Here is a 138083-nt window from a genome sequence, read left to right on the forward strand (position 1 = left end):
GCAGGAGCACATTATTTAACCTTAATAAAACCTACATCCTTTGTCAGTTTTTTTTTTTTACTTCCAAGACTGAATCAAGGAGAGGCTTACAAGTAATCAGAGTGATGATGACAGAGGGGGAAATCCACTGGTGATGATGGAGAATGTGGAATCACTTTTGCATGTTGAGGATTTTGCCTTGACAAGGAGAAGGACTACTACCTCCATGTGAGGCACGGGTAAAGGAAGAGATAATGGAAGGAAGCATCTAACTTCTACAACTGCTGAGAAAATCCTTATGTATTTATAATTCATATAATTTCACTTTCTCTTCCCATATATTTTCCTTTATAATAGGGATTGGATAGAGGGAGAACTATTTTACTGACATCCTTGGTAACTTTCATTAATCACTATGATGGTCATTCCCTTTTACTAAAAAATTAGTGAATCCTCCCGGATTTACACACCAATTCATGTTAAAATATTTTTTTTTACTTTTAAGCATTATTTTATTTGTTCATTTTCAAACATTATTCCTTGGAAACAAAGATCATTTTCTTTTCCTCCCCACACCCCCTCCCGCCCCCCATCTCTTCCATAGCCAACACGCGATTCCACTGGGTATCACATGTGTCCTTGATTCGAACCCCTTTCTATGGTGTTGGTCTTTGCATTAGGGTGTTCATTTAGCGTCTCTCCTTAGTCATGCCCCCTTAACCCCTGTAGTCCAGCAGTTGCTTTTCCTCGGTCTTTTTACTCCCACAATTTGTCCTCTGCTTGTGGATGGTGTTTTTTCTCCTAGATCCCTGCAGATTGTTCAGGGACATTGCATTGACACTAATGGAGGAGTCCATTACATTCGATTGTGCCACAGTGTATCAGTCTCTGTGTACAATGTTTTCCTGGTCCTGCTCCTTTCGCTCTGCATCATTTCCTGAAGATTGTTCCAGTCTCCATGGAATTCCTCCACTTTATTATTCCTTTTAGCACAATAGTATTCCATCACCAACATATACCACAATTTGTTCAGCCATTCCCTAATTGAAGGGCATCCCCTCGTTTTCCAATTTTTGGCCACCACAAAGAGTGCAGCTATGAATATTCTTGTACAGGTCTTTTTCCTTATTATCTCTTTGGGGTACAAATCCAGCAGTGCTATGGCTGGATCAAAGAGCAGACAGTCTTTTATCGCCCTTTGGGCATAGTTCCAAATTGCCCTCCAGAATGGTTGGATCAATTTACAACTCCAAGAGCAATGCATTAATGTCCCAACTTTGCCACATCCCCTCCAGCATTCATTACTTTCCTTTGCTGTCATGTTAGCCAATCTGCTAGGTGGGAGGTGATACCTCAGAGTTGTTTTCATTTGCATCTCTCTGATTATCAGAGATTTAGAACACTTTTTCATGTGCTTATTAATATTTTTGGTTTCTTTGGCTGAAAACTGCCTATTCATGTCCCTTACCCATTTATCAATTGAAGACTGGCTTGATTTTTGTACAATTGATTTAGCTCTTTAAAAATTTGACTAATTAGACCGTTGTCAGAGGTTTTTGTTATGAAAATTTTTCCCAATTTATTGCTTCCTTTCTCATTTTGGTTACATTGGTTTTGTTTGTACAAAAACTTTTTAATTTGATGTAATCAAAATTGTTTCTTTTACATTTTGTGACTCTTTCTATGTCTTGCTTGGTTTTAAAGTCTTTCCCTTCCCACAGGTCTGACATGTATGCTATTCTGTGTTCACCTAATTTACTTATATTTTCCTTCTTTATGTTCAAGTCATTCACCCATTCTGAGTTTATCTTGGTGTAGGGTGTGAGGTGTTGATCCAAACCTACTCTCTCCCATACTGTCTTCCAGTTTTCCCAGCAGTTTTTGTCAAATAGTGGGTTTTTGTCCCAGAAGTTGGGGTCTTTGGATTTGTCATATACTGTCTTGCTGAGGTTGCTTGCCCCGAGTCTATTCCACTGATCATCCTTTCTGTCTCTAGCCAGTACCAAATTGTTTTGATGACCACTGCTTTATAATAGAGTTTGAGATCCGAGACTGCAAGGCCACCTCCGTTTGAATTTTTTTCATTATTTCCCTGGCTATCCTTGATCCTTTGTTCTTCCAAATAAACTTTGTTATGTTTTTTTCTAATTCAGTAAAAAAATTTTTTGGAAGTTCAATGGGTATAGCACTGAATAGATAAATAAGTTTGGGTAGGTTGGTCATTTTTATTATGTTGGCTCGTCCTACCCACAAGCAGTTAATGTTTTTCCAATTGCTCAAGTCTAGTTTTAGTTGTGTGGAAAGTGTTTTGTAGTTGTGTTCATATAGTTCCTGTGTTTGTCTTGGGAGATAGATTCCTAGGTATTTTATTTTGTCTAAGGTGATTTTGAATGGGATTTCTCTTTCTAATTCTTGCTACTGGGCTGTGTTGGAAATAAATAGAAATGCTGATGACTTATGAGAGTTTATTTTGTATCCTGCAACTTTGCTAAAGTTGTTGATTATTTCGACTAGCTTTTTGGTTGATTCTCTAGGATTCTTTAAGTAGACCATCATATCATCTGCAAAGAGCGATAATTTGGTCTCCTCCTTGCCTATTTTAATGCCTTCAATTTCTTTTTCTTCTCTAATTGCTACTGCTAGTGTTTCTAGTACAATGTCAAATAATAGAGGTGATAATAGGCATCCTTGTTTCACTCCTGATCTTATTGGGAATGCATCTAGTTTATCCCCATTGCAGATGATTTTAGCTGATGGTTTTAGATATATATTGTTTATTATTTTTAGGAATGACCCTTCTATTCCTATGCTTTCTAGTGTTTTTAATAGGAATGGGTGTTGTATTTTATCAAAGGCTTTTTCTTCATCTATTGAGATAATCATATGATTTTTGTTGGTTTGCTTGTTGATATTGTCAATTATGTGGATGGTTTTCCTAATATTGAACCAGCCCTGCATTCCTGGTATAAATCCTACTTGATCATAGTGAATGACCCTCCTGATCACTTGCTGGAGTCTTTTTGCTAGTATCCTATTTAAGATTTTTGTATCTATATTCATTAGGGAGATAGGTCTATAGTTTTCTTTCTCCATTTTTGCCCTGATTGGCTTTGGAATCAGTACCATGTTTGTGTCATAAAAGGAATTTGGTAAAGCTCCCTCTTTGCTTATTCTGTCAAAGAGTTTGTATAGTATTGGGATTAGCTGTTCTTTGAATGTTTGATAGAATTCACTTGTGAATCCATCAGGCCCTGGGGATTTTTTCTTAGGGAGTTCTTTGAAGGCCTGTTGGATTTCATTTTCTGATATGGGATTATTTAAGAAATTTATTTCTTCTTCTGTTAGTCTAGGTAATTTATATTTTTGTAAATATTCATCCATATCACCTAGATTGGTATATTCATTGCCATATAATTGGGCAAAGCAAATTTTAATGAGTGTCTTAATTTCCTCTTCTTTGGAGGTGAGATCCCCTTTTCATCTTTGATGCTGTTAATTTGCTTTTCTTCTTTCCTTTTTTCAATTAGATTGACCAGTACTTTGTCTCTTTTGTTTGTTTTTTCAAAGTACCAGCTTCTAGTCTTATTTATTAGTTCAATAGTTCTATCACTTTCAATTTTATTAATTTCTCCCTTAGTTTTTATGATCTCTAGTTTGGTTTTCTTCTGGGAATTTTTAATTTGTTCTCTTTCAAGTTTTTTTATTTGCATTTCTAATTCATTGATCTCTGCCCTCCCTAATTTGTTAATATATACACTCAGGGATATGAATTTTCCTCTGAGTACTGCTTTGGCTGCATCCCATAAGGTTTGAAAGGATGTCTCACCATTGTCATTTTCCTCAATGAAATTATTAATTGTTTCTATGATTTGTTTTCTAACTAACTGATTTTGGAGTATCATATTTAATTTCCAATTAATTTTTGATTTGGCTCTCCATGTACCCTTACTGATCATTATTTTTATTGCCTTATGATCTGAAAAGGTTGCATTTATTATTTCTGCTTTTCTGCATTTGTATGCCATGTTTCTTTGACTTAGTGTATGGTCAATCTTTGTGAATGTGCCATGTGGTGCTGAGAAGAAGGTGTATTCCTTTTTGTCCCTATTTATTTTTCTCCATATGTCTATTAACTCTAATTTTTCTAAGATTTCATTCACATCTTTTACCTCTTTCTTATTCATTTTTAATTTGATTTATCTAAACTTGATAGTGGTTGGTTTAGATCTCCCACTAATATGGATTTACTATCTATTTCCTTCTTCAATTCTCCTAGTTTCTCCATTAGAAATTTGGGTGCTATATCATTTGGTGTATACATGTTGATTAGTGATATTTCCTCATTGTCTATATTCCCTTTCAACAGAATATATTTACCTTCCCTATCCCTTTTAACCAGGTCTATTTTTGCTTTGGCTTTGTCAGATATCATGATTGGAACTCCTGCCTTCTTTCTATCAGTCGAGGCCCAAAAGGTCTTACTCCATCCTTTAATTCTGACCCTGTGAGTATCTATCTGCCTCATGTGTGTTTCTCAGAGACAATATATGGCAGGGTTTGGGATTCTAACCCATTCTGCTATTCGTCTATGTTTTATGGGTGAGTTCATCCCATTCATGTTCAACATTATGATTGTCACTTGTGGATTCCCTGGCATTTTGATATCCTCCCCTAAATCTGACCTTTCTTCTTTAGCTATAACCTTTTAAACTAGTGATTTACTTTAGATCAGTCCCCCTAATCCCCTCCCTTTGTATGCTTCCCTTTCTAGCCCCTCCCTTTTTGTTCCCTTCCCCTCCCCCCTCTCCTTCTCTCCCTTTTTATATTCCCTCCCCCTCCTTAATTTCCCCTTCTCTCTTACCCTGTTAGATAAGATAGAATTCAAGATCCCAATGGGTCTAGATGTTCTTCCCTCTCAGAGTTGATTTCACTGAGAATAAGGTTTAAGTAATACCAATTCACACTCTCTTCCTCTTCTTCTTATAGAATTCTTCCCCTTCCCTTCACATGTGTATCTTTGTGAGACAAAGATTATTCTATTTAGTTTTTTCTATTTCTTGACATATATCTTAGTACCATCAACGATACCCCCTCCCTTTTTCTTTCTTCCCCCCCTTTCTCCATATCGTCTTGATGCCCTAAACGTTCCCTATGCGTGATTCTTCTAACTACTCTAATGATGCATATAATTTTTGAGAGTTACACATTACATTTCCCCCACATATTAATATACATATATATATATATATATAATTTGATATAAATGTAGTCCTTAAAGAAGAGAGTTTGAATAAAAGAAAAAGATAACATTTTTCTTCTTTTCCCTTTCCTTCATATTTACCTTTTCATGTTTCTCTTGCTCTTTTTGTTTGGATGTCAAACTTTCCACAGAGCTCTGGTCTTTTCTTTATAAATACTTGGAAATCTTCTATTTTGTTGAATGCCCATACTTTCCCCTGGAAGTATATAGTCAGTTTTGATGGATAGCTGATTCTTGGTTGAAAACTCAGCTTGATGACTCTTGCCTTTCTGAATATTATGTTCCATGCCTTAAGGTTGTTCAGTGTGGAAATTGCAAGGTCTTCTGTGACCCTGATTGGAATTCCTTTATATCTAAATTGTCTTTTTCTGGCTTCTTGTAAGATTTTTTCTTTTGCTTGAAAGCTTTGGAATTTGACAATTACATTCCTGGGAGTTGTCTTTTAGGGGTTTAGTGTAGAGGGTGTTCTGTGAACTCTTTCAATGCCTATATTTCCCCCTTGTTCTAGAATCTCTGGGCAGTTTTCTTGGATGATATCTTGTATTATGATATCAAGATTACTGTTTATTTCTGACTTTTCTGGTAAACCAATGATTCTCAGATTGTCTCTCCTTCCTCTGTTTTACATGTCTGTCACCTTGTCATTGAGATATTTTATGTTTTCTTAATTCCTTATTTTTTTTTTACTTTGCTTTATTAATTCTTGCTGTTTTGCAAGATCATTGGTTTCCAGTTGCTCAATTCTGGCCCTTAAGGCTTGATTTTATGCTTTGATCTTTTGGCATTCAGCTGTAGTTTTTTGATTCTCTAATATAATTTGTTGGTTTTCTTTTTGAACCATTTCCCACTTCTCTTTCCAGAGGGCTTCCATCTTTCTGATGATAAGCTCCATTTGAGACTCTTCCAGGGCTTGTGGACAATTTTCAATTTTTTTCAGGTTTGCCTTTGTTTGACTTTCATCCAGTATTTTCTCTGTAGCTTGGGCTTTTCCTCCATAGAAAGTTTTGAGGGTGACAGTCTTCTTTTTTCATTTCTTGCTGGGATTTTGAGGCTCCTGTGCACAGTTAGCCATTTTTTCTGGATGTTTTCAGTTCCCTCTTTAGTCAGAAATCAGAGTCTGCTGAGAAGGGTTTGTGTGTGTGTGTGTGTGTGTGTGTGTGTGTATGGAGTTAATAAGCAGGGTCTAGGTTTTCCTCAGTCCTTTGCAGCTTTTCTTGCTCAAGTGTCTGCTCTCTCTTGCCTGCCTGGTTTTCCGGTTTAGTTACATTTGGGAATGGGTCCCCAGCAGACCTGGTTAATTCCCAAGGACCCTAAAAATGCTACCTGTTCATTCCAGAGGGATTCCTGTCTCACTCCCTGACTCTGGGCACCTGAAGTCTGCTCTCTCTCATGTCTTGAGTTTTTCTGCCTAGCTGCCTTCAGGGGAGGGGGGGTCCCACTGCTGTCCTAGTCAACTCACAGGGGCACAGGAGTGCCTTCTCCTTGCTTCAGAGACGCCCCTTGCTCATTCATCCCGGCATGCGCTGGCCCACGCTATGGCCTATAGGAGGGGGTAGGACAGGCTGGATCCACTCGCTGTTTTCCTTATCCTGTATTTTCTTTAATCCTTAATCTTTAATAAACCTCTAAAAATATAATACTCCTTGAAGAGAGAAACTAATTTCTACCTGCCTCAGTCTCCCCTAAATGTTAATCTTTACAGGAGGGCGAGCTCAGTTTTACCTCTGTTTGCCAAAGGTCCAGATAGTCATGTTCAAGAAGAAAGTGAATATGCCCAATTGGAGTTCACAGAGGGGGTTGGGTCGGGCTATATGTATTAAGGAGTCATCTGAGAAGATGAATATGTAATATGTTATCGACACTTGGGGAAGAGAAGTAAGGAAGGGCAAAAGAGCTAGATGGAGGATTGGAACTGAGGAAAGATTGGGATCTTAGAGGTTTCAATAGTTATGAAGGGGAAAAAACCAAACCAGCCATTTTCTTCTCAAAGGGTGGATGTGTGGAGAAATAAAGGAGGCCGTGGAATGACTGTCCTCTCTCTGCCACGTCAGCCCTGCTCCATTTGTTGAGATCCTTGTAGGTGGTCAGGCTGACAGTGGGCAGGCAGTAAAGGGCAGCCACAGGAACAGTACCCTCATAATCTGAAATCTTGCATTTCTCACTAGTTAGCACTAGTTAAACAGCAACGGCAACACCTGTAGTTTCAGCAATAAGCACGAATTATATGTTGTTTAATTATCCACTCTGTGTACCAGATGGGTAATGTTCTATGCTAGACATCAGCTTTGTACCAATTCTGTTTTATTAATTGCTTATACTGTTCCTAGAAATAATTATCTATAGTGGTCTTCCAATGTACCATATCCCTTTCCCATGTTCTCACTCTGGAAGGGCAGCAAGACATCTCCCTGACAAATGATGACAAGGTGGACAATGGAGGAACATGGCACCTGCCCACCAAGACTTCCATTCTTGTACAATGTTCCTTATTCCCTATGACAGGCTTGCACCAGAGTTTGGAAAGGGCGATGCTAAGCTACCAGACCCCAATAAATATACCAACCCAGATCCACAGGGTATGGAAGGTGCCACCCCATGGTGGAAGCTTCATTCTTCAGAGGAAGCTGCCACCCTACTGTGGAGCTGCGACTCCAACCCATCAGCTCCAAAAAAGGTACTCTGCTAGCCCCTGGGCTTATCCATCAGCCCTAAGGCTACCTGATTAGCCCTCTGACTATTCCACCAACTATTAGGCTATTATACCACCATAGGCCACTTCAAATAAAATTCTTACTTCTGGACTAAATGGAGTTTTGAGGCTCCCATTGTTGGAGCAAGACCCTACTACAAATTTGGGTGCATTTCTCCCACATCACAAGCTCTTTTTGAGCACTGCATTTACAGCTATGCTTTGGAGGGGTGGGATTGGGAAAGCATTTGGTGTACAAAAGAATAATTTGTTCCAATGGCTGCTAAATTGGCTGAAGAGGGTGCTGTGGAGCACTTAGAACTTGATTAGGCATGGAAGACACCAAGGTCAGCCACTGCATCATGGCCATTGTCCCAACTTTTATCTTCCTGCTGAGTTTCAGTGACTCTGGAAGAATGAGTGAGGCTGATGACTATCCCACTTAAATCCAATTTATGAATAACTCAAGATATCATCCCATGTCTTTAGTTCTCTTTGAAAATAAAGGATAAATAACAACTGTGTAGAAAAGGGACCCAGGTTCACCATTAATCACTTTTTTTGGGAGGGATAGTTGCAAAATTGGGAATTGATAACTATTTTTACAGTGAGTTCCAGATAAATTTTCTCATCAAGATTCCTTGGAAGGGGGAAGCTAGGTGGGTGGATAGACCAGGCCCAGAGATAGGAGATCCTGGGATCAAGTCTAGTCACTTGCTAGCTGTGTGACCCTGGGCAAATTGCTTAACCCCCATTGCCTAGCCCTAATCACTCTTATGGTGTTGATTCTAAGATGGAAGGTGAGGGTTTTTGAAAAACAAAACTTACTAGTACCTCAAACACATGGCTATATATCTTACCTCTGATCTCAAAATGAGTACTACCATGACAAAGAAGATTACTCAACATCCTGAGAGGTAAAAATTTATTGATTTATCTCATATATCAGCATGTTATGATATGGTCACACCTGGTCATACAGCTGACTTTATCTTATAGCCAAAAGAGGGATTTTTTTCCTTTTAAAAATACATTTTTTTTCAGCAGGAATGAACATTTTAAAAACAAACATTCATATTTAGGCGGGAATTAAAAACAATGGCTTTTTTTCCCCCAAAACTCATGAGAAATAGGGCTGGTCAGAAACAGATCTCTGCGTGTTTTCTCATTTGCTTTCAGGTTCCTTCCCCCAAATTGTTCTCCACCTTTTACAGAAACATGTACATAAGACAAAAATCCTGGTTTTCCCTCCCCCCAAAATAATAGTTTAAATCCTGACCTAAAAAGAAGAGGTAGACTGAACTGACCATTCACCTTGTTTGGTGGATTGTGCAAGATGTTCCAGTACACTTTCAAAGGGCTCAAACTTGCAACCAACAAATCTGAAACTTCAAATGTTCAAACCAATTTGAGATACAGATAGATGAATTTATTTGGCTTTGATGAATGAATGAAAGCAGATGTGTAAATTTTGAGAAAAGTAGTGACTAATAAAGCTCTTCAGGAAGACTTGTAATATTTTTCTAAATCATAAGATCAAGCCCACCTTTAATTGCTATTCTTGCCTTTGAAAGCTCCTGCCTAGAAAGATAAATTTTTGGGATGAGAATTCATTTTCCTGAGAGCTGTAAATGGAGTAAAGACACTACAGAGAGTTAAAGAGGACACAAAAGCAGGCTTTTTTTTTTTTTTGCCATCTGATCTCTGCCTGGGGCAATCAATTTACAACTTTTCCCTTATGAACTTTCCTCCAAATCCCAATGCAGAAAGTAGACCCCCTCCAAAAAAAAAAAACAAAAAAACCCAACCTCCCAGATCCAAACACCCCATTCAACTAACAAAAATTAGAAGCACTTTATCTTGAAAATCAACTTTATTTTCTTGCACAGTTTAAAAAAAATAGAACCAGCTATTAGTTTCTGTTGAGAAAAGGTATTTTTGTTTTATGGGGTGTTTTTTTTGTTTGTTTGTTTGGTTTTTTTTTGGTATTAACACCAAATTTCTGAAAAGGTGATCTGGATAATAAAATCATTTAAAATGCATTAATAAAACAGATCCACATGTGACCAGCCCTTTACAAAAATTAATTAGACACAACAGTCTTTACATTCATTCTTATCATACAGAACAACATGCAAATAATACACCAAGGAAAAGGGAAAGGTCAAATAGGCTAAAGTAAACAATATGGCATTAGGAAAACTAAAATCCACTTCGTAAAATAAACACAGCTTTGTGATAACCTTAAATGAGTTTTAATACAACAGTGGTTCAATGTATAACTGTTTCATTACCCAATCATAAAACAGAAGTTACTGTCAAATGCATAGGCTCCTTAACATGTAAAGAATTTGTGCATCACAGTTGTGTTCAACAGTTTTACACAATAAAAATAAAGCCATTCAAAATATATGTGTGCATACTTTGCAACTAGAATACAAGTTTATTTTGCTCTTTAAACTGTTTTAAAAAAATACTAAATGTAAAAATCCACAAATATGTAATTTTGCAAAAAACAAAAACAAAAACAAACCCATATTGTATCTTTCATATGGCTCCAGTCACCTTCCCCCAACAGTCTAGCACCCTCAATTTATTTCCAGGGCCCAGCTCCTAATTGTTGGGGATGGGTGCAAAATGGTTGAAGTAAAGCACCGACCATCGACTGCTCCAAAGAACCCCAGACTTCTTTGTGATTTTGATATCCCCCACTTAGGCGGTTTTGGTCCCAAGCACATTCTGATTTACCCACATATAAACCAAACCAATATACTTGTGTGCCAAGCCCAGCACTTGACTTTTCCTTTCTTTTTAACAAGAGGTAATGGTTCACAGCACTGCATGGCAAGAAAAGATTATTTTTACTCTTTGCTTTATGTGAACCATAGCTGAATACTACCATCGTGGTAAAGTCCATGTAATTTTATTTAAAAGAGAAAAAAAAAGAAAATAATTAAATCTTCCTATTTAGCAGTGCAAATAATTTTTCTTAAATATCAACACAAACCCAACTCCTACTTATCATGATTGGAGATTATTTATTATAACCAACTTTAAATATTACAGAAGCGTTCAAGTAAAGTGATTGTCAAAAAAGAAAATGACTAAGACAAATCCACATGGAGAATGAACATTCATAAAACAAATCCCAAAGGCATTAACAATAGACTGATGTACCGTAGAAGTTTACATTTGGTGATTTAAGGTTTCAATTTAGTAAAACAGTTTGAGAACAGTTTTAATACAGCCAACTCTTGATTATTCAGGAACTGATTATTCAGTTTGTGGATTAGTCAAGCTTGTTGTTTTTCCTCTTATGGTTACCTTGTACTCATTTCACTCTTCAATAGCACATTCAGAAGTACATGACCAGGGGAACTACAAATCAAACCTATCAAAGTTTTACGTGGTAACATTTCTGTTCAAAGGTTTGACTAGAGAAGAAATTGAAATTAAGAAGAGCAGGTCTGAAGATTTCAATTATCCACAGAAAGCCAGGTAATAAACAAGGTTTGGCTGTACTGACGAAACTACTCAATCATATAGACTTGAACGTACCAGCTACCTTTAAAAAAGACCTATTGTCTACTCATAACTAAACATAGTAGATAACCTGTTTCTCCTTTAAACCTTTATTACTTTCTGCAATTTACCACCCCAGCCTCCACCGGATAATGGGTTTCTCCACAGCAATGCACCTAAAACACCAAATGACTCATTCTCATACTGGTCAATTGGTATATTTAGATCACTTTTGTAGTCACTGAAACCAAGTTCCTGGTCCTACCAATAGAAAGCAACGCTCAGGATTGCTGGGTTTCTAGAAGTACACACTGATCTCTGCTGAGGCAATCACGGTAGACCAACTGAAAAGCAGAGGAGGTGAGGTTCTACAGGCCGACAACTGATGAGCTCCAAACAACTTTTGCTAGCACAGTAGCTATTTCCTAAAAGTTTCACAATGTTTTCCCTTGATAAAATGTGAGTCCTTTGAATCTCCTTCCCCTACACACATAAACTATAATGCAAACTTGAAATTTTATTTGAGTTTGGTTTGTTTGTGTTTTTAAACAACAGAAAACACCCTGATTACCATATAGGAAGGAATACTGATTCTCCTTTCACATTCTGTAGTGCAGGTAGGAGAATGCCTCTCACTGGAAAGGGAATTAAAATCAGTGCTCTGAAATACGTTTTACAAACAGAAAAGATAAAATTAAAAAAAAAAAAACTTTTAAAATTATAGGGTCAACTGTACACCCAGGTGTACACTGCCCAAACCCATCACATAAGTAATTAGCGCACTTGTTTATCCTCATCCTTCTTAGGTACTGGAAATGACCCACTACTATGGAAAGGTACTCCATCTTAGGATAGAGCTTTTTTGATGTGTGCCATCGTTTAAAGAGTATAACTGTCCCTTTATAGAAAATCTTTTCTTTTTCAACTGAACATCAGAATGAAATATTTTTAAAGTCACATCTACATTTCTCTTGAGGGGAAACCCAACAGAATAACTACTATATGGAGTTCTTTCAGAATGAGGGTCTCCTTGGGATCACCTGTATATGAAGGGTAGACAATTAGCTTTATACTTTTTTGCTATGTGCCTCAAGAATGAGCTGGGCTCCATGTGTACACTGTCCCTGTGTATAGACACTCAATAAAAAGCTGGGTTTCAAAATTTCATCTCACAATGAATATTTCCAAAACAAAGCACATGAACACTTCTGCATTTTACCAGTAGCAGTCCTTCCAGTCAATGAGGTATTTAACTTACTGTATTATGTTCTTTATTACATATGCACTGAGTTACCTTAAAGGATGAAGCTGTCGTGGACTTATATTTGGTGTTAATTAATCTTTCCCACAAAACTGAGGGGAAATTCACATCTTTCTAATTTTTGGTTTATTTTAAATGAAAAATATTTAGCTTTATTTTTATCTTATAGACTACCTATCAAAATTGGTATTTGTGTGATTAGAGGCAACAGGGGATTCTGTGTTGCCGATAGCATGGAATACTATAGTTGACATACTTGGATCTTAACAATTTTACAATTCCAAACCCCAAGTAGCTCAACATCTGCCATTCAAACTATGTACCGATGTAGCTCTTTTGTAGGAAGAATTTGGTTCTATCACGAGGTAAATCACACAAACAGAATGACAAGAACTATATTTTCTAACAATCAATAAGAACCCGACTACTTAAAAAGCTTTTGGAAGAAAGAGGCTGCATTTGCGTCAGCTTGCCTCCTAGTTCTAACTTTCCTTCTCCTGAGACTAACAACTACTTTTGATATGGTAACAATAGTGCTGTTTGTACAGATATCTAGAGGGCTATGTTTGTACCTTGTCACAGGAGACTGAATAACTTCCTATCATTTTAAGCCAGTGAGTGGCTCTAGCTATTATTAGTTTTCTAATCAACTAACTACTCTATTTATTTTCTCCCTAAACAGAAGATGTAGTTGTTTGGCATTAACTTGTTCTAACCATCCCCAAATGTATTTAGTGTTAGCACATCAAAGTGGAAAGGAAAAAAAAAAGGCTTCTGACTATGTAACTGTCATATCCCTAATGGTGTGGTACCCAAAGCATTCCTGGGCTGAAGAGTATCTGCTCTCAGGTAAACCTTCAGAGGCAGCAATGCCTCTCAGGAAACTCACTTCATATAAAGATTCAACTGATCTCCAGTATAGACTTTTCCTTAACTGTCATTGTATCTCTTAAAAGTGCATTTTGCAAGAGATAATTATTAACCCATGAAATGTATTCTAAAGATGAGAAATCAAATGACAAGACATTTTTATGCTCCCTCAGAAAATGGGAAAGCATTAGCACATGTAAACATGATGCTCAATGATAATCTCACAAAGAAGAGATCAAGATAGCCAGGGTAGATTTCAGTTGTTGTTTAAACACATCCTAGTACTATTATGCCTAATGAGCATTGGCTTTTTCCACAGAGAATTCTGACTCTATATTTCACTTAGGTGTTTAGGAATGGGTTTTTTTTTTCTGTTTTGTTTTGTTTTTTAAAAATAGTAACTGATGACCAAGAAACAGTTATGCAGAAGGCCCCAACTGCTCCCAGAAATGTTAGTGGCAACACAACTTTAATTGGTGGAAATGAGAGATTTCTAGAACACTGTAGTAGTACAGAGTACTGGATAAGAGGAAAATTGAGCTTTCTAAACTTGAACTAAGTTTCCAAGCATATTCGGTGGTGATATAATTTCTCTTAGTCTTCCACAATGATGCTATGATCTCCTCTTCTCCCAATAGGATGTTTGTGTATAGTATGCCTTTTAAAAACATGGAAAGTTCTTAAAATACATTAGCAGGTCATTATATTACTGAATCTCACTTTTAGTAAAGTTTTAAAATTTCCCCAAAGAGGGATAAAAATTAAGCTGGCTATCCAATTTCCTTTACTTGCGTATATTCTCATTTGTACATGTAATATAATGCACATTTGCAAAAGCCTAAACTCTTATGGTGTCCATAGGTCCCATTCAACTCCTAAAATAGGCAATGATAAAAATACTGTAGAATGTTGTACCACATATAGCCTGATAAAAATGCAAATGACTGTATGAAAAATAGCCACATGTTGTTGAGGGTCATCTCCTTAGAAATGGCTTTCTTCTGGCCCATTTCGGGAGGAAAAGCTCCTAAAAGAATAAAGCAGAAAAGTTAATTTGTGTGGCATTAGTTTCCTGGAATAAATTATTAACAAAACACAGAACTAAGAACTAAACGAAAAGTATCTATCTCTCTTATTTTGAGCCTATAATTAGTAATTGTAACTGCCTTTAGCCACAAATTAATATATTCGTGGGTGGACACCTGAGAAGGAAAGTTAGAAACCGAGGGAAAATGGGTGAAGAGGATAGAGAGAGACGGAACATAAAAAAGGAAGAAAGTCTCAGAGGCCAAGAGTTGAATAACATGGGCTCCAACATGTGAGTTCACTACACATGTCCCCAATCTTTTATTGGAGAATCAAGAAATGGGGAATGGGAGGTAGCTAATGATCATGTGACATGGCATAAGACTTTAACATTGACTCAATTGAAAACCACAAGATCAAAGAGGAGGAGTTTAATTAAGCATGTGACCTGGTATGGAATCTGGTCTAACAAGGTAGGAACTAGGACCCTATGGCAACTAATGTCCTACCCAGGAATTCTTCTGACCTTTGGACTATAGGTTTGGAGAATGGTCAGAATTAACAGAGTATTAATTAAATACAATGATCAAAAAATAATATGACCATAAGTCTGGTATATGAGCACAGAGGTTACAACATCAATAATACTTTCAAGATTAGAATATAACTGGGATGCCACAATAACCAACCTCTTTATTTCTGTAACATTTTACCTAATATTTTTGCTGAGACATAAGAGAATTATATCTACCTCATCTTTCAAAATATGATTTTATTTTGTGAAAAATATTTGAATCACATAAAAGGAAAGATAAATAATGTACTTAAATTATTTTCTGAGAAGGAAAGTCATTATGACATGAAAATCATTATTTCATCACTTTTATGTTATTCTTTAGCATTTTCAACGTTTGATGCTCGTTGTTGATCTTTCAGACAACATAACCCACAGGGACACAAGTTGATTATAATAAATTTACAGCAAACACCTTTAAGTTCCATAATCCATTACTCAAGTTTTCAGAATTCTAGTACTATATAGACCTTTTTTAGCTTCTTTGTTTTCATAAGTCATGTTTCATCCATCTGTCTCTGGGTGTCTACTTTCCATTATAATAAGCTCCAAGAGGTAGCTAGGTGACTCATTGGATAGAAAGCCATGCCTGGAGATATGAGGTCCTGGGTTCAAATCTAGCCTTAGACACATTCTAGCTGTGTTACCCTGGGCAAGTCATTTGACCCCAATTGCCTAGACCTTACTGCTCTTCTGCCTTGAAACTGATATCTGTATCAATTCTAAGACAGAAGATAGGGTTAAAAAAAAAAGTCCTCAAAATGGTAGACCTAAAAATGATTTTCAGAAATAGCAGTCATATTGCTTGGGACAAAGGCTTGTGCGCTGCCCACTCAACAGACAATATTATTATCTTGGTGCAACATTATGGCTTTTCTGAGTAGCACAGTAGATAAAAGAGCCTTGAGTTTAAATCCTGCCTCAGATAAATGACTAATTGTATGATCCTGGGCGGGTCACATAAGCAGTTTAAACTTCAATTTCCTCACCTATAAAAATAAAGATAATAATAGTACCTACCTTATAGGTTTGTCATGAGGATCAGATGAGATAAAATATATAGACAATGGTTTGTAAAACCATAAAGCTAGTTATCATTTTCACTACTGTCAAAAAAAACCCTTTTTTCAATTTAACAAACTTTTATTATATACCTACTGGAAGAAAAGTACCATAAAAAATGTCATTCCATGTATGTGTATTTATGTGTGTATACACAATATATATATATATATATAATATATATATATATATATGTGTGTGTGTGTGTGTGTGTGTGTGTGTGTTTCATGTCTGGCTGGAACTTTTCTGCTAGAACCTACCATCTCATATGTAGCCTTGTTAACTGGTGGTCCCTCCCCCCCCCCCCCCACTTCCTGGAACAACAGAAATAGGAAATCAAGAAAATCTTGTAACTGCTATAAAACCTCCATCCCATATCTGCATCTCAAAGCTCACCTAACTAGAATGCCAGTGAGAAGAGCTGTGAGATGTAACTATACACCAAGTCCTAAAGATAACTGTTGGATAGACTGCCTCCCTCTGCCTGTCATTGCCCAAAGGTCACTGTATCAAAAGCTTTGTCCAGATCTTTTCTTTATCTCTTCTACTTCTGTAGGTGTCTGTCACTGTACAAGTTAGGACTGAGATGTTGCACTAATTCTGGAGATTTCCACTGCTGCTCTGGTTTGGAGGCCAGGAGGGTTGTTTCCTGGTGTCCTTACCTTGTCCCTCCCCTCCCCTTTCCACGTCCCCACCTGTCCTGTACATCCCACAAATAAGATTCTACTACTTTGAGCAAAGACTGGCTGGTCAATTCTTCTGAGCACCGTGCTCACTTTTAAATCCCCAAGGGTCCAGGATACTACAGGCCACTAGGGATGACCTTTCTGGCTGACATTAAACTATCAGTGACTAATTTTTGAGGTCTAGCCATTCAACCAGTTAGTATCCACCCAACTATTATGCAATTCACATCCTTATCTGTAAAATTATAAGGAAAGATGGTTATATTCTATGCTGAAATCTAAGTAAATTACATTTCTAGTATTCCCCTAACCTACAGTCTAGTCATCCTGTCAAAAAAGGAAAGGAGGTTAATCTAAAATGATGGAATCGCACTCGTTCTATGTGATGACTGTTTTGTCTGTTGTTGAGTCGTTCAGTTGCGTCTGACTGTGGTTTCATGAACCATAACATGGCATACCAGTTCTGTGTCTGTGTTCTGTGTTCATGGTGTCTTCTTGGCACAGATATTAAGAGTGGTTGCCATTACTTTCTCCAGGAGATTAAGGCAAAGAGTTAAATGACTTGCTAAGGTTACACAGCTAGTGTCTGAGACTGGATTTCAGTTCAGGTCAGACTCAGAGTCCTATCCACTGAACCACCTAACTGTCTCCTGTTTTCTTGTCTAGAAGATCACTAAGCATCAATTTAATAATAAAATATAGAATTTGGCCAGGAAACATATTATCTATAATTTGTAGGCTCCATTCTTTTCCTTTTTCTGAAAATCAGGACACTTGCCCTTCTGCAGACCTGCAGGCTTCTTCCCGGCTTCTGATCATTCAAAGATCACTGACAATGGCCCATTAATTACATTTGCCAATTATTTCAGCACCCCAGGATCAAGTTGTTTGATATCTGGGGACTTAAACTGAAAGTGCAATATATTTTTTAAAAGTCTCTCTTTGGGGGGAGGGGGTATTGGCTTCCTAATAACCATTTTTATTCTGTCTTTCAGATACCTGAATTGCATTTGTGCAGTTAAGACATGAAGAAACTGAACTGTCGTGACTCCATTTCCAAATAATTATTTTTTATTAAGCATGAATAATTCATTCCAATAATGTACTCTATAATTATGTGTTAAGAAACACACTTCTGTATTTTACCTTATTAATAAAGAGGCTAACCTATTCTTGCTAAAAAATTAGGTTTCATTAATTTTATTACACAGATTTACTGTCAGTTAACTACAGATGCTATCATCAATTATAAAGAAAAAATATTTTTATTCATTTGTCCACCTATTTAGGAGTCACTTTAATTCTGAGGTTTTAAGCAATCTTACAAAAACTTGACATTTTAAATAGCATGTCTAGAAAGTCTCCTTGATCTTAGATTTCTTTGTTAACAAGAACAGATCTGTCATTTGTGCCTTAGATTTACAATAACCTTGATAGAATATCTCATGCTGGAGGCAAAGAAAAGGGAGAAAGAATGGCTTCAAATAATGAGGCAGAGACAAAGAAAAACATACTTATCCAAGAGAAGAATAAATCAAGACTACTTTACCCCACTCCCTACCCAAGGTTTCATGTTTATAATTGAGTAGCTGCCCTCAGGTGAATGTAATGCCCTGAAAATGGAGTTGTACGAGTCACTGGCTACATTTTTCCTGGGATTGATAATTGAAAGAGCATACAATTTTCCTACTAAAAATTTACTAAAGTATTACTATCACCATACCTACTCAATTTAGAAAAATATTTAAAGAAATATAAACATTTGGGTAAAGTAAAATCTCATCTCAACTAAACTTCAACAGTTTTCTATCACTCTTTTGTCTAGGCTTGACTTTCTTACTCTAAAACCTTTCATCTATATATTCCAGGTGTTAAAAAAAAAACAAAAAAAAAACTTTTACCCAGTTCACAAGTTGCCTTTAAACTGGCCAACTCTGATTCTTAAGGGCTCATGAAAACTTGACATCAAAAACCATTAATAATCTGTTTCTAACTTAAGAGATGTGTTCTTTGCTTCATTTAGTATCCCCACTGAAAACACAGTGCTACTATTTATCTAGTATCTAGCTCCTCTATCACTGTTTGTATTGGAAAACTTTTTTTTTGCTTTTTCTAGAATAAAGGAGAATATCAGTACCTTTGATAACAAGCATATGGACTCTGCAGCACAAAAAAGTCCCTGATATGGTCTCTTTCCATTTAGGAAAAAAATTTCCTTAGCAGAGCTATTATACCAACATACCCTCTCTAAATAACCAAAACTCTTTTGAAGTTCAACCATTTTATGCATTATTTTCGTGAAACTGGTTAAGACCAAATATAAAGCAGCTCTCAATTAACTATCAATATGTTTCTTAGAAGGGCTTTCTTTTTCTGTTCTGCACATTTTAAAATACTTTTCCACAGGCCAACTTATAAACAGAAGTGTACAAACATTCAAAGAGTAGTCAACCTATATAGAAGTTAATCTTTTGACAAGACAGTGCTATTTATTACTTATCAAAGATCTAGGTGATAAAATGGAAAAAAAAAACACATTCAAGTATGTGATCAACACTAAGATGGGTGGTGCTATTTTAGAAAAAAAAAACCCATTAACATCTTTCTTAACACATATGGTATATTACAAAGCAAAGGGTTTTTTTTTATTTTAAACATTATTTTATTTGGTCATTTCCATACATTATTCACTGGAAACAAAGATCGTTTTCTTTTCCTCCCCTTCCCCCCTCCCACCACCTTTCCCTCTCCCATAGCCGACGCACGATTCCACTGGTTATCACATGTGTTCTTGACTCGAACCCATTTCCCTGTTGTTGGAATTTGCATTAGAGTGTTCATTTAGAGTCTCTCCTCAGTCTTATCCCCTCCAGCCCTGTAGTCAAGCAGTTGCTTTTCATCGGTGTTTTTACTCCCACAGTTTATCCTCTGCTTGTGGATAGTATTTTTTAGATCCCTGCAGATTGTTCAGGGACACTGCATTGACACTAATGGAAAAGTCCATTACCTTCGATTGTACCACAATGTATCAGACTCTGTGTACAATGTTTTTTTGGTTCTACTCCTTTCGTTCTGCATCACTTCCTGGAGGTTGTTCCAATCTCCATGGAATTCCTCTACTTTATTATTCCTTTTAGCACAATAGTATTCCATCACCAACATATACCACAATTTGTTCAGCCATTCCCCAATTGATGGGCATCCCCTCGTTTTCCAATTTTTGGCCACCACAAAGAGTGCAGCTATGATTATTCTTGTACAAGTCTTTTTCCTTATTATCTCTTTGGGGTACAAACCCAGCAGTGCTATGGCTGGATCAAAGGGCAGACAGTCTTTTATCACCCTTTGGGCATAGTTCCAAATTGCCCTCCAGAATGACTGGATCAATTCACAACTCCACCAGCAATGAATTAGTGTCCCCACTTTTCCACATCCCCTCCAGCATTCATTACTTTATATAGCTGTCATGTTAGCCAATCTGCTAAGTGTAAGGTGATACCTCAGAGTTGTTTTGATTTGCATCTCTCTGATTATAAGAGACGTAGAGCACTTTTTCATGTGCTTATTAATAGTTTTGATTTCTTTGGCTGCGAACTGCCTGTTCATGTCCCTTGCCCATTTGTCAATTGGAGAATGGCTTGATTTTTTGTACAATTGATTTAGCTCTTTGTAAATTTTAGTAATTAAACCTTTGTCAGAGGTTTTTATGAAGATTGTTTCACAATTTGTTGCTACCCTTTTGATTTTGGTTACATTGGTTTTGTTTGTACAAAAACTTTTTAATTTGATGTAATCCAGATTATTTATTTTGCATTTTGTAACTCTAACTCTTGCTTGGTTTTGAAGTCTTTCCCTTCCCAAAGGTCTGACATGTATACTATTCTGTGTTCGCCTAATTTTCTTATAGTTTCCTTCTTTATGTTCAAGTCATTCACCCATTTTGAATTTATCTTGGTGTAGGGTGTGAGGTGTTGATCTAAACCTAATCTTTCCCACATTGTCCTCCAATTTTCCCAGCAGTTTTTATTAAATAGTGGATTTTTGTCCCCAAAGCTGGGTTCTTTGGGTTTGTCATATACTGTCTTGCTGAGGTTGCTTGCCGAGTCTATTCCACTGATCCTCCTTTCTGTCTCTTAGCCAGTACCAAATTGTTTTGATGACCGCTGCTTTATAATATAGTCTGAGATCTGGGACTGCAAGACCCCCTTTCCTTTGTATTTTTTTTCATTATTTCCCTGGATAGCATTGATCTTTTGTTATTCCAAATGAACTTTGTTATGGTTTTTTCTAAATCAGTAAAAAAAATTTTTGGAAGTTCCATGGGTATGGCACTAAATAGATAGATGAGTTTGGGTAGGATGGTCATTTTTATTATATTGGCTCGTCCTACCCATAAGCAGTTAATGTTTTTCCAATTGCTCAAGTCTAGTTTTAGTTGTGTGGAAAGTGTTTTGTAGTTGTGTTCATATAGATCCTGTGTTTGTCTCGGGAGATAGATTCCCAAGTATTTTATTTTGTCTAAGGTAATTTTGAATGGGATTTCTCTTTCTAGTTCTTGCTGCTGAGCTGTGTTGGAATTATATAGAAATGCTGATGACTTATGTGGGTTTATTTTGTATCCTGCCACTTTGCTAAAGTTGTTGATTATTTCGATTAGCTTTTTGGTTGAATCTCTAGGATTCTTTAAGTAGACCATCATGTCATCTGCAAAGAGCGATAATTTGGTCTCCTCCTTGCCTATTTTGATGCCTTCAATTTCTTTTTCTTCTCTAATTGCTACTGCTAGTGTTTCTAATACAATGTCAAATAATAGAGGTGATAATGGGCTTCCTTGTTTCACTCCTGATCTTAATGGGAATGGATTTAGTTTATCCCCATTGCAGACGATATTAGTTGATGGTTTTAGATATATACTGTTTATTATTTTTAGGAATGACCCTTCTATTCCTATGCTTTCTAGTGTTTTTAGTAGGAATGGGTGTTGTATTTTATCAAAGGCTTTTTCTGCATCTATTGAGATAATCATGTGGTTCTTGTTGGTTTGCTTGTTGATGTGGTCAATTATGTGGATGGTTTTCCTAATATTGAACCATCCTTGCATCCCTGGTATAAATCTTACTTGATCATGGTGGATGACCCTTCTGATCATTTGCTGGAGTCTTTTTGCTAGTATCCTATTTAAGATTTTTGCATCTATATTCATTAGGGAGATTGGTCTATAATTTTCTTTCTCTGTTTTTGGCCTGCCTGGATTTGGAATTAGTACCATGTTTGTGTCATAAAAGGAGTTTGGTAGAACTCCCTGTTTGCTTATTATGTCAAATAGTTTGTATAGTATTGGGATTAACTGTTCTCTGAATGTTTGATAGAATTCACTGGTGAATCCATCAGGCCCTGGGGATTTTTTCTTAGGAAGTTCTTTGATGGCCTGTTGGATTTCTTTTTCTGATATGGGATTATTTAAGAAAACTATTTCTTCTTTTGTTAGTCTAGGCAATTTATATTTTTGTAAATATTCATCCATATCACCTAGGTTGGTATATTTATTGCCATATAGTTGGGCAAAGTAGTTTTTAATGATTGCCTTAATTTCCTCTTCATTGGAGGTGAGGTCCCCCTTTTCATCCTTGATGCTGTTAATTTGCCTTTCTTCTTTCCTTTTTTTAATTAGATTAACCAGTACTTTGTCTATTTTGTCTGTTTTTTCAAAGTACCAGCTTCTAGCCTTGTTTATTAGCTCAATAGTTCTGTCACTTTCAATTTTATTAATTTCTCCCTTAATTTTTAGGATCTCTAGTATGGTTTTCTTCTGGGGGTTTTTAATTTGTTCGTTCTCAAGTTTTTTGATTTGCATTTCCAATTCCTTGATCTCTGTCCTCCCTAATTTGTTAATATATGCACTCAGGGATATGAATTTTCCTCTAAGTACTGCCTTGGCTGCATCCCATAAGGTTTGAAAGGATGTTTCGCCATTGTCATTTTCTTCAATGAAATTATTAATTGTTTCTATGATTTCTTCTCTAACTATCCGATTTTGGAGTATCATATTATTTAATTTCCAATTAATTTTTGATTTGGCTCTCCATGTACCCTTGCCAATCAATATTTTTATTGCCTTGTGATCTGAAAAGGCTGCATTTATTATTTCTGCTTTTCTGCATTTGAGTGCCATGTTTCTATGACCTAGTGTATGATCTATTTTTGTGAATGTGCCATGTGGTGCTGAAAAGAAGGTGTATTCCTTTTTGTCCCTATTTATTTTTCTCCATATGTCTATTAACTCTAATTTTTCTAAGATTTCATTCACCTCTTTTACCTCTTTCTTGTTTATTTTTTGGTTTGATTTATCTAAATTTGATAGTGGTTGGTTCAAGTCTCCCACTAATATGGTTTTACTGTCTATTTCCTACTTCTCCTAGTTTCTCTATTAAAAATTTGGATGCTATACCATTTGGTGCATACATGTTGATTTTTGATATTTCCTCATTGTCTATACTCCCTTTTAGCAGAATATATTTACCTTCCCTATCCCTTTTGATCAGGTCTATTTGTGCTTTGGCTTTGTCAGATATCATGATTGCAACTCCTGCCTTCTTTCTATCAGTTGAGGCCCAAAAGGTCTTACTCCAACCTTTAATTCTAACCTTGTGAGTGTCAACCTGTCTCATATGTGTTTCTTGAAGACAACATATGGTAGGGTTTTGGGGTCTAATCCAATCTGCTATTTGTCTACGTTTTATGGGTGAGTTCATCCCATTCATGTTCAAAGTTATGATTGTCATTTGTGTATTCGCTGGCATTTTGATACCTTCCCCTAGTTCTGACCTTTCTTCTTTAGCTATCTCCTTTTGAACCAGTGATTTGCTTTAGGTCAGTCCCCCTAGACCCCTCCCTTGAGATGCTTCCCTTTCTAGCCCCTCCCTTTTTGTGCTCCCTTCTCCTCCCCCCTCCTCTTCCCTCCCTTTTTATGCTCCCTCCCCCCTTCTCTTCCCTCCCTTTTTATACTCCCTCCCCTCCTCCCCCTCCTTAATATTCCTTTCTTTCTTGCCCTGATGGATAAGATAGAATTCAGGATCCCACTGGATCTAGATGTTCTTCCCTCTCAGATTTGATTTCACTGAGAGTTTAAGTAATTCTACTTCACGCTCTCTTCCTCTCCTTCTCATATGAGAGTTCTTCCCCTTCCCTTCCCATGTGTATCTTTATATGGGAAAGATTATTCTATTGATTCCCCCCCCTATTTCTTGAAGTTATTCTTAGTATTATCGACGGTTCCCCCCTCCCTTTTCCTTTCTTTGCCCCCACTTTCCCCAAGTCTTCTTAATGCCCCAATCTTTCCCTATGCATGTTTCTTCTAACTACTCTTATGATGCTACAATTTATGAGAGTTACACAAAACATTTTCCCCACATATTAATATATATAATTTGATGTAAATGTAGTCCTTATAGAAGAGAGTTTGACTTAAAGAAAAAGATAAGATTTATCTCCTTTTCCCTTTCTTTCATATTTACTTTTTCATGTTTCTCTTGCTTTCTGTGCTTGGATATCGAATTTTCCACAGAGCTCTGGTCTTTTCTTAGCAAATGCTTGGAAATCTTCTATTTTGTTGAATGCCCATACTTTCCCCTAGAAGTATATAGTCAGTTTTGCTGGGTAGTTGATTCTTGGTTGGAGACCCAGCTCTCTTGCCTTTCTAAATATCGTGTTCCATGCTTTGCAGTCTCTTAGTGTGTTAGCCGCTAAGTCGTGTGTGATCCTTATGGGAGCCCCCTTATATCTGAAGCTCCTCTTCTTGACTTCTTGTAGGATTTTCTCCTTTTCTTGGAAGCTCTTGAATTTGGCAATTACATTCCTAGGAGTTACATTCCTAGGGGATTTAATATAGAGGGTGATCTATGAATCCTTTCTATTTCTATTTTGCCCCCTTGCTCCAGAACGTGGGGGCAATTTTCTTTTATAATCTCCTGTAGAATAATATCGAGTTTATTGTTTATCTCTGGTTTTTCTGGGAGACCGATAATTTGGAGTTTTTCTCTTCTCCCTCTGTTTTCCAGATCAGTGACCTTCTCAGTGAGATATTTTATGTTTTCTTCTAATTCATTAATTTTTTGGGTTTGCTTTATTGATTCTTGCTGTTTTATCATCTCACTTTCTTCGAGTTGCTTAATTCTGGTTGTTAGGGATTGGTTTTGCTTTTCAGCTTTGTCTGCCCTTCTATTGGATGCTTCGAGCTCTTTTTTCCAATTGAGCAGTCTTATCTGTCAGACTACTGATCTCTTTCTCCCATTTTTCTTTCTAGGTTTCCATCTTTTGGATAAGTTCCAGTTTGAGATCTTCCAGAGCTTGTTGATAGTTTCCATTTTGGGAGGCATGTTCTGATTTTTTTTGGATTTCCCCCTCATTCTCCTCTTTTCCTTGGGTACTTCCACCATAAAAGTTTTCAATAGTCACTTTTTTCCCTTTCTTCCTGGAGGCTTGATTTTGGGCCATGTGAGCCATCCCTTTGGTAGTTTTATTCCCCTTTCCTTTTTGGTCTGGGGTCTGGGTTATATGGGTGGTTTTTCTGTGAATTTAGGTTGCTTCACACTAGTTCTTCCCAGCCTCCGAGGTTTCTTAGAGCGCTGGTTCCCTGATCACAGCCACACTGCCCAGGTGTTCAACTCCACCCAGATAATCAGCGCGTGGTCCGCCCCTGGTGTTTAGCTCCGCGGAGATGTTCAGCGCAGCCGCCCCAAGTACAGCTCCGCTGACCCCCATGCTCAGCGCCGGGTTCTCCAGTGAAACCGCCCTGAGATGTTTTTTCCTGGCAGTCCCCAGATCCCAAGGACCCTGGAGTGCCTCCCCCCCTCCCCGACAGAGAAGTTCCCCACTCACTCGCTGTCCCAGTGAGTGCTCAGGTAGCTCACTCTGGTTTGGTGGTGGAGGTGGGGGGGGGGGAAGGGTGGCTCAGTTCACTTTTCTGTGCAAGCTTTTCCTCCTTCTTATTATAGTGTGGAAATGTTCAAGCCCCACGTACCTTCACCTCTGTGGGATACTGGGGAGTCCTGTTCCGCCAAAGGTGATTTTTATGCTCCTTTGATGTAGTGTATTTCGTTCAGTGCCGGGGAGAGGAAGCGTGTGGCGTCTAGATTGCAGCCATGATTACCCGGAAGTCCCAAAGCAAAGGGCTTTAAGGTACTTGGAATTATTCAAAGCACTGTTATCCACCTAGAAAACAAGCTTTGAGCAAACTGGACATATTTCATATATAAGTTTTAAGGAGAAAAGCTCACCTGTTTCATAAAAATGTGATAAGAGGTCCTCCTTTTCAATGAACCGCTCATAGAGCCAATTAGTAAGGGCATCGTTCTCCAAAGGTACATCTTTAATTGGAAAAATCCTAATCAGAACACAAAAGTTATGTCATATCATTTCAAAAATCAAAATCAGTTTTCCCACAACTTTTGAGGTTTTTGCAAATCAGAGATACCAAAACTACTTAGAAAGGTACCAGTATACTTATTTTGTCCATTTCAAGTCAAAGCAAGTGTTCTTAATTTCTGCTAATGGTTATTTGGATGGAATCCAAATGCAATTTGTAGACAGAGATACCTATCTTCAAAAGTGTGAGTTTTTACAAGGATATTTATGATCTGGATTTATAACAAGAGCAACATAATGAAGAACTGTACTGAAACTGATTGTTATAGATAGAACTGTTGCTCACAATTGCCACAACAACATAACATTGATGGATACAAAATTTAAGAATAATATTTTCGATATATGTTGCCATACCAAATATCCATGATCTCCAAAAACTACATGAAATTAAAAACTTTCAAAATATAGAAATCAAAATAATTTATTAAGAGCATCCCTGTCATCCCATCTGCTCCTGGAATTGTTCCAAAGATGTTGTTAGTGAGTCTACAGAAGATATGCTCAATTCGAATGCTTTTTAAAATTCAATTACATAGAGCAGTTGTTTTACCACTTATGTATGCAATAGAATGCAGAACATTAAATATAAAAGAGTAATAAAGCAAGATAATGACTTGTCCCCAGGATCATTTCTGAGAATGAACAATGATAATCATAATTGATAGCTGAATAAACACTTTAAGGCTTATAAAATGTATATGCATTATAGTATCTGAGCTTCAAAACAACCTTGTGAAGTTGGCACTATACCTTCATTTTTTACAGATAAGGAAATGGAAACTCAGAGAAGCACAATGATTTGTTCATGATGATATAATTAATAAATGCTGAAGTTAGAACTCAAACCCAGAACTTTCTAATCCCAAGTCAATAAGCAGTCAACAAACATTTGTTAAGTGCTTATGTGTGCCAGGTACTGTACTAAGGGATGGGGAGAGATGCAAAGGAAGTAAAAACCATGGCTCTTGCCTTCAAAGAGCTCACATCCACAGATCAAATGACATTATGTTAAAGATTAAGTTTAACATAAGACAATACTAAAATAATATTGAGGGAGAGGGGGAGCTAGATGGCTTGGTAGATTGAGAGCCAGGCCTAGAGATAGAAGTCTGGGATTCAAATATGGCTCCAGACACTTCCTAATCTGGGTGTCCCTGGGCAAGTCATTTACCCCGCCCCCCCCCCCCAATCGCCAAGCCCTTATGTAACTCTCTTCTATTTTGAAATTGATACACAGTATTGATTCTAAGATAGAAGGTAAGAGTTTTTTTTAAAAGATGGGGAGGAAAGAATACAAGGGATTGTGCCAGGAAACTAGGATAGGTCTACATATTAACTATAAAGAAATGGGAAGACTGTCTCAAAGAGGAAGAGAAAGAAAAAGAGTCTACAGGAAGTAAAAGGAGATTTCTGACTAAAGCAGAGAATGTTAGTCAAGCTAAAAGATGAGAGCAACTAGTAACAGACATCCAACAAATATATAGTGAAATGATCTCTACACGGATTGTGGCTACATATGTGTGTGCCACAAGCTAACTGAACACAAATGGGATGAAATGTCAATGGCAGCTAAATGGACGTGAAGTGGAGGAATCCCTAGGAATCATGAACATCTCCAAGTGGGTGTAAAAGCACTGCATAAGGCATTCAGAAGAGGCCCTATCCTGTTTCCTAAGCAGCAGGTACCTAGCCAGAAAAATGATCTTATTTTTGAAAAAAGAGACATGGAAATTTTGGCAACTATGATCTCCCTGTTTCCCTTCTGCCAATCGCTGTGTTGGACATGGAGTCCCAAAGATGGTAGGAAGGATCCATACATTGTGTATTGACAGGAAAGTCCATTAAGCTCTATGGGGCTCAATTTCCTTATCATGAAAATAAGGTTAGATTCAATGGATTTTAAAGTCAATTCCAGCTCTAAAAACATCTAAATAAACAAGATCTTTTTTCTACTGGGAAGGATTGAAAATTCCACTAGTTTTATGTTGGTTTTTTAACCACTGTTCATACATATACAGTCCAGCAAATTTTAAGAAAAATATAAAGAATACACAGTCATTCCAGGGCTCAGCATTCCCTAATATGGCACTGTGCTAAATCAACTACAAATTTGTTTCCCAATCTGATGTGGGGCCACATTTTTTTTTTACCCCTCCATGATGGCCTTGATAACACAACTCACTATAGTCATCCCTCCTCAAACTTTCCATACTTCCCCTCTCCCACCCCTCTGAGCTAAGAACTTGCCTTCTATTTTACTGAAAAATACTGAGACCATTTCCTAAAATAGCCCTCTTTCCTGTCCTCACCAGATGCCTTCTTCCCCATTTTCACCTTCAGACCCTGATCTCATGAGGTGGCCCTTCTTGCCAAAGCAAAACCCTGCACAAGTGATACAAATTTCATCTCATTTTCCCCAGCAGACTGCCTCCTTTCTCACTTCTCTGCCATCTCTCCCTGTCTCATAGCTGCTTCTTTACTGTCAACGTACATATGCTCCAACATCTCCCCCATCCTTAAAAAACTCTCACTTGATCTATTTATCCCTATCAGCTATCATCTTGTATCTCACCTCCCTTTTGTGGATAAATTCCTTGAGATGGCTTCCATTTCTGTTTCTTTTGACCTCTTCTTACATCTATAGACTGGTTTCCAACCTCATCAACTGATATTCTCTCCAAAGGAACTACTCCTCTTAACTGTGAAATCTAATGATCTTTTCTCAGTCGTCATCTTTCTTGACCTCTCTGTAGGCTTTAACAGTTTACCATCTTCTCCTTAATACTCTTTTCTCTCTAAGTTTTTGTGACCCTGCTCCCTCTTGGTTCTCCCACCTATCTTCTTAGTCTCCATTCCTATTAAAAGCACTAGAAAGCATAGGTACCAATGGAGTCTTTCTTAAAATAAGAAGTATCTATCTAAAATCATCAGCAAGCATTTCTATAATGGGAATAAACTAGTAGGTTTCTCAATAAGGTCAAAGGTGAAGCAAGGATTCAATCAATGAATTCAACTCTTATTCAAAAATACTACTAGAAATGCTACCTATAGGTATAAGACAAGAAAAAGAAATTGAAGGAATAAAAATAGTCAATGAGGAAACAAAACTATTGATCTTTTTAGACAATATGATAGCATACTTGGAGAATCCTAGATGAAATAAGGGACAATTTTAGCAAAGTTGCAGGATATAAGATAAATCCATAGAATCATGAGAATTTCCAATAAAGCCCAATAGCAAGAGATAAAGAATTTTTATTTAAAATAATTGGAGACAATATAAACTGCTTGGGAGTCAAGCTGCCAAGATAAATTCAGGAACTACATGAACACAATAATAAAATACTATTCACACAAATAAATATCTAAATAACTGGTGAATTAGTAACTGTTCATGAGTAGACTGCACTTCTACCTAAATTAAGTTGCTTATTCAATGCCATACTAATCAAATTACCAAAGAATTAATTATTTTATGAATCTAAGAAAAAATAGCAAAATACATATGGAAGAACAAAAAGTTCAAAAATATCAAGAGAATTAATGAAAAAAAAATGTGAAGGTAGCCTAGCAATACCAGATTTCAAACCATATTACAAAACAGTAATCATCAAAACAATGAGACACTGGTCAAATGCAGTCAAAATTAGAAGAAAAAAAAAGCAGGATACTGGGGGTGGGGTGGAGGTGGAGAATTTTGTAGCAAATATCTCTGATAAAGTCCTCTCTTCTCAAATAAATAAGGAAGTGAGTCAAATTTAGAAAAATAAGAACCATTCCCCAATTGACAGTCAAAGGATATAAGCAGGCAATTTTCAGAAGAAGAAATCAAAACTATTGTCAGATGAAAAAATTATCTAAATCACTACTGATCAGAGAAATGTAAAATAAACAACTCTAAGGTACCACTTCACACCTATCAGACCGGCTACAAATGAGAGAAAAGAAAAAATGCTAGAGGGTATGTGGAAAAATTAGAACTAAAATGCACTGTTGGGGGAATTGTGAACTGGTCCAACCATTCTAGAAAACAATTTGGAAATTTGTTCAAAAGATTATAGAACTGTGTATACTCTTTGACTCTGCAACACCACTAGTAGGTCTGTATCCTAAAGATCAAAGAAAAAGGAAAAGGAACTATCTGTACAAAAATATTCACAGCAGTTCTCTTTTGGGTTGGCAAAGAACTGGAAATTGAGGGGATGTCAATCTACTAGGGAATGGCTGGACAAGTTGTGATATCTCAATGTAATGGAATACTACTGTGCTATAAGAAATGGCAACAGGGATAGTTTCAGAATAGCCTGGGAAGACTTATATATAGCCTGGGAAGTGATACAAAATGAAGTGAGCACAGAAAAAGCCATATTCTAACAATGATCTACTGTGAAAATACAATGATTAAAAAACATCCTGAAGTACTCATGATGAAAAATGCTATCTACATCCAGAGAGAGAACCAATGAACTCTGAATACAAATCAAAGCATACTTTTTTTTACTTTACTATTCTGCAACATGGCTAATATGGGAATATGGTTTGCATGATTTCATATGTATAACTGAAATCATATTGCTTGCATTCTTAATGGGTGAAGCAGAGGCTGGTGGGAGAAAAAGTATATGGAACTACCAGTTTTTTTTAAAAAAGGAATTAAATAAATAATTTAAAAAAACAGAAACAAAACTCTGATGTCTAATCAGAGACACATAAGATTGAGTTTGATCCTAAATTCATAAAAATCATATTTAAGTACTGTATGTGATTGCATAGGGCAAATGATTGTGCATGTTTACTGGATAAGAATTTTAAATAAAGATACTAATTTTCTAACAAATGCATCTTAACAAAAATAAAATGGATATCCTGAAAACATTATAAAACTCAAAATGTCTAAAACTGAACTCATTATCTTTCCCTCCAAACTCTCCCACTTACAAATTTCCTTATAACTGTAAAGGGCACTACTATCCTCCCAGTCATCCAGGCTCACATCACAGGTGTCATCCTCAGCCCTCAATCTCTCACCCCGCCTCCCACCCCATATCCAAGATGTTGTCAAGGTCTGTTGATTTTACCTTTGTAACATTTCTGCCCCTTTCTCTCCTCTGACACTGCCACCATTCTGGTACAGGTCCTCCTCATGCCATCCTTGGACTACTGCAAGAGCACGTTGGTTAGTTTCCATGCCACAAGTTTCTCCCTACTCCAATCCACCCTCTCCTCCACTGTCAAAGGGATTTTACTAAAGCATGAGTCTGGCTATGTTTTCCTCCAACCCTCATTCAGTAAGACTTCAGTGGGTTCTAAAACCTTAAGGATCAAATATAAAATCCTCCATTTGGTATTCAAGGCCATTTACAACCCAGCCCCTTTTTTATTTTTCCAGTCTTCTTACACCTTACTCACCATCATGTCCTGTGATTCAATGACTTTAAGGTTTTTTGCTTGTTCCTTAAAACAAGACACTTAATCTCCTAACTGGGCATTTTCATGATGGGTCACATGCTTGGAATTTTCTTCCTCCTTGTCTCTGACTCCTGGTTTCCCTGGCTTCATTCAAATTCTAGTTCTTTGATGTCAAGGAAAGTTCATGTACAATGAATAAAACTGATGGTAACTATACCTGGTTTTGAATCACATAAATAACTGTGCAGTAAATTTGGCCAAACAGCTGACCACCAAAAATGATCTCATCATTCTGTTCCACTGATTAAGTGCTAAAGTAAACATATAATTTCTGTCTAGATGAAGTGAGGCAATGATGGTTTTCAGAATTAGCCTAGAATAAATTACTCTCACCCATCACAGACTAAAAATGGGAGTAGGATGGGATAATAGTGAAACAACAGATGTCAATTCATGTAAGATTTATTATAGTTCTTGCCCCATTTTGCCAAGCACAACTTAAAGAATTATTTAGGGCCATTCAAAGGCAAGTATGTTAAAAGACATTAACTGAAAGAAGACTTAAGAGTAATACAAATATCAAGTTTCCAAAAACAAAGAAATTAGTTAACAGGTAGACCATGAAAACTTTGCTTTCTACTAAAGAGCCAAAGAAATGTTTAACTTGTTCCCACTTGTGTTTGAGCACTAATTTGGTCCCTTGAACTTTTTGTAGACGCTCGAATATTAACTGATTACCTATCTCAACTCAGAAGTAATGACCTTTATAATCTTGAATGGTCCATAAATGGTTTTCTGTATTTGTGCATGGTGCTGACAAATATGTTATCACATGTAGACTATAGCATTTATCCATAGTATATTAAGAATTATAACTGGTAAGTAGAAAATTCCACATCATCTTTCCTTACAGCAAATTTACCAGCTAGTAGAAAATTTAACATAAAAATTATCTGGGTTTTTTGATGGCCTCAATTTTTTAGGATAAGTTGGTTTGGCTTATTGAGAAAAAGAAGGCAAATATCTTGGAATAAAGAAAATGTTGTCAATTCCTTTTTATTTCCTTTGACTAATCCTGGTAGGGCAAGAAATTGAGGCACCATCCTAGTTGCCCTCTTATGGATGTTCTCAAGTATATCAATGCAGCTAGATAAATGCAGTGGGTAGAACGCTGGACATGGAGTCAAGATGACTTGAATCCAAAACCTGCCTCAAATACTTATGAACTCTGTGATCTTAAACATGCCAACTTAACCTTTATTTATCTTGGTTTCCTCATCTGTAAAATGGGAATAATAATAGGATCTTAACTCCCAGAAATATATAAATACTATGTTGTTGTTATCTTCCCTGAAAAGTAATACTAAGAACTAAACTTTAAGATTCTTAATAGTTGTAAGATTATATCAGACTTACATTAAAGTTTCAGGCCACTAAAACTCCCCATATCTTTTTCTGATGGTGCTAGGCATCATTCCTCCACTATACTATTCTAAAATTAATTTCTTGAGTTCAATTATAAGATTTTATATTTATTCCTATTAAATTTTCTTTTATTAGATTCAGTGTTATCAAACTAATCTGTCAAGATCTTTTCATCCAGTATATTGGCCTTACATCTCAAACTTACACCACCAACAAATTTGATAAGCTATCTATGTTTTTATCCAAATCATTCACAATATATTAAAAGATCAAAGCATAGGTAGCTAGGAAATACCACCAAAGACATCCTTTTGATATGTCACCTAATCATTAATAGCTATTATTTTGGGTTAAGCAATTCTGAATTTGCCTATCAATATTATCATTTAGCCCATATTTCTGTCATTTTCCCAACAAACGCATGAGGGATTACATCAAATACTTAGGTGAAGCACTGATTAACTATACTGAAGAATTTCCCTGATCTACCAGTATAGTAACCCTGTTCAAAAAAAAAAAAGATTGAGATGATACGAGTTATTTTTTTAAATCCCTATTAAATTTTCTTTTTTTCACTTAACAAAAGGCTGAAAGGAAGGAGAATTTGGAAATGAAATTTTAAAAGAAGGAAAAGAAAAAGAAAAAATTCCCACATAAGCTATATAACACGATGTCTTACTGAATCCATGTTGGCTCTCTGTGATCGCCATTTCCTTTACTAAATGTACACTAAGAGACAGCTGGGTAGCTCAGTGGATTGAGAGCCAGGCCCAAACAGGAGGTCCTAGGTTCAAATCTGGCCTCAGACACTTCCTAGCTGTGTGACCCTGGGCAAGTCACTTGACCCCCATTGCCTAGCCCTTACCACTCTTCTGCCTTGGAACCAATACACAGTATTGATTCTAAGACGGAAGGTAAGGTAAGGGTTTAAAAAAAAAAAACTTCAAACCCCAAAACAAAATATCCACTATCACTTTAACACTAAGAAGAGAGATTAACTAGACTTGAGGAAACTTTCTCCAGTGCAAGGTGGTAATTTCACTGCAACTTATAGCCTTCAAGTTGCCTACAGCACAGAGAGGCCAAGTGATTTGTCTAGGGTCACACTGCCTATGCATAGGAGATTAGGCTTAAACTCAGGTCTGGATTTAAGGCCAACCCTTCATCCATGAAGTCTCTGACTTTGTGAAGAACAGAACATATTTATCTCAGAAACTACAGTTCTCTCATTCTCGATGATCTTTCCATAACAATAACTCAGCAATCACAAAGACCAGCTCTTTTAGTACCTGGGGATGTATGTGGTTCATCTGGTCCTGGTGACTTGAACTCATCCAGTCAGCTAAGTACTCTTTTACTTTTTCTACCTATTTATCTTACTTTCAACTCCCTACTAACCTTTTTTGAACTGCCCTTTCCAGTCCAGATCATTCTCCTTAGAAGAGAAAACAGAAGGATGATCACAGTTGAATAATTCAGCTATTATAAAAGTGCTGCTTAACATTGCTTTGCTACATGTGCTCTGTTCCTGAGATAACCAAGGAAACATATCGCTGGCATAGCTATAGAATAACCCAAAATATGACTATCACAAATACGTGGTGAGTTGATGTATATGCTTTAAAGTCACACTGAAAGAGAATTTCAAATGATATAGCAAAATAATGACCTGCTCATCCCAGTTGCGGATACAGTATCTTGGCGTATGACAGCTATAAACTAAAAGGAATGAGGAAGGCAATGGAATTATCAGAATAAGGATTTAAGAGATGGAATCACAAAACAAACCACTGTCTTTTCAACAAGGTAGAGAAGGATTGTAAAACATACATTCTTTTCAGTCACAAAAATTTGTGTACAACAGTCAATTTGAGACTATCTGTAATAACTAAAGCAATGCACATTTGCAAATTATCTTTCTACTAATGCTATTTGCATGTCTTGTCATTCTTTTAAACTTTCTTGAAATGAGTAACCATAATCTTCTACCTACTCTATAAAGTGTTATTGGTACCTTACATATAAGAAGTTTGAAACATATAACAATAACTCATACTTCTCTCTTTAAACAAGTTCACTAAAGTTAGCTTTTAGTCTAATTTGCCTAATTCTTAAGTGAATAGTCCAGATTGTATGATATTTAACACAAAATGCCTATGCATGACCTAATGAATGAACAAACAAATAAATGTAGATACTACTAAGGCACAGATAGGAGACACAAACTGTTGTTTAGCTAACAATATCTTAAGGGAGTTTGTACTTGTCACTGACCTACTAGAAGAATAATTCACTCAATAGATTTTTATTGAATATCTTGCATGTGGTGTCCTATTAGTATTATTCTTGATCATTCTATTACCAAGAAGTATTTGTTGAATAAACAAATGTACAATATTGACCTGAATGCTGATGTAATTAAAAAGAGGTCTTCTCATCTTTAGGAAGATATAGGTCATTAAGATCTGTGTCAACCTTCTTATATTCATAAATTATAATAGTATTTTATTTATTTATGTATATTATTTAATTTTATTTGAATTTAATTTTATTTGAACAATTTATAGAGGTATATCTGTACAGCAGGACTTTTAAAAGTATATATTCAATACTTGGACTTTTTGTATTAGAAACATCAGCATTAGGTTTTATTAGCCTAGTAGATAATGCAGTAGATAAACATGTTAGACTTACAGACAGGAAGACCTGAGTTAGACTTCTGCATCAGACACTTAACTGTATAACCCTGGGTCATTTAACCTGTTTGCCTCAAATTTCCTCATCTGTAAAATGGATATAATAATACACCTACCTCCCAGGTTGTTATGGCGATCAAATAAGTTAATATATGCATTTTGCAAACTTTATATAACATGTAGTAGCTAGCTATAATTATTAATAGATCTGTCAAGAATTTTTTTTTAAGTAGGTGTTATTACTGTTTTTAAGAACTAGGTAACAAAATTGCTTTTAGTTTTAAATCAAATTGTCATATTAAAAATAATCTCAGGTGTGAGGTATAAATTCTTTCCCAAAAGCAAAAGATTATGGACAAATGACTTTTAAGTTAATCTGTTACAAGGCTTTGCATACCCACACATATTCAATTCAATAATATTGAGGGCCTACTACCAGGAAAATAATGTTCTATAGATTAGGAAATACAAAGATTAAGAAGACAGATCATGTCTACAAGCACATAAATAACTACAATCCATGATTAAAATGGTAAGTATTATGCAATAGAAACAAATGGATTCTTTTTATGTCACTGAAGTCACTGAAGAGCTCAAAATGGCATTGTTATCCACAAAAATTTCATATATTCTCATAGCATCCCTACGGGATAGTTTAGTAAGATTTCAAAATAGAGTTATCTTCATGCTGAATAAGTTGTTCTATGCAGAGAGAAAAAATTTTTGATCTCTACCTTGGATGCATGATCTATCCATGTTCTATAAATCTTTTGCTATGGCAACCCACAAAAAAGTGAGAAATAATGGCTCATTATTTTGTGGTCTCCCTTCCATTTCCACAGTGACAGTGGTCAAGAGGTAGAAAAGGAGTAGAATGTGCTGACAATCATATGACTTCTATATTAATTCTGAAAATGAATAGGGGCTACAAATTTTAAGTCCTTGTTTAATCACCAATGAGTTAACATATTACTGGAATTCAAACTTGATTTTTTTTTATAAAAACATAAGACAAAATTGCTTATAAAAGAAATCCTAGCTAAATGGAAAGAGGGTTCACAAGTTCTCTTTGGAAAGGTTGAGTGGTTGACATAGTTGGTTTCATCATGTCTCAAAGGGCAACAAGAAGCATCATTTCACTGAATACTTGGTCATCTTGTCTTGTACAGCTCAAGATGAGCATAAACAAAAAGACCATCATGAATACCACTATAACTTAGGTGCTGGTATCAATTGTAGAAAATAAATTAGTAGAGAAAGTTCAAGAAAGAACTTGACAAAAATCTTACAAATCAAATCAACATATACTTTGATAATTATAACCTTAAAAGTCAAAAAGTGGGCAGAAAAGGAGAGTCTCTTTGGAAAATAAGGCCCAGAGTTGATAAACAAAAGAGGTTCTAGGCAACTAAGAAGCTAAGAAGCCTAATGGATATCAATATAAACATCTTTGAGAAAATAGTCAGAAAATGTTGGTTTTGACAAAATTTAGTAGCACAAAAACAATAAAATTAACAATATCTTACTGAACAAGAAACAGATGGTTACTGACTAGAACTCATATCAAAAACAGTTGTCAAATTATTAACTAGTTAGAGCTAACGTAAAAACCAACACTGAATTAGAAGACAGGAGGAAGAAAAGAAACTGAACAAAGGTAATCATCTCAACCTGACAAGTTATCAACATTGGAAAACTAGATGGAGAAAAAATTCAGAGACAATGACTTTGATTATTATTTCTAGCAAAAGTTTAACCAACCGAAAGCAACTGCCACAAAACAAAGGCAAATGCAGTGATAACAGAACTACAAAGTTGGAAGTCTAATGCCTCTGTCCCAGATGTTACTATATAAGTAATCAGAAATGTACTTAAGAAGGGAACATACTTAATTTGGGAAGATCAGCTGGATCACAACTGAGGAAATCCATGCTGGTGGCAAAAAAATTTTTTTTGAAAACACTAAAGTTAAGTTTATTTGTATCTCATGTTGTTTTTGTGGATAGAAGCTCCTTGAGACCAGAGAACTATTTCTTTTTGGTCAGTGTATGCCCCAGTGCCTAGCATAGTACCTGGCCCATAAGTAGATGTTTAATAAATGCTTATTGAATGAATGTGTTGGAGAGGAGCCAAAATTCTATATGAAGTACAAGGTGGAAAGTCATCACTAACAAGAACTGGTAAATATTTCCTGGAAGAAGTAGCATTTTAGTTGGGCTTTAAAGACTAAGTAAAGAATTCAACAGGTTGAGATAGAGGAAAGAAGGGAGCATGCCAGACAACAGAAGCAAAGAAAGAGAAGAATCAAAATATAGGTAGATATGGGGAACTATGAGTGATCCTGTATTGCTAGAATATCTATTAAATGGAGGGGAGATCATTATTTCTAATCTTCATTTTATAGAAGAGGAAGTTGATTACCAAAGAGATTTAAGTAATTTGCTGAAAGTCTCACAAGAATTATATTGACAAATTTAATAAGATTCTAACTTCCCTTGATTGCTGATAAAAATTTTAATGCTCTCTGATCTTATAATAAACTACTATAATTATATACCATTCATACATCATTTATACCCCTAAACTATATATCTTAGTATATTTCCTGTTTTCCTTTCCTCTAATTATGCCACTATCTTTCATGCTATGATGTTATCCTCTTGCAGTGTTTCTGTGCATTTGATACTAGAAATAAAAATAGTTGATCTTTTATAGTGCTTTACATATATAATATGATCCTTACATATTCCTAACTTCAGAACTTCAGAATTACAATATCACATATATAAGAAAAATTAAAATCTTGCCTAAGACTCGTGTGTGTGTGTGTGTGTGTGTGTGTGTGTGTGTGTGTGTATTTCCTCCTAAAATATCTGCAAATACAGACACACCTGGGGCGTGGGGTGTCAGGGTCAGGACTCGAGGAAGAGACTTTAGAGTGATTTTGTAGTGATGATAACAAAAGCCATGGGAATGGATGATATCCAAGTGAGAAAATGTTAAGAGAGAAAAGAGCCAAGAACACAATGAAAGATGGTCTAGTTTAGGGGCAAAATGATAATGAAGAAACAGTGAAGAAAATACAAATGTTAAGAAAAAGGAGGAGATTATTAAGCATGGAGCATTATGCAAGCCAAGAGCCTGGATACTAACACCAACAACAAAAAAAGTGAGAGGCAACGAAGTGAAATACTATATAAAAGCCAAGGAGGGTGAGATTTATTTTGGAAATAGAGAGTGATTAGTAACTGGAGCAGTTTCAAGAGAATAGTGGGAGCAGAAGCCACATTACAAGGAATTGATGAACAAGATGAGTGAAACTGTAAGGTAAGAGGAGACAGTGAATATTGACTGTCTCTTTCTAGGAGTCTGACCACAAAGGGAAGAAAAATAGGACAATAATTTCAAGGTACAGCAGATTCAACCAAAAGTTTTTTAATAGGCTAAGGGGAATGTATACATATTTTCAGGATATAGGGGGAAAACTAGCAAAGTAAGCTTTCAAAAATGTAAGGACTTGCCACAGGTTACAGAATAAGTAACAAATCTGAAATTCAAAATCAAGATATATGATTTCCAAATCCATTTGTTCTTTCCACTACATTTAGACAAAGTTTTGAAATGAAGAATCCTAGAAAGCTATTCATACTATTTGATCATTTAACATAATAACTACATGATGTTACACAAATAATAAAAAGTATATTAAAACTGGACTGGACTCAGAATTTGTCCTACCTGTAATGAACATGAGTGACTGTTGGTCTTCTATATCCAAGAATCCAGGTTTGGATGTCTATAGGTTCAGCTTTAGGATAAGCTATGGTTGTATCTATGACCCACTGGAGGCCTTTCGGTTTGCTCTCTAAGAACAAAGAGAAAGAAAAATGATTAAAAATGAACCAACTTTTATATTATCTGTTAATAAATGATGAGGATTAATTTTTTTACAATAGCATAAAAATAAAACTCTATGGAAACATACATTTCTTTGGTCTGTTTTATTTTTTTTTATTTTTTTTTTAAACCCTTACCTTCTGTCTTGGAGTCAATACTGTGTATTGGCTCCAAGGCAGAAGAGTGGTAAGGGCTAGGCAATGGGGGTCAAGTGACTTGCCCAGGGTCACACAGCTGGGAAGTGTCTGAGGCCAGATTTGAACCTAGGACCTCCTGTCTCTAGGGCTAGCTCTCAATCCACTGAGCTACCCAGCTGCCCCCTTTATTTTTTTTTTTAAAACCTCACCTTCCATCTTAGAATCAATACTCAGTGTTGGCTCCAAGGCAGAAGAGTGGTAAGGGCTAGGCAATGGGGGTCAAGTGACTTGCCCAGGGTCACACAGATGGGAAGTGTCTGAGGCCAGATTTGAATCTAGGACCTCCCATCTCTAGGCCTGGTTCTCAATCCACTGAGCTACCCAGCTGCCCCCTGTTTTTGTTTTTTATGGCTTTTTTTTTTTAAAGAACTCAAATCTTTAAAGCATTACAAGTGAACTTTTAATTATTTAACCTGACTAAGACAAATAGTAGTATGTATAAACAATTAGCTTGTAAGCTATTTTTGTTATTATGTATGAACACAGATATGTCTGTTTGGAAATTTATATCTTAAAGTTATATAATCATATTTACCCATTTTATGCCTTGATTTGATGTTTTATGATCAAAATGCCAATGAAGATCGTTTATTGTTTAATCTTTCTTTTATATAATTTTGATATATGGATAATGGGAGAACTCTCATTGAGAGCTTTTAAGGAACTGCTCTACTAAATCAAAAGGTTTTTTTATAATCGATAAACAACAGAATTTCCTATTTTGCATTTTTCAGTCAATTGGGAAATGGTAAAGATGTGGTCTGTTTTAAAATATTAATGCCCTTATGCCATCATCTAGGTTGTCCTTGGGCTTTCAAGTATAACTTTTTTGGAATCTTTAATTGGCCTTCTAAAGCATTATAATTCTTTAAAGTAGATAAATTGGATAAAAATGATTTTACTTTGGGAGAAATTGCCAGGAATCATGAGTATTTTTTTGTCCAAAAGAATCTTCCATCAAGTATCCTTTTCTTCATATTAAAAAAGGAAAATTTCTCCCATATTATAGGTTTAGTGTGTCAATACTGTTTACCTTTAGGATTTAGAATACCACAAGAAATGACTGAAAAGATCTATTAAGGATAAGCTGCATTCCTCAGTTCATGACTTTTAAGACTTTTGCCTACTTCCAAGCTTTTCTTTAGCAGTCATACTATTCAGAGCATTCATTTTCTAATAAAAGACGCTTTCCATCTATTTTTAAAAATAAGATATTAATTATTAGAGATGCTTAGCAATCAAGTACCTCATCAGAAACAACAAATAGAAAAAGAAAACGTTAGATATACTCTAGATCATCTCATTTCAGGGTTTGGTATTTGCTGCCACTGAAGATATCCTTTTTTGGTAACCATAAACTTTATATTTATTGAATTTATGATTTATGGAAATCAAACATGAAGCTAAAATCAGGGAAGCTACTTGTTTTTTCAAAGGTGCCTTGTCCACATCCATTGGGAAAGCCCTGCTAATTCTTCCTAACTTACCTCAATACTCAATCCCTTTTCTTCATCCAATGATAGTTTTTTACAGGACCTAATCACTTTTCATTTTACTATATCTCTTCACTAAATTTTCCTCCAGCACAGCTCTGCTCCCACTTGCTAGAGCTATTTGCTAATTATTTGCTCTTTCCTTTAAACCTATAGTCCCTCCTTTTTTATTCCATGAAACAAGTTTCCATTCCAGCCTACTTTTCTTTCCAGGGTAGCTAGGCAGTGCAATGGATAGAGTCCTGGGCTTTCAGTTAGGAAAATTCTTCCCGAGTTCAAATTTTGTTTCAAACTCTTATTAGCTACATGACTCTGGGGAAGCCACCTAACCTTATTCACTCCAGTTTCTTCATCTGTAAAATGAGCTAGAGAAGAAAATGGTAAACCACTCCAGTATCTTTGCTAAGAAAACCCCAAATAGAGACAATAAAGATTCAGACACAACTGAAAAATGAATGAAAAACAACAAACTTTTCTTTCCTTCCTTAACTTTATTATTCTGTTAATCCTGTTCACAAATTCTATAATCTAGGTTGTGACCCCAATTTGAATCCCTACCACCAACTCCTTAATGTTCAAATAATCCCTTCTTTAATTGAATACATGATGATTTGAGAGCTCTTCCATTTCTGAGTAACAAGAAACTTTTACTCTATTCTAACTATTTAAAAAAGTATTTAACTTTGTTACTGAATTTTGGAGCTGAAAAGAACTTCAGAGATAAAGTTCTTCACTTTGAACCTTTGGCCCATGCTATACAGCGGCTTCTCTCCCGCCCCCTCCACATACTCATCCTTCTTGATCTCTTCTATCTAAGTTCTTACCCTTCTTTATATTTTCATCTCCTGCCATAACAATGTCACATACGACCTCTCATCTTTCTTACTTTTAATGGTGCCCTTTCACTAAATTAATATTTTTATTCCATCTCTTAAACAAAGGCATTTAATCAGATTCTTTCATTCTCTTAAATTGTTCCCTCCCTTCATTTATTCTCATTTCCTCAATTATCATATTGGCAGGTGACTCCTACATCTATTATCTCCATTCCCTTCACTCATTCTATACTTAGCAGAATAACTCTACTTGCTCTTTCCTCTAAAGTGTCTCCCGATTCTCTTCCTTTACATAATCTCCTCCTCCCCATCACCCACTGCTTAAAATGCTCCCCTTCCTTAACTGGGCCCCTCAGAGCCTTCTGGAGCCCTGCAAATTGCAGCACCTACAAGAGGCCATTTTTTGATGCCTCCAGACAGTTTTCACTACAGCCCGCCAAAGTAATATTGTGTATTTTGTTTCCCCTAGAAGAAATTAAGTCTCACAAGGGAAAAGAGGGTTTTGTTTTTCTATGCCCAGGAACTATGCTATTGCTTTATTATACTCTCTGTCTCTCTCTCGATATATATAATATACAGATGTATATACATATGCATATGTGTATGGATATATGTATTATAAATTCTTCATAATATAACATGATAGGTGCTTGATAAATGTTGAATTTCAATGATCTGAGACAATTGTAAGCCACTGAAGATGTCTAAGGGGAATGTTTGTATTTTAGTACTATCAATTTGGCATAAGTATAAAAGATTGAATGGAAAGAGAGGAGAGATTGGAAGCTGGAAGACATTTTAGGAGGTTACTATAATAATCAAGGCAAGAAGGAGGCCTTGGATTAGAGATGAGTCTGTGAAAATGAAGACAAGACCTAAAGTAAATTCACTCATTCAAACATTCCGTACTTGTTTTATGCACCAAAATGATAGATGGCATTTTGGCTAGCTGAAAGAGGAAAAAGGAGACCCAACAAGGTGAAATAACTTATCCAATCTATGGTCTTCTTTCTGTGTGCAGTAAGTACCTACACAGGACATTCTGTAACTTCTTCATGTATTCTCAGCCTGTGCAACTTGTGCTTCCATCTTCCTGTTGATGTACAATAGGCCAGAGGCAGTCTTCTAAATCCCATGCCATTGTGTGGGTGTCCAAGAAGCCCCTTGGGCTATCCCGTTATTCTTCATTTCCACTCTATAGTCAGTCCACTGTGTTTGTGGTTTTTCTAATGGCATCTATTCTGCTACTTCTGCACAAATATTGTAATATGGAACTGTAATAATGGAATCATCATGCGTCTGTTCAAAGTTCTTCAAGAGATTCTCCAATTTTTTTTCTTTTAAATAACCCTTACCTTCCATCTTGGAGTCAATACTGCATATTGGTTCCAAGGCAGAAGAGTGGTAAGGGCTGGGCAATGGGGGTCAAGTGACTTGCCCAGGGTCACACAGCTGGGAAGTGTCTGAGGCCAGATTTGAACCTAGGACCTCCTGTCTCTAGGCCTGACTCTCAATTCACTGAGCTACCCAGCTGCCCCCTGAGATTCTCCAATTTAAATCTTCAGAGACGGGGGTAGTCTCTAACTGGTCATTAAAAAGAATCCCTCTCTATGTCCAGACAGACCAGCTCTATGGACACCATCACACAAGGGATTCTTCATCTCCTTCTTTTCTCATGCTGCAGAGCTAGGCTGAACTCCCAAGCATTTACAGCCCTCATACAGAAGGCTGAACTATTCTAGTGAGTGATGCAATGAATCCAGGGATATCATAGCTAAGAAGCAGAGTCTGGAGAACTTCCCTAATTACAGGGAGGTTCTCTTCTGTTTGAGTTCTGAAGTCAGCATCCTCCGTAACAGCAGAAAATGTGTGCAGAGCACTGATCTTTTTGCTTTATATCTCACTTGGTATTAATAATCAGATAAAATATTTCTGTTATTATATCATCCATGGACTCTTGCATTAGTACTCATATATGGAGGAGAGCTTTGTAGACTACAGACCTTTTTAAGAGGTACTCTACTACGTAAAATACAATTTTTTATAACCATTAACAAGAAAACAAAATAGCACAATGGGGATTATTTTTACACCTGTCAATAAATTATTTGACTTTAAAGATGTGGTAAGCTGTAAGATATTATATATGAAAATGCTTTTTTCCTTCTTTTTTTGTTTTTTCTTCTTTCTTTTAATCAAGGATGTTCACAATACAAATTCATATACATATTTTTCAAAGATTTTCTAGAAATGGGAAAGCAATAATATAGATTACTGATTGTTGAGATTTTGTTTTTTTTTTTAATAAAAATATGTGTTTCCCTCTCTTACATGTCTTGAGATTTAATTCATTAGTGTTCTCAAATTGGTGTCATCTTCAATTGGGCTAATTTTCATGCTTTTACCATTTTTATCTTTTTTAACATCATTTCTATTTCTTCATGTATGTAGCACAGCAGAAACTGTGATGTTAAGAGTCCAAATATAGTAGTTCCATCATCACTGATAGAGAAGAATTTGTAATAAGTCATGAAATTAGTACCAATCAGTATCTTTAATGAGTATCAAGAGAATAATCACTTCAGGGGCAGATTAAGTGGCTCAATAGATAGAGTACCAAGCCCAGAGATGGGAGGTCCTTGTTTCAAATGTGGCCTCAGACACTTTCTAACTGTGTGTCCCTGGCCAAGTCACTTAACCCCCAATGCCTAGCCCTTATCACTCTTCTGCCTGTATTAATTCTAAGATAGAGGGAAGGGTTAAAAAAATAATAACTAGTTCAAGGGTAACTAGATATATAATAATAATATATATTATATGATATAAATATATAAATAATATATAAACATAAAAAATAATATATAATAATAAAAAATGGTATTCAAGATCTATGATGAACAATAAATTATAAAAGTGTTAATTTGTTTAAAAGTCTCTAGTTTAAAAGAATAAGGCTCAACTTCAAACATGTGTAGAAAGGGCACTAGATTTGGAGTCAAAGGACCTGGGTTCAAATCCTGGATCTATCACTTTATTGCCTGTGTGACTGAACAAGTCATTTAGCCTTTTTTTTAGCCTCCAGGATGACTTCCAAAATCTCTTCCAGCTCTAATACTATGATATGTTATGATATTGTTGAGATATCACAGTTTCTGGAGGACAGGACATTGTCCTCTTGAACAATGCCATTTTAAATTAGCACAATGTAAGATATTAAATGTGTATTCTTGGATTAATGGGTTTGGGTCTGTGTGTGGAACAAATGGTGAGAAAAACTTTAAAAATCAGTTTGCTGAAGAAAAAATATTTTGTGGAGAAAAATAAAAGAAAAAAAAGAGGTTGCTGTTTATTCAGACCCATTCTGAAATGTTACCACATGTGATTTCCTTGCTTTGGGGAATTTCAGTTGAGAGCAATGCCCTTAAGTCAGCCTTTGCCACTTATTTCTTAGAGGGAAATTCCAATGATCTAGATTAAAGATCTCTTAGTTTATTGAATAGCCATTCCCCTCAGCAAATCACATGAAAGCTGGCAAAATTCATATTTAGATCTGACTTGCCAAATAAGTAGGGTGCCAAATAAAGCTCCTCAGAAGCAAATACTGACTTAGTCATGGTGGCTGTTATGACACTGCAACAGGAAAAAAAAAAGAGAGAAAATTAAAAAAAAACTAGCTATATTACCCAACCACATGTAGTAATCTGAAAATCTTATCCTAATTAATTTATTTTTAATATTTGTTTAAAATCTAACCCCAAAAGAGAGATGACAAAGTTTGGAACACTGGATGTGTGGAGGTAACATCAGGTTGATACCTAGTGGTAAGTCGATTTTGATAAATCTTTTTTTCAACTTTGCTACAAGGGAAAATTTACTGAGAAGAAGAAAAGGATGGAGGTTTAAAAATAATAAATGATATGAAAACAAAAGACATCAATTTAAAAAACACTGGGGGATACTCCTTACAATAAATATCTAAATTGATTTCAATTTTAGAAATCAGAGGCAGGCAGATTTTTGCTTAAAATAGACTCATTTTTTAAAGATAGGATGTCATTCTTTCAGGTTCAGTTATGGGTCATATTTCCTTTCCTATAACAAGTGAGGCTAATATCAAATTCTTAGTGTGTTCTACTGTTTTTTAACAAAAATAGTTACTTTAAAATATGGTTTTTAAAAGGAAAAACAAACATTCAGACAAAATGTTAACTTATATTTAATACTTCAGTAATTAATGCTTTAGTTATTGTGAGTACTCCATCAATTCTGACTATAATTCTCTATAAATTAGTAGATGATTGAGTTGCTATGGCTAAAATGTCTGTCACCATAAAACCAATTCAGTAACAACTTTGAACTGAACTTTGTTAAGAGAGTCCTTGGATAACAAACATCATCAAAACTGTCCTTGAAATTTTTCTAGCTTGTTAAGACCTACGAGACAATGCACTCTGCTCTCACCACTTTTGTGAACAAAGGGTCATGAAATTATTACAATGAGCCTAGAGAGTAGGACTTATTAAGGATTATAATTTGTGGGGAATTACAAAAGCATCTTGCAACACAAAATAAGCTGGTATTAGAGTATTCGCATGGAAAGATTAACAGCTGAAAATGAAAGTTATAAGAGAAACATAAGGAATGAATATTCCCATAGATCAGAATTTGATGATTACAGAAATCTATTTTACAAAGTGTTTATTTACTTTTAAGGAACAAATTCCTATATTCAACTATTACTAGCTTATTGCCAAATTAGCCTGCCATAACAGTTCTAAGAGAATAACACTAAAATGTATAAAAGCACAAAATGAAATGAAATATCAGGTACAGCACTGATTCAATGGATATACAAAGGAGGAGCCTGGAAAACATCATGAGATGCTTAGTTACACGTAAAAGTTAGTATTTCTCCAACTACCAAAAAAAAATTCTCCACCTAATATGAGGAATTCATAACTTAAAGCAGAGAAAAATTTCTGGTTTGTGATATAGTTTAATTAAGAGAAATGTATATCAAAACTATTGAATAATAACTTCCCTTTAAGATAAGGAATATTGGGTGACAAATTTTAAGAGTATGTGTGATAAGCTATCAGTGCATAATTAAAATGCTAACAATTCATAAATCTCCACAAATAAAACTGAATGATTGCTTGGTCAAAAGTGCACAAAAGGTACCATTCCCCTATGGGAATTTGGGGGACAGGGTCCAAGTTTCATACTATTTTGTTTCACCTCAAGCACCTAGTACAATGTTGTAAACACATTTTTCAATAACCAAAAAGAGATAAATAGAACCATAAGAATATAGGAATATGCTTGTGAACACAGAATAAAATCCGTATCACCATGCAACAAATAAAAGCTTCTTTTATTCCTCTCAAAATATTAGTTCCCTTTGACAGAAAAATAAAAGTAAAATTTAAAAATGAGTACTGTCATTCTCTTGAATTTTCCAATAGGAAAATCCTATAGCTCTCCTAGGAAACTAGGTGGAAAAGTGGATAGAACTACAGAAGATCCAAGTTCAAATCCATTATTAGTTGTGTGACCATGGGCAAGTCACTTAACCCTGTCTGCTTCAATTTCCTCATCTGTAAAATGAACTAGAGGAAGAAATGGTAAACTACTCAAGGATCTTTGCCAAGAAAACCCTAACTCGAGTCACCAAAGTTGGATTCAACTGAACAATAATAGCTCTCCCATAAATTAAAAAAAAAAATCTATCATACCTAACACCCTAGCATCTCCACCTGCTGGGGTTCCATTTTCTTGTTGTGCTACAAGTTCATTCAGAATAATCTGTGTTGCCCCAAGTCTTGGCAAGGTGACATGTGTGAGGAATGGCAAATTATTTTTCTTGGCGAATGCCTGACTTGTTTCTCGTCTCTTCCTGAGGAAGCCACCTTCTGGAAACAGAACAATCCACTTCCGATCTCGGCTCCTGTAATAATGTTTGAGGTGTTTCTTGAGAAGAACAAGCTGCTGGTCTCGATGAGACTTTCCCTGGAGTGTACAGACACACACAAGGAGAATAAAGTAGATATCTTTTAAATAGCTATTTAAAAAAAAGCAAAAGTAATTAAGTTCAACTTAGTTTGAAGTTAAAAAGAAATAGCCAACCCTATCCCCCTCTCTCCTCATCTCCAAAGGAAAATAGATACAAAAGATTAACATTGGGAGTTTGCAGAAAATCATATTTCACTATTTTTTGATTCAGATAAGATTTTCCATACAAACTCTTTTTAAAATTCTAGTTCATTTTTTTGCTAGGAGTTCCCAAGGATAACTTTATTTTTAGTTCTCATGAAAGGAAATTTTATCTCTAATTCAAGACAGATAATCTACTTTTCCTAGCCATTTTGTTACAAAAAGTTCACAGATAATTTCCTTATAATTCTTAGTTTCTATCTAACCAAAATCAAGTCAACAATCAGTGGATGTCACAATGGACAGAAAACCTGGAGTTAGGAAGATCTGAATTTGAATCTTGCCTCAGACACTTACTAGGTATTTGACCCTGATCAAGTCACTTGGGGGAAAATAATAGCACCCATCTCCCAGGTATGTTATAAAGCTCAAATGAGATAATGTTTGTAAAACATTTTGCAAAGCTTAAAACAATATGTTGAAATAGAGTAAAACAAAATACCTGATCAATTGGTAAAAGCAGGCTTAAAGAATGTACTTTCCCAGGCTGTAACAACAGATGGTCAGGGGAACTAGGGGATGCCCCCTCAAAGACAGGATGAACCAGGAGCGGGATAAGATATACAAAGGAAGGTCCATCCTCCCAATTTATGGTACATCTGGCCTCTGTCCAAGAAGACTTGATTTCCCTGGTCAGTCTGCCCCAGGCCACATTTCACTTTTTTTTTTTTTAACTTAAAGCCATATATCCTTCATTAGCTTTGTATGAGCTCATTTTACCTTTTCACCTCTCTCACGTATGTAACCTATAAAAACTGTCTGTAACTTTGCCTCAACATGGCTTTCACTAGGAAGGCTGCCCTGGTCAGTTAGTTACATATTATTAATCAATAAGATTAATAAACAAATATTGGTTCTATTAAATGAACTTCTGGGTGTCTGGACTTGCTTTATGAAGTATACCACTTCAATATAAATGTTAACTTTTATTATTACATATTATAAACATTGTAAAGCTTAAGATATTCTAAAAAGGGACTAAAATCAAAAGGCAACAAAGAACTATCATCTCTTGAGCTTTCTGCTTCTGTCTACTTAATAAAGTCATTCCTTAAACCCTAAACTCTACTTTCTTTGGGGTGGCCTTTAATTTCCCCTCAAACTTTCATACCAAAAAAAGAACTTTTATTATGTCTACTTTGGTTTTGGTAAGGCTGTTGATATTTGAGCTTTCTCCAAATTGCTTAGCCCAACTCTCAGGTCCAAGTGTGAGAATCTGGGTCTTAGAACAGAATATTTGTTCTCTATAATCATCTCCTACCCTCCGTTTTGAATCTCTCATGCTTCATTCCTCAGTGTAGACTCCTTGACCAAGAGCCTAGCCTAATTCTCCTCCTTTCCTACCTCTTGGCTCCCAAGCAAGAAAGATACTTTGCTCTCTGGCCTCCCACATTATCATCTTCAAATAAGACCAATCTCCTTTTGGGCACCTGAGTGCTCTGGCCCCTGGACATTCTCTTTCTTGTTCTCTATCTCATCTACTCCCTTCTTCTGATTGAGAAAAACTCATTTTAGATGGTAGAAGCTGGCTCTACCTTGATGATTATATACTGGGCCTTGAGGCTTCAGGACCACGACAGCCTCCACAACTCCCTGAAATTGTCGAGCATATGATGAAGCTTTTATCAATTGAAGTTCCATTTAACTCTAATCCTATTGCACCTTCCTAGAGCCCTCCTCATTGGCTGTGCTCATGAGAGAGAGATTCACATTCAGGATTCATGAAGACTAGATACTGATCCCTGCTCTCTCAGAACTTAACTTTTCTCACTCTGCCATATATGCCCCTTTCTTCTCTTTCCAGAATAGTGATCAATTAGAATTCAGATTGAATATTTTTACACACTAATACATTAAAAACATTCTTCCCACCCATAGGAATAATATCTGGAACAATCCCAAGTGATAAAACATAAGAAAACACATGAAAAGATTGTATTTTTTAATATTTTTACACACTAATACATTAAAAACATTCTTCCCACCCATAGGAATAATATCTGGAACAATTCCCTCAAGTGATAAAACATAAGAAAACACATGAAAAGATTGTATCTGGCCTTCTAAGTTATCATCCTTCAATAGGCTCAATCTTCTTTCAGAAATCTTAATGCTCTGGACTCTGGAAGTTCTCTTTTTTGTCCTCAACCTTATCTACTCCCTTTCTTACTGAACAAGAAAAATTACCCTAGATAAAGTAATCCTCATGCTTTGGTTTTGTAAAGGTTACTGTGATGATGAAATCAGTTAACATGTGAGGCACTTTGCAAACCTTAAAACACTACAGAAATGTAGGTTATTATTAGAATTATTTTAGAGTATACTGTTTAGCTTTCATTGTTCATTGCAAACTATTAATTTTTTTAAATCCATGTTGTAATCTATTCTAAATAATGGTAACAGGAAAAAGAATACCTAAGAGAAAACAATAATAATTTAGCTAGAAAACTTGATGTGTGTGTGTGTGTGTGTGTGTGTGTGTGTGTGTATTCCAACATAGTAGATACCAATTACTTTCAGTAACCTGATTTACTATAACATCTCATTTACCTAGCACTGTTGGGGGACTAAGGGATTTTGAATAGGTAAAATGTCCAGATAATTGAAATCTAGTCCTTTAATTAAAGCAATTAAGTGTTTTTTATATTTTACCCATTTGTGGTGGAAACATCCCTAAAATGTCCCTATGTTTTAGTTAAATATATTTAACAAAATTGTAATTATGATAAGCAATTACTGTATTGTGGGCAACAATATGCTTAAAATTTATTGAGACGTATTTTGTTGAATTCCCCAAATAATGGCATTGTGTTATTCTAGTTGGTGGTTCAGTTAAAAACTGACTACTACCTGTTCCTTTTCAATGATTCCTTCAGGAGATATTTTCCACAAGATAATCTGAGTGCTTTTAAGTAAAAATGTTATGAAGAATAGTTGCTAAGAGTACTTCAAACTTTACTTTGGTTAGACTTTATAATAGTGATAATTTGCTTAAAACCCGTTATCTATACTGCTGCCTTTACAATAAGTGATTCCAGAGGTCTCTGTCCTCACAGCTGTTGTCACGTCTATTCCTTCTTTCACAGCTGCCTATATTTTCTAATTAGGCAGGGAATCTGGTGGTCCTTATCCTACTAATAACAACCACTAACTCCTCACCTTGGACTCTTACGTTTTACAAAGTACTTGCCAAGGTCTATCATTTGCTTTTCTGCTCTCTGATTATAACTGCAAGCTAGAATAAAAAGTAGTAAATTAAGTCTGAAAGCTGAAATTTTTATCTTTCCATGCCCAGCATGTAACAAAGAATCTGGGACACATATTAGACATGTAACAAATGCTTCTTGACTGATATGCCCTGAGCCTGAGAATGAAGTGAGTATCCTTACTTTGGGACAGCTCTTTTTGTTGGGCCTGAAGATTCCTATTTATTCATTTACAGATTTTTACAGAAGATAAGAGGTTGCTGGATAATATACTATCAACATGATAAATTTCACTTGCCCTTTCAAGTCAACCACTTATAAGAAAATGAAACATTTTACCAGTAGCATACCCTAGGGAATCTTACACTTGAGCTTCAGAGGTTAAAGTGATGGTGGCTACCTCTGTCTCTGTGATCCTTGACTGGCAGGAGGAGGCAAAAGTTGGCTGTTTCTTATTCACAAGGATTAAAATTGTCTTGGGAACACAGAGAATCAATAGTGAAGCTTCCCGAGACTCATAAACTGCTAGGCACCTACTATAACGCCTACATTTAGTGCTAATATAATTACACAGCAATTCATTGATCAATTAGTGGCAGAGCAAAACAAACAAAAAAAAAAAACTCTATTACTTACCTGTCTTATAAAGAAATCTCCATGAATTAGAGAAACAATACCAAAGTTTGTATACTTAAATATGTGATCCATCAACCACATCATCTGAGCAACAACCTGAAATGTTTGGAAAAGGAAAGTGATTAAGTCTTGGGTAAATTGAACTTGACTTTACAAGTAAGTGGTTCAGTCTGGGGGGAAAGCACCTCAGGCTGTATCCATAAGACCTCTTTTGAGCACTTTTCAAGCTGACTCTAATCTACTTTTCCAGGTTTATTAATTATTCTCCTTCATATACTCTACAATCCAGCCAAACAGCCTTGCTGTTTCTCCAATACAAGACATTCCACCTTTTGTACAGGATTTCATCCAAACCTATAATGCATTCCCTCCTCACTTCCACCTTGTTTAAAAAAAAAAAAGAAACCTAGTTCCTTGAAAGTTGGTTCATGACTCTCTGCCTACTGCTTGAATATTTCATACAGTTATGTGTAAATATTGGCTTCCCCAATAGAGTGCATGTTCCTGAAGAGCAGGGACAGTTTTTGTTTTTGTATTCCCAGTGCTTGGCAGAGTCCCTGGCAAATGGTAGGTACTTAAAAATCCTTTCAGGTTAAATGACTGATTATAAGACTAATGCTAGTTCTAGAGATAAAAAAGATTTATTTATACATCTGGGACTTATGGCCCCTGAAGTCCAGATTTTCTGCATAGTTCTTTGTTCATAATAAATAGCCACTCAAAACAAAAGGTTTTGTTTTTTTTTAATTGAATTTGTAGTCCCAAATGTAAAATTGGACTTGAACTCTGGACTTCAATCCCCACAATTCCTTGCTCCACTTCCCCAGAATGCTTTGTAATCTCACCTGGGCCAAGATTGAGAAGGTATTTAACCTGATTGCAAAAGCTTTTAGGTCTCTTTTTTGGACTTCCGTTTTGGAGCAGAGGCGTCTCTTCTATGATGTGAGGTTATTTTGTCTAGGCCTCTGGCCTAGGCACATGTTTCTTACTTGTATATTCTTTAATCCTTAATCCTTAATAAACCTCTAAAAAATATAATACTCCTTGCAGAGAAAAACTAATTTCTACCTGCCTCAGTCTCCCCAATATTCCTAAATTTTAATCTTTACAGTTTTGGCGACCACTAGATTGGATGAGAACTTCTCAAATTTTTTAGCCTAAATAATGATTTTTTTAAAGCCATGGTTCTCCAAGATGCTCTTTAGAAAACCATCTTGATCAGCTCCTGCCTGCCCTCTCAGGCTCCTGCTTCTGCTCCTGGCCTCTCACCTGATGCCCGAGCTGCACTCCGGCTCCCGGCCCGACCCACCCCGGCAGTCTGTCTCTCACTCATCTGGCATCTGACCCAGACAGCTCATCACCTCAGCCTCAGACCCCCAGACCCAGACCCAGGAGCGTGACCCCAGCCGGCTCATCACCCAGATCCTTGGAGCAGATTGCTGAGGACTCATTGTGACCAGCTATTAACAGTATTGGCCACGTGGACGGAGGGGAGAGAAGAGAGGGAAAGGAGACCGGGTAATTTTCCCTTAGGCTAAGCCTCCACGTGGATGGGGGTATTGGCCACAGGGGGATCAGAGCAGGGGAGAGAGAAAAGGGAGAGGAGAAGAAACAGATTTTTCAAACAGAAACTTAATAGCAATGGGCTGTTTAAAAGGATACCTTTTGACTGTTCTGGTAATTTCATTGATTTCACCTGGGTGCCAGAAGAAAGATTCAGCCCAAAGATTCAACTTTGGGGAGTCAAATGGGTGGCTCAGGGCACTGAGAGCATGGTCCTGGGTTAAAATCTGGCCTCAGATACTTCCCAGCTATGGGGCCCTGGATGGGTCCCTTGAAACCCATTGCCTAGCTCTTACTACTCTGCCTTCGGACAATAGACATTTACTTAAATGGATAAACACAACTAAGGAACTTTAAAGACTAAAGGCTATATTCTAAAGCATTTCAGACTCCAATGGTTTATAAAAATCTCTGTATTCTATTACATTTTTTGTTATGGTTTAACTTTGTGATTTTAAGTTCATATATTACTGGATTCAATATTATTCTGCTTGAACTGAAGGTTGATTGAATTTATTTTGAATGTACTGAGTTTTTAAAATTCTGTTGTTTTTCCCCTATAACTATTGAACAAATATTATTGTGAATAAGCCCATATATGAAAAAACAGCTTTTTTCTATTTTGCTGAGGATAGATGGACTTCAGAACTGGTTATAATGGTATTAACAACCTTAGAAAATTTAATGTGCTAAACACCTCAAATGATTTGATTTTAAGGGTTTTTTAAATATTATTTTTGGAATTTTTTTTAACAATCTGGTTATTCTTGCCTGCCTCTACCACGAGGTAAGGCCAATTGTAGCTGAAGTGAAATTCATTTTATAACCCCCAACCTTCCCACATGTGAATGGAAGTTGGGCAGTTATTCTCAGGGCATTTGTATCCCTAAAAGCCTCCAAAAGGAGCACCCCTTTATTTATACTCTTCAGCTCACTACTTTACTTGCACCAGAATGATATCTAGATTTCTTGATTATGTTCTAAACCCAAGATGAGTTTTACCTTGTTTAAATATATATATATATATATATACATATATATATATATATATGTTTATTACCAAGGTTGAAAGATTGCTATATTTGTAAAAATTGTGACAAATGTCCATCAATTCATAGGTTTTAAAAATGTCATACAGCAACTTATGTGAAATATGAAAGTGTGTTTGTTTGCTATTGTAATTAATTGGGCTATTGAGAATTTTGGGGATTTTGGTAACTATATATTTGTACTACTGTATTTTTAAAAAATGAAAAATTGTTAACCTTGTTCAATTCATTTGCCTTCTACTCACAGTGGAGCATGGCCAGATATTAAGAGGAAATGGATCTCATTTTTTGTGAGAAATGTGTCTTGCCAATTGATTCATATACCTCAGCCATGAATCCCTAAGTGATCCCAGTTTTTTAATCACCCTCTTAATGGGGGGAATGTAAAAAAAAATTATTATTTAAATTGCAAAGTTTAAATTCCTTTTGAGAAGAAGGTTAGGTAAAGAAGATGCTACCTCTCTGAATCCAGAACTGAACTGTTGGAGAAGCCACCATGAAGAAGCCTCCAGACCACAAGTGCACCAAAATGAACTTTGGGTGTGGTTGATTGAACATTTATTTGTATGTATACTTTCATGCCAAAGGGGACTGCCCCCTAACTGGCTTTCTGTCAATGCATCCAGCAATTATTGGTTTTGTTTGTTTGTTTTTTTCTCTTATCCTCAAATTACTGTAATCTTTAAATTGATTATGTTTTTATGATCCTTTGGGGAAGGACTTCTTCCCAGAGGATCAAATGGGGGAATGTAAAATTGGACTTGAACTCTGGACTTCAATCCCCATAATTCCTTGCTCCACTTCCCCAGAATGCTTTGTAATCTCACCTGGGCCAAGATTGAGAAGGTATTTAACCTGATTGCAAAAGCTTTTAGGTCTCTTTTTTGGACTTCCGTTTTGGAGCAGAGGCGTCTCTTCTTTGATGTGAGGTTATTTTGTCTAGGCCTCTGGCCTAGGCACATGTTTCTTACTTGTATATTCTTTAATCCTTAATCCTTAATAAACCTCTAAAAAATATAATACTCCTTGCAGAGAAAAACTAATTTCTACCTGCCTCAGTCTCCCCAATATTCCTAAATTTTAATCTTTACACTACTCTTACTGTTCCAATCAAGAAATAATTTGCTTCTTTGAGACTGAAACTGCCCCAATTTTATGGACCTCAAGATAGTCTATTCTAAAAATGACAATAGTAAAATAATGCTTAGCAAATCAATATTTTAAAACAAAAATAATATCTGTGTTTATATAAACTCCATAAAATAATAAAGGGACAAGTCTAAGTGCACAGTACTATGGAATTGTAAAATGTATTAGTTCAGGCAGTTAGGAGCAAAGACCAATGGCAAAAATCATGTATGAGCTTGTGAAATAGAATTCTGTTTGTAAATTTTATTATTTAGAATAATCAAATAGTACCTTAAAAGCCCTATTTCATCAACCTTAAGTGCCAACTTAGAAAAAAAAATTTACTTTCTTGGGGCACTGGAAGAATATGAAATTCTAATATAGTATCGATCATTGATATTGCATAATAATTATTAAGATGGAAATTTAAGGTAAAGGAGTGAATTGAAAATAAAACATAGAAAGAAATTAATAAATTTACTAATTGATCTCTCCTGCTGAAGTAATGAACTGTTCATGGTCTGACTTAGTGAGTAAGGATTATAAACCTAATCCAGAATGCAGAGCAATTTTATTTTTGCTTCTGATAAGAAAAAATTATCCAGTCTCACCTTCTAAATAATTGTTTTAAAAATTCATTCATTGCCTCAAACAGTATTTGCTTTCACAGCAAAGTTCACAATAGTAAATTTAAAATTCTTTTAATTTTTAATGGTCAACAATAGCTTGTAATTAAATTACATTGGGGAGTACTGAGCTAAATTTATAAACTCCTATTTTGTTTCCCTTCTGAAAAGACATTCCCAAATATTTTACAAGGAATTTTGTCAACATTCTTCAAGCTAATTGTTTATAACCAAATTCAGTCCATGAGTAGGCAATTTCAAATGGAATACTCTGCCTAGTTATTTGGATTTGTATTGAAATGTGAACCACAAAGTGGTCCATCTGAAGCTGTTTCAAGGGGAATATTAACAAAGTAATAGTTCCTTACAATTCAGCTATCACAATCAAGAGAATTCATCTTCAACAATCTTCTTCTATCTCTGTCACAGAGCTTCAGGTAGCTATTCCCATAATCTTGATAGTTTTTTTAAGGTTTAAAAAATATTTCTAATTACTTTTTCTTGGGAAAAAAAAAGAAAACCCTTATCTTCCATCTTCCAAGGCAGAAGAGTGCTATGGGTTAGGCAATGGGGATTAAGTGATTTGTCCAGGGCTATGCAGCTAAGAAGTGTCCAAGGCCAAATTTGAACCCAGAACCTCCCCTGAGACAACTAGTTGCCTCCCTAAAATTATTTTCAAGCATGGTTTTAAATGCAGTTTTACAAAAAGCAGACAAAAAAACTTATTTTGCAGTGAAACTATTTTATAAGAACTTAACCATCAGGAAGTAAAGAAAGAATGTAAGGAAAGAAACAAATAAAAGGTATCTTTTTTTTTACCATTAGTAAAGCCTGGAGATAAGAGGATGTGACTATTTAACATGTACCCCAATTTTAGCTTTAGTGTTTTTAAAATATTGAAGTCATTTAACTAAAACAATCTTTTAACTACTTCAATGGCTCAGTAACTTTAGCACAGTGGGTACTATCTCTCATCCTCTTCTGACTCTTCTATAAATACACCACCACCATTCAACATGCTGGGAGCCTTCAGTATGTTCTTTCGATAAGGTATAGATAACTATGATTATAAACACATGAGTCATTCATTGGTTAATACTCACTCTCTACATTACCAGCCATCTCTTTGTGGTCATATATTTCTCTGATGATATCCATTATGCCACTTCCGTACAATTCCTTTTTTAGGCTATAGCCTGTTTATTCCCCCCATGAACCTTCCCATTCATTGCCTTTTGTGGGATCCTCAGTTTCAACACTTCAAAGATAATGGTATTAGGTGACTGTTAGCCATACATCATCACCTGCAGAATACTACTGTTAAAAAGGTGAGCCTTTGTTTTGAAAAAAATAGCTTAACATAATTTTTAAAACTATGTCATTTCAAAAGAAAGTTTAGCTCACTTTTCTATTTTTCAATTCTGGGCTCAGTTCAATGGTCATTGTCTCCTGCTGATGTCTGTCCAAGATATGTGATGGACCAGTTCTGTGGTTTGTTCACTGAAACACATATCATAAACTAGGAAAATAATGCATTTTTTTTACCCACATGATTTTCTTACTTAGATAATAATGCTGAACTCTTGAGTAATTATAGATGTCATTTAGACACTCTGCAATGTTCTAAAATCAGCACAATGTCATATCTAAGTAGAAGAACTATGCTGCTAGTCAACTCCAGGAGGGAAGAGAGAAGAGAGGAAGGAGACAATATGAATCATGTAATCTTGGAAAACTTGTATGTAAATTTCTCACTGGAATACAATAAAGAAGAAATAAAAAAAATAGCAGAGCAAAGAGATCCCCCTATCTATAGGAAATCCTCTTTAATTTAGACTCTGTACTTAATGTCCTTTAGGACAGTTGCAAACACCTTTGATGAGCATATATTCCCGTCATTTATACCTCAGTTGATATCTGTAATCAAAAGACTGAAGAAAGTTATTTTCATTGTTAGTATAACCTAAGGAATCTTGTCTGATTTTAACGTGCTTGGGAGGCATATTGTTAGGTTTCTTAATTTTTAAAAAAATTCAACCAAAAATAAGCCCAGTAAGATCTTGTGTTCTCGAAACAATTAATTGACATTGAGATATTGTCTTTTTTAGCATTTCATTTGCAAAAGACTACCTGTTCTCTTTTAATATCACTTGTCAAGAATATTCTAAATGCATATGGGAGATTATTCCCCGAATAAGTTTGTAGAGGTAGGAAAGAGGGAATATGATGTTACTTATTATTAATATCTTCTCTGTTGCTTGGGAGGGTTTTTTATCGGAGATGTTTTCTGTTTTTTTTTCCTCATTTTTTGTTCTTCTCTCCTCTTTTTACTTACAAGGAGTTTTCAGTTTTTCAATGATTTGAAAATGGTTTCACCTCCAGCATGGATATGCTTTGTGTATTTCTCTTCTAGTTGAGCTGCTCATCCCATCTTTGTTATCTCTGTGCCATTTGCACTTCCTCATGCAATTAATTATATGTAGGACTGTGACACTGAATCCAGATGTGGTAGCTTCACTGTCCTTAAAAGTGAAGAGTTTATTGAAAATTTCTACAACAAAGATACTTATAGGTCTTTTCCATTCTCTTTTTGTTGCCCTCTTTTCAGTTTCCTCACTAAGTATTTTTAATATAACTTCCGATAATTTTCTTTAAACTGATTTTTGTTTTTCAATGAAACAATGCAGCTCATAATATTCTACCATCTTCTAAGATTTGGCTGCTATCTCTCTCCACTTGACAAAGATATCTAAGAGATCAACTATTTTCAGTATATAAGATGTTTTGTTTTCATATCAATTGCTTTAAATCAGTTAAACTTCTGCAGGAAATAATTATTATTGTCAACCTTTGCTTTTCCATTCATTTCCCATTTGGGCAAATTAAAAGGTTGCTTAAATAAGTCAGGTCAGAATTGTTTTCATTCTATGTCATCTTTTTTTTCCCATTTTTTATTCTTTTTCAGTTTTGCATTTTTCTGTAATAAATCATTCATCTCTGACTATACACAGATAGCTGAATCAGCAATGATTTCCCATATCAATAAACTCCTTTCCCATTGGTTAAAACAATCAGTTTCATTATCTGTTATGTTATCTGGTGTTTCTTTCCTGAGTAAAGTATTAGTAACAAAATATGCCTAAGGCTTCTACATAGCTATAAGTCTTTTCTTCACTTTGTGTTCCATAACCATTCTACAGAACAACACTTACACCTTCCTTTTAACTAATAATTTAAACAAACAAAACCCCCAGAGATTTAGATAAATAGATGCAGTTAAGTGGTCAGCAAACTGGACAAAGAAACCAGCTTCCTTCAAGGTTTAGCCCAAATCTCATTTTCTCCCAGAAGTCTTTGCTGGCTTCCCTCACTCCTCTGACAACCTCCTCCTACCCCTCTAGATTAACTTCTCTTTACAATGAAAAGCTCTTGTATATATGCACATTGCCATCCCAATTAGATTCTGAGCTCTTTGAGGGCAGGGACAATTATTTTTGCCCTTTTTTGAATGCCCAGTGGTTAACACAATAACTGGCACATTTGGCAAAACCCTGCTGAAACTACTATAAAGGTCTCTTGTCATTTCAAGGGATGGCATTAATAATCAAAAAGCTGTTTAAAATAAGCTCTGGCCTATGCCCTCTAATTCCTTTCACTTTTTGAATCAAAGTATTATAGAGTTGTCAGTCAAGTCCTATTGGTGATCTCAAAGTTATAGAACTGTACTATGATTCAATTTCTTAATTAAACACCTAATAATGTCATCAGACACGAAAAACTCTAAAACCAATGATGAACTCAATTACTGACTATCCATTTTCTCCCTTTGAAATTAAAGGTAGTAATTTAACAATGAGATGGACTCCAAGAGTTATTATTACTAAAAACAAAATTCCAAGTTTCATGGTGTCAAATATTATATACAAATTCATATGAATAAATCAAACCCCAATTTACTGATCAAGTAAAAAGTTAAAGAAAATAAATTCAACTACTTTCTCAGCAAAAATTAATACTTCCCTTAGAGTAGATATTTATGTGCTTATTTTTTGAAATAAAGATTATGACATCACTTGAATATTTCACTAATCACACTTTTTAGATGAAGATAATCCATTCTTCCTGTTTTCAAGTTAAATGATTGTAGGGGAGTTTACACAATAATGTTGTATATAACTTAAGAAAATGCTCCTATATAAAAGAATTAATCTGGAAGAAATTACTTGAATCTTTCTATAGAAAATTTTATCTTTTCTAGAATGGTTGAGTATTCTGTTAAAACTAATACACTAGTTTGTACTTACCATATATGCTACAAGCATTAATCGCTTTAAAAGATTGAGAATGCAATTATAAATATTGAATATAATCTAATCATTTCTTGATGTTTCTGAAAACATTTTCAAATCTTTCTTGCAATGGCTCCAGGAAATAATCACTAATGTTAAATTATCATACTTCTAAGTATGACAATTCTAAGTCAACAAGAACCCCCAAAACAGAAAAAAAAAATTAAAATTCAAAGCCATGTATTAAATAGACAGGTAATAGTTATTCCAATTCCAAGTGTGCATCAACAATCCATGACAATCTCTCACATTTCAGTGAATTGATTTCTAAATAGATATCTTTTCAGAAACTATTCCATAATGCAAGTAACAGTCAATATACATTTTCATAGCAATTATATACAAGGCTCCTATCCTCATGAAGCTTATATAATCTAATAGGAAAGGTATACTATATATAACAAAAGTTAAAATGCTCTAAACAAAGGAAAAATTACTGTGTTAAAGTTGGGATAACTTGAGAAAAAGAGGGAGACAGTGATGGGATTTTAACAAGTAGATAGCATAAACCATGAAGAAGACACAAAAAGGGGAACGTGTGAGTTATATTTGGAAGATATAAAATAACCCATTTTAATCTGAACATAACATACATAAAAGGAAGTGGAGAGAAATGAGTCTGAAAATTTAAGCTGGGGTCAGATTATAGAGTCCCTTGAATGATAATAATAATAGTAATAGTAAGAATATATTCATATAATGCTTTCAGGTTTAAAAAATACTTTCATTACAATAGCTGAACAAAATAATATATGTGTATCTCCCCATTTAGAGATGGAGAAAATCTGAAGCTAAGGAATCTGGACTTTTTAAGCAATAATGAGACCACCCAAAGCTTTTAAAATGAACAGTGATAGAGTTCTACATTAAAAAAAATAATTAATTGGTTGGTGGTTTATGGAATAAATTTGTGAAAGGGAAACTACCAGCTAGAATGCAGAATTGTACAATGGAAAGAATGAAAGTCTCAGTACTTCATCAATAAAACCAGTATAATAATAAAACAACTGGAAGGGGATACGAAGGTATTCAGAAGTTCTAAGTCTGGATGTCTAAAACAAATGGTTTCACTAAAAGACCTAAATAAATCAGGCTTTTGAATGAAGACAAATCCAGTTTGGGCTATGTGGTGTTTGAGGTATCAGAAGGACATCTGCTCAGAGATATCTAGAATGGAGCTGAAAATACAAGTTTAGGGCTTAAGAGAAAGATCTCTAGGGCTGAATAAAGAGATATGGAATTTCTGCATAGAGAAAAAGTATATATTCTAAGACTCAAAGTTTTAAGTGTACTCTTTTGATTTTATTTCATTGTCTATAATGATAGACTGGTTATTCTAAATCAGATTAGGTATATAAAATTTATGTAAATTTAGCTATAATTATTAGTATTTAAGGTATACAATCAGGGCTTCTAATTCACCATATTGTCTTCAGAATTTTGAATTTCTATTGACAGTACAACTTTCTTGGTACATTCTCTTCTAATAACTCTGGATTGAAAGCTAAGAATCTTCTATAGAATGAGGAAGTTGAACAAGATAACCACTAAGGTCCCTTCTAGGTCTAAATCTATGATTTTACTGTTCTTACTCTCCCTTAACCACTTCTTATAACAAATCTGACCATTTATAATAAATCTGACCTGTTGACTCATTTTAATTTCTCTCACATCTTTTGCTTCCTCCCATTTCTATTGCTACCATTATGGCTTAGGCTCTTAGCATCTCAAATATTTGCACATCCTTTTTCTTAAATATTACATTTTTCTCTCAATTAGTTTTTCAATTCACCTTTACTCTCAACATTTCTTGACCAGACTGCAAACTTTTTAAATCTGAGAAAAGAGCAATATTTTAAATTCACAGCAACTAATATTCTAAATTCAAATTCTTAGCAAATCTAGTCACATACTTGAAATAAGAGTAATTTCTGTCTGATCCCTTTAATAAAAAGGCAAACAAGAAAATGAACAGGGTCTCATCATTTACAATATAGCAAATTAATTAGTGTTTCTATTGTCTTTTATAACCTAAAGATAACCTACCATTCCTTTGTCCTGTAGGCACATCATTAATGTGCACACATCTCCTGTTGCTTGATGGTTCACCAACATCATAGCTTCATCTTCTGAAATTGCTTTAATATCTTCACCCCACTCCATTACTGTAAGAATAAAAAGTTTCAAAGCTTTCATTTGAAGATTCTATGTTCCTAAAAATCTTTAAGAAAGTATGCATGTGATACAACTTAAAAATTATGGTCTATCACTTTATTATAAAGAGTATAAAACAGATTTTTAAAAAAAATTTCCTACAAAATTAGAAAACTGACATTAACATTTTTAAAAGCCTAGAATGGTGTTGACACACATGCCCTGGGGCCACAGAGGGGGCATTTTGCATGTCCCACCCCCCTCTGGTCAGTCCAATGGGAGCACTTCCTCCTTCCCCTATCTGGGATAATGCAGGGGCTCACAGGCAGCTTGGAAGTGCAATTTGGGTACATGATCTCTAAAAAGTTCACCAACGTTGGCCTAGATTATACATACGAAAAAGTCTTTTACCAAAAATAGAGGCACATATAAAATCAACTATTTTAATCTTAATGTAATTATCTCATTTCATGTAAATTTATTGTCTAGAACTTTGAACAGAATTAATATGATAAAGTACTGTTTGTTTTTAATAAACCTTTTTTTTAAAATAAACTTTCTGTCTTAGAACTAATACAAAGTATCAGTTCCAATGCAAAAGAGTGATAAGGGGTAAGCAATGGGGGTGAAGTGATTTGCCCAGAGAAATACAGCTAGGAAGTGTCAAAGGCCAAATTTGAACCCAAGGCCTTCCAACTCCACAGGCTTGGCTCTCTATCCATTAAGCCACCTAGATATCCCCATTTTTTAATTTTTAAAACCTGAACTAATGTATAACATATATTAAGTAACTGCTTTTACTGGCAAAATATATTATGACTTAATACTACTGAATCCCATTTAAAATATACATACAAAATTTTCAAGGTTACCAAATTCCAAGGGCAATGACAAGGAATGACATAGCCCTGATCAACATCTTTACCTCCTTTTCCCAAAAAATTTTCAACTAAGCCTCTTGGGAATATCTTCAGTTTGATGATGAAAGTTATCAATTTTAAAAAATCTTACTTTAATAACAGTTCTGCTAAATCATAAAGCAAGGAATAGCTACTTTACTATATAACTAACAGGCAAATTTCAAACTGTACATCTACTTTTCTTCTAAAGTCAAGGATGAACAGAAATATGAAGAGAAGAAAATTGAGTGACAAGTTTGATTTATAAAAATTCTTCCTTCAAAGCCCAATTCAGATTTCACTTCTTATGTGGAGATTAATAGCTAGAATTAGAATGAACCAGCTATCCATTACAGTCATATGGTACATAGTTTTGCTTTGTATTGTTAGTTAATTTTTAGATATACAGATATCTTCTCAATATTTCCTTATATTCCTCAAAGTAATATGCATAAAGTCTCTCATTTTTTATTTAAAAAAATTAAATTTATGCTAACCTTCAAAATTTCCTTAAGTTTAAAAGGATAAAATAAGTAAAGTTGTAGAAGGTTTTCCAACACTCCAATCAAGAATATATAACAGTATTAACAGAAAACAACAAGCATTAAATAAATACAAAAGTGAGCATAATTTTATGGCATAAAGCAAAAAATACAAGGCTGATGTCTCTTTACAGTGTTAAAAGACTTAGTTTTATGTTTTATTTTTCAAATGTACAAAGTCACAAATTCCTCTCTCAAATCAAAGAAGAAAGTCACTTAACTTGTTCAGGAAAATGTCTCCCCAAATGGTTTTCCTGGCTCAGAATAGTTACACAAGTTCACAGTTCCACTACCAGTAAATTAACATACTTGCTTTCCCACAGCTTCTCTAGCATTTGTCATTTTCCTTTCTTTTTTTTTTGCCAACTTTCCCAATCTGATAGGTATAAGAACTTCAAAGTTGCTTCATGTGTATTTCTCTTTAATGATTAGTGAGTTGGTAGATTATTTCAAATAGCTATTGATAGCTTGGATTTCTTCCTCTGAAACTGCCTATTTGTTTCCTTTGATCATTTATTAATTTAGGGAATGGCTCTTATTCTTATAATTTATATAAAAAAATACTGAAAATTCTCTAGCACTGTCTCAAATTTATTAATCTCCAAAATGTCTACAATGCAATAGCAATATAACATACAAATATGAAGTAAAATGTTTTACACTTTCAGATGCCTGACCAAAAAAAAAAAGTATTAGGAACCAAACATTTGAAAATTTTAAATAAAAATCTGCATAATTTAGCTTCTGTCTTACAGTATACAGTATTGGTTCTAAGACAGACAGAAGATAAGGGTATTTTTTAATAGAAAAAATAAATAATAAAATACAAAATACGAAATCCTTGGTTTTTCAAGTACAAGAAAACTGACATAACATTTCTTGGTATTGGATAACTTAAATAATACAATTAATCTACTTTTATTCAATTATTTGCCTCTGATATGTACAAACTGAGTGACCTTGAAAAAAATCACTCCATGCCCCCCCCCCCCCCAAGCAATTCTCTAAACCATGAAATCACTGATGAGTTGGCTGATTCCCTCCAGAAACACTCACACACATACAATAATGAAATCATAGACCTGGACATACCAACTTCAGTACTCTTCTCTCACCCAACCACTACCATGCCCATCAAGCAAAAGTTACTTTTAGAACCAAAGATAATTTTTCAAATGTTAAAGTTAGTGGTTTTATTTACTAAAATGAAAATGTACCAAAGATATGCATATCACAAAATAATTTGTAGGAAGATAATAAAGCATTATGCAAAGGGGTGAACTAAATTTAAATTAATTTTACTGTCTATTCTTTTTATAAAAAGTTGATCTATTAAATATTAACCCCTAAAGGAGTGATTAAAATTAAGCATTCTTATTTCTAAGTTGTATAAAACTTATTTAGTTTCTTTAGAAGTCTTACAAAGGCCCTAAAGTCCCATTTGCTTAATGATCTCTATCTAATGATAGAGCTAATGATTGTTAGCAAAAGGCCTGGCCAACCCTTCTAAGCTAGCAGCAAAAAGCTGTAGTGTAGCATGCTAGGGGGAAGAAAGGAGGAAGGAAGGAAGATTTATGTACTGTAATATACTGTACTTTCTCAATAAACTAAAAACAGGTTAGGCTTAGATTGTGTGTTTGCTCTTCATAATTTCAGGTAGGTTCTTTCATGGTTATAAAAAACTTAACCAGCTTGTCATTTCTTATGGCATGTTAGTATTCTATCATAATCATATGCCACAACTTCTTTAGCCATTTCCCAATTGCTAGGCATCCTCTCAATGTCCAGTTCTTTGCCAACACAAAGAGAGATGCTATAAATATTATAGAACATACAGGTTTAAAAAAAAAAACAAAGGTTCTTTTTCTTTTTCCCTGATCACCTTGGGAAATAAACCTAATAGTGGCATTATTAGATCTAAAGGCATAAATTCAGCATAATTCTAGATTGCATTCCAAAATGGTTGGATCATCATAGTTCCATATACATAGTATCAGTGTCCCCATTTTTCTACATCCCCTCCAACGTTTGTCATTTTGCCCTTTTATCATTTTAGCTAATCTGATAGATGTGAGATGATATTTCTGAGTTGTTTTATTTTGCATTTCTCTATTCAGTAATAATTTAGGGCATTTTTTCATATGACTATGTATAGCTTTGACTTCTTAATCCAAAAACTAGCTATTCATATCTTTTGACTATTTATCACTGGGGAAGTGCTTCATATTCTTTTTGAAAAACCCTTATCTTCCAACATAGAACCAATACTATGTTGTGGTTCTAAGGTAGAAGAGCCATAATGGAGTTTTAAGTGACTTGTCCAAAGTAACCCAGCTAGAAAGTATCTGACAGTGCATTTGAACCCAGAACTTTCCACCTCTAAGCCTGACTCTCAATCCACTAGCTGTCCCCATATTATTAATACATTTAACAAAGTTCTCTATATATTTGGGATATGAAACCTCTACCAGAGAAACTATCTATAAAACTTTCCCCTGTTTTTTGCTTTCCTTCTAATCTTAGGCACTAGTTTTATTTGTATAAAACATTGTTAATTTAATGTAATTAAAATTATCAATTTCACATTTCACAATGCTTTCTATGCCTTGTTTATTCATAATTTTCCTATCCATAAATCTAATAGGCGATAAGTTTCCTATTCTTCTTATTTGCTTATAGCTCCCTTTTGTGTCTAGGTCATTTATACATTCTGATCTTATCTTGGTAAAAAGTGTAAAATATTGGTCTATATGTAGTTTCTGCTAGATTTTTCCAGTTTTCCTAACAATTTTTATCACAAAGTGAATTCTTATCCCCAAAGAGAGGATCTTTACTTTGTCAAACACAAGGTTTATATAATCTTTTACTACTGCTTATTGTACATCTGTGCTGTTTCATTGATCTACTTTTCTATTTCTTAGTCAGTATCAGATAATTTTGATAATTACTGCTTTATGAAACAGTTTAAAATCTGGTGCTGCTAGATCTTTCTTTACTTTTTTTTTCATTAGTCCCTTTGATATTCTTGACCTTTTGTTCTTCCAAATGAATTTTGTTATTTTTCTAGTTCAATAAAATATTTTTATAAATAAATAAAATAAATAATAAATTATTTTATGAATATTAAATGTGAGTTATAAATATTAATAGATAAATCTTATTTCATATGTTCTAGAAATAATTTATTTGTTTTATTTATAATGTACATTTATTATATAATATATAATGACATAATATGTAATTTATATTGTAATTTCTATCTTATAAATAATATATAACAATTATATATCACAATATACTATTAAAATAAATATTAGTATAAATGAATGAATGAATAAATAAAGTAATTTAATTCAGATGGCATCAAATAAGTAGGTTAGTTTAGGTAGGATTACTATTTTAATTAGATTGGCTCTGTCACCCCATGAACAATTAATATTTCTCCAATTAGCCCAAATTTGTTTTTAATTTTTAAATATTTTGTAATTATGTTCATGTAGTTCCTGATATTTTTGGCAGGTATACTCCTAGATAGTTTATTCTACCTATCGTTATTTTCAATGGGTTATCTCTTCTTACAGGACCTTGTTGGTGACATATAATATATAGACATGCTGATAGTTTGTAGATTTACTTTATATCCTGATACTTTGCTAAAATTACTGACTGACTGTTTCAATTAATTTTTTAGTTGAATCTCTAGGATTTACTATATATATATATACACTATGAAAAGTGATAGTTGTATCATGGTTTTGCCCATTCTGATTCCTTCCATTTTTTTTCTTCTCTAGCATTATTATTAAATAATATGGGTAGGTCCTGGGCTTCCCTGTTTCACTCCTAATCTTATGGGGAAGTCTTCTACGGTATCCCTGTAAAAGATAACTTTTGCTGATGGTTTTAAGTATATGCTTCTTTGCTTCTTATTATTTTAAGGAAAAATCCATTTATACCTATGCTTTCAAATGTTTTTAATAAGAATAAGTGTATTTTGTCAAAAGCTTTTTCTATATCCATTGAAGTAATCATATAAAGTAATCAACTTTTGTTGTTGATATAATCAATTGTTAATAATTTTCCTTATATTAAATCTTCCTTTGATACCTATCATAAAACCTCTTTGGTCATAATATGTAATCTTTATGCTATATTATAGTCTTCTGGCTAATATTTTATTTGGAATTTATTTGTATTAATGAAATATATCTATAACCTTGTTGGAGAACCCATGGCTGGCAAGCCTGCCGGTGGGGGCTGCTTTCCTTCCACCTTTCATGCACCTAAGTACATTTCTCATATAACCCTCCTCTCTGCCTAGCAGCCCAGTGTCTAAGTGGGGTGGTGGGGCATGGGGGTGGGTTCACAAGTTCAAGAGGTTTGCAGTTTGGGCACCTGGTCTCTAAAAGGTTCATTATCTGGTACATAATTTTCTTGCTCTGTTTTTGCTCTTTCTACTTTAGGTATCAACACTCTGTTTTATAAACAGAGTTTGGCAAGACTCTTTTGCCAATTATTCTAAACAATTTATCTGCTATTGGAATTAGATGATCTTTCAATGTTTGGTAGAATTCATTTGTGAATTCATGTAGTCCCAATGTTTTTTTCTTAGGAAGTTCATTTATAGTCTATTTTATCTCTTTTTTCTAAAATAGGTTTGTTTAGATATCCTATTAGTCTAAGCAGTATGTATCTTTCATTTCACTTAAATTGTTAAATTAATTGGCATGTAATTGGGCAAAATATCTCCTAATTTCTTTGATTTTATCTTCATTAGTGGTAAATTCATACTTTTTTCTTTTTATTTTAATTGTTAAAAAAAAAATAACCTGTACCTTCCATCTTGGAATCAATACTCTGTATTGGTTCTAAGGCAGAAGAGCAATAAGGGCTAGGAGATGGGGGTTAAGTGACTTGCGCAGGGTCATGCAGCTAGGAAGTGTCTGAGGTCAGATTTGAACCTAGGACTTCCTGTCTCTATGCTTGGCTCTCAATCCACTAAGCCATCTAGCTGTTTCCTAACTTTTTACTTTTGATGCTAGTGATTTGTTCTCCTTAAAAAGAGAGAGAGAGATTTCTTCTTTCTTTTAAATCTTATTAACCAATGGTTTATCTGTTTTGGGATTTTTTTCTTTCATAAAACTAACTCAAATTTTTATTAATTTAAAGGGTTTTTTTTTTACATTCAATTGTATGTTAATCTCATCTTTAATTTTTAGGATTTCCAATTTGGTATTTAATTGGGGATTTTTAGTTTGGTCTTTTTCTATTTTTTTTAATTGCATACTCAATTCATTGATTTGCTCTTTCTCTATTTTATTAAGCATTTAGAGATATACAATTTCCTCTCTTACTTTTGCTGCTTTCCACAGATTTTTGTATATTGTCTCATTATTATCCTTTTCTTTCATAAATTATTTATTCTTTTTACAACTTGTTCTTTATCCCAATCTTTAAGATTAAATTATTTGGTTTCCAATTTTCTTTTCCCCTAAGTCCTTATTAAATATAATTTTATTGCATCATGATTTGAAAAGGATGCATTTAATAATTCTGCTTTTCTGCATTTAACTATATAGTTAGATATATTGTTTTTTGTTAATAATATGATGGGGTTTTTTGTAAAAGATACCACATACTGCTAAGGAAAAGGTATATTCCTTTTCCATTTCCATTCAGTTCTCTACAGATATCTATTATATCTAGTTTATCTAAGATTCTAATTCCCTCTTTGATTTCATTTATTTTTGGTGAACTTTATCTAGTTCTAAGAGTGAAAGGTTAAAGTCCCCCACTATTATAGTTTTGTTATCTATTTCCACCAGTAACTCTTTTAGCTTTTCCTTTAAAAATTTGGATGTTATAATATTTAGTATATATACACTTAGTATTGATATGCTTCATTATCAGTAGCTTTTAACTTCATGTAGTTTCCCTGTTCATTTGGTTTAATTAGATCTGTTTTAGTTTTAATTGTCTGAGACCATTATTACTATTACTGATTTTTCTGTCAGATGCAGCATAATATATTCTACTCCAGACTTCTATTTTTGCTGTATGTTCTCATTTTTAAATGTGTTTCTTGTAAGCAACATGTTTTTGGGTTTTGGTTTTTGTTCCATTGCACTGTTTGTTTTATAGGTAAATCAATCCCATTCACATTCAAATTTATAATTACTAGTTGCATATTTCTCTCCATTCTATTTTTTCTTTCTGTTTTTCTTGACTCCCTTTTTATCCTATTTCTCCTCAGCTCTCTAATACATACTCCTTCTAAAAGTCCATCCCTTATGTTGACTTTGAATGATCACACTAATACAAATATTAATGATATGGAAATGGGTTTTGAACAATAATACATGTAAAACCCAGTGAAGTTACTTGGGAGATGGGAAGGAGGGAGGGAGGGAAAGAACATGAATCATGTAACCATGGAAAAATATTCTAAATAACTAATGAATAAAAATTTTAAATATTAAAAAATTAAAATAAAGATTCATTTCTTATTTTCTTCCCCCACCCTTTTAGTTTTAAATCAAGCTACCATTTTAAGGTTCCTTCCCTTGTCGGCTCCTCTTACCACTCAACTTTTTAATCTATTCACCCTTCTCTAAAGGAACCCTCCTTTATCCCTTTCATCTTAACCCATTTCTTAATATGAACTTTCTCTAATATTGCTTCCTTTATCCACTTCCCTTCCTATAAATATGAATGTCTTCTAATGTTCTCTTCCTAATCTTATCCCCTTGCCATATTTTCTCTCAATCTATATAGTGGCTGATCAGGAAAAGACTGCAGGGACTAGGCACACTGACCAGACACCATATCAAGCTACAGCTGCAGAAGAGCAGGAGAGAACACATATGGGCCCTTTCTTATCTTTGTCTTCTAGTTCTAAAACTTCAGAGCAATTTTCATTAATAATTTCTTAAAATAGTGTTTAGACTGTTTTTTGATCATAACTTTCATGCAGTCCAAGATTCTCATATTAACTCCTCTCAATCTGTTTTTCAGGTCATCTGCTTTTGAAATAAGATGTTTCATATTCTCTTCTATTTTTAAATTTTGTTTTATTATGAAAGTCACTTGCTACCCTTGCCTAATGTTTATTTTTTAGTTATTTTCTTTGTTGAGTTTTTGGATCTCTTTTTCCAATTTTTTGGTTTTATTACATTACTTTTATTTTTCTTTTCTAATTTTTCCTCCACCTCTCTTATTTGGTTTTTAAGTCTTTTATAAAGAACCTTTTTTGGGCTTTTGTCCATTTTATATTTTTCTTTGGCGTTTTGGAAGTGGGTATTTTAATTTTATTGGCTTCTGAATTTGAACCCTGATTGTCTCTATTTCCAAAGTAGCCATCTATGGTTGGGTTCTTTCTCTTTTGCTTACTCATTAAAAAAATTTCTTAACCTATTTTTTAATTGCTAAAGTTTATGCTAGTGTCAGGCTCTGATCCCAGTGTATATGAGATGTCTCAGGTTTCAGTTTTCTGTTGTTATTTCCTGAGCTCCCTGGGGATCTTTGATCTCTTGTTTCTTCTAAACTTCTGTATTCAAATTGGGCATAAAAATTAAAAAACCAGAAAGTAAACAAATTAAAAATCCCAAGATGAAAACTAAATTAAGATCCTAAAAATTAAAGGAGAAATTAATCAGATTGAAACTAAAGAACTATTGAATTAACAAATAAAACTAGAAGCTGGTTCTTTGAAAAAACAAAATAGACAAAGTACTGGTCAATCTAATAAAAAAAAAGGAAAGAAGAAAACCAAATTAACAGTATCAAAGATGAAAAGGGAGATCTCACCTCTAATTAAGAGGAAATTAAAGCAATCATTAAAAACTATTTTGCCTAATTATATGGCAATAAATATTACAATCTAGGTGATATGGATGAATATTTACAAAAATATAAAATCTCTAGATTAACAGAAGAAGAAATAGAATACTTAAATAATCCCATATCAGAAAAAGAAATTGAACAAGCCATCAAAGATCTCCCTAAGAAAAAATCCCCAGGGCCTGATGGATTCACAAGTGAATTCTATCAAACGTTTAAAGAACAACTAATTTTAATACTATACAAGCTATTTGACATAATAAGCAAAGGAGCTCTACCAAATTCCTTTTACAACACAAATATGGTACTGATTCCAAAGCCAGGTAAATAAAAAACAGAGAAATTAGACTACAGACCAATCTCCTTAATGAACAGAGATGCAAAAATCTTAAGTAGAATACTAGCAAAAATAATTCAGCAAGTGATCATGAAGGTTTATTCATTATGATCAGGTGGGATTTATACCAGGAATTCAAGGATGGTTCAATATTAGGAAAACCATTCACATAATTGACCATATCAACAAACAAACCAACAAAAATCACTTGCTAAAAACACTAGAAAGTATAGGAATACAAGAACCTTTCCTAAAAATGATGAAACAGTATCTAAAACCATCACCAAACATCATCTGCAATGGGGATAAATTAGAAGCATTCCCAATAAGATCAGGAGTGCCTATTATCACCTCTATTATTTAACATTGTACTAGAAACACTAGCAGTCGCAATTAGAGAAGAAAAAGAAATTTAAGGTATTAAAATAGGTAATGAGGAGACTAAGCTATCACTTTTTGCAGATGATAATGGTCTACTTAAAGAATCCTAGAGAACCAACTAAAAGGCTAGTGGAAATAATCAACAACTTTAGCAAAGTTGCAGGATACAAAATAAACCCACATAAATCACCAGCATTTCTATATATTTCTAACACATTTTTGCAGCAAGAGTTAGAAAGAGAAATTCCATTTAAAATCACCCTAGACAACATAAAATACTTTGGAATCTATTTGCCAAGACAAACACAGGGATTATACAAAAACAACTATAAAACACTTTACACACAATTAAAACTAGATCTAAACAATTGGAAAAACATTAATTGCTCATGGGTAGGACAAGCTAACATAATAAGATATAAATAAAAATGACAATCCTACCCAAATTAATTTACTTATTTAGTACCATACCTATCAAACTACCAAAATACTTTTTTACTGAATTAGAAAAAAACTATAACAAAGTTATTTTGGAAGAACAAAAGATCAAGAATATCAAGGGAAATAATGAAAAAAAAACTGGAAGGTGGCCTACCAGTATCAGATCTCAAATTGTACTATAAAGCAGTAGTCATCAAAACAATATGGTACTGGCTAAGAGACAGAAAAGAGGATCAGTGGAATAAACTTGGGGTAAGTAAGTGACCTCTGCAAGACAGTCTATGATAACCCCAAAGATCCCAGCTTTGGGGACAAAAATCCACTATTTGACAAAAACTGCTGGGAAAATTGAAAAACAGTATAGGAGAGATTAGATTTAGATCAATATCTCATACCCTACACCAAGATAAATTCAGAATGGGTGAATGACTTGAATATAAAGAAAGAAACAATAAGTAAATTAGGTGAACACAGAATAGTATACTTGCTAAGATCTTTGGGAAAGAAAAAAATTTTAAGACCAAGCAAGAGTTAGAAAAAATTACAAAATGTAAAATAAATAATTTTGATTACATTAAATTTTACAAACAAAACCAATGCAACCAAAATTGGAAGGGAAGCAATAAACTGGGGGGAAATCTTCATAACAAAAACCTCTGACAAAGGTCTAATTACTCAAATTTGTAAAGAGCTAAATCAATTGTACAATCAAGCCATTCCCCAATTCATAAATGGGCAAGGGACACGAATTTTCAGGTAAAGAAATCAAAACTATCAATAAACACATGAAAAAGTGTTCTAAATCCCTCCTGATCAGAGAAATGCAAATCAAAACAATTCTGAGATACCACCTCACACCTAGCCAACTGGCCAGTATGACAGGAAAGGAAAGTGATCCATCTTGGAGGGGGGTGTGGCAAAATTGGGACATTAATGCACTGCTGGTGGAGTTGTGAATTGATCTAGCCATTCTGGAGGGCAATTTGGAAGTATACCTAAAGGGCACTAAAAGACTGTCTGCCCTTTGATCCAGTCATAGCACTGCCATAGCACTGTCATAGCACAAAGAGATAATACAAGTATATTCATAGCCGTGTTCTTTGTGGTGGCCAAAAATTGGAAAATGAGGGGATGCCCTCCAATTGGGGAATGGCTGAACAAATTGTGTTATCTGTTGGTAATGGAATACTATTGTACTCAAAGGAATAATGAACTGGAGGAATTACATGTGAACTGGAATGACCTCCAGGAATTGATGCAGAGCGAAAGGAGCAGAACCAGGAGAACATTGTACACAGAGACTGATACACTGTGGCACCATCAAATGTAATGGACTTCTCTACTAGCAGCAATGGACAGGACAATTGTGAGGGACTTATGAGAAAGAACACTATCCACATTCAGAGGAAGAACTGTGCGAGTAGAAACATAGAAGTAAAACATATGACTGATCACATAGGTCAATGGGGATATGATTGGGGATATAGATTAAACGATCACCCTGATGCAATTATAAATAATAGGGAATTAGGTCTTGATCAAAAATCCATGTAAAACCCAGTGGAACTGCACATTGGCCATGGGGATGGGGGAGTGGGAGGAGGGGAGGGAAGGAACATGAATCACGTAACCATGGGAAAAATACTCTAAATTAATTAAATAAAAATTTTCAACTAAAAATTAAATTAAAATAAATTAATTTCTGTATTATAAGGTCCCCCAAAATGCTGTCAGTTCCAAAGCTCTTATTCTTTGTGGTCTTTTCCAGAAGCTAGGATTGTCATCTTACCCCTATCTTGGAATCACAACCAGGGACTCCACTAGCCTAGGGTTCTTTTCTCTCAGCAATTGCACCCACTCATGTGTATTCACTCCTGCTCTTCTGCAGTCATAGTCCAAGAAGGTGTCTGTTCAGTGTGCGTAGGCCCTGCCATCTTCTCCTGGTCAACCACTAGTCTGCCACTCAACACAATTCCAAGCTGTGTTCAGACCTTCTTAATTGTTGATTTGGTAGCTATTCTGCCACTTAAAGTAGTTTCTCCCCAACTCTTAACAATTTTTGCTGCTAGGGGCAGATAAGTGGTTCAGTGAATTGAAAGCCAGATCTAGAGATGGGAGGACTGGGTTCAAATCTGACATTAGATACTTCCCAGCTGCATGACCTTAGGCAAGAAGTGGTACCATATGTCTAATCCTTACTCCACTTCTGCCTTGAAATCAATACATAGTATTGATTCTAAGATAGAAGATAAGGGTTTAAGGGGGGGGGGAGTTCTCTCTGAGGCATTCTTTGTAACTATTTGTGGGGAGATTTGGAAAGTGAGGTAATAGCTTGCTCTATTTTGCCATCTACCCACAGAATTCCCTTCAGGCATTCCATCTTGCAATGCTTATAGTAATGACAAATCAACAGAAATCTGTACCACCAAACAATCTATAGGTGGCATGATATTCAAGTCATTAACTGAACTAAAAAAAAAACAAAATACCACCATAAAGAAAACAAAACTTATTTACTAACAACTGCAGCTGAAAAATATAGAAAAATTCTGCAAAAAACTTGACAAGATCTTCCAAACCAAATCAATGTAAATGTTTATACATTATGACTTTGCTGTAAAGGTAAAGAGATAAAGGACAATAGCAAAAAAAATTTGAGATATAAAAAATTTTATAAAGTATAGGTCTCCCAAATTTTGTCATAAGTCACACTATCAGTAAGATATTCTTGAATATACATATGTATATTTAAACACATTACTGTACTAATAATATAAAGTATAAAAAATTAAAAACAAGGTAAACGTAAAAGTAATAATTGATCACAGAGTCAATGGGAAATTACTAGAATTTATTGAGAAAAGGGCTGACCTAGTCAGACTTGCACTTCAGGAAAATCTTTTGGGCAATTGTTTGGAGAATAGATTAGAGATTTGCAATTGGAGGGGGTGATTAAAAAGCTTAATAGCAAGAAGGCATATGAGCTTTAGCTAAAGTAGCAGTTGTTAAAAAAACAGGACAGATACAAAAGATATTATGAAGAAAGAAAGAAAGAAGATTGGCAACTGAATGGATATACTGTATGGGGAGAGCAAGAAAGTGGAGATGGCACTAGGATTGTGAAACAGGGCAAATGGAAAAATGGCTCAGAACAGAAATGGGAAAGTTTGGAAGAAAAATAATTAATATGAGACATGATATCACAAAACATTAATTCCTACTCATCTTGTGAGATACACTGTCCCCCAAAAAATGAAAAGAGAGGAAGGGTTCTTTCTTATTGGTCACTTCCCTGGAGCTTACTCACTCCAGGCTATTTATCACTGCCAACAGATGATATAGGATACGGGTAGGTTTTTTTCTGTTTTATTGGTCAAAGTCTTGCTAAGAAGGGAAGAAGTCAGGAGCTTGCACAGCAGACAAGGCACAGAGTGGGTATGTCAGGAAATAAAGGCAGAAATGATTGTATGGGAGACAAATCCTAAAACCAGCTATCATAGGGAATTAGGGATACAAACCAACTTTCCACCTTGCAACTGGTTAATTGTATTCCTCTGGGTGTTAAGTCATAACCCTTCCTTGAGTGGATCTTGAACTCCAATGCGGAGAACACTGTTGCAAACTACTCAGAAGCCCTAATTCTAATCCATCATTGTGTAATTAGTTCCAGAAGAGAATGAGGAATTCAATATGACGACTGATGAACAATATCATAATATCTATTAGAGAAAATGATTGTTTACTAATGTAGGCATAATATCATTATTAGCTATAGGCAGTCATATCATCTCTACTATTTAAATTCAAGATCAAGATCAATTTAGAAGAAATACTAAAAAGAAGATGACATTAGAAGCTACTGCAGTAGATCCCCAACCTGACCTATTCAAGCAATCCATTATACCAAAAACAAAAACAAAAAAAATTAATTAAGACATTAGCCATGATTACCATTATTTCCAATGAAATTTTAACAACTGTTTTAGCCCACATTTACTTGATTAAGGGAAGAGACAAAAAGTCAAAGATTGCTTTAGAATCAAAACTGTATTTGTAAAACACTACAAAGGACTATAACAAAAGATTACTAGACCTAATTATCTAATAAAACATTGAAAAGCAAAACATAGTTAAGCCATAAAATCTCACAAACAATCACAGGTAGATCTGGCAGAACAAAGAGAAGGAAACTGGAACAAATTTATCAAAAGTTTCTATCAATATGAATATTCATGAATGACAAGGGAAACATATTTGAACTCTAAAATCTAAGTCACTGATATACTTGATAAGTAATGACACTTCAGATGACAGAAAGAGCAGCTGGACCATAACAAGTACATATACTAAGGCAACTCAAGTATGAGGCATTATCCATTTTTTTAACCCTTACTTTCCATCTTAGAATAACTCTAAAATAGAAGGGCAAGGGCTGGGTAATTGGGATTAAGTGACTTGTCCAGGATCACACGGATAGAAAATATCTGAGTCCAGATATGAACTCTGGACCTCTTTACTCCAGGATTGACACTATTCACTGTGTCACCTACCTGGAACTGAGGCAAAGCCATTTTAAAAGCACTCCGGAATCATTTTATAACCTATTTCAAGAGGAAGATGATAACAAAAAAAATGAAAAAAGTTACATCAATACTCAAAAAAAGGCTAACAAGGGAACATGAGTAATTACCAATTCATATACCCAATTCTTTTTAAAATCAATTTATTCTTAAAATTCATTTAAAAAAAAATTTTTGAGCTTTGAATTCTCTCCCTCCTTCCAGTCTCTCCCTCGCTCACTGAGAAGACAAATAATATATCACTTAACAAATTTAAAATCATGTAAAACCTATTTTTTATTAGCCAGGTTCCAAAAAAAGGGTGGGGGGGGGATAAGAAAGGGAAAAACTATACTTCAATCTACACAGAGTTCATCAATCTTCTTTCTGGAATTGGATAGTATTTTTTATCATGAGTCCAGAATTGTATTGGATCATTGTATTTAATCAAAGTAGCTAAGTCTTTCACAGTTGATCATTGTTACAGTACTGATATAACTCTTTACAATAGTCTCTTTGTTCTGCTCATTTCACTTTGCATCCATTCATTTAAGTCTTTCTAGATTTTATAATGTTTTGGGCATAGTTACAAATAATCTCTAGAACGGTTGAAATAGCTCACAACTCTACTAACAGTTCATTTAGTGTTCCCATTTTCCCACATCCCCTCCAACACTATCATTTTCCTTTCCAATCTGACAGGTTGAGGTGGTATCTCAGAATTGTTTTAATTTGCATTTCTCTAACCATTATTGATAGCTTTGATTTCTTCTTTTAAAAATTGCCTGTTCATAATCTTTGCCTAATTAGTAATTGGAGAAGGGCTCTTATTTTTATAAATTTGATTCACTTCTCTATATGTTTTGAGAAATTAAGTCTTGGTCAGAGAAACTTGCTGGAAAATATTTTCACAGCTTCTTGCTTTCCTCCTAAATTTGGCTTAGTTTTGTGTATGAAAAACTTTTAAAATTTAATGTAATCATAACTCTCCATTTTGCTTCCTATGATCCTCCTTATCTCTTACTTTGTCAAGTCATTCCCTTATCGATGGATAAAATTTTCCAGACTCCCCTAATCTGCCGATGTCACCTTTTTATGTCTAAATTATATATCCTTACGTTGGTATAAGATATATGTTGGTCTATAACTAACTTCTGCCAAACTATTTCCCAGTTTTCACAGCAATTTTTGTCAAACAGTGAATTCTTGCCTCAAAAAGCTTAGATCCTTAGATTTATCAAATACAAGATTACTATGGTCATTTTAGTACTGAGTATTATGTACCTAATCTGTTCCACTGATTCACCACTCTATTTCTAGACTGTTTTGATAATTATTGCTTTAGAATATGGTCTGAAATCTTTATATTTTTTATTGACTCTCTTGATATTCTTGACTTTTTGTTTTTCCAAATGAATTTTGTTATTATTTTTCTAACTATAAAATAATTTTTGATAGTTTAATTGGTATGGTATTGAATAGCTAATTTAGGTAGAAGTGTCATTTTTTATGTTGTCTCAGCCTACCTATGAGCAATTAATATTGCTTCAGTTATTTAGATCTGACTTTATTTTATTCAAAGTCTTTTGTAACTGTGTTCATATAATCTCTTGATTTGTCTTGACAAACCTAGTACTATGTAAGGATTATGGGGGGAAGGAGAGGGCAGCATAATTAGCCAAGGTTTCATGAGAGAAAAGGTATTTATACTGGGCCTTAAAGAATGGAGAAGGCATTTCAGGCAAGGGAACAACATGAACAAATGTATAGAAGATCTACTGTGAGGGATATGCACAGCAACATCTTACAAGTTCAATTTGATGAGAACAGAATAGAAGAAAGATAGTGTGAGAACACATGGAAAAGATAGGATCATTGACCGATGAATAACGACAGTCTAATTAGTATGAATTTTATTTGGCATGCAGTGAAGAATTCCAAACAGAGGAATGACAATCCAATCCATGTATGAGGAAAATTAATTTGGAAGTAATATGAAGAAGAATGGGTTACAGAGAAATGAATAGAAGCAGAAAAATAAGTTAGGAATTAATTCACTTGAGTGGGAGTAAAAATCTATATATAATAAGATGCTAGTAGTAGAAGATACAGCAAAGAAGTCAGAGCCACCGGATCAAGGGGAGTTGGGGTGTGTGTGCATGTATGGCAGTATGAGATGTAAGAAACTGAAACAGCAGAGGGTGGCCAGGTTATGAAGGGCTTTGAATGACAAAAAAAATTTTATATTTAATCTTGGGGGTGATACACCACTCAAGTTTAGTCTGGGGGAGGGGTAAAGGGCAGGTGTGTAAAAGGTAAGATTTGTGTTTTATATAGATCACTTAGACATCTCAGTGGAGGAAGAATGAGAGTAGAAAGAGATACCAACCAACAGACTATAGCAAGAGCCCAGGTATGAGGGGATTAGGTCCTATACCAAGGTGGTGGCAGTGTCAGAGGAGAGAGAAGGGAGAATACGTAAGATATGGTGCAAAGATAAAATCAACAAGCTTTGGCAATATATACTGGATGTGAGGATTGTGAGTCTGGAGAGAATGGTAGTGCCCTGGACAGTAACAGAGAAGTTTGGAAGGGGATGGGAGAGAGTTTAGGATAAGATAAGTTTAGTTTTAGAAATATTGAGTTTCAGAAGTCTACAGAATTTCAGTTTAAGATATCTAATAGACAGGAGGTCAGCAGAAAAGTTAGGACTAGATAAACAGATTTCAAAATTTATCAGCCAGAGCTGCATCGATGGAAGCTGATGAAATTACCAAGTGAAATAGTACAGAGGGAGCCAAAGTGAAGAAAAATGAGCCAGAACAATAAATACAATGAAGACAACACTAAGGAGCAACAAAAGTCAGTACTGGTATGAATTATTAAGCTTAAACCTCACAGCTTTCCTTTCTGTAAACTACAAAGGTTCAAAGAAATATGTATCATCAGTTGCAACAACTAAGACTAAGAGTAAGAAGCAGCAATACAACCTGTCTTCTCTTCACATCTCTCCCACAAAGATCTAGAAAAATGCATCAGACTGAATTCTGATCTCAAAAGCTGAGAAAAAGTCAGGAGTCATTTTTCCACCCCTGGTACTTTAAGAAGTCAGAAAGAAGGCTTCAGATACTAGGAACGAGATGTGGATAGGAGCTTGCACTATAGGAAACAATTTCCAGTGCACAGAGACTGAAGGATGATTAAGACTGGATCAGGAAATACCCCAGCAGGAAGAATCCCAGGGTATCTCTAAACTAGCACTTGGTAAAGGAACCACAAGATAGCTCTGTCACAAATCTACTTAATTCCAGGGGATATGGTGGAGAGAAAGGGCTGCATGGAGCCCTATATTCTGTGCAGAAAATATATTCCAGAAGCAAACCATAGCTATTTAGCTTTGATCCCAGAAGCAGAACAGGAATTCAGTTAGACCCTTCGGCCTAGGGTATGAGCTGGTGGTGAGGTTAACCAAGGCAGGAGTCTCAGACCAAAGAAGAGGTAGCAGTTCAGTCACTAAACCTGCATAACTTCCAAATAGGCTAACAGCTGTCTATCTAGTAGCAATCTACTGAAACTCCCAAGCAGGGATAAACCCACAGATCAAACCTGGGTCAGGAACTTGAAGAACTCGGACCAGAAAGTCAGGAAGCTGACCTTGCCTGAAATCACATCACTTTAAGTGCACTGAAAGCTTGCAGGTCGTCAGCCTGAGCTATGAAAGAAAGAAGAGACCTAAAAAGGCAGAAGTTCATGCCAGGCATACCCCTACAGAAATCCATAGAACACAGAACTAACATAAACCAAAGTAAAAAAGTAGTAAGGGAGAGGTTAGACAGAAGCAAAACAAACTCTTAAAGAGGGAAGAGGGAGAAAAAAGAGAGAAAGAAATGTATAAGAGAATAGGATGGAGGTGAATTTAAAGATAGCAATTACAGCTGTGAATGTGAATGAGCTCATTTGTGAAATACAAAAGGATAGTAAAACAAATTGAAAAACTGAATCGGAATATCTTATTTATAAGAAATACACTTGAAACAGAAAGACATGGGGCTGGGGCAGAATCCATTATGCTTTGGCTATATTAAAAAAAATAGATCTAACAGATCTAATTAAAGGAGATAAAAAGGAAAACCATATTTTGCTAAGAGGTAACACAATGAATTAATATCAATATTGAACATCTATGCATCAAATGGCATAGCATCTCAATTCTGGATAAAAAAATTAAATGAGTTATAAGAAGAAAGTGACAGTAAAACTATAATCATAGGGAACCTCAATTCTAACAATGAAAAAATGAGATGAATAGAATTAGTAAAAGTTAGATATGGTAGATCTCTGGAGAATGCTGAATGGGAATAAAAAGGAATATGCCTATTGTCAGCGTATATGGCACTTTCCAAAAAAAACTAGCCATGTATTATCATGACATAAAAACCTAACAAAAAATTCAGAGAAGCAGAAATTTCATGAAATAATATAATAAAAATTATGTTCAATAAAGGATCTTTGAAGCCTTGGTTAAAAATTGGAAACCAAATAATACAAAGTAAACCACAGAATTTCAACTGAGAATTTCATCAACGAGAATGACATACAAAGGGATGACATACCCAAATCTGTAGGATGCAGCCAAATCAGTACTTAAGGGAAAAATTATTTGTCTAAAAGCTTACATCAATAAAAGAAAAGATAGCTCAATGAATTGGACAGGTAATTAAAAACTGAGAAAACAAAAAAAAAATTAAAACCTTCATTTAAACACCAATATAAGAATCCTGAAAATTAATGGAAATTAACAAAACTGAAAGATATGAAATCATATATATGTATGTGTGTAAATAAACCAGGAGCCATTTTTTAAAAATACACAATAATTATACAAATACAGCTAATTTGATTTTAAAAGAAAAAATCAAATTACATATATATGTGTGTGTGTGTGTGTGTGTGTGTGTGAAAAAGGTAAATTGACAAAAAATGAGGAAATTAAAGCAATTAAGAGGTATTTCACTCAACTATATGCCAATAAACCTGACAATCTAATTGAAATGGACAAAACTTAATAAAAAATATAAATTGTCTAGATTAATAGAACATAATATAGAATATTTAAGCAGCTCAAACTTTGAAAAAGAAATCAAATAAGCCAAAAATGAACAGCCAAAGGAAAAAACAAACACAAAACCTAGGACCTGATGATCAGTTTTAAACATATGAAATTTAAAAGTTTGAATACCAAAAAAAACCCAATACAGATAAAAATAGACAAGAAGCAGGAAACTAGGTAAGAATATCAGCAGCAAGTTTCTCGATAGAGGTCTCATTTCTAAGTCAGAGTCACCAGCACCAGTGTCCCTTCAGCAAGAGTCACCAGCTCCAGAGTCAGAATCAGGGTCCAGTCTGAATCTCCTCCAATCTTGTCTTTATAAGCAGTTTTCTCCATCCACTAGCTCTCCCATTTCACATCTTCAGGAACCTATCATAGTTCCTTCATTTGTCTGGTACCACCCATGGGGGCAGTGCTTATGGGATCAATGTCCTGTCTCATTGGTTTCAACTTCCTTTCACTGTGGACATCTCAATGGTAAAGGACATCCAAAAGTCCTTGATTAATTTAATTAAAACAAAGGGAGGAGAATTCCAAGTCCCTGATTGTTTAAATTAAAACAAAGGGAAGTGAATTCCATTCTCATACTTGGCTACTCTCAGCAATGCAATGATCTAGGACAGTCCTGAAAGACTTATGACAGGGAATGCTTTCCACTTCCTGAGAAAGAACTGTTAAGAGCTGGATGGATGCAGATCAAAGCATGCTATCTTTCACATCAGTATATTTATGGTTTTATTTTGAGGTTTTGTTTTTGTTCTGAGTGTGCTCTTACAACAATGACCTATACGGATGTGTTTTGCATGATAATAAAAATAAAAATTAAAAAATCAGCCTGCTCATCATTTCTTATAGCATAATGTCTTATTTATAAAATATATAAGGAATTGATTCAAATTCATTAATAAAATCAGTTAGCATTTATACAGTGCTTTTAAGTTTTCAACAAGCTTTACAAAAATTTTCTCCTTCAACTTACAACTGTGGGAAATATTATCATCCCAAATGAAGAAAGTGAGAATCAAAGAGATATAACAACTAGCCCAAATCACAAGTCAGTAAGAGTCTGAAACAATATTTGAACTCAGGACTTCCTGTTTCCTGGTTCTGCATTCATTTCCCTCTACTACCAGCTGCCATTCGCCAACAAACAAATGATTTAAGGTGATGACCAGGCTGTTTTTCTTTTAAAGAAGTAAATAAAATATCTCTCCTATTCCAAGCTACCTCTCTTCCTGTTGAACAATAAAAAACAAAAATAAGTCCCTCACAACAAACAACTATAGACCAGCAAGAGCAAATTTCAACCCTGGTCATATCCAAAGATGTAGGTGTCATCTTGGATTGTGAGTGGCAAGATCCTCTTTGTTCCTATAAATTCATGACTTATCACTCCATAGATCAGTTCTGAAGACTTTCAAAACCTGAACAATTTATACGACAACAATAATGTAATGACAAACAACACTGAAAGAATGAGATTGATCAAAACAATGACCAACTGAAATTCCATAAGAATCTCAAAAAAATTGTGCTGATAAAGAGATGGTGGACTTAGTTCAGGTTGAGACACTTTTTTTTTTGGTCATGGACAATATAGGAATTTATTTTGTTTGATTATATACATATTTTTAATGGACGTTTTCATTACATTGGATTGTTCCATGATGTTTTACTTTCTATGTACAATGTTCTCTTGGTTCTGCTCATTTCACTATGCAACAGTTCATTGAAGTTCTCCCAGTTCACATAGAAATCCTCCAGATCACCATTCCTTACAGCACCTTCCATCACCATCATATATCACAATTTGCTACTAGTAACAATGCAACAAGCCAGGACATTCCTGAAGTAATTATGAGAAAGAATGCTAACCACATTGAGAGAAAGAACTATGGGAGTAGAAATGCAAAAGAAAAAACATATAACATTACTTATCATATGCATATATGGGATCCCTCTATAGCCAAAATGACTAATATAGAAATAGGTATCAAGAGATAACAATTGTACAACCCAATGGAATTGCTTGTCAGGTGGGGGGAGGGGGAAGAAAATATATCACATAAACATGGAAAAATATTTAAAAATAAAAAATGTAATGGGCTTTTCCTTTTCTTGTTTTTTTTTTCCCGTGGAAGGCAGTGGGGAGATGGGAATGAAAGGATGTGGATCTGAAAATTAAATCATCCAGATTTTTTAAATAGTCTTTCAAAGTTGTTTTTCTCTATATTTGTTGTGTAGATTGTTCCCCTAGTTTTTCTCATTTCATTCTGCATAACTTCTTGGAGGTCTTTCCAGTTTCCCTTGAAATTTTATTTCATCATTTCTTAATATTCCATTATACTAATATACCACAATTTATTTAGCAACTCCCTAAATGGTTTACACTCCCCTTAGTTTTCAGGTTTCATCTACTATGAAGAGCTGTTATAAATATTTCTTGTATATAAGAGTCTTTTTGAACCTATAAGGGCTGATGCATTTTTTAAAGGAAGATATCCAAATTATTAACAACTATAACCAAAGTCACTAATAAATTAAAGAAATGCACATTAAAACAACTCTGAGGTTCCAATTCACATCCATCAGATTGGCTAAACTAACAAAAATGGAGAATGACAAAAGCTGGATGAGCTGGAGGAAAACAGGCACACTAATACACTATTTGTTAGTGGAGCTATGAACTGATAGTCATCCAGAACAATTATTCTGGAAAACGCTTCAGAATTATGCTAAGTCACTGAACTGTGCATAACTTCTGACTTGCCATAAAAGTAATAAGTCTATATACTCCAAAGAGATTTTAAAAAGAAAAAAAAAAGACCCAAGTGTATAAAAGTCTTTGTAGTAGTTTTTTTATAATAGCAAAGAACTGGAAACTAAGAAGGTATTCATCAAATTGTTGAATAAATTATAGCATATGAATATAAAAAATATTATAGTACCATAGGAAATGAAAGAACTTTTTCAGAGAAATTTGGGATAACATATGAACTGATGAAGAGTGAAGTAAACAGAACCAGGAAAACAATTTATAATAATGTTAAAACAAACAACTTTGAGAGACTTGAAAACTGAGCAATGTTATGAACAATCATGATTCCAAAGGGTGTTAAATGATGCATGCTACCCAACTCCTGACAGACATTTGTTTTGCTTGGTATGTTGTGCGTTATTTGTTTTGAGGGTTTTCTTTTTCTTTTATTTTTTTTTCAACAAGGATAAAAGGAATGAGGGAAAGGGATGCAAGGTATAGAATTTGACCCACCTTCCCTCATCCCTACAAAAATGAGAGGAGAGGAAGGTATTTTATATTTAGAAAGAAAAGCAGCTAAACATAATGAGATTCACAATTTTATTGTCAATCCTCTCCTACTTCACATTGTATATGGAAATGTTTGTTTTACTAACCCTAACCCTAAAAAGAAAAGATAGAATTTGTTTAAAAATTGACAAGGGAAGCTGGGTGGCTCAGGGGATTGAGAGCCAGGCCCAGAGACAGGAGGTCCTAGGTTCAAATGCGACCTCAGACACTTCCTAGCTGTGTAACCCCTGGTTAAGTCACTTAACTCCCATTGCCTAGCCCTTACTGCTCTTCTGCCTTAGGACTAATACAGAATAATGATTCCAAGACAGAAGAAAAGGGTTTAAAAATTAAAATTTAAAAGAAAATTGATGACTGGTTTCAGGGGATCTCACAGTTCAAATCCTGTCTCAGATACTTAACAAGCCTATGTGTTTAAATGACTTATTGCAAGCAAGGTCACACTACTATAGTAGATTTGTAAGGTGGAATTTGAATCCAGGTCTTGACTCCAAACCTAGCACTCTGTTTAAATGACAGTGTGACAGAATATAGAAATGGGTTCCAGGACAAAGCATTGTGAGTTAACAATGGACATAACACAGATGAAGATCCAGAAAAGGAAATGGAGGAAAAAAAAGTTAGGCAAGAGGAAAACAAAGAAAGCAGTATCATGAAAACCCAGAGAGGTTTCCAAGCACTGACACCATTCCTCTCTTATTCTCTTATTCCTCTCTCTTAACTCATAATTCATTGGGGAAAAAATTTAGATGTCCTAAGTTCCCTCTTCCTTCCAATTCTCTAACTCAAATATCCTCAACATCATAACCTTATTCTCTTTTTATTTACCTTCAGTCTCAACAAGGTGATCCTTCTCTCTGTCAAGGTCAATCTTTCTACTTGATTCCTTCCTCTCTAATCATCACATCTCATCCTCTAATTTTGAACCTCTCCTTACCCCTTCTCTACTGCCTAAGAACATTCAGATCTCCCCATCTTCAAAAATCCTACAGTTTTCTCATATCATATATCTCTCCTCCCTTTCATAGTCAAGATTCCTAGAAAAAGTTATCTAATTTCTTTCCTCCACTTTATCACACCTCCCCCAAACACACTTTTCAATCTTTTTTAATCTGGCTTCTTTCCCTGCCAGTGGACTGCAATTGTTTTTTCCCAAGGTCACTTATAATCTCCTTGCTAAATTCAATGGCCTTCTGAAGAAATTAATGAAAATTAATGAAAAAGCACTTACTATGTGCAAAGCTCTGTTCTAAGATGAGGGATACAAATAGAAAAGCAAAAGCAAGTCAATTCCTCCTCTCGAGTTCAATTAACAGGGGAGACAACCCACATAAGCAGTATTAGCTGCAAAGTCACATGGAATCTTGGGGCACAGAGGTAGAGCATGTGGTAACTCATCTTTAATGTCATTTCAACTGATCACATCCTATCTTTTTCTGATAATGAACCACTAGATAGTGCCAAAGGTAAGAAATTTGGGGGGCGGGAGGGGGGTGTCTTCACTAGCTATGGGTTTGCATAGAGTGCATAGAATTGCACAGAGTAGAATCACCAGGTCCCAAATCCATTGGCTTTGCTTCCCAGGATGGTTGCAGAAGCTGAGCTGGAAACTGACACTCTCAAATGGGCTAAGGGTATGTGCCAGACCAAGACCCTTGTGTTTTTCTCAATCTTCATCTTTCTTGGTCTTTCTATATCACATGTGACAAGTTACTCAGCCTCTCTTGCTGAATACCCTTCTCATACCTGGATTTTTATGATAGTATTCTCTCTTGGCTCTTTTTTCACCAGTTAATTCTTAGCCTCCTTTAGAGGGTCATTATACATGTCCCAAACCTTATTAAATATGGTATACTCCAGGACATTGTCCTAGCCCCATCTTTTCATCTTTTTCTTTCTCTCTTTTAGTGATCTTACCAGCTTCCACGGATTCAACTAGCATCTCCATATACCCTCATATCTACATATCTAAACCTCATCTCTCTCCTAAGCTTCAGTCCATTATCATCAAGTACCTGCTGGGCATGTATGTCCAGATGCAATCATAACTCTACATGTCCAAAACTGGACTCATCTTTCTCCTTCAATGCATCCTTCCTCCTAATTGCTTTATTATGGGGCAATACTATCTAGTGACCAGGTTAGTATAGTATCTTCTTGGGCTCACTCTCACTTGCCTTACATATTAGTCAGTTGTCAAATCTTGTCTTTTACAATTCCACAAATCCCTTGTTATTCTTACAATTATCTTCACCCACATAAGTACCAACCTAGCTCTGGTCCCATAGCATATCTCTGCTTTAAATATTGCAAGAGCCTCCTACAAGGTCTCCCTGAATACAGCCTCTCCCCTCCCCAATCTCTCTTGCACACAGGTCCAGTCTTAAAGCATGGCTCTGATTTTATCATCCTGGCTTCAGAAGTTTCACAGGTTCTCCATGTTTTTATCCCCAAGGATAAAACGTTAATACTTGGCATTTAAAGTCCTTCACACTGTTTCCAGCCTAACTTTCCAGGGTGATTTCACAAAAGTTCCATCTCATGAATGCTACATTCCAACTAATGGGCACTGCTCACTGCTTCCTATCACTAGAGCTCCCTGTTTGGCAGGAGGTCCCTAAGCCTGGAATGCTCTCCCTCCATTCTTAGTTCCTTTCAAGGCTCAAGTCAAGAGTGAACTTCTACAAGAGGCTTTTCCTGATTATCCCAGTTATTAGTGCTTTTCTCCCCTGAAAATAAACTGTGTATTGAGTATATATATATATATTTTTTTTTCTTATCTAAGTACATATTCCAGTACCAGACTAGCATGTATCCTCCTAGAAAGAAGTAACTTTCATTTGTCTTTAAATCCTCAGGACCCAAGACAGAGACCAAGGAATGATAGTTGCTTAACAAATGCTTATAGCTTGCTATTTTTTTTGCTAGGTAGAATCTGGATGACTACTTTAAATTAGTGATGGTGTAAAGGAGATTATTCCTGAGATATGATCTATTACCAGATGACTTCTGCTATCCCTTCCAATTCTAAGATTTCATATCCGCTTAGTATAATATAATTTTACAAGTACTTTAAATTAGCAGATACTTATTAAGAATTTCATGTTCTTTAAAAAATAAAGACTGCCATTCCTGGTTCCTTTTCTAACTCAGTAATAAAAATAAAGGCTAACATTTCATTTTCAATAATTCAACAAGTGTTTATTGCATGCATTTGGAGGGATCTAGCACACTAGATGACATAACAAGATCCAGTTTTATACAGTTGTAGGGGGATCTCAACTGTCCCCTCTCAGAAATAGATAAATCTAATTAAAAAAATAAACTAGAAAGAAATTAAGGAGGTAAATAGAACTTTGATATGATAGATCTCTAGAGAAAACTGAATGGGAATAGAAAGGAATATACCTTTTTCTCAGCAGTACATGGCACCTTCACAAAAACTGACCATATGATGGGGAATAAAAACCTCACAAACAAATGGAGAAAAGCAGAAATATTAAATGTATACTTTTCAGACCATAATGAGTTAAAAATTATATTCAACAAAGAGCAGCAGAAAGACTAAGAATTGTAAACTAAATAATCTTATCAATGGGTCAAAGAACATATCATAAAAACAATAAACAATGACAATGAGGAAACAGCATGCCAAAATTTATAGGATATAGCCAAAGTTGAACTTAAGAATCTCTAAATAAAAATAGAGAAAAAGCAGATCAATGAACTTGTGTTCAATTAAGGAAACTAGAGAAAGAACAAATTAAAAATCCTAAAACTCAAAGGAAAGATTAATAAAATTATAATTAAAAATCATTAAACTAATAAACAAAACAAGGAGCTGGTTTTATGAAAAATAAATGAAATAGATAAACCACTAGTTAATTTTATTTAAAAAAAAGAAAACCAAATTACCAGTATCAAAAATGAAAAAGGCAAAACCACAACCAATGGGGAAAAAAATTAAAATAAAATAATTATGGGGAGTTATTTTGCCCAACTATACGCCAATAAATCTGACAATCTAAGTGAACTAGATGAATATTTACAAAAATATAAACTATCCAGATTATCAAATAAGAACTACTCCATCATAGAAAAAGAAATTGAACAAACCACTGAAAAAGTTAAAAAGAAAACGGTCTTAGGGCCAGATGGATTCCTAAGTGAATTTTACAGAACATTCAAACAACAATTAATTTTAATACTACATAATAAACTATTTGGAAAAATAGAATTAGAAAGAATCCTTCCAAATTCCTCCTATGGCCCAAATATGGTACTTATATTATTTGGAAAAATAGAATTAGAAAGAATCCTTCCAAATTCCTCCTATGGCCCAAATATGGTACTTATAGGTAAACTAGGAAGAGCCAAAACAGAGAAAGAAAATTATAAATCTATCTCCCTACTGAGCATTGATGCCAAATTTTTAAATAAAATACTAGGAAAGAGATTATAGAATTTTATCATAAGAATCATATACCATGACCAGGTAGGCTTTATACTAGGAATGCAGGGATCATTCAATATTAGGAAAACTATCAGCATAACTGACTAAATCAATAACAAAACCAAAAGAAATTATATGATTATCTCAATAGATGCCGAAAAAGCTTTTGACGAAATACAATATTCATTCCTTTAAAAACATTAGAAAACATTGGAATAAATAGATCTTTCCTTAAAGTGATAAATAGCAGCTATCTAAAACTATCAGCAAGCATCATCTGTAATGGAGATAAACTGGAAGCCTTCCCAATAAGATCAGGGGTAAAACAGGGATGCACATTATCACCAATATCATTTAATATTATATTAAAAATGCAAGCTATAGAAACAAGAGCAAGATAGAAATTGAAGGAATTGGGATAGGCAATGAGGAAACACAAAATTATCATTTCGCAAATAAACAGAGAAACCCACAGAATCAACCAAAAAACTAACAGAAACAATCAACGACTTTAGCAAAATTGCAAAATACAAAATAAACCCATGTAAATCATACGCATTTTTATTTTACACTAACAGAGCCTAAAAGAACAAAATAGAAAAGGAAATTCCATTCAAAATAATTGTAAACAGTATAAAATTATCTGGGGATATATCTACAAAACAAACTCAGCAACTATATGAACACAATTACAAAACACTTTTCACACAAATAAAATCATATCTAAACATTGGGGAAAATATAAATTGCTCACAGATAGAGCAATATAATAAAAATAATATTCCCATCTAAATTAATTGACTTATTCAGTGTGTACAATTGAAAATATTACCCTAAAAAAAAGAACTACATTTCCCAGGAGCCCACTGACTTCCTGTCATTACATACTGCCTGTAATCAGGGGATATTAGGGAAGGACATGAAGGGTCCTGCCTTTTTTTTTTTTTTTGGTCCTTTCAGCAAACATGGTGGTGGTGAGTGGAGATTTTGAAATGGCTAATCAGCCATGGGCATGTGGTCTTTATTTTGCATCCTCTTTATTCCTTGATTTCTAATGATCATTAATAAATCCCTTAAAATATAGTATTTTTATTATTGAGGTTAATTTTAATTTTTACATTTATGGCAATCAGAAGGGATTAGAAAAAGCTCTCAATTTTTTAAAGATAGCCTAGATAAAAATTTTAAGCCATGTTTCTCCTGCCAAGGCTTTTCGCCCACTCCACCCACCCACTCTCAAAAACTCCAAGAGAACTCCAAACTCTCTAACAGAGCTGCTGCCTTTTTTCCCCAGTCGCTCTCCCTACTGGCCAGGCAATTTTTAGCTGGGGGACTCTTGAGGAAGAGGAGATAAGTCACTTCTCTCACCCATCTGCTTGAGCCCATGTTCCTCAGTTCCTCGCTGCTGCCTCTGGCATTGCTGATCCTGATTCCACTCAATCTGGCTCCTGATCTTCTTGATCCAAATCACTCCTCCTACTACTTCAGCCCCAGCCCCAGCTCCAGCCTGGTCCCAGACTGCTGGTAGCTGCCGCCGTATCTTGGGAACTCACAAACTTGGAACCACTCTCCAGGCAACTGGTAAAAACTGAGATGTATTTTCCTTAGGCAACAATTAGCCTCCTAACTCCCTCTTCACATGACTGGGGAAACAAACTGCTACCTAGCATTTTACCTCACGGGGGAAGGGGAAGGGAAGAAGGAAGTTACTCTTCCAAACAGGAAGTGAATTACAAGCATGGCACATTTTATGAAAGAGAAGTGCATTACTTATCTCAAACAGCTTCTACCTTTCATGAGTGCACTGATCCTTTCACTTACCTTGCCTGAGATTCAGGGGAGAAATTTCTCTCCCTACTACCCTTTGCCATTTGGGCCTGCCCAATCTCTAAGATTCATCCAATTTGGGATTCCTTCACACTATGCTCAGCAAGGAGTTCTCCTTCACTATGGGAGACCCAAGAGCCCTGACAAAAGGAATCAGAACAAATAGAGAAAGGAACTTTAAAGAGTCTAAAGGTGAAATTTTAAGCCTTTTCAGACTCCATTTTTTTAAATGAAAGTCTCTGTATTTTATTGTATTTTGCTGATTGTTTTAAGATTTAATTTTGTTGTTTTAAGTTCATGCATTAATGTATTCAATACTATTCTGTTTTACCGAATCATTTTAATCTACTGTGTTTTAACTACTGTTATATTCTGTACCTTTCCCCTATGGTTACTGAACAAAATATTGTAAAAGCCCATAAACAGTTTTTTTTTCCATTTTGCATTTGTTAATTGTCACATAGATGATGAATGGACTCAACCTGGCTAACAAGCTTTGAAGAATTTAAAGAGTTAAATATCTAAAATTGATTTTAAGGGGTCTTCAGACAGGATTTTTAGATTTTTCTTTCAACAACTATGACTGGTCATTTTGCCTGCCTCTGAGTTATTTGTGAAAAGAGGTAAAGAGTCCATTAGCTGAAGTGAAGCACTATTATAATCCCCACCTCCGCATTTGTAAAAATGTGAATGGTTGAGACATAACAGTCTCATATCAAAAGGAGCTGGGAAGTTGACCCCAGGGCATTGTACCCCGGATGACTCCCGAGAGGGAGCATCTCTCATTTGTAACTCTTCAGCTTAATATACCCTTCCACCAGAATGATCTAGATTCTTGGTAACATTTTTAGAACCAAAATCTAGCTGTTTAGGTATATATAGCTGTTTAGGTTTTTCTAGACTCCTCAGCCACATTTTTGTAATGATGGCAGTAATAGATTAAAAAAAAAAAATCTCAGCCAAGGTTGAAATATTGCTACACCTGAAAAACTTGTGACAAATATCCATTAGCTTTAAATGTCATACAGCGGACTCATATGAATCCTAACGACAGTGGGTTTGCTATTGTCAATAAATGGGCTATTATAACTTTGGAGATTTTGATACGTTTGGGATGTGCATTACCTGTTTATTACTGTTCTTTATAAAAAAAAATGTTATTTTGTAAACAGCAGATCATGGCCAAGTTTAAAAAGGGCATGGATCTCATTTTTGGTGAGAAACCTCTGCACTCTGCCTTTCCTTAACTGACACAGTGTGTCAATGATTGTAAGCTATATATTTTTTATTTTTAAAACTTTTATTATTGTTTTTGCTTGCATGTGCAATATACTATTTCAGTTTTATTTTTTCTCTCCTTTTTGTATTTGAAGCATTTCAACAATATAGAGAAGATTTTTCTTTAACTCTTTTGATTAAAATTTGATTAAAATTCATTGTTCTAATATTAATGCATAGCCAAAAGCTTTAGACAATAAAAATGATGCCATTGATTGTTTAAAAAATTATGGGAGTTTTCTTAATGATTCTGTCTGACTCCAGGAGAAGGAAATACAAAAAAGAGCCATTGCATAGTGCCAAAGAAGCACAAAGGTTTGCACACTGCCAATTGAGCACAAGGACAAAGAGACAAACCAATCCCAATGGGATTGATAAAATTTTGAGCCAAGACAAGAGGACTTGAACTTGCTTGGGGTTTGAAGTTGCAGCTGTTTTGACATATGTCAAAGGCAGGTCCTTTCTTGTCCCACATTCTACCAAGTATCTCAAATTTGGCTCCTACCTGGCTCTTATAATCTAGTTTTCTAGAGAAAATTGTATAGCAAGTGCCTCTGTCAAAAACCTAAATCAAATATAAAGGGAACTGAATCAAATTTATAAGAATACAAAGCATTCCCACAAGATATGAATAGGCAACTCTCAAAGGAAGAAATTAAAACTACCTATAGTCATGTGAAAAAATGCTCCAAAACACTGAGTAGAGAAATACAAATTAAAGCAACTCTGAGATACCACCGGACATCTATCATAATAGCTAATATGACCAAAAAGGAAAATGATAAATGCTGGAAAGGATGTGGGACAATTGGAATACTAATAAACTGTTGATAGAACTATGAATTGATACAACCATTCTAGAGAGAAATATGGAATGAAGAATGCCAAAAGACCCATAAAACTATGTAGTAAAACTATGCATGTCCTTTGGCCCAGCAATACCACTACTGAATTTATATCTCAAAGATCAGAGATAAGGGAAAACCTACCTGTACCAAAATATTTTTAGCAGCTCTTTTTATAATGGCAAAGAATTGGAAACTGAGGAAGCATCCATCAATAGGTTATCCCAAGGGGCTGAACAAGTTGTGATATATGGTTGTAATGGAATACTATTGCACTATAAGAAATGAACAACAGAATAAGCTCAGAAAAACCTTGAAAGATTTATATGAACTGATGCAAAGTGAAGTGAGCAGGAACCAGGAGAACAACATATACAGTAACAGAAATATTATATGGTAATCAACTGTGAAGGACTAAACTATTATCAGCAAAGCAAGTTTCTAAGATATCCACAAGGAACTTAAGATGAAAAGTGCTATCTATAGCCTAAGAATTGTAGGAGATCAAAGTATTCCATCTTCCACTTTATTTCCTTCAAGAGTTTTTTATTATATAAGTGATATGTGTTTTCTGTCATAGCATGAGCAATATGGAAATATATACTGCATATATATTCTTTCTAATCCGTAAAATGGAAGCATTGGTATAACCTATATAGGAATATAGACTGCCTAGAGGGGGGTGAGGGAGAGGAAGTGAGAGAGAGAATCTGAATTTCAAAATGTCAGAAAATAATTGTCAAAAATTATTTCTACATGTAATTGGAAAAAATTGTTATAATAGGATATTGTAAAGTAAGAGAATTTTATGATACCAAAAGAATAACAAAGATAATTTTAAGATCATAAAAATAAAATATTGGTAGGCTGTGGGGAAACATGCTAGAAAATTCTAATACATTGTAAGTATGACTAAAAACTAGTGTGAATGTCTTGGGGAGCAATATGCAATAAAATCTACACGAACTAATATCACAAAAATTTCAACCTTAAAATTTATTTGCTGATTCTGACCATAGTAATGTCCAAAACATTTCTAAAAAAGGACCTAGCTGTACAAAAATATTCACCACTTCCCTATTAGTAGATCTCATCAGCTCTATTCTGATAATTCTCAAATTTCTTTTAAGCAACCCTAAACTCTCTGTTGACCTCCAGTTTCACATCTCTAACAGCCAATATTGGACAACTAGAACAGAATTCAGTAAACATCTTAAATTCAACATGTCGAAAATTGAAATAATTTTTTTTTCTCCAAAACCATCCTTCCTTCCAAATTCCTCTGTTATATTTGAGGGCATCATCTTTCTCTCAGCCTCTTAGGCTTCCAATCTAAGTCTTATCTTCAACATCTTATTCTCTCTCACAGCGTCCCCCAAACCCCATATCCAGTATGTTACCAAGCCTATCAAGTTTAGCTTTTAAACATCTCTCACTTATGTCCCTTTCTCTCCTCTTACACTGTCACCAGTCTTATCAACTTCAATCCTAGATTACTGTAAGATGAAAAAGCAAAATTAATCAGAATGTTGAAGAATATTTATAACTCCATTGTAATCCAGGACTTAGCTTTTTCACTGGCAAGATAAGAGAGTTGGACTAGATGATCCCTAAAGTGTCTTCAAGCCCTAAATTCTATGATCATATACATGGCTATTTGGAATAGATATTAACCAATTTACCTAATTCCTTAGTTCATACTTTTCCACAAACCAGTAAATTCTAGGGAAACCTGGAAAGAAGCAATGTGAAGAAGGGAACCACTGCTGGATCTCCTCCTCCAGCTTTCTAACTTGAGACCAAAGATCTGGGCTACCTATGAAGAGATAGTAGAATACACTGAATATTTGCTCCTAGAGTTCATTTAGCTGAGGAGACAAATATGAGGGGCTCCCTTTAACATGAGAAATAGAAAAAAAGTCCTAATAGAAAACAGAAGGAGAACAATCAGAATAATCAAAATGAGGAGAGATCATATTGTAAAATTAGAGATACTTTTTAATAGTTAATTTTTTTATTTTTTATTTCATTTTTTATTGTCATTCAAAAAACACTTCCATATTGGTCACTGTTGTGAGAGCACACTCATACATAACCAAAACTCCAAAATAAAACCAAAGATACACTGATGTGAAAGATGACTCCAATAGTTCTTTCTCTGGGGGTGGATAGCATTTCCCATCATAAGACTTTCAGGATTGTCCCAGATCATTGCATTGCTGAGAGTAGCCAAGTTTTCATAGATAATCATTATCTAATATTGCTATTATTGTGTACCTTTTAAATCTGTTGATTGGGGAGGTATTCTTAACCAAGAAAGGGATAGGAGATCATAAAAGACAAAACAATTGTATAAAACTAAAAAGATTTTGAATTAATAAAATGAGAAGCCAAGTAAATGAAAATCTTTACACAAGAAAGTACTGGAGCAAACAATATGGTAGCAGTGTTGGCAGCTAGGCCTGGGGGGGTTGGGGTGGGGGGAGGGCAATATTGCTCATTGCTCTTAGACACTGCTGTAAGCACTTCAGGACACGTACCTGGATTTTTACTCCCTTTTTGAAGAAGCTGGGAAACTTGGGCTGAGAGAAGTTAAATGATATGTGAAGGGGACACATAATAAATTTTAAATGGCTTCTAAGAAACTGGGTTTAGATTTTCATGGGACTTCCAGTTACCTTGATGATATCCCATTTAAGATAGGAGACAAATTGAAAACACCAGCTCTAGTTGTTCTGTCTATTAAATTGGAGTTGCTGAAATTGTTTACAACTTGTTTAGGAAAGGAGTAGTAGGTGTCGCAGTGGATTGAGAACGAGGCCTGGAGTTGGAGGGCTTGAGTTCAAATTTGGCCTGAGACACTTTCTAGCTAGGTGACCCTGGACAAGTCACTTAACTCCAATTATCACTCTTCTGCTTTGTGTAAGGATGATATTAGGAAATAAATATTGTTTTATTAGTTTAGGGATAAGAAGTGGCTGCTTGAGACAAAACTTGAGTTTGAAGCAGAGCTGAGAGAGCATGTTAATTTCAACTGCTGACAGTTATAATCATTCTTCTATGTCAATTACTCTCTCTGGCAGTTGGCAGAGATACACTCTCAGAGACTCTCTCTCAGGGCTGGAAGAGGTAACATTTTTGCCTCTCTCTCTGTCTGAGGGAAAGATCTGAAGGAGCTCAGTATTTTCCTTTCCCAACTTGGGAAACACTACTGAATATCTATTGTGGTTTTATAGATTGTTTAACTCTGAGAAGACCAAAGAAAAACCTGGTCTTTGGTTTGGACTCTGAGGCTCAGAGTCCTAATTTGATTCTTGTTGAGACTCAACCAGCTAGCCTTTGCTATTTTATAATTTGAAGGTAAAGTTAAGATTTATAAGGATAATAGTGGTAGTTTTTATTTAGATAATATAAATTTGGGTTAGTTAGATCAGGGAGGATTAATGTAGCCTGTGAAACACAAGAAAAGCAGTTCCTTGCGGAACCAGGGTTTTATTTGGGTGGATTTAGAATTCCTTAGATTTAGAAATCCTTTATTTATCCTTATATATTTCAATAAACATTTTACGTTTATAATAAGAGTCTCTTTAGCGTCCTTGTGCCTGGCCCTGAAGGGAATTTGAGCATCACTTCATCACTGAGGATACTTTTGATTACCTCTATCAAAAGTATCCGAACGTATATGAACAGTTTGAACCTGACTGGCAAGTTACACAGTTTTGAAAAGTGTTGAACATATACTGAACATCTAAATATTTTATTTTTAACTCACCAAATTTATTTTTACATTTGGAACTAATACTTGTAGTGATTCTAAGCAGAAGGTAAGGGTTTAAAAAAAAAGTTGTCTGCGATATGCAATATTTCCTCAGGGAAAAAAACAAAAACCAATCAAATGGGAAGAAGAAATCAAGAATATCAAGGAGGATCAATAATATCCAGAGAAATAATGAAAAAAAATACAAAGGAAGGGGGCCTTGCAGTCCCAGATCTCATACTATATTACAAAGCAGCAGTCATCAAAACAATTTGGTACTGGCTAAGAGTCAGAAAGGAGGATCAGTGGAATAGACTTGGGGCAAGTGATCTCAGCAAGACAGTATATGATAAACCCAAAGATCCCAGCTTTTGGGACAAAAACCCACTATTCGATAAAAACTGCTGGGAAAATTGGAAGACAGTGGGGGAGAGATTGGGTTTGGATCAACACCTCACACCTTACACCAAGATAAATTCAAAATGGGTGAATGACTTGAACATAAAGAAGGAAACTATAAGTAAATTAGGCAAACACAGAATAGTATATATGTCAGACCTTTGGGAAGGGAAAGACTTTAAAACCAAGCAAGACATAGAAATAGAGTCACAAAATGTAAAATAAATAATTTTGGCTGCATCAAATTAAAAAGTTTTTGTACAAACAAAACCAATGTAACTAAAATCAGAAGGGAAGCAACAAATTGGGAAACAATCTTCATAAAAATCTCTGACAAAGGTTTAATTACTCAAATTTACAAAGAGCTAAATCAATTGTACAAAAAATCAAGCCATTCTCCAATTGATAAATGAGCAAGGGACATGAATAGGCAGTTCTCAAATAAAGAAATCAAAACTATTAATAAGAACATGAAAAAGTGTTCTAAATCTCTTATAATCAGAGAGATGCAAATCAAAACAACTCTGAGGTATCACCTCACACCTAGCAGATTGGCTAACATGACAGCAGAGGAAAGTAGTAAATGCTGAAGGGGATGTGGCAAAGTAGGGACATTAATTCATTGCTGGTGGAGTTGTGAACTGATCCAACCATTCTGGAGGGCAATTTGGAACTATGCCCAAAGGGCGACAAAAGAATATCTACCCTTTGATCCAGCCATAGCACTGCTGGGTCTGTACCCCAAAGAGATAATGGACAAAAAGACTTGTACAAAAATATTCATAGCTGCGCTCTTTGTGGTGGCCAAAAACTGGAAAACGAGGGGATGCCCATCAATTGGGGAATGGCTGAGCAAATTGTGGTATATGTTGGTGATGGAATACTATTGTGCTAAAAGGAATAATAAAGTGGAGGAGTTCCATGGAGACTGGAACAACCTCCAGGAAGTGATGCAGAGCGAAAGGAGCAGAACCAGGAGAACATTGTACACAGAGACTAATACACTGTGGTATAATCGAACATAATGAACTTCTCCATTAGTGGCGGTGTAATGTCCCTGAACAATTTGCAGGGATCTAGGAGAAAAAAACACTATTCGTAAGCAAAGGATAAACTATGGGAGTGGAAACACCGAGGAAAAGCAACTGCCTGAATACAGCGGTTGAGGGGACATGACAGAGGAGAGACTCTAAATGAACACTCTAATGCAAATATTATCAACATGGCAATGGGTTCAAATCAAGAAAACATGTAATGCCCAGTGGATTTGTGCGTCGGCTATGGGGTGTGTGTGTGGGGGGGGGGTTGGAGGGGAGGAAAAGAAAATGATCTATGTCTTTAATGAATAATGCTTGGAAATGATCAAATAAAATATAATTTAAAAAAAATAAGCACATGAAAAAGTTTTCCAAATCTCTTATAATCAGAGAGATGCAAATCAAAACAACTCTGAGGTATCACCTCACACCTAGCAGATTGGCTAACATGACAGCAGAGGAAAGTAGTAAATGCTGGAGGGGATGTGGCAAAGTAGGGACATTAATTCATTGCTGGTGGAGTTGTGAACTAATCCAACCATTCTGGAGGGCAATTTGGAACTATGCCCAAAGGGCGATAAAAGACTGTCTGCCCTTTGATCCAGCCATAGCACTGCTGGGTTTGTACCCCCAAAGAGATAATAAGGAAAAAGACTTGTACAAGAATAATCATAGCTGCACTCTTTGTGGTGGCCAAAAATTGGAAAATATGGGGATGCCCTCCAATTGGGAAATGGCTGAACAAATTGTGGTATATGTTGGTGATGGAATACTATTGTGCTCAAAGGATTAATAAAGTGGAGGAGTTCCATGGAGACTGGAACAACCTCCAGGAAGTGATGCAGAGCGAAAGGAGCAGAACCAGGAAAACATTGTACACAGAGACTGAGACACTGTGGTACAAGAGAACGTAATGGACTTCTCCATTAGTGGCAATGCAATGTCCCTGAACAATCTGCAGGGATCTAGGAGAAAAACACTATCCACAAGCAGAGGACAAACTGTGGGAGTAAAAACACCGAGGAAAAGCAACTGCTTGACTACAGGCATTGAGGGGACATGTCTGAGGAGAGACTTTAAATGAACACTCTAATGCAAATACCAACAACATGGAAATGGGTTCGAATCAAGGACACATGTGATACCCAGTGGAATCACGTATCAGCTATGGAAGAGATGGGGGGCGGGGGTGGGGAGGAAAAGAAAATGATCTTTGTCTCTAGTGAATAATGTTTGGAAATGCTCAAATAAAAAAAATTAAAATAAATTTAAAAAAAAAAGAATATCAAGAAAGCTCAATGGGTAGGTGAACAAAAGGCAGAAAGCAGAAGCCAAAGTGAATTCCAAGAACATCCCAGAATATGACAGCCAAATGCCACCTCCCATTAACTCCTTCCTTGACAAATGAGAGTATAAGAATATCCTCACCCCAACCCATGTTAGAAGCAGTGATATAAAAGAGAATGTTTTCAGCCCCCTCCATACAAAGGCAGACTTCAGCCCTGTGAACTCTGAATGTGAAGCTAACTAATTTTATAACATGGAATTAAAAATTATTGATGAGAAAAAAGAACTGAGAAAAATTCTTATTGATACAACTGAGACTACTGTGGCACAGATCTTAGATAACAACCTGCCCAAAGGAGGCTCTGGGCCTCTGCTGCAGGACCAAGAAACTTTGATATCTCTGGAAATGGCTAACCTAGATTTCAAAACCCTTTACAAACCCATTGGCTTCATCACTTTACCAGTGAGGTAACTGTGAAAAGACGTCCCTGTCTTCCAAAGTATCCTTTCCTCCTGTCACTGCTCTTTCCTTCCCCAAACTTGACTCAGATGACAATGAGAAGAAAACAGCAAAACTTGCAAGCACTGTTACAGCACCACCTGCCTTTTGAATTCCTTAAAACCCTCAAGTAGACCGACCTATTCAGACCTACAAGCACTTTCCCTCTATAAGCTACACTATGTGGTGACAATAGACAACACATTCATATGATTGTGTCTTAAAAGCCATGAAGAAGAAAGAAAATATAGAGCAGGTTCTTGACCATTTTTTTGCACATGTACAGCTCTGTGAAAAGGGTTTTGATCTCATTTTGGTAGAAGAAGCTTTAGAAATAAATGTACCAATGTTTAGAGGAAAAGACAACCAAATGTCTTCTGTTAGTGAGCAAATTTAAGGAAGTAGCCAAAAAGTATCTAAAGTTTAAAGGAAGAACTACAAATGATCAACATGTAAAAACATGCTCCAAATTGCAATGTGAAAACTGTAAATTAAAACCACTTATGTTTCAACATTAAACCATCAAACTAGCAAAGATGATAAATAGTGGAAATAATATGTTGGAGGAACTGTGGGATGACAAATATACATTAATACACTCTTGGTGGTACTATGAATTTCAGAGGCAATGTGGTCAAGTAGAAAAGGCATAGAAAAAGACTAAGAATATCAAAGGTATTAATGGGAAAAATATGAAAGAAGAAGGCCTCACTCTATCAGATCTCAAACTATATATTATAAAGTGGCAACCATCAAAATAATCTGGTTTAAAAATAAAGTAGTGGACCAATGGAATAAATTAGGCATTCAACATACAGTAATAGTAAATGGCCATAGAAACGTAGTATTTGACAAACCCAGAGATTGAAGATTCTTGAAAAATTCACTGTTTGATAAAAATTCCTGGGAAAACTGGCAAACAATAGGGCAAAAACTAGACATAGACCACCATCTCATGCCATATACCAAGGTAAAATCAAAATGGATACATGATTTAGAAATAAAGGGTGATAACAAATTAGGGAAGAACAAAATAGTTTACTTATTGGACCTATAGATAGGGAAGAATTTGTAACCAAACAAGACATAGAGAGCATTACAAAATGTAAAGCAGATAACTTTGACTACATTAAAGGGTTTTGCACAAACAAAACAATACAACTATAATTTTAAGAGAAACAACAAAATGAGAAAAAACAAATGTCTCTGATAAAGGCATCATTTCTCAAACATATGGAGAACTGAGGCAAAATTATAATTATACAAACCATTCCCCGATTTATAAACACCCAAAAGATATAAACAGGCAGTTCTCAGATGAAGAAATTAGAACTATCTTTTGTCACATAAAAAAATATCTCTAAATTAGTGAAATGCAAATTAAAACAACTCTTAGGTATCACCTCACACATATAAGGCTGGCTAACATGACAAAAAAGGAAAATGATAAATATTGGGAGGTGCAGAACAAGGTAAAATCAGGACACTTAATACACTGCTAATGAAGCTGCAAACTGACAATCATTCTGGAAAGCAATCTGGAACTATGCTGAAAAGGCCATAAAACTGTGCACACTCATTGACAAATACCACTACCAGGTCCTTTTCCCATAGAAATCAAAGACAGGAGAAAAGGACCTACTTGTACAGAGATATTTATAGCTCTTTTTGCAATGGCAAAGAATCAAAAACTGAAGGGACATCAACCAATCAGGAGAATGTTGTCGTATATGATTGTGATGGAATTCTTTTGTGCCATAAGAAATCACTAGGATGATCATAAAAACTCTAGAGAGACTTATATGAAGAAGTGATGCAAAGTGAAGTAAGCCAGATCAAGAGAACATTGTAGAGTAACAGCAATAATGCACAATGATCAACTGTGAGTAACTTAACTATTATCAGCAATGTAAGGATCCAGGACAACTACAAGAAACTCATGACAAAAAAAGGCTCTCCACTGCCAAAAAACAAATTGAGTCTGAATACAAATTGAAGCTTATCATTTTTCACTTTATTTCCTCTACGAGTTTTTTTTTTATTATATGTGATACAAGTCTTCTTTCACAAGACAAACATGCTAATATGCACTGCATGACTGCACATGTATAACTTTTATCATATTACCAGTTGTCTTGGTGTGGGGAGAGGAAAGTGAGGGAGGAAAAGAATATACATCACAAAATGCCAGAAAATTATTATTGAAAAATGTAACTACATGTAATCTGGAAAAGAAAAATGTTAACAATTTTTTTTAGAAAAAGGAAAAAAAGAAAGGGCATGAGATTTTGAATCAAAGGGCATGGTTTTAAATCATCAGGTTTTGCCATTAATGTCTGTGTGACCCTGGGCAAATAACTTCACAGTTCTCTTTGCAACAGTGTTCTTATTTGTAAAATGAGAGGGTTATATCAATTGAGGAATAGCTAAAGAAAGTATGGCATAGGAATATGAAAGAATACTCTTCTACTATAAGAAAGGATGAAGGTGACGGTTTCAGAAAAATTTGTGAAAGTGTATGAACTAATGCTGAATGAAGTGAGCAGAGTCAGGAGAACAGATTCTACAATAACATTTTTTATTAAAAGAAAAACACTTTTGAAAGACTTTAGAACTCTGATCAACACAGTGACCAAACATGATTCCAGAAAACTCAAATAAATAAGCAAATATGCTACCCATCAGAGAGGTAACAAACACATAGTACAGACTGAAACATATATGTCATACCTTCTGAGCCCACACTACTGGGCATCTGGACATATTTATCAAGGAGATTAATGACAATGAAAGGTCAACATAAAACAAAATATTCATAGCAATACTCTTTGAAATGATAAAAATTTAGAAACAAACGGTACCTGTCACCTGGGAAATAGGTTGACAAATATATATGTGTAATGTAATACTATTGTGTCATTAAAAAAACAAGGAATAATAGCTATAAAAAACATGTTAAGACTTGTAGAATCTTGGTAACAGTGATCAAAGGATAATAGATCTGGAGTTGGAAAGGAATCTTGGAGGTCACTTAGTTCAGCTCCTTCATTTTACAAATAAAGAAACAGGTCCATAGAATTAAGTGACTTGCCCATGGTCATACAACAGGTAGTGAAAAGTGGGGTCTGAACTCGGCTCTTCTGATTCCAAATTTAGGGCTATTTCTAAAATCCCACAATATCTTCCTTGTACCTAATAATAGAGCTTAGAAAGCAGAACAGAACAAAATCCACAATGATAACAATAATGTAAACAATAATACCACTAAAAAGTTCCATTCGTGAATTATAATGAAAGCTGTAGAATTGTTCATGAAACATACCTTCTTTCAGTAAAGAGAGGGGGAATGACTGAGATTCGTTGTTCAGTTTTGCATGAATGTTTTTCTTTGTTTACAAAAGATTCAATGGGGAAAGAAGTATTTAAAAGGGAAATGACTATAGTACAAAAACAAAAAGTAACAATGAAACTTTTTTTAAAAGCAAAATCCAAAACTACATTTTTAAAACAATATTTTATGACAACTGTGCAATATACTATCCTGAGTATACCAATACCAGAAGAATAAAGTAACAAGACTTGTCTTGCTTAAAGAAACCTTAAATGTCTAAAACCAATTAACAAATCCCTATACACTGAATTTCTACTCATTCAATCACACTGCTTTCTTAGCAACAAGCACTAATGAAATGGGTATTTTTGGGGGGAAGGGAACCAGGTAATTTTGAAACATGGAGAACTTTCTCCCCAATTAGGGTACTGGCTTTGGTCTCTCATGAAAAAGTATGAGATTACCGAGTTACTAGGGCCAGAGGCCTCAAAAGAACAAAGAGACAGGTTAGTCAAAGAAATCTCCCCTATTTCTGAAGTTTTTCATGACCCCAGTCTGCCCTCTATTCTTCATTCTCTTCCCAGAAGCAGAAGGTCAAAGTCTAGTGTCTCATCCTTTCCTTTATTTCACAAAGAACAGTTATGGGTAGAAATTAAAGGTGATAAAAATGGAGATTATCGTATTCCATTCATAAGTGTGAACAAAATTTGCATAACCCAGATCTATGTCTGCTACCTAAATATAGGTAATGCTTTCCCTAACACCTCTCAATATCCCTTTACCTTCATAATAATGCCTCAAATTCCTTTAACCAAAGGGAGAAAATCTTCCATGTCAAAATCAGAAAAATGCTTAAAAAACACATTTATAAAGGCAACAATTATGTTCAATTCTGCAGAATTCTGCACTTTTTTCTAATTCTAATGAACTATGACTAATCATGTCATTGATGACTGATTTGTCTATCAGAAATCAATCAAGGAGCATTTATTAAGTGCTAACTATATGCCAGGAGCTCCATTCTGGGGATACAAAGAAAGATAACAATGCTGTCCCTGCTCTCAGGGGCCTCACATTCTACCAGGGGATACAAAATGTAAATATCTTTGAATTCATGATATATATACAGAGTAAATGAAGCGCTGCCTGAGGAAAAGCACCAGCATTAGGGGAGTCTTAGGAGAGCCCTTCTATAGCCTGTAAGATTTAAACTTAAGTCTTAAAAGTAAACCACGCGAAGTTAAGAGGTGGAGGTGAGGGGATGGAGCATTCCAGGTATGGTAACAGCTGCTAAAAGGGCAGAGACATGAGAGATGTGCCAGGAACAACAAGTAGGCCAGCAGAGCTAAATAATAGTGTATGGAGAGTAGCAAAATATAAGAAAACTGAAAACGACATGAGAGAACAAGACTGTAAGGAGCTTTTTAAATGCCAAATTGAGTTTTAAATTTGATCCTAGAGAAAGAGCCAAATAAGCATAATGAACAGAGAGAGGGCAAAGACCTGGGCTATAGGAAAACTACTTGATGTAGTGGAAGATGGATTAAATTGAGGCAAGGTTTAAGGCAAGGAGATCAATTAAAAGACTATTGGCATTGTCCAGGGAAAAGTTGACATGAGAGCCTGTGCTAGGGTAGCGGCAATATGAGTGGAGAGGGTACACATATGAAATATTGTGAAGGTAGAAATAAGGCTTATTCTGTTCTGGATGAACTAGTCTAGGCACCAAAAAGGAGCTGAAGACTAAAGTTTCCAGCCTAGGTGACAGAGTGGACAGTTGTGGCCTTAACAGTGTTAGGGAAATTAGGAAGAGGAGAGAATTTGGTGGAAAAGATAATAAGTTCTGTCTTGGACATGCTGAGTTTGAGATATTATGACATATCAAGTTCAAAATGTTCAAAAGGAAATTGGTGATGGAAGGCCTGACATCAGGATAGAGACTAGGACTGTTTATACAGGTTGAAGAATCATCTTCATGGAAACAACTGAACCTGTGGAAATTGAATTGATTAGATCACCAACAACAAAAAAAAAAAAACTGTCTACAGGAAAAGAGTAGGGAGCCTAGGACAAAGTTGTGGGTACACCCATGATTATTGAGAATGACTTGGATGAAGATCTAGCAAAGGAGACTGAGAAGGAATGAACAGACATATTAGGAAAACCAGGAGTAAACCTAGAGAGAATTCAGGAGATGGTGATAAAAAGCATCAAGGGTTGCAGAGGTCAAGAAATATGAGACTGTGAAAAGGTCATTAGATTTGGCAATTAAGAGATCAATGGCAACTTTGAAGATAAAAGTTTCTGACAAATTTCAAGAGTCTGAAAAAGAAAGTAGAAGCACAAAGTATAAAAGGCTTTCTCAAGGAGAATAGCTGGGAAAGGGAAGGAATCTGGATGACAACTAGAAGTAATTGACAACTTAAGAAATAGTTTTTAAGGTCAGAGGAGACATGAGTACATATTTGTAGGGAAAGGGGAAGGTGTTAATAGGTAGGAGAGAAGGTGGTACTGACAGTGGGGACAATCTGCCATGGAAAAGGATGCAATCAAAAGAGCTTATGGAGTAATTTACCTAGACTATCTCATTATCAGAGATAGTAGTGAAGGAGGAGTGTGTGGGAGAGTATTTCTGAACATGAGATTAAGATTAACATTGAGAAATTCTTTAGAAAGATTCATTTTTATTCTATTTTAAAATAAACAGGTATATTTTAACTACAACTCCAAAATTGTCTTTTTTTAAGGGAAAGACTAGATTGAAATGAAAATTAATCTCCAATTTAGAAAGAAGAAATAAAGAGAACTAGTTTAAAGCATTAATTTCAAGACATAGTCTCAGGTCTCTGAGTAGTTCAAAGTACAGTAGAATATTAATATTTATGATGTGAAAATGCCTGTACTTTAACTTTAAATATGTTCAATTTTATTGCTTCCAATGCAATGTTATATTATTATACTTGCATTAATTTTGGTGATCTTTTTTCTTATAATGAAAAGGTATATTGTTATAAAGTTTTCTTATAATGACAATGAGTACAAATGACTTCATAGTTTTCAGCTTTTGGGGGCAGAGGGGAAAGAAATGGAAGAAAAAAAAACAGAGCAAAACATGAACTATCTTATTGAAAAAACAACTGACCTAGAAAATAGATCTAGGAGAGCCCATCTGAGAATTCTTGAACTACCAGAAAGCCATGATGAAGAAAAAAACCTATCATATTTCATTTCCAAGAAATTATCAAAGATAACTACACAGAGATCCTCAAACAAGAAAATAAAACTGAAATTGAAAGAATTCACAAATTGCCTCCAGAAAGAAATCCTCAATTGACAATGTCAGGAATGTAACAGCTAAATTCAAGAGCCACCAAGGAAATCCAAATTTTCCATCAAGGAAAAAATACTTCAAACATTCAGAAAGAAACCATTCAAATATCATGGAGCTTCAATCAGGATAACACAGGACCTAGCAGCTTCTACATTAAAGGATCATAAAGCATGGAATATGATATTCAAGAAGGCAAAAGATTTGGGTTTATAACCCAGAATCACCTATCCAGCAAAACTGAGTATATTCTTTCAGGAGGAAAAATGTCCATTAAATAAGATAGAAGATTCCCAAGCATTTCTAAGAAATGGGCCAGAACTAAACAAAAAAAGACACAAGAGAAGCCCAGGAAGGTAAATCAAAAAGAGAAAATTAAAGAGACTCACTAAGGTAAAAATGTTTATATGTCTACATGGAAAGAGGATTTCTGTAATTCCCAAAAATTACTCTCAGTAGTAGAGAAGATAGAAGGAATTTACTCAGAAAGAGGGTGGAAAAGTAAGCTGATTATTATATGATATATATAAATGATATTATATGGAATATGATATATATGCATATGAATGACATGTAAAAAAATCAAGGGCTAAAAGAGAGGGTTGCATTGAGAGAAAAGGGAAAGGAGAGATAGAATGGGTTAAATTATATAACAAAGTGGCAAGAAAAATCAATACAGATAGGGGAGAACAAGGGTGGTGATGGGCAATGTTTAAACTTTACTATAATTGTAAAAAATGTTTGTAGGAAATAAGCTTGGAAAGATTTCTATGAAGGGATGAAAAGTGAAAAGAGTAGAATCAGAAGAATGTTGTACACAGTAACAATAATATATGATGATCAACTGTGAATGACTTAACTATTATCAGCAAGGCAAGAATCCAGAAATACAATGGATTCATGATGAAAAAGGATATATACTGGCATGCTATTTGTAATTAATAACAAAGAAGAATAACCTTTCTGCCATTTTTGCATAGGGACTCACAGAGTTCCTTTTTTTAAAATTTTTAAAAATGTTTTTAAAAATGTTTGAAATAAAATAAAGGTCTGAAGTAGTACGATTTATTATTTCTGACATGTAAGTACAAAACAAATTCATTCATCAGAAAATTATACTTTCTGCCCTTTGATACAGCAGTCAAATAAACAATGGGTAAGAGAAAGGAGGTTAACAGGTATAATTTGTGAACAAAATGTTTTAAGTCCTTTGACCACCAAGCTGAAGATAAAACAACTGGAAAATCAGCTCCCTGGAGGATATCATCTCCTTCCCATATTACTTCTCCAGCTTTTCCATTACCTACAATAGGAATATTTAGATGAGCCACCAATACAGTGCCCTGTCAAAGAAGAAAAATGACCTGAAAGTGATTCATTCACCTCTCGCTTCATTTTTTCTTCTAAGACCAAATTCTTTTACAATATTAGATAAGAGTAACCTTTCTACCCACAGTCAACACTGTGGAGGTTCTCATCTGGACAAGTGTCTCTTAATTGGTTGCCTTGCCTCTTCTTTTCCCATTCCATCTTCCACACAAGCTAGTCCTAAAATGTTAGTCCTAAAACACAGGTCTAATCATGTCATCCCTTGATCAAAAAGCTCCAATGCTTTGTTCTTGTCACTAGGATAAAATATAAACTCATCTGTTTAAACATGAAAACCTTTCACAATCTGGTTTCAGTCATGCTTTCAAAATTGGCTCTTCATACACCCTACAATCTAAACAAAGTAGCCTACCTAATGTTCTGTGCATATTACATTACATCTTCCTTCTCTGACTTTGAAGGGACTCTGTCCCTTCCACAAATACTGTACTTCCTCTTGATATCTAAATCTCTGAATCCCTAACTTGCTTCAAAATTTAGTTTATGTGCTGCTTACTGCAGTTGTTTAGTCTTCATGATCCCACGGATTTGTCCATGGGGTTTTCTTGGCAAAGATATTCAAGTGCTTTGTTATTTCCTGCTCCAGTGTGTACTCATTTTGCAGTTAAGGAACTGAGGCAAATAGGAGTTAAGTGACTTGCCCAGGGTCACATGGCTAGTGTCTAAGGCTGCATTTAAACTCAGACCTTTTTGACTCTTGGCTCAGTGCTCCATCCAATGCACCACCTAGCTGCCCCATACCAACTCTTATCTGGGTCTTTCCTGGGCCTCCCAGCTGCCAAAGCCACCTAACCCCTCCAAAATTATTTTGTACTTACTTTGTACATGTTATATTCATTTATGTGTGTACTTGTTTTCCCTGACAAAGGGCAGAGGCTATTTTATTTGTCTTTTTTATCTGTAGAACCCAGCATAGTAGTCACTTCATTAACTGATGACTATAAAGAAGTGATATACACTTATCTGTAATCAGGATATCTTCCTTCTCTTGCTGATTTACAAGGTTTTATTAGCCAAAAGAAACTCTATTTCTCTACTTGCCAGCAAAACTATATGCCCACACCTCTGTCTGGCAAATGTGGTTTAAATTGTTTTTCTCTCTGCATATCTGGATTATCCTTTGGGCAGAAAGAATGAGAGAACATGCATATATTTTCAGGGCAAGTTGTATATACCAAGACCCTTAATTCAAGGCTACATATCCCACTATTAAGCACATAGCCTTCTTAAAAATACACCAATTTGGAGAGATTATAGTGTTACCTCATAGCCATTACATAAGCTTATATAAATCCTTTCCATTCAAAAAACAATAAAAAGAACTAGGGACAAAGCAGTGACTTTCAATGAATTTCTTCACTTTTCCTCTGATTTACACAATTTACTATCCTAGCACTATTACTTTAAATTTCTTGGTAAACTTTGTTAAATGCTTTTTTTTAAATTGGAGATTACACTATATTCTCTTTGAAATCAGGTCACATTCAGGATACCACTAAGTCACAGATCTAGTAAACAGATTTATTTGTTTTACCTTTGGTCTAACTAGAATATCTACCATTAAAATACAAAAGACAGTACATATCTAACTGGTTGGTCATAAAGTCAGGATTGACTAAGGAAGATGTCTAACATCATTCAGACTCTCCCATCTAATGTCAATCTATTTTTGAATAGTCAAAAAGTAAAATTTTAATTGAGTTTTTATTTCTCCTAAGGATTAAGAGCTAAGTAAGCTGTGATATTTTCTTAAAGTATATAGCATAAAGCAATCATAAACTCAAAGTGGTCTTTAAATATGCATTTTACATTAATTCACTATATCTGATATCGATTCATGAGCTAGATATAGGAGCAACTTTAGAAATAAATATTGTATGTCCCAAAATCACAAGGCTAAATGGATAGGAAAACTGAAAACTTTCAGAATGCCAACATGTATGGACATGTGTGGAGGCCCACTATAAAAAGATTCTTATTTTGGTTCTTTAATAAAGATAAATTTGCAGTCACAGTAATTTTAAGTTGGTCCCAAATACTCTATGATTTAAATTACATAAAAATGGTGTCAGCTCAAAGAGAGTACTGAATATAGGATCAGAGGGTCTTGTTTCAAATCATTGGACCCTGACACAAGTGGCCTCTTTGAGACTCGTTTCTTAATTTGCAAAATAAAGAGGCATGATGAACTGAGCTCTAACCTCCAGCTCTAAATTTTATGATTTTATGAATTCTTTTTCAAAGGGGAAAGTCTAAAGACATATTCTGTTACTCAGGTTGTAAAGGGAAAAAAATTCTATTATTTTATTCTTATATATCAGTTATATGAAATTGGATAAATGCTAAGAACATATGAGCAGAGAAATGTTTTGCTAAAATAAAATACAATTGGTGATATTTAATAAGTAACCAGGCCTGTAGACTAGAGGTCCTAAATTCAAATCTGTCCTGACAATTCCTATCTGTGTGGCCCTGGGCAAGTTACTTGACCCCAATTGCCTAGGCCTTACTGCTCTTCTGCCCTGGAACCAATACTTAGTATCAATTCCAAGACAGAAGGTGAAGGTTTAAAAAAATAAAGTAACTGGACACAGAACAAATATTACTTCATTGTGAAAATTATCACATAGATTAGATTAGTTTTCATTTACTAAAGGCTGGGATGTGTCCAAGATATGTTAACTTCAAAGGGGGAGTACATGACTAGGACCTACAGTTTGGATACCACATGAGTCTCTTCTCTTCTGCTTCCATTAATACTCAACTCTTTATACTAGAACCAGAAAGGGATTTCTACAATCCATGGGAACTTCTAGAGAGGTTACACACTCTTCTTGGAAACTATATTCTTTTGCTACCATCCTACTTAGACAATTAAATTCAAATTTATTTATTAAGTGCTTATTACTAAGTACAAACAAGGAAGAAGGGCTGCATTGATAGCCTCATGGTGTTAAATAAAAGGAGTAAAGCCTCCATTACAAGGTGAACCTCCTGCAGTGAATTTATGTGATGGTACCCATCATCAGAGAGTTAAAGAAACAGTCACATCAATTAAATCACATATGTATTTGAGTATTTGAAAATATGCAAAGCACAGTGTTGGGTTCCAACCAAAAAAAGGTCCTGCCCTCAAAGAACTTTTATCTCTAGTGTGGTAGACCTAAACATTTTATATAGCATGGAAAAAAGTAACATATCAAATTTATGAAGAACTTTTTTTCTCAGTCTTACAGAATTCATTATACATGGGCAAGGTAATAACAACAGTCATATTAATAGTCATAACATGCACTTATTTTTACAGTTCTTTAAAAAGTATGTAAAACACTATGACTATACCTTCAACTGGTAACATTAGAAGACTTATGATTAGGAAAGTCTAGGTTCAAATGCCTCTATTCATTAGCTGTATGACCTTGGACAACCTCTAATTCTTAAGTTTCTTCATCTTTAAAATGGGAATAATAGTATTTGCATGGGATGTATGTCTAATGAGATTAATGTAAATCTAGTGAGAAATACACTTTGCAAAACTTAAGTAAATTCTTTAAAACTTTATTAAGTGTAAATAATTCAAATAATACAGGTAACAAAGAATACTTCCAGAGTCTTTTGCAACACACAAGTCACAAGTTTTACATAACTCTATATATATCCTCTAGACATTTACAGAGTGAGCTAAGAGGGTAAAGCATGAAGTCAATTCAGATACTTTTTCAATACTTAAAAAGACCCACAATTCATCAGCCTGAATACTGCCCATGAGCTAGCTGACTGAAACTCTTTTACGCCTTAGTCAATAGTTTTCCTGAGAAGTGACAAAAAAAAATTTTTTTTTAAGGAAAAAACTTTAGCTCTTAGAGGCCAGCTTTTTGGTGCTCCAATGTAGGCTGGTCCTTAAGACAACAGAAGTTATCAGTATCTGTACTCTCTGACAAAGCCTAAGTTCCATTGGTATAGCATAGCCTAAAAGACTAGGATCAACTTCATGTCAAAGACAAGAAACAGAAAAAGGATTTTCAAACAAAATAAGTTATTGAAAATCAAGCTTAACAAGCCTTCAATTTAAATGGAGGAAAAAAACCCTATCTAGCTATCATAAAAAAAAATTTTTTTTTTAATAGGAAAATCTAGGCCTTACTCTTTCTCTGGTAGTGCTTTTCATTTGTCCTTAACATCTTAGGCCACAGGTAGCAAGAACATTGCTTTTCAATATGCAAAGCACAAAAAAGGGAAGAAAGAACAACTCATCCCTCTCCATTAAAGAACAGTGGGAAAAAGAAGCAGTTTAAGAGTAGAATGAATAACCTCAAGGTACTGTGAGAATTTAACTAGTATCTCTTGACCGAAGGTTATAAGAAAAAAAAAACAAAGAGAGAATCTACTTTCCTTTCTCCTGATTTCAGGGTCACCATTATAGCTCTGGAAATTCAACACTGGAAAAAACACACTGATCACAGTTTTACACAACCTACCCCATTGCTTACCCAACAACTATTTTGAGGCTATTCTGATAATATATTAGAGTTAGAACCCAATTTATACATATGAACATTTGTACTTTTAAGAACTCATTTTGGGGAGAATATGATAAATACTGCATTTTATTAAAGCTTCCCTTAACAAAATTTCAAATGACAAGTAGAAAATGGATCTGGAAATGGATGGGGAAAGAAACTGTTTTTAAAAACGTATCACACCTGTGTATTGCTAAAATGACACATTTTTCTAAGGAAAGACTGAAAACCTGCACATTACATTTACATATTGAACAAATGGTCTAACCCTTTTTGAGTAAAATTATTTTTTTCTATCATCCACCAAAAGTAAAAGCATCTAAACTGACACAAGTGCTTACTAAAATTGATGTCTTAAACATCATGAATGTTAGAATGTTTTAACCTTGTTTTCATACTGATTTTATTTCCTGTTATAAGAGTAAATAAACATATAAGGCTAGTCAGACACTTTTAGAAGTGCTTTAACAATAAAAGTAGCTAGTCTGTTTTGAATGGAATTGTACATCTACTATGTCTACTGAAAAGAAACCCTAGAGTAATGTCATTCTATTAGGAAACATGCATAAGCATAGGACATAATAAGGAAGGAAAGTAATAACTTTCCATTTCATAGCAGTACTCATTACCCTCCCTTAAAGGAATGGGAGGAAATAAAGATATAATCCACAGAGGAAAAAATTTAACACTTCGAAAACCTTTTTGAGGTAGGCAACCCTTCTAATCAATAGCTGATTTAAGTGTATTTCTTTAAATTCAGCTTGGGCTTTCAATAAAACTACAATGTTGAAAGACTATTTTCTGCTGCAGCAAGATCTCCAACTTAGCTATCCATAGAGCAAAGATTTATCAGGAAAGTCAATTAAAAGACAAACTATACACTCTATAAAAAGTTCCACATTTAAATAAATCAAACTGATCAAGTTGTCAAAAGCAATAGCACAATGTGCAGCAGATGCTTCAGAGAAACTAGAATATGCATATCATGCCAAGACAACTTTCCAAGCAGGTGGCAAAAGAAACCACATAGTTCTGCAGTTAGCAGGGAGAGACACCCCCAAGAAAATATGCTTAAAATACACTGGCAGCCATGCTATGGTCAAAGGATAATCAACATGAACCTCTAGTACCTTCCTTAGACTTTCAAGGTCAACACTGAATTAATTTTGTCAACCTTACCATCATGCTAATTCTTCCACTATATACAAACATAGACATATACACACACAAGCAAGAAGATTGCAACAACTTCATAATGCTTAAAGACAGAGAACCTGCAAGACCCATAACTATGAATAGGTACTTATTTGCAACAAGCAATATGAAGCATTATGAATAAGGATTAAAACTAGCAATTCCACAGAGCATACCTGGGAAAGCTCAAGGTATTCCACAGGCAAAGCAATTCTAATACTACGGGGCAACTTGTGTAAGAAATTCAGCACCACAGGCCAGAGCTTCACTTTTCTAACACCAGCTCTACTGCCACCATCTCCTATAAAAAGCACTGGAAGCTCACCTAGTGTCTCCAAAGAGTATGGACATCTTGATAAGGCATATGACAAGGAATCAACACATTAAACTATCCCAGGGGCTTCAGCTCTTGCAGGATAATAAGTGCTTCTGTTGGAAAGTGAAAAGGCTTCATCTGGGACAACACAAGCCCTCTGATATAGCAAGAGTCTGCTCAGACTCCAAAAAGACTGTATGTTGTCAATCCTTTTTCTTGTAAATATGGATAAAATCTGCAGATATAGTCTGGGCAGGAAAGAGGGAGATAGACAATTTTAAAATGGAAACTGCAGTACTGCAGTGCATAGTACATAGTACTCATCCCCTCAGCACTCTCCAGCTATAAGCATCCATAGTTATTGATTACAGCATCTGATGTGTGACCTCTACTCTCTTTCAGCTCATAAATTCTATGAATCTGAGATGGAAACCTACTATCTAAGAACAATACTAAAAACTTCTGTCTTTTTTCCATCTGATCCAGACAAATCAACACTTGGCAAAAAAATCTAAAAAATAGCCTAATATGCAATGTAGAATCTTGAGAGTCAAAGTACAAAAGTTCTGGGAGCATAGGGATACTCGAAAATATAATAATGCTTTTCACTTATTTCTACAAAAGTCCCTTGCTAAGTGTTCCCTCTTCCAAAATCTTGTTTAAAGTAGAAATGGAATTAGTTTTTAAATATTATGTATACTAATTGATCTTAGCACAAATTTATTCAACACTCTTAACTATTCATCTTAAACCTCCTAAAAGGATTTAATATAGAATAAAATAGTTTAGACTAAATCAAGTGAAAACACGGCATGCAAAGGATTAAGCGACATATTTCCACTAACAGTTTATGACAACTGTTGCCACATCAAATTATTATACTTAATGTGCTTTTTTAGAACCACACTACACAGACAAGTTATTATTTACCTGTCCTAAATTTTGAATCTTTGATAACAGGCTCTAAGCCTATTAATCTTCACTTGATAGGTACTGTATCTTATGTTGCAAGCCAATCCATTTTTCTGTTGAGTTAATTTTTGAGGGCCAATTGTGAAAGGTAGACTTTAATCACATCCTGTAAGATTATATATGCTTTCCCTTCTTCTATATATAATCTACATAAGCATATATATTTAAGATTCTCATCACATAGTTGTACGGTCCAGAATGCCACCAAAACACTTAGCTTCCTGAAATACTATGCAATTCCTAGCTGAATTGTCAAAATTTCAATTAACATATTCATTTTCAATTAAGTTACGGTAAATATAAAAATATCTGAAAGCCAGAGTCCTACACCCCTAACCTTGGTTTCTGACATTTAAACTTGGTCACATCAGTCAATAATAAATAAGGATGTTTCCGCTCTTACCTGTATAGCCTGCACACCAACCCCAGGAAGCCACCATTGCTAAAAGCCACTTGTACATGATTCCTTCGATATACCAGAACAGCTTCCTGTCTAGCACTCGGAGAGGCTGCAGTATTATGATATAGAAGATGTAGGAAGGAATGGCGACCAGGTTATTTGAGACCATAAAGGCGAACCTCAGGACAGCTTTCACAAAGGTCAAGCACATCCATAGAACTTCTTCTAAAGTCATGGCCATTCTCACCCTGGAGTCTGAAGCCTCTTCCTGTAGTGAAAGGAAAGCCCACTTATGAATTCAACACCTAAATAGTGACCACCACCAAATATGTAAAAGAAAAGTGCGGGGGTTCAGGGGCGGGGGTGGAAAGAGTGAGTATTAAGCCTACTAGGTGTAGTATCCACAGTAATCTCTATGAGAAATTCCAGCGGGGGCAGAAAACGGAAAGAGGAATCGTGCAAGGTCAAGGAGCTGCTGAGGTGCACAGCGTTTCATAATATATTTGGCAAATGAGAATGTAAACTCCAAATACAAATAAATGACCCCCACTCGGAACGCTTTTTAATTCAACCTTTGTCCTTACGCCCCTCAAAGAAGCAAAACCTCACAACTTCCCTCAAGCTTCCCACCTTTCAGGTACACCCACCCTCAAGATTCCCATGCAATTGTGGAGTCCGAGACAAAGTGTAAACGGGCACAAGCCTCTGTCCGTTCCTGTGGACCCCGGAGTCGCCAGTCCCTCTACTGGCTCTGCAAATTCGCTTAGTCCACCACGGGGGGCTCGCTCTCTCCAAAGTAGATAGGGCTGATGGAGGGAAGGAGAGGGACAGGATGGGAAAGGACAGAGAGAAGGCCGGCGACGTGGAGGGGCAGGGGGGAATGAGGGGAAGGGGGAAAAGGCAAGAGCTCTATTATACAAGGAGTGGGGGGTAAGAGGGAGGAGCGAGGAAATAAAAAGGGGTGAAAGGGAAAGCAGAAGTAACGAGAAAGGGGGAGGAGGGGAGGGAGGAGCACGGCCCGAGCCCCCGACTCACCTTCAGCAGCGCCGGGGACTGGCAATCACGGACTGGAGTAAGAGGACGAAGAAGCGGAGGAGGCGGAGGAGAAGGAGGAGGGGAAGGAGGGGCTGGGGCCAGCGGGGCCGGGAACCGGCTGCTGGGGGCCCGATGCTGCGGGGCGGCGGCGGCGGCGGCTGTGCCCGGAGGAGGAGTCGGGGTCATGGACTCGGCGGCGGCCGGCGGGCGGCCTCTCACTCCCCTTCCAGCTGCCTGCGGAGAGATGGAGGCCGGTGGGATTGGGAACAGACCTGTCACTGGGGTGGGGTCCCATTCACGCAGGGGGAGGAGAAGGGGTGCAGACACCCCCGGAGCTGCAGCTCCGCCGCTCCCCAGCTCCCGCCCTGGGGCCTACGGAGCCCAGGGTCTCTTTTCTTCGGCCCCCTCTGACCCTCGGCTGCAGCGCTTCCTCACAAGGACCTCTCCTCTCCCTCCCCTCCCGTCCCCTCCCCCCACCGCCAACGCCTCCAACCGTCCCTGCGCCGGCAGCCACCTCCACCGAGTCGGCCCTCCCGGGGCAGCCGGGCCGCGCCGGGGCAGCTCCGCGCTGCCCAGCTCCTGCTTGCCCCACCCCACCCCCACCCCACCCCCTCGACTCCCCCGCGCGGCTCTAAAGGAGGGTGAGAGCCGAGGCTATACCTCGGGCTGGCCGGGCCCCTAGCCGGGCTGCGGGGGCGGGAGGAGCCCCAAGAATTCATCGCCCGAGGCTGCTCTAGGCGATCTCTCGGGCGTGGACCCCGGCCTCGGGCCGCGCTCGGTGCCTACGGCGAGTTAGCACCCAAGAGACGCGACGGGGGAACGGCGGCGGCGGCGGCGGCAGCAGGAGGAGGAGGAGGAAGCAACGGCGGGAGCTGAGACTGCGGCGAGCGCCGCCCCCAGAGCGCCCTCTAATGAACAGCCTGGCCGCCGCTGGCCACCATGCCCGCTGCCCTCTTCCCTGCCCGCCCGCCCGCCAGCCAGGCGCACGAGCCTCCCCTCGCGGCCGGCGCCCCGAGCCTGCGGGGGCCCCGGGGCCGGCCAGGGACTAATTGAGAGCTGTCACCGCGCCAGGGGGGCCTCGCCCACGCTCTCTGAGGCAGCCTTCTGGGGCTGGAAGGAATGCGTGAGCCTGGCCTGACCTAGTGCTGAGAATGGGAAATAAAAAGGGGACTCAGGGCCACTCGCCACCAAGACTGACCAAACAAAAGTCTAATTGGCCGAAACTCCCTACCCCTTCGGGGACCCGAACTCGGGCTCTTCCGAGAGCGCTCGGTAACAATTACTGTCACTGCTGCCCAAGGGCGAAATGCCTGGCGCGTCGGGGAATTAGACCCCGATTTGCAACCCTGGAAATTCTATCCTTTCCCAAAGAAACCTACAAGTCTAAAGGGGACTTTTTTTTTTCCTCCAGGATTTCTGGTCCTTTTGAAAGGAATCTAAAATCATGTCTTTCCTTCCAATTTCATCACATAAGGGCTTAATAAATGGCAGCCGCTTCGTTGGTATTAGACCTGCAAGATATTTTAATGAATAAACCCCTGAAACTTTTCCTGTCATCAAGGTTACCCATCTCTCCTAGGACTGAAAAGAAAGGCCTTAGAACTGGCCCCTCCATTCACAATGCTGAACTGGAGTAAATATCCTCACTAGACAGGCCTTTCATAACCTGAACGCTTCAGTTTGAAGGACTGAACTGTCAGCAGGGAAATCAGTGGAATTCCCAAGGGCCCGAACCAAAAAATCCCTGGTAATCTCAATTTCCCCTTCTTATAGGGTCTCATATTTTTGTAGAGGGGAAGAGGAAATGGCCTTCTTTACATATAACCTGAAACAGATTGTTTTGTTCTCAATGTCTGGGAAGAAAAAAATGGCCTGCCCATTTCAAAAATGTAGAACATTAGGCCTTGTTCCAAGGTCTGAGCTCTCAACTTCCCTTGTCAACCTCAATTACTCTTTAGCCCTGGGTAAGCTATCTAGACACGCTTTAAGTGCAGAATAGGAAAAACAAAGGGCAAGGTCCCAGCCTTCTAGGAGATAATGTTCTAAAGGAAAACTAAAGATAAGGGAGTTGGCTGGTTTGGGGTATTGCTTTTTTGTCATCTTTTACTTCAAGACTCCTCCTCTTCCCCCCCACCTTCCCCTTCCTTTTTTTTTAGTGAGGACTAAGGACTGTTTGTTGATTATATACAAGGGTGTCAAAACGGGAAGGAACTTTATAAAGCTCCACTTTTCAGCAAGGGAAAGTGATTTACCCAAAATGACAGCAAACTAATGAAATTTGGGCCCAAGCCTAGTGGTCTTTCTACTACACCATTCATATAGAATATGTCCTACATGTTGTGGGATAATCTGTTTAACTTGGAAAGGTTTTTTTTTTTTTTCCTGAACTTTAGGATGCTTGCAGCCACATCCACCTACCTCCTAGAGAGCTTAACGGCCTGGCTTTTTGTAAGCTCTCTTTGCCTTAATCCATCCATCCTCTCTGATCTGGTTTGTTTATCTGAAACAAATTCATTAGCCAGACAGAATGACTGATTTAACTGACCCTTTAAGTGTAGTTTTGGACCCCCAAGACCTGGAAACAATGGGGTTCAGAAACAAAAATTTTAACCCTATAGTCTCCTTTGCTGGGTCAGCAAACAAGTCATTTCTAACCCCTCACAAATGTGTGTAATTCTCAAGAATTCATACTGAGATAGCATACCTCAAGTTCTAAATTCTGTGGGAGACCTTTCCTGATCCCCTTGGCTATTGATATCTCTCCACCCCACAAATTAAATTTGTATTATCTTTGTATAGGTTAGATATTTGCTTATGTTATTTTCCCTTATAATGCAAGCCCTAGGAATGTAAAGTTCTTTTTTATTTTTGTCCTTGCACACTGCCCCTCAACCCCTACTATGTGCTTAGCATACCAAAGGCACTTCAATGCTTACCAATTGATTCATTGGTGACTTTGTCTGTTCCTATGACTTCAATTATAATCTCTGTGCAAAAAAAAACTTCCAAATATGTTTATCCTGTGCACAGTCCTTATCTCTCTCCTGCTTTCCATTCCTACCTCACCAAATGCTTTCTGGACATTTCTGCCTTGTGGTCCATTAGGTATCTCAAACTCGCCTTATCCTTCCACGTGTTCAACTTCCTATCTTGACTGTTTCTGCCAAGGTTAACACCATCCTTCTAATCATCCAGATTCAAAACCTAAACCTAAGTCACCCCTTTCCATTCACTCTCACTCTCCCCTACCTATAGCCAATCAGTTGTTTTGTGATTAAATCTCCAAAACATCATTTATATCTATAGTCATCACAGAGAATTCCAGCCCTTATCACCTTTCTCTTCTGTAGTCTTATCATGCACACATTGTTAAATTGGTATTCCTAAAGCAAACATGGCACCTGCCCCCTACCTAAGTTTTAGTGGCTCCCTATAAGCTCTAAGATCGAAAACAAACTCATTCATTAGAATGGAAGCTGCATGAGCACATGGATAGTTTTCACCATTTGTGCTCCTAGCTTTTAGCATAGTACCCAGAACATAATGAACTTTTGTCTTATTGTCATGCTTTTTTTCCACTCTGTAATGAGGTGAATAATCCTCAGATGCCCCCCAGAGAAGTGGTTTCCCTATAATCACACTTCTAATAGAAGGTTCCAATTTTAAAAATACCTCGATTAATAACAGAATATTACTCCTGTTTTAGTTGGTAGCTGCTTGACATTAAAGTGACAGGACAAGTACTCAGAGGAAAATTCATATCCTTGAGTGTATATATTAACAAATTAGGGAGGGCAGAGATCAATGAATTGGAAATGCAAATAAAAAAAACTTGAAAGCGAACAAATTAAAAACCCCCAGAAGAAAACCAAACCAGAAATCCTAAAAATTAAGGGAGAAATTAATAAAATCGAAAGTGATAGAACTATTGCACTAATAAACAAGACTAGAAGCTGGTACTTTGAAAAAACAGACAAAATAGACAAAGTACTGGTCAATCTAATTTTAAAAAGGAAAGAAGAAAGGCAAATTAATAGCATCAAGGATGAAAAGGGGGACCTCACCTCCAATGAAGAGGAAATTAAGGCAATCATTAAAAACTACTTTGCCCAACTATATGGCAATAAATATACAAACCTAGGTGATATGGATGAATATTTACAAAAATATAAATTGCCTAGACTAACAGAAGAAGAAATAGATTTCTTAAATAATCCCATATCAGAAAAAGAAATCCAACAGGCCATCAAAGAACTTCCTAAGAAAAAATCCCCAGGACCTGATGGATTCACAAGTGAATTCTATCAAACATTCAAAGAACAGCTAATCCCAATACTATACAAACTATTTGACATAATAAGCAAAGAGGGAGTTCTACCAAATTCCTTTTATGACACAAACATGGTACTGATTCCAATGCCAGGCAGGCCAAAAACAGAGAAAAAAAAATGTAGACCAATCTTCCTAATGAATATAGATGCAAAAATCTTAAATAGGATACTAGAAAAAGACTCCAGCAAGTGATCAGAAGAATCATTCAACATGATCAAGTAGGATTTATACCAGTGATGCAGGGCTGGTTCAATATTAGGAAAACCATCCACATAATTGATCACATCAACAAGCAAACCAACAAAAATCACATGATTATTTCAATAGATGCAGAAAAAGCCTTTGACAAAATACAACACCCATTGCTATTAAAAACACTAGAAAGCATAGGAATAGAAGGGTCATTCCTAAAAATGATAAACAGTATATATCTAAAACCATCAGCTAATATCATCTGCAATGGGGATAAACTAGATGCATTCCCAATAAGATCAGGAGTGAAACAAGGATGCCCATTATCACCTCTACTATTTGACATTGTACTAGAAACACTAGCAGTAGCAATTAGAGAAGAAAAAGAAATTGAAGGTATTAAAATAGGCAAGGAGGAGACCAAGTTATCACTCTTTGAGGATGACATGATGGTCTATTTAAAGAATCCTAGAGATTCAACCAAAAAGCTAATTGAAATAATCAACAACTTTAGCAAAGTTGCAGGATACAAAATAAACCCGCATAAGTCATCAGCATTTCTATATATTTCCAACACAGCCCAGTAGCAAGAATTAGAAAGAGAAATCCCATTCAAAATCACCTTAGAAAAAATAAAATACCTAGGAATCTATCTCCCAAGACAAACACAGGAACTATATGAACACAACTACAAAACACTCTCCACACAACTAAAACTAGACTTGAACAATTGGAAAACCATTAACTGCTTGTGAGTAGGATGAGCCAATATAATAAAAATGACCATCCTACTGTGATATGGAAATCACTTTAAAAGACTGATATATATTAATTTAAGGTCTCCAAGGAATTCAGCTATGTAATTCCTAAATGAAAACTCAAGTCAACCTTTTATGGAGTTTTTAATTACAAACAGGAGGAAGAAAGGTATTAGAGAGAGAGAGAGAGAGAGAGAGAGAGAGAGAGAGAGAGAGAGAGAGAGAGAGAAAGGGGAGAGAAGGGAATAGGGCTTAAATACCCCCTCTGCTTAGGCTGGGCCAAAGGCCCAAGCCCTTAGATAGCTGAGGCAAAGAAAAGAGATCAGTCCCTATCACTCACGTGACCAAAATGGAGAAACAGGCTCAGGGGCCTCCACCTCCAGCCTCCTTCAAAGCAAGCCCTCCTCTCAGACCTCTCCAGGATCTCTCCCTCCAGGACCTCTCTCCTCTCAGACTCCTCCAGAGCAAAACCTCTCAGAGCAAAATCTCCCAGAGAAAAACCTCCTTCAGAGCATCAGACCCCGCTATCTTTCAGGAAACCATCTAAGGCCCCTCCCCTCAGTTCTCACATCTACCAATCACTGTCCATGTCTCCCCTGTGCCAATGGTGGCTCTAGCTTAACCCAGGACCGCCCAGAGATCTATGACCTTTGCACATGTCTGTTGAAGGTCATATTCTCAAATAATTAAATCTTGATCTTTGATGCAGCCCTTCCTAAATCCTGTTACTCTGAGTAGGGTGGAGATTGTAAGTTCCAAGACCTGGTTCTGTCATTCCAAGTATCTCTATTCTATCAATTCTAAAATCAATCATGACTCAAAGAACTTCCTGTTCTATGCTTAAGCATAGGTCAAAGCCCTTTCCATTGTTTAGCAAAAGGTTTCTGTCCTAAAGTAGTCTTAAGTAGGGAGGAGAAGGATCCTCCCATGCCAAGGAGTTTCACATTCCAATAGAGTTCTTACTATCAGTAGGAAATTTTTTCAAGTATGAAATTTCCCAATGGGGAAATTTCCAACATTCATAAGTCTAAGAAATTTTAAGGTTTACACTACCCAAACTTATTTATCTATTTAGTGCCATACCCATGGAACTTCCAATTTTTTTTTTACTGATTTAGAAAAAAACCATAACAAAGTTCATTTGGAAGAACAAAGGATCAAGGATATCCAGGGAAATAATGAAAAAAAAATACAAAGGAAGGGGGCCTTGCAGTCCCAGATCTCAGACTATATTATAAAGCAGCGGTCATCAAAACAATTTGGTACTGGCTAAGAGACAGAAAGGAGGATCAGTGGAATAGACTCGGGGAAAGTAACCTCAGCAAGACAGTATATGACAAACCCAAAGAACCCAGCTTTGGGGACAAAAATCCACTTTCATAAAAACTACTGGTAAATTTTGAAGACAGTGTGGGAAAGATTAGGTTTAGATCAACACCTCACACCCTACACCAAGATAAATTCAAAATGGGTGAATGACTTGAACATAAAGAAGGAAACTATAAGAAAATTAGGCGAACACAGATTAGTATACATGTCAGACCTTTGGGAAGGGAAAGCTTTTAAAACCAAGCAAGACTTAGAGTCACAAAATGCAAAATAAATAATTTGGACTACATCAAATTAAAAGGTTTTTGTACAAACAAAACCAATGTAACCAAAATCAGAAGGAAAGCAACAAATTAGGAAACAATCCTCATAAAAACCTCAGACAAAGGTTTAATTACTCAAATTTACAAAGAGCTAAATCAATTGTACAAAAAATTAAGCCATTCTCCAATTGACAAATGGGCAAGGGACATGGATAGGCAGTTCTCAGATAAAGAAATCAAAACTATTAATAGGCACATGAGAAAGTGTTCTAAATCTCTTATAATCAGAGAGATGCAAATCAAAACAACTCTGAGGTATCACCTCACACCTAGCATATTAGCTAACATGACAGCTATGGAAAGTAATGAATCCTGGAGGGGATGTGGCAAAGTAGGGACACTAATCCACTGCTGGTGGGGTTGTGAACTGATCCAACCACTCTGGAGAGCAATTTGGAACTATGCCCAAAGGGCGATAAAAGAATCTCTGCCCTATGATCCAGCCATATTACTGCTGGGCTTGTACCCCAAAGAGATAATAAGGAAAAAGACTTGTACAAGAATATTGATAGCAGCACTCTTTGTGGTGGCCAAAAATTGGAAATTGAGGGGATGCCCTTCAATTGGGGAATGGCTGAACAAATTGTTGGTGATATGTTGGTGATGGAATACTATTGTGCTCAAAGAATTAATAAAGTGGAGGAATTCCATGGAGACTGGAACAACCTCTAGGAAGTGATGCAGAGCGAAAGGAGCAGAACCAGGAAAACATTGTACACAGAGACTGAGACACTGTGGTACAAGAGAACGTAATGGACTTCCCCATTAGTGGCAATGCAATGTCCCTGAACAATCTGCAGGGATCTAGGAGAAAAAACACTATCCACAAGCAGAGGACAAACTGTGGGAGTTAAAACGATGAAAAGCAACTGCTAGATTACAGGGGTTGAGGGGACATGACAGAGGAGAGACTCTAAATGAACACTCTAATGCAAATACCAACAACGTGGCAATGGGTTCGAATCAAGAACACTTGTGATACCCAGTGGAATGGCAAGTTGGCTATGGGATGGGGGAGGGGGGGAGAGAAAATGATCTTTGTCTCCAATGAATAATGCTCAGAAATGACCAAATAAAATAATGTTATTAAAAAAAAAGAAAGAAAAACAAAAAAGTGACAGGACAGAAAGAGAGAAGGGAACAGAGCATCAGTGGATAGACCCCTAGACTTGTAGTCAGGGAGAGGTCAAATCCTGCCTTAGAAGAGCACTTGCCTGTGTGGCTCAGGGTAAGTCACTTTATCTCTGTTGGCTTCCATTTCCTCCTCTAAAGTAGAGATAATAGCAGCAACCTTCTCAGGGTTGTTAATGAGTTAACATGTAAAATGCTTCACAAACCATAAAGCATTAAAATTGATGTGTGCTAGCTATTATCATTATTTTATTTTCAGAAGTCTGGGTTCCCTGTAAGCAATTCCAGTCACTACCTACTTGGTCTTACGACTTCAGCATCATGTCTTGTATCCAGTCTTTGTTTTGAACCCCTTCCCTGTGGTGAGGATTAAGTTCAGTAAGAGGTAAAATATGCAGAAACCAAGCTAAATTGATGGCATGTGTACTATAACTTTTTTTTCCCTAGTTCAGATCTGTGATATGTTGTTTTTGTAGTGATTTCAGTCATGTCCCACTCTTTGTGACTGGGATTTTGTTGGCAGAGATACTGAAGTAGTTGGCCTTTTCATTCTCCCGTTTGTTTGGCAGATGAGAAGACAAAGGCAAAAAGGGTTAAGTGACTTTTCTAGGGTCAGAACTACTAAAGGTCTGAGGCCAGATTTGAACTCTGGGAAGATGAGTTCCTAACTCCCAGCCAGATAATCTATTTACTACACCACCTAGTTGTCCTTCAGAAAGGTAGGGAACTCCTTTTATCTGTGTGAATCAATTATTTTTCAACTTAAGAGTCAAAGACTGGCCTAGGATAGTTAGAAGTTAAATGACTTGCTCAGGATCAAACAGCCAATACATTTCCTTTTATTATTTTTTTTAATCTTTACTTTATGTCCAGTTAAAATTCTAAAACAGATGGGCAAGATCTAAGCAAAAGTGGTTAAGTGACTTGTTTAGGGTCACAGAGCTGGGAAATGTTGAGGGCATATTTGAACCCAGGTCCTTCTGACCCCAGGCCTGGTGCTCTATCCACTGTGTCCCCCTGCCAGTACATTTCAGAAGCAGGATTTAAACCCAGGTTTTCCTGACTCCAAAGGTGACTCTCTATTATGCTGTTCTGCCTCTTGTGTTATTTATACCTTTTGATATATTCTTTGTATTCTTTGTTTAGGCTCAAGCCATCAGAGACTCTACTATAGACCTACCTTATGCTGGGGGATGTGTGTGTGTGTGTGGGTGGGTGGGTGGTCTGTAGTGAAAAATTGAGCTATCCAAAATGACTTCTAGATACTATTTGTATGTGTAACTGATAGCTTAGAACCCATCATCTCGTAAATATAGTTTGTATTGTATTACCCTACATGTATTAACTTACCTCCATTAAAATTTATCTGCTGCTTTTTTTTTTTTTTTACTTCCTCAGCCTTGTGGCATGTTTCTGCCCTGACTTTCATTGTTTAGGACAATTCTAATTTAGCCCAGAGGCAGGCAGGCTCTGAATACCTTTGATAATAATGATAGCACTGAGACTACTTCTGAGGACTCCTACAGAGGGAGGATCCAACCTATTCCAAAAGTTGTGTTCCTCAACTATAGAGTAAGACAACATACACAATAAAGCACGTCTTTTAGACCTTTGGACACTCCTCGAGGAAGGGGAATATATTTCAGACACCCATCTCGTTACTGTTATCCTTATTAAATTAAATATACCCCTGTTATAGATTTGATTAGTGTTATCTTCTGTTACCTTTCCCTGAAACTTTTTCCTAAAACCTTTCCTACATAACAAGGTACTAAGTATGTGGCATTTCTAAAAATCTCAGTCTTTATATCTACTTGAACCACAAGTAGATAGATTTGTGGAGAAATATGACTTGAAGATTGTTTTCCTTATAATCCCAGCCGCTTGGAGACAACCCAGTCAGATTTAATTCTACCCATCTGGTTCACATGCGCATTTCCAATTAGGTTCCAACCAAGGGGAGATTCCCTTGGGCAAAGAAGTCCTTCTGGGCCCTCTCTTCCTCCTAGTGGCAATTATAAAGCAGATTTCACCTATCTGTCTCAACTCAGTACTGAACTTGTAAAAAGCAATTCCTCCGAGTATTATGGCCACTATAATGGGTCCCCAGATCAACAATTCCTTTGAGAATGCACTTCCCATTTTGACAAGCTCAGGAAGACTGTAAGTTGTTCAGCGGCGTCACACAGGTTGACGTTGTCTAAGGCAGGATTCAAACTCAGGTCTTCCTGATTCCAAGTCTAGCACTCTACCATATACCTACCTAACTGTCTAGGAGTCATGCTCCCTGAAGCTTCCTTTTCTCAGATTGCTTCCAACTAGATGTGTCATCTAAAGAAGAAAAGACAGAAAGAGAAAGAGGAAGCCCTTAGAAGCATCTTCTAGAGAAGGAGAGAAAAAGTTAAGCTTCCCTCTCATTCCCATCCATCCCAGAAAGATTCCTTTTCAAGGAATCACTTCTTCCTCTCAAATAAATTCTCCAAGCTAGCACTCTTTCCCCATTCCTAAAGTGGTTTGCTACTGGACTATGCTGTCTCCAAACTGATTCACTGTTTTCCTGTGGAGCTTCAGAAATGTAACTTGATCTTTTGAGTTACTCTCAAAAATGTTTCCTGTGTGGCTGTCATGCACCTTCCTTCTAATAGCCAAAACCCTATACTTTCAAGGTTTTATCCACCCTTAAGAGATTTGGTAGATCAATGAGAAGAATTGGAGACTTTGGAAATTAAATACAGAGAGGGGACTGCACTCAGACAAGGAGTCAATCATCATCTCACTGCCAGACATTTGCCAGATACTGGGGACAGAAAAACAACAACAACAACAAAAAAGCAAAACAGTCTCTGCACTCAAAGAACTTACATTTTACTGGAGTGGGGAGAACCACAGTTACGAGCATACAGAAAAGAGAGACAAGATGAGACAAACAACTAGGACATCAGGAAAAGCTTTTGATGGGAAGTAATTTTTGAGCTGAGCTTTGGAGGGAGATGAAGATGAGAAAAGGGAGCATTCTGGGCATGGAGATCAGCCTGTGCAAAGACAGACAGAATGGGAGATGGAAAGTCAAGTGGGAAGAACAGCAAGGAGAGAGCCAGTTAGGTGGCTCAGTGGATAGAGTCAGGCCTAGAGACAGGAAGTCCTGGGTTCAAATGTGACTTAGATGAGTCCTGGTTGTGTGATCCCTGGGTAAGTCATTTAACCCCAATTGCCTAGCCCTTACTGCTTTTCTGCCTTAGAACTAATTCTAAGGTGGAAGGTATCATGATTAAAAATATGTCTGGCCATAGATGTTAATATTTTATTAAGTAGAAGGGAGAGAATAATTCCTAAAGAAAGGGTATAGCCTCCATTTTGCTGACTAGGGTCTAAACCTCTTACCCCAGTGAGTACCTAGCCCATCTGATCTATCTCTGTCCCAGAAACCCAGAGAACTCAAATCTGGTTGGGCCTCAGTTTATCAAACTTCCTCTCTGCCCACTGACTCTCATACAGTAGGCCTCATGAGCCAACTGTCTCCCTTTCTCCTTTGCCTAAGCCGCCAAGGGGACACACGCCCAGGTAACATCAGGCCTGCCTCATTGTCCCCACCACAATTGCTGGCTACAGAGGGCATCAGAGTTTTGATACTATTCTTGTGATCAAAGTCCCCTTAATAATTTCCTCACACAATGCCCCCCCAATTCTTTGGGAAAACAGTGTGTTAAATCTGCTCACTCAGGTTTACCAAGAGATTAACATGTCTCCCCAGTGAATCGTTCTACATATGGAGTCTATATATTTAAGATTCTCTCACTAGGGGATATAAAATATTGTACCTTACCTGGAGAGAATTACAATAGTTGTGAGAATAAAAAGGAAAGAGAGAAAAAATGATGGATAGGTACATTGAGAAAAAGGCAAGTAGAGGTCATTCCCCTTTGGCATGAGTTTACAATCAACCCCCTTCAATTCAGTTCATTATGTCCAAAAGTGTACACTGGATCTCCTGAGATAGTGTATCTCTGCAGGCAACCTTATAACATCTTCTCCAGAAGATCCACTTTCCTGGTCCAGGGTGCTGGCTATTTTCTTTTCCTAAAATTACTTTTAAAAGATCTTAAACTTTGGATTTTAGGATATTTACTCCCCCTCAGGAGTGTATTAATCAATACTAGAATCACCCCAGGGTGCATGGCTAAGCTATGAGGAATATGAATCAATTCTAAAAAAAAAAAACAGGAGAGGAAAAAATTAGATAATAGATAGATATATGTATATATGAATAAAAATTAAAATCATACAACCCTGAACAACTTGGAGGAACCCAGGAGAAAAACCACTATCCACATCCAGAGGAAACACTGTGGGAGTAAAAACACCGAAAGAAAACAACTGCTTGAATACATGGGTCGAAGGGATATGATTGGGGATGTAGACTCCAAATGATCATCCTAGTGTAAACAACAACATGGAAATAGGTCCTGATCAAGCACACAAGTAATACCCAATGAAATTGCACGTTGGCTGAGGGAAGAGTGGGTGGAGGGGAGGGAGAGAAATAATGTGATTATTATAACCAAGGAATAATGTTCTAAATTGACTAAATAAACTTATTCAAATGAAAAAAAATTAAAATCATAACAGATCCTTGATTTACCAGCAAGGCCCAACTGAGGTAGCTTATATCCTACAAGCATACAGGACAATTGCAGCAAAATTGTACTAACCTAGCCAGGACTACAGAGAATTACTATACTGTAAAAGAAAAAAAAAGGGACAAAAGTCCGAGGTAAAAGAGAAGTATGATTCCCTAGTCTGATTTCTCCTTCAACCACAGGGATAGGGAGCCAAAGTGAAGTCAAATAGAGGTACTTGTATAACTGGATACAGGAAAGTCCAATATCTGAGATGCCAAACAACCGTTTCCTCAAATCCCTGGGAATGGCCCTATGACTTGACATAGATCCTCACCAATCCCACAAGGATTGTTGGTCTCTTTGACCTTGTGCTTCTTCATAGTGTTCAATGGCTCATCAGCAGTCCCTTCTTCTGAAATCAGACACCAATATCATTTAAGTCCCATTAATATTTAACAACCAATGTCAGGTTTCCATAGTCTAAAGCTTTTGGACATGCAGTGTAATTAGGGCTAATAGGTATTGGAAACTTATTCTTCAAAATCAAAATATCAATACTGATTTAATATACTCAAGTTTAAAAAAAATCAAATTCCAATTAAGAAGAAAAAATCAAAAAAGAAAATCATATTGCGCATCCCATTAAAAAATGGGTCAGCCAAACAGGGGCATAACAAAATGATTCCTCACTCAAAAGCAAGAGTTAGTTCCTCTCTAACTTGACCATGAACTACAGTGTGAGTGTACATAATTTTTTCAGCTGGTAAAAACTTGGTATAAACTTTACTAAAACAGCTAATACAAATTAAAAATATAATATCACAATTCCCAAGATTAGAAAAGGCCATTTAGTGATAAGAGCAAACAAACCAGTTCCCTGTAGCCATGATAGGTTCCATCATGCACCATTAGATGTCATAAGTCTCTACAGCGATTTGCTGAATGTCATTTAAAATCTTTTGAAGCTCATATTTGTCACAGTTTCACCAGACCTATTTATATAAGAACAAGATTAATTAATAAGGGCACATGCACCTCCTGATGCAGCTGTAAGCATATCAAGGCCAGCCAGTTTTGTATAACTGTTTTTGCTAAGGAGTCAATCTTGTCCTGCAGGAAAGGGATAGCCTTAGAAGTTTGGGAGATGGCTTGAACTGTATCTTGAGCCAATCTTTCAACCTCAAGAGAGATATTTCTAATAGTCTATCACTGCCATCATTCCAAAATTCAGCAGAAGTGCCCAGAAGTGTACTGCTGAAGAGGATGCTACTAAATTTGGCCTTTACTTCTTGGTTCTAGAATGCCACCATGTACTTAGATTCCTCGCCATGGGTTTATCCCCCTGGCCAGTATAATGGTCATGTACTGATATTGGTGGGGTAACATAAGTCCAACCACAAGTACCATACCATCCTTGGGGAAGGATAGAGTAAGCTGAAGAGTTACAAACATAGAACTGTCCAGGGGTCACCAAGCCCCATGGGAAATTATCTTCAGCTGGGATGAGCCTGTAAGAGTGGTAAAAGACATGTATTTATGCGTGCCATCCATTGTGTTTCTCAACTTTACTTTAGCACAAATAAATGTTGAGGTAGGGAATGGAATGGTGAGATGTCACTTCCTCTTGTCACCCATATACCTACTACTTCTCAATGGACCCTTACCTCTCTTCACACACAAGTCAAAGATAGGCACATGGTCAGTAAGAGGTTGTGGTGCTCCTACATATCTGAAAACCACTTTGGAAGATATATTAAAATCAACTGAGATGTTCAATTCCTTAGATTTCTCAAAGACCAATGATACAGGTTGTGATCAGTTTAATGGAGTCCATCTGTCATCATCTATGCGATATGTGGTGCAAGTTGTGGTAAAATCTCATTCTTGCAAACTGGAATTGTTGCCCATGACAGAAGAGAGTTCCTGTGGATCTGATGACAGACCCAGCATCCATAAGGACCAATGGTTTTGCCTTGGAAAAGTTTGTTCAACTTGATCATGGACTTTTCTAATGGCATTATCCTTAGTCCAGGCATGGGAAGAGGGTACAAATGAAGACAATGTAACAGAACTTATAGCTAACTATAAATTACATAACTATAGCATACTAACTGAGGGTAACATTGTGCAACAGAACATCTTAGATTAGATTAATGCATTAACTTCAAATCAAATCAAATCCAAAAACAAGCAGTAAAATACGATGTGTGTGACAGGATACAATCACAGTGTCGGTAGAAGGTACCCATTTTACATGCAAACAATGAATCCAAGAGTCTTTTTCTCCAATTCTGATAGCTGTCGCAGTAGTGCTTTAGAAATTCTTTCTATATACCTTGTCTTCTGGGTGTCTCTAAAATCTGCATTTAAGATTGCCAAGTTACATAGACTTCTTCAGTAGTGGGAGGGGAGCAGACTGAAATAGTTAGCATCAACAAGACACAGTGGGTCTGAAAAGGCTTGAAATTCACCTCCAGACTCAGTGAGGTCCCTTCCCCTCCCTCACATCATCATAAATCTTTATTCCTTTGGTCATCTCTCTGGTCATACTGACCATTCTTCTGTGGTGCCCCATAGTGATTACAGATTCTTTGAGGGATGTTATGATCTGAGTTATGATTTATCCTATTATAAGCACTAACTCTGTTGGAGGGTTTATTATTAGTATTATTTCTCCAGCTTCTGTTTCTATTATCTTGATTTCTCTTTCTAGTTAGCAGCAACATAGCCTTGCATACCACTGGAATAGCATTGTATTGATTATTTTCAGCCAGAGTTTTTTATGGCTTCCTTCAATGGAAACACTATCTCCCCAAGTACACTTGTTAAAACAGGAGCTAAGGTAACTGCCTCAGTTTCTTTTTTCAGTCCTTTCTTTTCTAATTCCTCTTTTTTCCAGCTTTTCCCCTTTCTTGACTTTCACAGCCTTCCAAGACAAACTGCTGTTCTCTTTCATTGTTCTATGTCCATGCTAGGTCAGTCTGAGCAACTGTTCTGAAAATATTCCCTAATTTCTTGCGAAGAGTGATTTACAAAATGATTGCTAATGAAAATATGAGTCTGGCTGCATGCAGATTTTAATATTTTACTAATCAGAAAGGAGAGGATGATTCCTAAAGAAAGAGCAGAGTCTCCATTTTGCTGACTAAGGACTAAACCTCTTACCCCAGCAGGCACCTAGTGTATCCATCTATCTCCCTCCTGCCTCCTTGTCCCTTACCTCAATTGCTGGCATTTCCTGCCAGCTACAGAGGGCACCAGAATTTCGATTCCACCCTCATAATCAAAGTCCCCTCATTAATTTTTTTCACACAAACATGAAGATATAAAAAAAATAAAAAGAATAAGGAGGAAATTAATTTGTCAGGACTGTAGCATACTGAGAAAGAGAATAATAGCTAATCTGAAGACATAGGTTAGATCCAGGTTACAAAAGATTTAGACACCAAACGGAGGAGTTTATGTTAGATCATAGGGGTAACAGGGACCCATTGGAGTTTCTTGAGCTGGGAAGTGGCATGACCTACAATTTAGGAATCTCATTGAACAACTCTCTGCAAGATGGACTGGAGATTGTGCTAAAAGGAATAATAAGGTGGAGGAATTCCATGGAGTATGGAACAACCTCCAGGAAGTGATGCAGAACGAAAGGAGTAGAACCAAAAAAACATTGTACACAGAGACTGAAACACTGTGGTACAATCGAAAGTGATGAACTTCTCCATTAGTGTCAATGCAAATGTCCCAGAACAACTTGCAGGGATCTAAAAAACACTATCCACAAGCAGAGGATAAACTGTGGGAGTAAAAACACCGAAGAAAAGCAATTGCTTGACTACAGGGGTGGAGAGGAAATGACTGAGGAGAGACTCTAAATGAACACTCTAATGCAAATACCAACAACATGGAAATGGGTTCGAATCAAGAACACATATGAAACCCAGTGGAATTGTGCGTCAGCTATGGGAGAGGTGGTGGGAGGGGGACGGGGGGAGGAAAAGAAAATGATCTTTGTTTCCAATGAATAATGTTTGTAAATGACCAAATAAAATAATGTTTAAAAAAAAAAAGATGGACTGGAGAGAGAAGAAAACAGAGGGGAGGACATCAGTTAGAAGGCTCTTGTATAGTCCAGACGAGGTGATGAGGGCCTGAACTAGGGTGAATATGGTGTGAATAGAGAGAGGACAGATGTAAGAGAGGTTATGAAGGGAAAACTATGAGGCTTGGCAAGGGATTTGATGTGGGAGTTGAGTCTGAGTGAAGATTCAGGGATGAGTGTGAGGTTATGAAACTAGATGACTAAAAGGGATGCTGGTTGCTCTCTATAGAAATTGGAAAGATCAAAAATAAATCAGTTATCAGTGATGCCACTGACAGAAAAGGTGATGTCCGATTCCTAGAGCTAATTGGTGGTGATGATCTAGTGCTCTAAAATAAGTCTGGGGACACTAAGAAGTGATCTCTGAAGCCTAGAAGAGTGCAGTGAGGCAAAGAAGGGGAGCAGCTAATGTTTTGTGAGGTTTCCTCATCAACAGGATCAACTCAAAGCAAAATTGTGGAGCTCAGTAATGTTTTGCCAATTCTTTGCTTCTCCTTCAATCAATTAAATTTACCTTGACTTAATCATTCACATGCCATACGTCTATAACCACATACTTGCCAGCCTCTGACTGCCCAGGGCAGCTCCTCTTCAGCTGCTAACCAGACCCATCTTCTCCAGGCACCCTGCCATGTTCCCCCCTCTCCCAAAACATAATCTCCTTGTCCTGTGTCCCTGTAATTATCAGTCACAGCACACCTGCCCTTGAGCCATGTTATTGAGCCCAGTAATTCCCAGACTGCCCAGACTAGATAGACTAATTCCCAGATATAGATGCTGTAAACCTCAAAATTTCTTAGACTTATAAATGTTGGAAATTTCACCATTGGGAAATTTCATACTTGAAAAATTTCCTATTGATAGTGGGTCTTGGCTATTGGAATGTGAACCCCATTGGCATGAGAGTTTCCCCCTCCTCCCTTCTTAAGATTACTTTAGGACAGAAACCTTTTGCTGAACAATGGAAAGGACTTTGACCTATGCTTAAGCATAGAACAGGAATTTCTTTGAGTCATGATTGATTTTAGAATTGATACAATGGAGATACTTGGAATCAATCTCCACCCTACTCAGTCCTAACAGGATTGAGGAAGGGCTGCAGCATAGATCAAAATTTAATTATTTGAAAATATGACCTTCAACAGACATGTGCAAAGCCAGAGACCTCTGGGCGGTCCTGGGTTAAGCTAGAGCCTCCATTGGCACAGGGAAATTGATGGACTCACTGTGAGAACTGAGAGGAGGTGTTTGAGAAGTTGGTCGGTGTGGTTGGTGTGTGCTCTGAGAAGCTTGCTCTGAAGGAAGCTGAAGGTGGGGGCCTCTGAGACTGTTTCTCCATTTTGGTCACGTGAGTAATAGGGACTGATCTCTTTTCTTTGCCCCAGCTATCTAAGGGCTTGGGCCTTTTGGCCCAGCCTAAACAGAAGGGGTATTTAAGCCCTATTCCCTTCTCTCCCTTTTCTCTCTCTCTATCTCTAATTCCTTTCTTCCTCCTATTGTAATTAAACTCCATAAAAGATTGACTGCTGACTTGAGTTTTCATTTAGGAATTACATAGCTGAATTCCTTGGCGACCTTAAATTAATATATATCAGTCTTTTCAAGTGATTTCCTTGTCACAATGTCCACTTTGCCTCACCAACTTAACTCACTCCAAGCAGAGGACTTGCTAGTACAACTGATAAACTTGTTTACATTTGAGTGGTTAATGTCCAATAACTGCATTAATTTCTTCCAATACCCAACCAGGAGTGTTTGTATTTGAACAGAAATTTTTGGAGATCCAATTCATTAACACAAAGAAATAAAATTATCTGTGGCTCTTCCGTTACTAACTGGAAGAGACATGAGCCTCAGTTTCTTCATCTGTAATCAAGAGGGTTAAAGGTAGATATTTCCTAAGGCCCTTTCCAATTCTAAATTCCCTGATATTATAATGACATACTTGGGGAGACAGCTTTCTGTTTTTTAAAACCTTTACCTTCTTAGAATTGATACCAAGTATTTGTTCCAAAGCATTAGAGCAGTAAGGGACAGGCAAGTGGAGTTAATTGATAAGCCCAGAGTTACACAAGTAGGAAGTGTCTGAGGTTAAATCTGAACCCAGGACCTCTATATCTTCAAGCCTGGCTCTCTATCCCAAGCCACTTCGCTGTCCCTTTCAAAAAAAGAGGCAATGGTCTCTTCTGAATGTCTTACCAAAGGATAACAGATATAATAGGAGGGGAAGATACTGCTCAGCACTTATCTGAAACCTATTCACCCTTTCTAAAATGACCCCTCCAGTCACGCCATACCATAACTAGAAGTGCCATCTTCACTAAAGCCCTACTGTCATCATTAGACCACAGAGACAACAATAGTGTCTTAAAGGCTGAGCTTTGGTTTCTAAGGCTGATGATGGCTTTTTCTTCGTGAAGCAGCCTAGCTAGGTTTAAAGCAGCTCATCTCTAGGAAATTTATGGTATAATGGAAAGAGGACTAGACTTGGGAGGCAGGAAACCTTGATTCAAATTAAGATTTAAGGTCTTACAAGGCTAATAGCTAGGTGGTGGGCTTTTTGAGGGTGAGAGGGTTAAAGCAAAACAATTCACAAAACCATTTCTTAATGTAGCACCAGTTTCAATAGCTTCTTCTATGTCTAAACTTTTTTATCTTTAGTAAACTTTAGGAATCTTGAAAAGCAAAGTAATAGTCTAATTGCCATTTCCTTAGGAGTCTATGAGATGACAGTTTCAACTGTCATCTGTAAAAAATAAAAC

The 138083-nt window shown here is 35.9% G+C and overlaps 1 protein-coding gene across 4 annotated transcripts; it reads right to left on the reverse strand.

Annotated features, from left to right (window-relative positions):
• Positions 1 to 8836: 8836 nt before the first annotated feature.
• On the reverse strand, positions 8837 to 119560 carry LPGAT1 (lysophosphatidylglycerol acyltransferase 1). 4 transcript variants are annotated; one of them, XM_056815891.1, is made up of 9 exons: positions 119196 to 119560; positions 118536 to 118769; positions 117504 to 117768; positions 63125 to 63243; positions 52364 to 52459; positions 48044 to 48317; positions 39624 to 39750; positions 26205 to 26311; positions 8837 to 14608 (listed from the first exon to the last, which is right to left on the reverse strand). In XM_056815891.1, the coding sequence occupies exons 2-9, from the start codon at positions 118719 to 118721 to the stop codon at positions 14457 to 14459; spliced, it is 1326 nt and encodes a 441-aa protein (XP_056671869.1). In that variant the 5' UTR covers positions 118722 to 118769; positions 119196 to 119560; the 3' UTR covers positions 8837 to 14456. The 4 variants fall into 4 exon arrangements, with proteins under 4 accessions (XP_056671869.1, XP_056671872.1, XP_056671871.1 ...); XM_056815893.1 differs by lacking the exons at positions 8837 to 14608; positions 26205 to 26311 and adding exons at positions 31498 to 31515; positions 34588 to 34624 and having other exon boundaries at positions 119196 to 119431; XM_056815894.1 differs by lacking the exons at positions 8837 to 14608; positions 26205 to 26311 and adding an exon at positions 31415 to 31515 and having other exon boundaries at positions 119196 to 119430.
• Between the last annotated feature and the right edge of the window lie 18523 nt (positions 119561 to 138083).

Source organism: Monodelphis domestica, chromosome 2 (assembly GCF_027887165.1).
Source record: "Monodelphis domestica isolate mMonDom1 chromosome 2, mMonDom1.pri, whole genome shotgun sequence".
Classification (NCBI taxonomy): Eukaryota; Metazoa; Chordata; class Mammalia; order Didelphimorphia; family Didelphidae; genus Monodelphis; species Monodelphis domestica.

Excerpts from the sequence above, each read along its gene's own strand:
- LPGAT1 (XM_056815891.1), bottom strand. The coding sequence starts at position 118,721 with ATGACCCCGACTCCTCCTCCGGGCACAGCCGCCGCCGCCGCCGCCCCG. Across the intron at positions 52,460-63,124 it reads GCCTACAGGACAAAGGAATG|GTTGTTGCTCAGATGATGTG; the intron begins GTAGGTTATCTT and ends CAAACATTTCAG. Across the intron at positions 39,751-48,043 it reads TGGAGATGCTAGGGTGTTAG|AGAGCAAACCGAAAGGCCTC; the intron begins GTATGATAGATT and ends CTTTGTTCTTAG.